At 44.3% G+C, this 120,671-nt stretch overlaps 1 protein-coding gene across 8 annotated transcripts; it reads right to left on the minus strand.

Annotated features, from left to right (window-relative positions):
- Positions 1 to 1,200: 1,200 nt before the first annotated feature.
- Positions 1,201 to 64,736, minus strand: CD36 (CD36 molecule (CD36 blood group)). 8 transcript variants are annotated; one of them, XM_075926457.1, is made up of 14 exons: positions 64,553 to 64,736; positions 46,123 to 46,346; positions 30,915 to 31,075; positions 29,467 to 29,611; positions 27,248 to 27,427; positions 25,779 to 25,870; positions 23,237 to 23,283; positions 18,170 to 18,239; positions 11,991 to 12,178; positions 11,072 to 11,190; positions 9,048 to 9,121; positions 5,466 to 5,520; positions 3,324 to 3,483; positions 1,201 to 1,822 (listed from the first exon to the last, which is right to left on the minus strand). In XM_075926457.1, the coding sequence occupies exons 2-14, from the start codon at positions 46,240 to 46,242 to the stop codon at positions 1,800 to 1,802; spliced, it is 1,434 nt and encodes a 477-aa protein (XP_075782572.1). In that variant the 5' UTR covers positions 46,243 to 46,346; positions 64,553 to 64,736; the 3' UTR covers positions 1,201 to 1,799. The 8 variants fall into 8 exon arrangements, with proteins under 8 accessions (XP_075782572.1, XP_075782544.1, XP_075782566.1 ...); XM_075926429.1 differs by having other exon boundaries at positions 46,123 to 46,349; XM_075926451.1 differs by lacking the exon at positions 64,553 to 64,736 and adding an exon at positions 63,514 to 63,703 and having other exon boundaries at positions 46,123 to 46,349.
- Positions 64,737 to 120,671: the final 55,935 nt, after the last annotated feature.

Here is a 120,671-nt window from a genome sequence, read left to right on the forward strand (position 1 = left end):
GCCTCTCCCCCAGCTAAGCAACTCCGTGCACAGAGCCTGGAGCCCCTGGTTGGGTGGTGCTCATTAAGCAGCTGTGGGTCCATGCTACCATGTAGCTCAGAGGGAACCTTGCTTGCCAGATGGTGCTGGGGACTGGCTGCCCCTCCCTGCCCCTTTTGCCCAAATCCCTACTCCTTCCAGGCACACGAAGCTGCCCTTCCTACATTGCTCAGGGGCCCAACAATCATGTCAGCTCCCCTGATTGCAGCAATGCTTCCACATGCCAGGCCCATGCTGTTCAGCATTTGAGGCTGCTTTTTTCTGTGACTACAGCCTCAGGCTTTATTTTTCTTTTGCAGTTCACCTTGGAGGACAAGCCAACCAAGTCCTGAGAAGTGCTGAGCTTCAAGCACTCTCATTCCAGTAACCACACAACACATCTCCATCATAATCATCCCAGGCCTCGGCTGAGTGGAGAAAATCTGTCTAGGTAAGCATGTGTCAGGCATCCTAACCATGTGATCAGCCCAATCATAGATGGCTGTGGGCAATTATTGATGAATTTCCCACTCATAGGATTCTAAAAATTATAAATGTCATGATTTCAGATATTGAAAGCTTTGATAGTACTCTGTGGAAACTGTAGGGGACCAGACTCAAAAAGGGGGCTGCAGCGAGATCTCAAGTTTATTGCCAGGAGGTTGTTATAATGCCACGCTGACTTTTGCCCTGCAGCTGGCAGTGGCACTGCCTTTGGAATTGAGTGCCCAGCTAGCAGCCATCACTCTCCAGCCACTCAGCTCAAAAGGCAGCCCAGAAATCAAGTGACAATGCCGCAAACTCTCTATAACGTCCCTCAAACCCTCTCCCTCCTGCAACCGCTTTCTGAGTTGGGACACCCAGTTTGAGAAACACGGGTCTTCCCCCCATGAAATCTTGATAGTATAGGATAAAAGTACACAAAATATCATATTTGATGGGGAAGACCAGATTTCATGGTCTGTGATGGATTTTTCATGACTGTGAATTGGTAGGCCCCTAACTATTGGCCAAGGAAATGCCAGAAAGTTCAGGTGAAGAGAGGGACAACACAACAGACCAAGAACAGGGATAGGGCTGCTGTACAAATGTTTAGAAAGGAAACAGTGTGTGGGTACATCTCAGCCACCATTAGCAGTCATGCATGTATTTGGTTCATGTCTGTACATACATTGTTGAAAATAAAGCTTCTCAGAAAGCCTTTATTGACATTCAGATATTATGGTTAACCACTTTACACAATAAACTTGATAGTCATTATAATTCACATCTCTGAAGAGAGGAGAGCAGTTTTATTGCAAGAACATCCATTGCTTGTGAGGAAAAAAAATACTGCATGTAAGTTCTAGAAAACTGCATGATCTTTGTGAGGTCACCATCCTGTGTTCTTGGAACCAGATCAGTCACTGGCTTTTACTTCTATTCTCACAGTCCCCAGAGAAGCATACCAGCAAGTCATATAAATGGGAGTATGTAGGCTGGATTCCAAACTGGATTTCAGTCTTCATCTGCAAATATGTTATTTGTAATTGAGGGTGGTACCACAGTAGTGGTTTCAGATTATGATTTTGTGGTGGCCTCTTTATGAAGGCAGTAAAAACGAGCCTTTTGAAATATCAAGGAGTTCCTGGATAAGAAGTTGGATTCTGTATGTTCTTCACAGAAAGGAAAGATACATTAATTCCATAGGGTTTTAATGTGTATAAACACTGTCACGAGACCAGATTTTTCTGCCACTGAATTGTACAAACTTCTTGTTTGAAATTGGAAGTAACTATTGCCTACATGGAAACTCCTTTGTCACCTGTAATGGAAAAAGTCAGAAGTTAATTAATCATATGGTATATGGTATTCCCATATGATATTCCTGCAAAATAGCTAACTCAGTTGACCTGAGAGAAAGGGTAATTATGGTAACTACAATCTCTTGTTTTGTATTATGTGACACAAAACATTGTTCTGTACTATATAATCTGATATTTTTACTTTGATATTATTGAAATGTTGATCTTATATACTCATTTCCTTCAATTCACCCAATATCCCCACCTAAACTTTTATATCAAATCTATTATTTGAACTACTCTGCTGTACCTCTTTGTGCATCATAGAACTATATCCTGTCCTATATTCTGGAGCTGCATAGGGCCAAAACCCAGATAAACTGGTGTGGTTCTGCTACAAAGTAGTGATGAGGGACAATTTGGAAACCCTGTGGAAGAGATCCATACATCCTGATCACTCTGCTGAGAGGGCGGCCCTACAATGCAGTGCACAGGAGATTTAGGGATTCCAGCAGGGACTTGCTGCTAGGAGATCATGTGGATTTACACCTATGTGGTTTCACCTGACATTCTACCAGACAGATGGGCAGTTGGAGCAGTCAAAGAGGCAATTCTGATCTGGGCAATGGGCAACAGGCAACAGGTATGGTTGACTCTTTGAAACAGCCCCACTGACTCTTTGAAAACAAGAGGTCATTCTGGAAGTTACCAATTCCCAAGGTCTTATCTTGCATGAATTCCAGTCTGTCAATAACACTGGCTGTGTCTAGACTGGCAAGTTTTTCTGCAAAATCATCTGCTTTTGTGGAAAAACTTGCCAGCTGTCAACACTGGCTGCTTGAATTTCCGCAAGAACACTGATGATCTCATGTAAGATCATCAGTGTTCTTGCGGAAATACTGTGCTGCTCCTGTTTGGGCAAAAGCCCTCTTGCACAAATCATTTGCACAAGAGGGCCAGTGTAAACAGCACAGTACTGTTTTCCGCAAAAAAGCCCCGAATGCGAAAATGGCGATCGGGGCTTTTTTGCGGAAAACTGCGTCAAGATTGGCCACGGACTCTTTTCCGCAAAAAGTGCTTTGGCAGAAAAGTGTCCTGCCAATCTAGACGCTCTGTTCCGAAAATGCTTTTAATGGAAAACTTTTCCGTTAAAAGCATTTCCGGAAAATCATGCCAGTGTAGATGTAGCCACCATGTTTGAACATGGCTAGGAACCACATTAGCAAATGTCAACTGAAAAAGGCTGGAACTTTATAAAAGAAAACCTGACCTGAAAAGAAAGGGTGTGTGTTGAGTTTGAGTGAAAATTAGAATGCAGTATGGCTGTTTATTAAATAATTCTGGGGCTGGCCTCTTAGGCTTGTCCTGGAGTCACCAGGAATTAAAGATTAATCCTTAATTAAAGATTATGGCATGTGATGAAGCCTCCATCCAACCAAAAAAGGCAACCTTCATCTGAAGTCACTTCTCTGGTGAAGCTGCCATGGGGGACAGCACAATTAGCACCCGAGATCTACTTACTTGATTTATTTGATTGGCAAATGAAATATGAGACGATGAATGCTAGGAACATCACAGAACCGACTATGATCAGCACCACTTGCAGCAAACTCAGCAGCTTCATCGGAGAGATCACTTTCGATCTGAACATTGTTGCTTTCTCATCATCAATAGTCGCCGTCTGAAACAGTGCAAGAGCATTTGCGGCTGAAGCATGCAAGTCCTTTCTCACCAAACAGTGTGATGGCGTATACATGGATTAAAGGGCAAGGACTGGATCCTTGCAATGTTCCATACTGCAGTGCCTAACTGTTGCTCTGCCACCCAGTGGATTCCACAGTCTTGATTTACATGCCCGGGTCCCTATACAGTGCCTAGGCAGGGACAGGCACCTAAGAATGGGAGCTGCATAAGTCAGCTTGCCAAGCAGGGAGCTTCCAGAACTAATCGATGAAATATATCAAGGAGAGGAATGGGGGTCTGAAGCGCTTTCCCCTAGGGTCTTGGGCACCTAAGTCTAGGTGAGCTGGAGGAGCCCTGAAGTAAAATACCTCTCCTATAATACATAAGAACATAAGAACGGCCAACAAAGGTACATCTAGCCCAGTATCTGTCTGCTAACAGTGACCAAATGCCAGACTCCACAGAGGGAGGGAACAGAACAGGTAATTCTCACATAATCCCTCTCTTGTAACTCATTCTGAGTCCCTGACACACGGTGGCTAGGGGCACCATTCCTATCCATTCTGGCTAATAAGTATTGATGGACCTAACCTCCATGAATTAATCTAGTTCTTTTTTGAATCCTGTTAAAGTCCTGTTCTTCACAACATCCTCCAGCACAGTCCACAGGTTTACTGTGTACTGCATGAAGAAACACTTCCTTTTGTTTGCATTAAACCTGCTACCTATTAATTTCATTTGGTGACCCCTAGTTCTTATGTTATGGGAACAAGTAAATAACTTTTCCTTATTTCCTTATAAACGTAAGTGTAGATTTGCAAAAGGAGGTTTAGCCTAGTGATTAGAGCCTGCATGAGCATGTGGGAGACGTGGGCTCAAATCCTCTCTGCCCCATTGAGAGAAGGGTCTCCCCCTTTCAGGAGAGTGCCTATGAGCTCCTACTCCAGGGCTGTGTCTAGACTGGCATGATTTTCCAGAAATGCTTTTAATGGAAAAGTTTTCCATTAAAAGCATTTTCGGAACAGAGCGTCTAGCTTGGCACAGACGCTTTTCTGCAAAAGCACTTTTTGCGGAAAAGCGTCTGTGCCAATCTAGACGCACTTTTCTGCAAAAAAGCCCCGATCACCGTTTTCGCAATTGGGGCTTTTTTGCGGAAAACAGTACTGTGCTGTCTACACTGGCCCTTTTGCGCAAAAGTTTTGCGCAAAAGGGACTTTTGCCTGAACAGGAGCAGCATAGTATTTCCGCAAAAAGCACTGATTTCTTACAGTAGAAAGTCAGTGCTTTTGCAGAAATTCAAGAGGCCACTGTAGACAGCTGGCAAGTTTTTCCGGAAAAGCGGATGATTTTCCGGAAAAACTGGCCAGTCTAGACACAGCCCAGCTGTTTTGAGTATTTGGAGGCATATGGGCACAATGCCTGCTGGATTGGACCCCACTGGCAGAACAGGCTTAGCACCTAGTCTGAGGAAGTTGCAAAGGCTCAGATATGACATGAGCAACTGGGGAACCTGTGCTCATGCTCACTGGGAGAAACTTACGCATCTAGAAAACTTCAGGGGCTAACAGAGTTAGGCAGCAGCTGAGTGGGGGTTCTGTGAAAGTTGGGTATCTATGAGCTTTTATGGCTCTAGCTGTAGGTGCCTAATTTCAGGCCAACAAGACTGTAAATTTTAGCTCTGGACTTTTTTAGTAAATCTCCTAGATTATTTTTAATAAAGCTGAAATAATTAGAATGATTAATAGAATCATAGAATACTAGAACTGGAAGGTACCTTGAGAGATCATGCAGTCCAGTCCCCTTCCCTCACAGCAGGACCGAGCACCGTTTAGATCATCCCTGATAGATGGCTACCCAAACTGCTCTTAAATATCTCCAGTAATGGAGATTCCACAACCTCCCTGGGCAATTTACTCCACTGTTTAACCACCCTGACAGTTAGGAAGTTTTTCCTAATGTCTAACCTGAAAACATACTAACCTCATTCAGCCAAAGAATAGGGAAGATGTAGGATTCTTTAATTTTTGATAAAGCACTGTAAGAAATATTGAGATAAAAGAATTAAAACAACACATTATTTACATGTTGCATATTTACAATTTCCAGATAGCAGTTTCTCACACACTATACTCTACCACTTTTCTGAAAGTGTCAGAGAGCACAATCTGTATGCAAACACGTGGGAAACCTCCAGTAAATTCAAACTATAGCAATCCTACATAGTGTGAAAAAGTATGTGAAAAAGAAGATAGATTGATAATGTATGTACAGGTTGGACCTCCCTGGTCCAGCACCCTCAAGACCTGACCGGTCCAGGACAAGGAATTTTTCCAGATCAGGGGAGGTCTGGAAGGTGGGATGCAAACCTCCCTGCTGGGTTCCTCTCCCCAGCCACCTGAGCTTCTGTCCCCAGCCTCCTGTCCCCGCAAGCTGTGACAGTCTCACTGGAGTTCTCACTGGGCCCACCACCCCACTGACCTCGTGCAGCCCTGCATTCTCACCAGAGCTCCCGGTAGTCCAACTGGTCTCACGGCCACCCTGCCACTCTGCCAGAATTTCCAGAGACCCCAGAAAATGCAAACCCCACTACCCCATGAGTTCTGCCCCCACCGCCAGCTTCCCTGCCCTGCCAGCTGCCAGCTCTGATGCCCCTGAGGGCTCTACTACCCTGCTGGTCCTGCCGGTCAGCTTCGCTCCGAGCTGCCAGCAACCTCTGCTAGTGGGGAGCTCCAGTCCTACAAAAATCCTTAGTTCTGCTGGGCCACAGATGTCGTCAGACCAGAGATTCCAAGACCACAGACTTTCAACCTGTATAATTATCTATATCTTTATTATTATCATAATATTTTTTTTCTTATGTATCTTCCCTCCCCAAGCCAGTGTTTCATATCTGTCTGTTGTCCTTCATCATATAATTAGATTACAAACTCTCAGTCGGTTGAAGGGAGGAGACTTTATGACTGTATTCTAAATTAAATGCGTGTATAGTACCTAGACCGCAATGAGGTTTGTATCTCTTGTAGGTGCTCCCACATGTAAATAATAATTATGAGAAGGTGGATGTGTGCATACAGTGGGTACATTTAAAAGGTTTCTTCCATTTTGAAAGCTTCTACTAGTTTGAGAAATATATTTTATACTAGTTGAACCTCTCTCATCTGGGACTCCCTGGTCTGGTAACATCTGTGGTCCATCAGGACCACAGATGTTGCTAGACCAGAGAACCCCAGCTGCAGAGGTTAAGAGTAGCTAGGAGTGGAGTTGGTCTGGTCAGCAGAAGCCTGCAGTGGCAGTGACCTGAGTTTAGAGAGCCCCAACCTGGGTTCATGGCATTCTAGGAGCAGCTGCCACCGTGTGTGGATCCAGAGCTGGGAAACTCCGGGAGTAGCTGCTGCCGCATGCAGGACTAGGATCAGGGAACCCCAGGAGCAGCTGCCACCATGTGGGAACTGGGGGCAGCAGAGCCAAGCAAGTGGTACAGAGTAGGTCAGGCCTCTGGGTTCTCCTGGGGCAGCAGCCAAGAAGGAAGCCCTTGGAGAACCTGGATGCCTGACCTCCCCTGGTCCAGCAAATTCCCTTCTTCAGGACCACTGTGGTCCCAAGAGTGCCAGACCAGGGAGGTTCAACCTGTACTTGAAATAAGAACCATGAATGGAAACAGTAATCTCTTTTGCAATATTTAGGGTGCGCGTGCTCACGCGTGTGTGTGTGTGTGTTAGGACTGACTGGCTGTTGTAAAAAATGCATATTTGTTGAAATTTAAAACTGTTAAACAGTGTCAAATTCAATGAAACAGATGGCAATAAAAAGGTCAGTAAAAATACTAAGATTATCAAAGCATAGGTAATAAAGAACAAGAAATTTTCTATTTTGGGGTTCCAAATTCCACTATATTTACAATAAAGGTAAAGGGGAAAAAAAGGGTAACACTGAAATGAAATTTTTCAGAATTATGAAGCAATCTATTTTGGATGACCCAAACCAAAAAATGTTTTGGATTTGTATTTAGTAAAAATGTTTGAGATTTCAATCTTTCATTCTAACTTGAAATAAGATTTTTTTTAATGTAAGGATTATTGTCCAATCCGAAAAACATGTATCACTTGTCCCAAATATTTATATATATGCATGCACAATAATGGGATCATTCCAAGGTTAATGCATGAATATATATTTTTACTTATAGTTTTCAGTCAGAATGACTTTTGTTTTTAAATTAAACAATGAAGAACAAAAGTAAGCAATTTTTGAAGAAATACAAAGTATGTTTCCTGTGTATGTCTCCAGAATATTAAATGGTCCAGGTTATCATTTTCATTGACACTAGTTTTTGGAATATTATTCATATTCTCCATATAGTATCTAATTCTGCTTTTGCTTCTCTTCCCTTGTATTGATAGTAGAGTCATATCATACCTCTAGTTCCCAATTCAATGGCAAGTGTAATCAATGAAAGACTTTCTATTGACCGTAATAAGCATTGGATCAGGCTTTAGTGCATAATAGCCATTTCCAAGAAAATGGAGATTCGAATTTTACTTGCAAATATTTGAGTAGAAGGACATTTTAAAAATGAAAATATCAGCAAATTTTTAAAATTAAAAACAGAACATTTCATGACATTCACAAATATTTCACACATCATGTTGAAACATTCTGCATTTTGAAATGTCACAAATTGGAAAATATTTAAGACTTGACTTTTTATATTTTACAAAATTGTGCATCTTCTTATATTTATAATTATGTCTGATTCCAATGGACCTACAAATTAGTTAGGAAGTATACTCGTATTTTTTTTCTAAAAGCTCCATTTTGGGTGATATCAGAAAATACAGAAGTGCTGGAAAAGAATTTTACAAGTGGCAAGGCACGCCATCCTTACTCTAGCCCAGCACTGAAATCTGTGGGACTATTCATGTGCTGAAAGACATGTACATGTTTAAGTGCTTTGCAGGCTCAGGGCCAAAGTATGCCTCACCCTGCAGGACAGACCCCTAAATCTCTATTAACAAAATTAAAGCCAAGTTATTTATAAAAGTAAATAGTATCCATTGTTGGACCTTAATTACTGGATTAAATTCAGAGCTGGTGGGAGAGAAACACCAAGTGAATCTTCTCCTGAAATCAGAGACCACTGTAATATTGTGAGCCCAGCTTCTTAATGGCTCCCAGTCCTAGCTCGCTACACACCGATTCCCAAGGGACATTCCAGCATTCAGGGATCACTAGGGTGTAAGGATACCCCTGCCATGTATCCTGTGCCAACTGCTGAGATGTGACCTGTAGTGGAACAATTACATTCATCTACTCTTCCCACAGATTTCCCCAGTGCTGGGGATTTTCAGAGGTTTGGTTTAGGAATGTAAACCCATAGCTGCCCTACTGCAGAACTGAGACACACTATCATAACATGGTCATTATGAAATGCATATTTAATATTTAAATTATATTGACTATAACACTAGCAAGCATTTTTGTAGAGCTAGTTACCATAATAGCAAAAGAGCTAACAACCAAAATATTGTACTTATGTTTTAGAAACAAAGAGAAAATACTTACTCAATTTTTGGTTCACGCTTCACCAGTAAGTTTACTTGCAGCCTTTTGGCAAATCGTAATGTAAACCCAGTGGTCTAAAGCCAGAAAGATGGAAAAGGAGAAAACACAAAATAAAACAAAAGCAACTAAAACAACCACAGTGAATTTAATGTGTGTGATGGTGGACAATACAAGCTTAAATCTGGAACAGGTACATCAGATAAACTCGGGTTGCCACTATTCATGAAGGCTGTGTCTAGACTGGCCAGTTTTTCTGGAAAATCAGCCGCTTTTCCGGAAAAACTTGTGAGCTGTCTACACTGCTCTAATCTAACTTCAGGTACTTAATTTAGATTACATTGTTATAATTTATAAAGTCAAAACTAAATAGTTGTGAATATTTTGTTTTGTGAAAAATTCCAAGAATTCAAGTTTCCATCCCATTTCAGGACAGACCAATTTTTCATGGGGCAGAATTCCATTTTTGGTTACCTTTCATTAGTACCAATTACAGAGGTGTTTTTGTGAACATCTGTGCCTTAAGAAGAGGTCTGAGACTCACAACTAGTTTTTCAGACACATGAGTTAATCTTAATGTTCATCTTAAAGGTGAAACATTTTGGTATCATCTGTTTGTTTTAACTTGTTTTTTTTTTATAAATAATTCAGCCACGAACCAATCCAGCATAAAAAGTGTATAATTTGAAGAATGCAATTAGCTGGATTGCAATAATACAATGAGACTCCTCACATACTTCAAGTTAAGCACATGCTTTGCAGGACTAGAACTCAAGTAGAGTGAAAATTTGAACTGACTAAAATCAGACGTGCAGCAATATTTTTAGATTGGGATTTATCCCAGATGAAAAGTGTGGCAATCAAATGCCCTTGGAATCAGATAAATGGTGAACTTCATTATTACAGTCATTCATTCGGAAAGCAGACCAGACTGTACTGCAATTGAGCTGGTTTCATGACCAGGTTGGACCTCCCTGGTCCAGCACAAGAGAATTTGCCAGACCAGGGGAGGTGTCCCCTGCCACTGGCTCCAAGCCAGCTAGGCCCCTGTCTCTGGCCCCCACTACTCCCTCCCCAGCCAGGCTGCCTGTTCTGTTGCCGCAGGCCCCTTGTCCCTCACTGCCACGTGTGGCTGGGTTTCTCCAGCCCTTGGCCCTAGCTCCACACTGCTGTGGGTGGCCAGGTTCCCCCAGCTCCACACTGCCACCAGTAGCCACACTCCTCCAGTTGCCAGCCCAGTGCTGCCATGGGCAGCCAGAGTTTTCTGGCCCCTGACCTCACACTGACACAGGCTACTGGGGTTCTCTGGCTCCATGCTGCTGTGGCAGGCAGGTTTCCCGAGCTCCATACTAGTGTAAGTGGCTAAGTTTCTCCAGCCCCCGCCCCTGTCCTGCCATGGGAAGACAAGGTTCCCCAGCCCCACACTTGCAGACAAGGTTCCCCAGCCCCACACTTGCCACAGGCTGACAGTGGTCCAGGCCCCACTGCTGTGAGGCTCTGGACCTGCTGCCTCCTGCCCCCAGCCCCAGCTGGGCTGCTGGCCCTCCTGCCATTAGGTTCTCAGGATCAGGTCCTACTGGAACATGAAGTTTCTAGACCAGAGAGTGCTGGTTTTCAGAGGTTCGACCTGTATATTGATAAGCTGAACAGTATTGTGAAGATACATTTGTATTTTGTGCTGACAATGTGGCAATCTCTGAATTCTGATGATCTGTATCAAATGGAATCTATGCATAGTTTTGTAAAAACTGAATTCTGAGTGAGATTTTGCCTACCCAAAATGACCCCAATCTGCTAACTAGAGAGAGGAGTCAAAATTAACACTTTTATGTGAGCCACCAAACTTTGGAGGTCAGAATAAGATTGGGGCTTAATTCTAAACCCCATTTAATGTGGTTTGGCAAAACCCAAACTCCAAAATATGGGCTCCTCCAATCATATCTGAAATGAATTAATATTATATCTATACTGTAAAACCAATATTCTGCATGGCCATCAAGAAACAAATATTATAAATGTTGGCTTACAGGCTCTATATCTAAAAAGGTCTCGTGTTCATCCTTATTTGGACTCAGTCCTTCAGTATGGTTGGACACATCTTCACTTGCATACAGAAAATGGGGAAGTGTAATAAACACTGGTTTTCCTAGTAGAGAAAGACAAACAAAATTGGAAAGTTAACTGTTAGTCTTGTTTTTCTTATTGAAGTGTCTTATCTGAGGGGACATGTATGTGAATGATATGCACACAAAAATACACATTCATTCTGCAGATTTACTAAACCTAAAGCAGAGAGAGATTCTATTGGCATCTAGATAGTTTGCATAAGTAAAATTAGTTGCTATTACAATTACTGCATATGGGCCAAATTCCAGCTGTAAGTTTACTCCAGTTGCTGCTCTCACTCTGCTAATATGCACGGATAGTTATGCCATCATGTATATGAGATCTCCTGAAGCCAGGCACTTGTGAGTATTCAAGACTTTTATGCAGTCAATGAAGCTTCTTTTATCCGCCTCTCCCCACCCCATCACAGACACAGGAGAGATAATTTAGGATAATTTAGTATTGAATATGTAAATAGTATTGAAACTTCCATCTCTCTCTCTCTTCTTTATCCATCTCCCATATTTTTATTTGTTGCATTTGTGCCATCTCCAAAGCTATATAAATAGTCCCATCACTACAGTCTCCGAGCATCTCCCATGCATTCATGAATTTATCTTCACAGCCCCCTATTAAGGTAAAGAAGTATTCAAGTTCCTGTTTAAGGAATTGAATGCTTCAGAGAAATTAAGTTACTTCCTCAGGGTCACAGGAAATTCTTGACAAAGTCAAGAACTGAAATTAAATTTCTAGACTCACAGGCTTGTACCTTAGCCACAAAACTATCTTTCCCCCCAAGACAAATAGCTTGTTTGGATTAGTGGCATCTTACTACTATACCTTCTTTACAGGCACTAATGTTCAGGGCTCCAGCTGATGTGCAATTTTTTGAGAAATCCTTTTCTGTGCAGAAGCAAATATTTTCTGGGCTTTCAAGGGGAGACGCAAATGCTGCACGAGGTACTGTAAAACGATACAGGGGAATTTCCTTCACAATCTGCTCGCTCTCAAATATGCCATAGATAGATCTGAAGATAAAAGAGAAATGTTTCAATTGTCTCTTGTTTATATTATAATTACAGGTGTTTTGGTCCCTAGAAATTTCTTTTTTTTTAATGATAAAGTGCTGTTGGGAACAGTTTGGGTGATTTCAGGCTCCTTTAGCTCTGGCTTATCAGTTGGTGGAAATGCTTAGACAACGATCAAGTGTACATGACTTTTCCAAAAACGAGACAGAGGAAGTGGTGATTTTATAAGTCTCAAGAAAAAATCTAACTTTAAGAACAATAGTACCATGGGACTTTAGGGGCGTCATAGACTCTCCTTCACTAGAGGATTTTTGAAAAATAGGTGGAATAGTTATCTATCTTGGATGGTTCCAACACAACATCTCTTGGCAGGGGGACAAATAATATAACCTTTGTGGTCCCTTTCTTGTAACTCTATGGTTCTATGATACTATTATATAAAATACAGCAACACAAACATATACAGTTAAGAAGAAATGTACACATAGCTCCTTTCGAGGGACACACCTATGGGGGCCTGTTGGGAAGGAATGTTTTAAGTCTTTCAAAGATGTTTCTACCTGTCTTTATATTAGAAGAGTTTTACTATGTCAGAGGTATGATCTTTTTTCATAATAACATGATACCTATATAAGACTTAAGCTATTCCAGAATACTTATTCCAAAATAGCTTATTTCAAAATAGCCCATCTACACTGAAGGGTAGCCTCAAAATTAGCCCAAGCCAGGCTTCCCTAATGTAGACGTGCTATCTCAATTTAGAGCCCCAGGAGGAATCATAGAATCATAGAACCATAGAACTGGAAGAAACCTTAGAAGGCCATCAAGTCCAGCCCCCTGCCCAAGGCAGGACCAATCCCAACTAAATCAACCCAGCCAGGGCTTTTTCAAGCCGAGACTTAAACATAACTTAGAATGGCCCTGATGAGAGGCTATTTTGAAATAGCAGAAGTGGGTCATTTATACATGCCTTATTTTGAAATAGGGTATGTCTAGACTACAGGGTTTTGTCGACAGAAGTTTTGTCAACAGATACTGTCGACAAAGCTTCTGTCGACAAAGAGGGTGTGTCTAGACTACAGAGTTTTGTCGACAAAAGTGGACTTTTGTCGACAAAACTATACCTGCGTCCACACTACCGCTGAGTTCTGTCGACATAACGTCGACAGAACTCAGCAGTTTTGTCGACGTATGTAAACCTCATTTTACGAGGAATAACACCTTCTGTCGACAGAGTTTCTGTCGACAGAAGATGTTATTGAATGGAAACTGTCCTTTGCGTCCAGACTACCATGTCGACAAAAGCAGCTTGCTTTGTCGACAGAACTCAATGTAGTCTGGACGCGCTTTGTCGACAGACGTTTTGTCGACAGTATCTGTCGACAAAACTTCTGTCGACAGAAGCCTGTAGTCTAGACGTACCCAGAGTGTCTAGACTATATTCAGTTCTGTCGACAAAGCAAGCTGCTTTGTCGACAAAACCCTGTAGTCTAGACACAACCCTACATGCAATAACACCTTCTGTCGACAGAACTCTGTCGAAAGAAGGGGCTCGTCTACACTGGCCCCTTTTCCGGAAGGGGCATGTAAATTTCATGAGTCGTAGTAGGGAAATGCGCGGGGGATTTAAATATCCCCCGCGGCATTTAAATAAAAATGTCCGCCGCTTTTTTCCGGCTTTTAAAAAAGCCGGAAAAGAGCGTCTACACTGGCCCCGATCCTCCAGAAAAAGCGCCCTTTTCCGGAGGCTCTTATTCCTACTTCAAAGGATTACTTCAAAGTAGGAATAAGAGCCTCCGGAAAAGGGCGCTTTTTCCGGAGGATCGGGGCCAGTGTAGACGCTCTTTTCCGGCTTTTTTAAAAGCCGGAAAAAAGCGGTGGACATTTTTATTTAAATGCCGCGGGGGATATTTAAATCCCCCGCGCATTTCCCTACTACGACTCATGAAATTTACATGCCCCTTCCGGAAAAGGGGCCAGTGTAGACGTAGCCAAGGTGTTATGCCTCGTAAAATGAGGTTTACCAGCGTCGACAAAACTTCTGAGTTCTGTCAACGTTATGTCGACAGAACTCAGCGGTAGTGTAGACGCAGGTATAGTTTTGTCGACAAAAGTCCACTTTTGTCGACAAAACTCTGTAGTCTAGACACACCCATAGCTATTTTGGAATAGTTCTTCTTCTTCTTCATAGAATGAGTTTTACAGAAGTCGGAATAAGCTGTCTGTTATTTTGAAATTACTTCAAAATAACACAATTCCTGTGTAGATGCTCACATAGTTATTTCAGAATAACAGCCATTATTCCGAAATAACTTTGCTGTGTAGACACACCCCATGTCTGGATGTAGTTCGTTCAGTATTAAGATGCCTTATACTCGTATTGTTTATTTCACTTGGCAAACTGGAATTAGTACTAGTGTACATCGTTTTATACTGATACAGCTGCATCCATACCGTCCTGTTGGTTACTGGTATAGTTGAAGTGGCAAAACATTCTAGTGTGGATAAGCCATTAGGGAAAAAAAATAGTGTTTTGCGTGCCTTGGTGCCCTCAATTGCATTCTTTTCTAACTGCTGAGGCTAAGCTACAAATCAGACAGATCTGATATTACTAGAAACAGGCAAGCCGACACCTCTTGAGCAAGGTGGAGAGGAGCAACTCCATGCTCCTGGAATGGGCGGGGTCTCTGGCAGAAGGGGTGGGGCCAGGCAGCCATCCCTCAATGCCACCCGGACTGCCCCCCCCCCCCCCAGTGCCATCCTTCACTTGCCGCCCGGTGCTCTGCAGCACACTGTGTGGGGCTCTGACAGCCATTTAAAGGGTCTGGGGCACTGACTGCTGCCTCTACTACAGTAGCAGCAGTAGTGTCCAGGAGCCCTGTCCCCGTTAAATCTCTGGTTCTCAGGGCTGTTTCCCTCTTTGGCTCCCTCATCAGCAAGCCTGACTAGAAAGAAGAGACTATGATTAGTTCATCTCAGAACTAAGAGCCAGACAAGGTTTGAATGCACCCACAGGCTACATAAAGAAACAGTTTCTCTCTTCTTCACTGAGTACACAAAAAGTCCTTTGGTATAATTGGCAGATTTCAGTTTTGGAGTGTAAGCTGCTCTAGGAGAAGAATTTGACTTATAAACACTGATCCCTTTTAATGAAACTTTCAAATTAAATGACACATTTTAAATTAAAGAATAGAAAAGCTCATTCCTGTCACTGAAAGTCAAATTTGAGCCCACAAATACATGTTCTGAAAGAATTAAACTTCTGTTCTCTTAAAATCTATTGAGCAGTGTCTGTAACTGGTGCACTGGTGTGTGGCAAAAGCAGAAAGGAAAGGCTGAACAACCCCTAGCAATGAGATTTGTATGTATTTGTTTGCTTGTTTGTTTATTTATTTGCAAGAGCAGGTTATGATGACCAGGAGTTTAACAAAGTTCAAGAAAGAACTTTCATATATTCATGAAAGTTAAATCCATCAATGGCTAATAGCCAGGATGGGTCAGAATGGTGTCTTTAACCTCTGTTAGAGGCTGAGAATGGATGACAGGAAAGGGAGAGCTTGAAGATTTCCTGTTTTATTAGCTCCCTCTGGGGCATCTGGCATTGGCCACTGTCAGAAGATGGGATACTGGACATTTGTTTGATCCAGTATGGCCGTTCTTATGGTCCTATGTATATTCTTATGTATTTATTTATTTAAATATATATCATATTCTGAGAGAAAGCAGTTTGGTGTGTTTGGCTATGAAGGGGGAAATACACCTTTGTCCACATGGCCCATGTATCAGTTAAGTTCCACATAAGACCTCAAAATAATGCTTAAATGCCTCATGCTAACCCTTTGCACATGGGTGAATTGTAGTCTAAAAGTATGACTAAACACCTGGGGATTTCTGGAGAAAAAGGCCTGAGGATTACAGTGGACAAGAAGCTGGATATGAGCAACTGTGTGCCTTTGTTGCCAAGAAGACTAATGGCAAATAGGCCTGAATTATTAGGAGCATTGCCAGCAGATCTAGAGAAGTGATTATTCCCCTGGATTCAGCACTGGTGAGGCCACATCTGGGCTGCGTCTACACTACATGCTTCTTGCGCAAGAAACCTTTTGCGCAAGACTTCTTGCGCAAAAGTTCTTGCCCAAGAGTACGGCCACACTGCCATGTGCTTTTTCACAAGAGATGTGCTTTTTCACAAGAGCATCCATGGCAGTGTGGATGCTTTCTTGCTCAAGAAAGCTCTGATGGACATTTTAGCCATAAGGGTTTCTTGCGCAAGAAACCCCTGTTGCCCGTCCACACAGCCTTATTGGGCAAGAACTCTTGTGCAAGAGGGCTTATTCCTTGTGGAGAGAGGAATAACTCTTGTGTAAGATGTCCTCTGTTCCGAAACTTTACTGTAAATTTACTTGCACAGGAACGCGCGTGCAGTGTAGACACTCTGCAAGTTTTTGCGCAAGAAACCTGCAGTGTAGACGTAGCCTCACCTGGAGTATTGCACCTAATTATGGGCCCCATTACAGAAAGGATAAATAAAAGAGTCCAGAAGGGCAACAAAAATTATTAGGAGTCTGGGGCACATGACCTGTGAGGAGGGGTTGATGGAAATGGTCTTATTTAGTCTGTTGAAGAGCAGAGTGGGGGTTATTTAATAGCAGCCTTCAACTACCCGAGGAGTTTCAAAGAGGGAGCCAGGGTGTTCTTAGTGATGGCAGATGACAGAACAAGGAGCAATGGTTTCACGTTGCAGTGGGGAAGATCAAGTTTGGATATTAGGAAAATCTATTTTACTTGGAGGATGGCTAAGCACTGGAAGGGCTGCTGAGGGCAGTGGTGGAATCTGCATCTTTAGAGGTTTTTAAGGTCTGGCTTGACAAAGCCCTGGCCGGGATGATTTATTTGGGGTTGGTTCTTCTTTGAGCAGGGAGTTGGACTTGATGACCTCCTGAGGTGTCTTCCAACCCTAATCTGTGATTCTATGATTTTATGATGACAAACAAGCAGCAGATTGTGACATTGAGTCTTAGAGCTTGAGTCTGTAGACTTGGGCTGACAAGGCTTGTGCTATAGCTCTAAAAATAGCACTGTAGACATTTAGGCTCAGGGTTGAGCTCAGGCTCCTGCCGAGGCATCAAGGCCTAAGTTCCAGACAAAATCCAAATGTCAATCCTACTATTTTTAATCACTTTTGTACAAGCCCAAATCTTTAGACTCAGGCTCACTGACACAATTGCTGCTATTCATGTAGATTAGGGGTAGGGAACATAAAGCTCAGGGGCCAGATGTGGCCTCCGGCTTGCCTGAATCTGCATCTCAAGGCTTAGGGCTCTTCCTCCCCAGCATTGGGGAGCCCATGCTGATGCTCCAGCCCCCCACCAGCTTCCTGTAGGGATTTAGCTCACAAAATCTACTAGTCTGCCCTCCCTCCCCCCCCCCCCCCAGGCTCTGGTGTGAAAGAGAAATGTGGGGAGTGTCTTTCTGCTTCTCAGACAGGGGTCACATCAGTGAGAGCTTGTTTTTCTTTCCTTTGTTTGTTTTTTTTTGCATCTTACTAGTGCACCCTTGATGGATTCTGACCTCTGACCCCAGATATAGATGAGCCCTGTGGCCCAAACCCGAACACTGAGCACTAGTGTGAATAGTCCCTGTGAACTCAAGAGGCCTGAGTCTCTTTTCACTTTTACCAGTGTAATGATGATCTTCATTGGAGTTACTCCTGAATTACACCAGCACAAGTGATCTGCTACTTACTGGATGGCAGAGCCAGGCTTTAAGTAGAACATCATTGAGACAGCAGACTCACATTTACCAAAGGTTTGGTTATTGAGATGCTTCAGTGACCAGAGACCAACACACACCTAATGGGTGTAGTTCACTGTGTGTGGGTTACAGAAGCAGAGCAGCTTCATCAACTTCATCAATAATTTCCAGATAATATTATTTTGGTAAGCACTTATGGGAACAGGTGCACAATATAGGTACTTCCAAATGCCCTACCTGCAAATATCAGAGGAAAAGAAGCGCAGGATCTGGTTCTTCTTTACAAAAGGAGGAAATGATGCACCATCTGTGGATGAAATAAAATAGGAGATACAATGCAATTCCACTTGACGACATGAGGTCATTGACAAAGCCACAGTTTACTGGGGTCTTTTCCATACATTTCTGACAAAGAAAGACAAATTTAGTGCTTGTACACAGAGCGTATGTCTACACTTCCCCCCTAGTTCAGACTATGGAGACAAATGAAACATACCGAAGTTGCTAATGAAGTGTGGGATTTAAATATTCTGCATTTGATTAGCATATTCGCGTCCGGTCGCCATTTTAAAATGCCGGTTTCTCAATTTAACTTGCTGCATGTAGACGCAGTAGTCCGATGCAAAACCCTTCCCTCGAATTAACTGTTTCTCCTTGTGTAATGAGAAATAACAGTTAATTCGAGGGAAGGGTTTTGGATCGGACTACCGCGTCTATATGCGGCAAGTTAAATGGGGCAACCGGCATTTTAAAATGGTGACTGGCCGCGAATATGCTAATCAAGAAATCCCACGCTTTATTAGCAACTTCGGTATGCTTCACTTGCCTCTCTAGTTCGAACTAGGGGGCAAGCGTAGACATACCTATAAACCTAACTTTGGAACCCCATTTAAAGGCTCTATTTAATCTTTAATCTTAAATTTAGTATATACAGTCTATGGTGAGCTGGCAATATTATTAACAAATAATAACTGGCATGTGGCATAGTTTATATGGGACATTGAAAAGTATTAATGTCCCTGCAGCCTAGTAGATTCAACTCCAGAGTTTGTATGGCCAGAACATTTGAGACTTGATTTTCAGAGTCAAACGTCCTATTGATTCAATTGGAATTAGGGATACTCAGTGCTTATGTATCTCATATCCTTAATCTTTCAAACTCGCCTTTCTAACCATATATTCAGTTAATGTCATCTCCACCATCCCACTGAATATGACTTCTACCCAGCACGATGTTCTAACTAATCTTTAACGTCATTCTCTGCATCTTGTAACAGCTTCTATTTAAGTATTATACAGCATCCTTTACAAATATTTGTGATTATGAATGCTTCTCTTATCTCAGGCTAGATGACAAGAGCAAGGAGACTTTCTTATATGCAATCACTCGACTTCTGTTACCAGCAAGGTCTTTTCTCATACAAGCCCAGATTCCATCCATCCACATGTCTGTGTGCAATTCCTAAATCCTGACAGCTTGGTAATGGGTTGGCAAAACCTGAGTTACTTTCAAATCCTTGGATGAGAATACTGCCTCTGGTGCTTAATTTGGCTATCTAAATCCTTCATTTAACCTAGCAAGGGAAAACAGCTCCACCCTGTGAGAGTCCACAAAAGGAGGAATTCTTGCCATACAGAACTCTGATTTGCAGTTAGCCTAGCTGCACCTACTGCTGCTTGTGACAACAAACTGAATATCCACTAAACACTGAGGCTACGTCTAGACTGGCATGATTTTCCGCAAATGCTTTTAATGGAAAAGTTTTCCGTTAAAAGCATTTGCGGAAAAGAGTGTCTAGATTGGCACGGACGCTTTTCTGCAAAAGCATCCGTGGCCAATCTAGATGCACTTTTCCGCAAAAAAGCCCCGATCTCCATTTTCATGATCGGGGCTTTTTTGCGCAAAACAAATCTGAGCTGTCTACACTGGCCCTTTTGCCCGAATGGGAGCAGCATAGTATTTCCGCAAGAAGTACTGATTTCTTACATGAGATCATCAGTGTTCTTGCAGAAATTAAAGCGGACAGTGTAGATAGCTGGCAAGTTTTTCCGCAAAAGCAGCTGCTTTTGTGGAAAAACATGCCAGTCTAGACACAGCCTGAGGGTACATCTACACACCAGTGTTATTTTGGAATAACTAATGTTATTATTTTCCTAAATAACATAGTCCGCGTCTACACTACAAGAAGTTATTTCAACATAATCTCAAAATAATGTCGAGCTGGAAGACTTCTTACTCTGGCTCCTGTAACCCTCATTTTATGAGGAGTAAGGGAAGTCAAAGGAAGAGTGCTCTTTCTTGGACTTCCTGCTGTGTAGACAGTGCTAAAAGCCGAAATAAGCTATTTTGACTTAAGCTGTGCAATTGATATAGTTGAAGTTGCATAGCTCATTTCAGCTTTAGTCCTGCTGTGTAGAGATACCCTGAGTTGGATCACACAAGATACATCTACACTGCACCCGTAGGTTGAAATAAGATACACAATTGAACCACGCAAATTGCGTATCTTATTTCAATCTAATTTTGAAATAAACCGCTATTCCGAAATGTCCCTTAATCCTCGTGGAATGAGGGTTACATGGACATCGGAATAGCAAGCCTGTTATTTCAAAATCTGTTTTGAAATAATGGTCTGGTTTGAAAGATGTGGAATAGAATACCTTCCTTTTTAAATCTATTCCCACAGTTACATTTCATTCTAGGATGAGAACAGGTTAACAACCATAAAAGAAACAAAGTAAAAGAATGAGAACAGACACAATTGGTTCAGCTGCATCTCTGGCTATGAAACACTTTCCTTCATTCTCCATCCATGTGCTCTCATATCCAGTCTCTATCAAAGAAGCAGCTCTCATAGGTGTTGAAAGGAGGATCTTAGGGCACTGTTTAATTCTCCAAGCTTATAAATGCTCTTGAGCAGCCATTGTGAATGTATATGCAAAATCTGTTATATTAATCGATTATGTGTTTATTAACTTGAGTTTATACTTCACCAGATCCACTGAATCCATTTACCATAGAATGTATATAGTCTATAGCACTGATGGGCAACCTGCAGCCCAAGAGCTGCATAGAGCCCATTGGGGTTCCAAGGTGTGGCCCATGAGACATTCTATTCACCATTGCCAACTCACAAAGTTGCCAGTTTCTGCTGGTTTTCAACCACATAGGGTTTTTCCCCCTATCGATATTACTAAAGTCACCAAGTGCTTGAACCTAGGATATGTGAAGTGAAATGTGCACTGATTGTACACAAAATTGATTGTGAGAGCTGTGTGCATCTAATAAAAGTGCTACTACGGTTCCATCGGCAAACCCCACAAATTCTAGGTACACAAGCTCAGTTAGCAAAATGACTGTGTCTCAGGAGACCATCTTGGTTAGGGTAATCTTGTGGCCCACTGAGATGAAGGAGGAACATTCTTGCAGCCCACTCACTAGCCTTGGTGACCTCTCACTGGTCTACAGTTTACAGGCCTGGCATCACAAGAAAGAGCAAAATAAAGGTAGTGAAAGGGTGAAAGGTTCAAGTCAAAACTGAAAGAAATGGAGAAATATCCCAGGAGCTCACAATACTGCTTAACCAATAATCACTAGCTCAGACTGCAATAAAGAACCAGTCCTTCCTGACTTTGCCTTCATAATAAACATCATGGCTACATCTATACTGGCATGATTTTCCGAAAACGCTTTTGACAGAAACTTTTCCGTTAAAAGCATTTTTGGAAAAGCACGTCTAGATTGGCAGGATGCTTTTCCGCAAAAGCACTTTTTGCGGAAAAGTGTCCCTGGCCAATCTAGACACGCTTTTCCGCAAAAAAGCCCCGATCGCCCTTTTAGCGATCGGGGCTTTTTTGCGGAAAACAGTACTGTGCTGTTTACACTGGCCCTCTTGCACAAATGATTTGCGCAAGAGGGCTTTTGCCCGAACGGGAGCAGCACAGTATTTCCGCAAGAACATTGACGATCTTACATGAGATCGTCAGTGTTCTTGCGGAAATTCAAACGGCCAGTGTAGACAGCTGGAAAGTTTTTCCGCAAAATCAGATGATTTTGCGGAAAAACTTGCCAGTCTAGACACAGCCAAGTACCTGTCAGGTTTCATATTCTCTAGCTTACGGCCTATTGGGAAGAGAACTGCAGGTGCCCATAACATGCAAGATAAACTGATCAATGTTTTTTTGGGTGTGTCTAGACTGCAGGCTTCTTTCGAAAGATGCTCTTTCGAAAGCATCTTTCGAAAGAGCATCTTTCGAAAGATCGCGTCTAGACAGCAGGCGGATCTTTCGATAGAGGAAATCCGCTTTTTCGAAAGAGAGCACCCAGCGAGTCTGGATGCTCTCTTTCGAAGACGGCCTCTTTACATTGAAGAACGCCTTCCTTCGAAAGAGGAACTTTCGAAGGAAGGCGTTCTTCCTCGTGAAACGAGGTTTACCGCCATCGAAAGAAAAGCCGCGTTCTTTCGAAATAATTTCGAAAGAACGCGGCTTGAGTCTGGATGCAGGGGAAGTTCTTTCGAAAAAAGGCTACTTTTTTCGAAAGAACCCCTGAGTGTGGACACAGCCTTGGTGTCTCCATGTGTTGTTGCTCAGGTGGAATCCCATGGGATTAATATTTTGGTCTTCTGCTCTTTGCTATCTACCTTCTCCCTCTTGGTCTTCTTGGTGTATCTTTAATCTTAGCTCTTATTTGTATAATGACAATGGTAACACCTCTGTGTCTACCCTAGCTACTTGTTTTGACCAAATGAATTTGTGGCTTCATCTCACATTTCCTTCATCTAAATGTGTTGAAGACAGAAACTTAACACATATCCTCCATTGTAATGTTGTATCATCTCTTACCACTCTTAGCTCAGAAGCCCATTTGTCTTTATTGTCTGTGTCTATAACACTCTTACTACTCAGACATGCATCTGACAAAGTGGATCTTTGCCCACGAAAGCTTATGCTCCAACACTTCGGTTAGTCTATAAGATGCCACAGGACTCCTCACCACTCTCCCTACTGTAATAGACTTCTCAGTGATATCCATAAACACAGACTCACCAGATTCCAGCATCTATTGCATAATACTTTTTCTAATGTAGTTTTTTGTGAGTGAGTTACTTCCCTCTTTGTAGTGTTTTGGTACCCAGATTGTAGTCAGATATTACACAAAAAATAAATCTCGGATGCATTACGCCATGCACACAATTAAGGGGAAAAGGCTGCTGGAATCTTTTCTGCAGCCCAGGGTTGCTTTTGCTAAGATGGGAATTCTCATGAACAGAGAGAGAGAGAGAGAGAGAGAGAGAGACTCACCTGTTCCATTGATCATGTCACACTGGCCTTTCCAGATGGAAAGAGTGCTTTAACAAAAAACAAAAACAGTTCCTGGTCAAGCTACATACTGTGCATTGTTTAATGTCATCTGTTTCATTACCTAGTTAGCTAGGCCTTGAAATGTAGTTAGAACCACTTAGGGATTTAAATATCCCGCACTTCATTAGTATAAAAATGGCCACTGCTTTTTTTTGGCACGAAGCTTTGTCGGAGAACAGCGGCAGTCTAGAGGCTGATCTTTTGCTAAAGAAAGCCTTTTCTGATAGATCCCTTATGCCCTTTCTCTGACAAAGCTCCGTGCCAAAAAAAGTGGCGGCCATTTTATGCTAATGAAGTGCGGGGTATTTAAATCCCCACTTCATTAGCAATTTCGATTTGTCTAATCTGAATTCCTCTGTTGGCAGAGGGGTGCAGTCTAGACACACCCCTGGTGCCGAAGCAGTGCCCATGTAGCCACTGAACAGGGATGCTTTCAATATAGAGACGTCCCCCTCCATGCTGCAGGGGACTGTTGTTTTGGTTTTCAATTCAGATGCAGAATGTTACTGAGTGGGCTGCATCACTTGCTCGTCTCACAGAGGTTTTGGGCCTGACTCTCCTCAATTACACTGGTATAGCTCCACTGACTTTACTGTAACTATTCCGATGTGAATGCAAGGAGAAAGGGGCTCTGAATTAGTTCTTCCATTGCATGTTATTTCCTTTAATCTGAAATCAATGTAATCTAGGCTGAAAAGTGCACATTTTGATCTTCACACATAGGGACACATAACAAAGAAATCTGATGAGATCTCCTGGTTGAAAAGAAAAGAACAAAAGGTTCAGTGGCCACTTATGGAAATAAGAATTCCTGTTTAATGAAATGAATGTCTTTGAAGTATGTGTCCAAAAAGTTTCAACAGTATTTTATTTGCATGCTATTGAATCCATGTGTTTCCTAGCACTGGTGGGCTATTTGACAGTGTTTAGACTCTTGTCTTAGAGAAAGATCAGATGAGATAGAATATATGGACTTTAAAATATACTTCAGAAGTATTCACTACCAAAAACAAATGTTCTACATGAAAAATATTAATAATATCTATGAAAACAAATAGCATTTAGTAAAATTGCTAAATTTCCACACAATCTGAACAATCTTTTTTTTTTATGGTAATTCCCTGTGAACAGGCCTAAGAGATCACATTGTTTGGGGATAAAGGACTAATAAAGATTGCCAACTACACAAAATCCTTCTATCTTCTTTGAACTGTCTCTTGTGATGGTGCATTACCCCAGTATTTAGTTGTAGGGACATGATTAGAATTCACAGTAGCTATTGCTGACTTCCCCGGAACAGGTAATTCATAAGGATCAGCAGATTACTCTGCTCCCTCAAAAATACTACTATTTTTTTATTTAATATTTTAATGGCTGAATATCAGTGTCTGGTATTGCTATGACTTTCTAGCTTTAATGGCTCCACTATAAAATAGTCACTTGTTCAAGGCATTGAAGAAGGTATAAGAGTAGAAAAGGGTGGCAACTCCTTTTGGTCTTTTTACTTGGCCAAACTGTATCCAATCATATTCTATGAAACTAGTGACCATAGGGGATTAAAAGGATCCAATAACTTGCAATGGAAAACAGCAGCAATACGTTAGATCACGCTACCTGTAACTCCCTGTGCCAGCCCACAGCATGATCCCTAGGGCCGTGAATGAACAGGTTTATGGATTTGCTTCTACACAGAGCTGATAGAGACAGTTGCTTTATTAATTACTCTAAGATACTAATACTACAGTGTTAATGCTGCCAGCTGGCTACACAATGCAAGGACTGCAAAGTGACATTATACACCAACACACACAGAACAATGCATAATATGGAGTAACAGGCACTTAGAAATGTTCATGTCCCTTCAGTTTGCATGGAGTTCCATCCTTGTCACCTCGTGCCCTGGACCACAGTGGACGTGGATCCAGCATGGGGGAATCCCAGGCACCTTTGAGGTTGGGGTCCCAGGTGAGACCCATTGGGGCAGGGCTCCCAGTGATCTTATACTTTAGCTGTGTACTGAGTGTCCGCAAGCTGGCCCAATGCCATTCTCAACATTCCCACGGGGTTGAGAGCCGAGGTTATGTTATTTATCCCATACTCTCCTCTCAGCTAACAAGCAGAAGGAGCTGTGGCCGATGAAGGCTGTCTGATAGAAAACACCTGGTGTTTGCACTTACAGGGTCCAAGGTAACCATGCTGTGTAAACCTAGGATAGAAACTTCCATCCTGGATCTGCTGAGCTGCAGGCCCCACATATGACTTTTTATATGACACCCTGAAATTCATGGACATGATGGAATGATGGTGGGCTAAAGGAGAGAATATGGTTTTGATGATTTTAGACCTGATTCTGTATTCATTGAAGTAAAGAAGAGCCTTTCCATTGACTACCATGGGCTCTCTGGCTTGGGCCTGTGATGTCTTGTCTAGAGTCATGCTTAGGAAATATGTCCATTTCTCTTATAAACAATGCTTATGGTACCTTTTGTTTTTATAGGATTGAATTATTGCAGTTTTGCTTATGTCATCTTTCCCATTAAAGACTCTGTACAGTCCATCAGATGTGCCATTATACTGCAAAAGACACAAGAACAGAGAACAACAGTTTGGCTTTATGACTCCCAGGACTTTTAATGAGATCATATATGATTAATTGCCCTTTTATATTCATATCCTCTACAGACTTTTGTGCTGTTCTTGACCATGCAAACATCAGATGTGGGTTTTTATTCTTATACATTCTGGAGTTACGGTTGGGATAGAGATTCTGATGTTTGGAATCGCATGTTTCTTAATGCTAATAGCAAAACAGAAACTAAGGACCTGATTCAGTGCAACACTTTAGAATGTGCTAAACTTGATAATGTGTGAATAGTTCCATGGGGATTTAATATGCCTCAAGTTAAGCACTTGAATTAAGTGCTTTGCTAAATCAGGGCCTGAAGAGTCAGATCCAGTTGCCTAGTATGGGGAGATTCATTTTTATAGGGAGACAGTATAAAGTATTTCTTCTTATCTGAGCAGCAGCTGGGAAAGATTCCAACTAAGTGCTAGGGGAAAGATTAGGAAGGTGGAACTGTACTTGCTGGCTGGATAGCTGTCTTTCTGTCTGTTGCCACACAGCAGAGGAGCAGACAAATCCATAGTAATTCCCAAAGGGATTCTAATAACAGGACACTGTTTCCAAATCCAGCTGCTCACACACTTATCCTCAAAATGTTTGGCTAGCACCTCTGCCACTCTGCTTAGCTGAGCCCTCTCACCCCCACATGACTCCACCATACTGTAACAAAATAGAAGAATGCACATTCTGCCAACATTATCAGGTACAAGAATGCCACTGATGAGCTATTTATTCCCACTTCCTAATCATTGTCATCATAGGCTTCACTCCTGTAACAGAGTCCACAAACCCATAGACTCTGTGATTCCAGTGGGACTCTGTAAAGAAGCAAGGTCCACGTGTGGGGGTATTTTTGCAGAATCAGAATTATCTAGGTCAGGGTTGTTGCGCTCCAGTCTCTTCCAGTAATTATGGCCATTTCTTTCCTCTTTTTGCTCCACATGAAGTAATATTACCCTCTGTGAGTAGTGGGACATAGCCTCGTATGTTTACGTTGTGATTTAGAACCTATGGTGGCGCATCTCAGAGAAAAGATCTACAGCAGTTATTAAAACAGCAGTGTAGATATTGTGACTCTGTCTGCAACTTGGGCTCTGAAACCTGAGCCCCATCCTGGCTGTCAGAACGTGTCAAACTATAGTCATCCCAGTCACACTTGAATGTCTACACAGTTTAACGCTCTAGCCTGAGGCCCACACGCTTGGATTTTGCTGATCCGGGCCCTGAGTGCTGTGTAGACTTACCCTTAGGCCACCCACTGTCAGTTAACTGTCCAAAACTCTTTCCACAGAACAGTAAAGGTGATTCTCCTTACAGATTTTACTTACCGGGTAGAAAACACCAACTCTTCGCTCCATAGAAATTGGTACTTTTTTTAAGAAGGGGTCTTCGTAACCCCAAAGAATTTCTTTCACGCTTCTGGTTTGTAGCATGTGCGATTTAGATGACTTGATCAAGGTATTCATCAGTATCTGTACAAATGAGTTTGTATACAGGGCGGGTGCAGCCTGCAATAATAATAATAACTGTTAGTATGAGCTATTATACACATTCAGTGCCAAAGAAATCTGTACTGAGCAGGACAGACTCGGACTGGGATTAATGAAGCTGTGAAGTAGAGTAAGGGATAATAAGTTCCGTCTATGCAGCCTATCCAGAATGCAAGTTAAGACATGAGGCATGAGAGCTAGTTGTTTTGGCCACTGCTCCCATGGTGCAAGGAAACAGTTGGGACAGCACAGAGAGTCCAGAATTGAGCTGAGACTTCAAGTTAGCATACGCTTTTTGGAATTAGGTCCTTAATGGGAATGTAGGTGCGTAACTTGGTGCATACAGATTTGAAATACTAGCTTTGATAAATGTTGCTAAAGCTCTTGGATGTTCTCAGTTGAAAAGAGCTGTGTTTATCTAATTTAGAATTAAGAGCTGGTTTCTTAAAAATCACAAAAATTATTACACACATTACCCAAAATTGTTATACTACCTCCTTGGGTGCCAAACAGCATGAAGGCCTTGTTGTGCTAAGAGCAGTATGAAGACATAGTGGGTGCATCTAGACTGGCAAGATTTTGCACAAAAGCGGCTGCTTTTGTGCAAAAACTTGCCTGCTGTCTACACTGGCCGCTTGAATTTGCACAAGAGCACTGACTTTGTAATGTACAAAATCAGTGCTTCTTGCACAAATACTTTCACGTTCCCACTCGGGAAAAAGCCCTCTTGTGCAAGAATACTTGTGCAAGAGGGCCAGTGTAGACAGGGAAGAACTGTTTTGCGCAAAAAAGCCCCGATGGCTAAAATGGCGATCAGGGCTTTCTTGCGCAAAATTGTATCTAGACTGGCCACGGATGCTTTTGCGCAAAAGCACTTTTTAAAGTATTTTTTAAAGTTAAAAGTATTTCCGCAAAATCATGCCAGTCTAGACGCAGCCAGTGAGAGAGACTCTAGTAGTTTAAATAGGCAAGCTGGACAAAGGATGAGGCAAAGGAAGTGTTGTCATTCTCACTGTACAAATGGGGAACTGAAGCACAGGGAAATTAAGTCTATAAAAAAGTTGGAAATTAAACCAACATTTTGAGAGCCCTAGTCCAGTGCCTTAATAACAGTACTATCATTTGACTCCTGGTTTTTTTCCTTTCTGTATTCCACAGCATCAAGCTTGTTATAGTTTATAATAATAATAATGAATGAATAGCAGTTTTAACAGGAGCCACTTCATGGCATCACAAAAGCAGGGCCACTTAAAATCTGGAGACACAAGATAATAGTGCAAAATATTTGTCTGAGCTCAGGATAATTCAAGAAACAAAATCAGGAGCCTGTATGAATATGCATTTTATAATGTCAAAGCCAAAAGTCATCGTGATATGAAAATGCCTAAATAATTTAAACAGACACAAGTATAGCACCATTCTCCAGTTCATGTCCCAGACTTCTGGAGCAAGGTGCTTTTCTTAAAAGGGCGGTGATCTCAATAGGACTGGATGGCTGAGGGGACACTACCATATTGACTCCAATTAGGACAATTGGTAGCAGTTGTAGTAGGCAGACCAAGTATAGAATGAGCATGGGATTTGTTCCAGCCTTTCCTTCCAGAGCAGGATGGAAGAGACTGTCAGAACAGTGCATAAAACTGGCAGGGCACTGCTTGTACTATAATCTGAATGGAGAGGAAACTCCAGTCTCCAAAAGGATCAATTCAATTCCTCATTAAAACTGGCCAATAAATTCCCTTTGCCCTATGTGGCTAAATCCCACCCCAAAATTTTTGCTGTTTGCTTTGCGTTTTCTTGATACTAATCGGTCCCTGGGCCTGATGGCCTTTAAACTAAAGACACTGTACATTGTGTGTAAAGGAGCCCACATGTAATATACATGTAATATGGTATGCCCATTGTCAAGCTGCTAGAGTGCAACAAAGAACCAAGCACCTTTGTTTTAAGATGATGGACCCCACCCTGCAGTTTGTTATTAGCAATAACTTCTCTCCTTTTGTTCTTAATCTTTCAACACCCAAGCTAGGATATTATAGTTTCCTTTCTTTACTTACAACAACAGCGAGATTGATGCATGTAAAGGTGTCATTTTCTGACCCAACTGACATATCAGGCTCGAAGATAGCAACATTTGGCAGCATATAAGACACTGTGTTGTCAGGATGTTGAGTGATATTTTCTTTGGGTAAATATCGCATCCTTCAAATACAAAACAAAAACAGAGCATAGTTTAACATTGATTTTAGAGCTGTATGGCTCTCTGGACATGACTAGTGCTGGTGTCTCTTGTTTGAAATGTTGCTGAAAAGTTTTCCTGGGGAATTCCAAAATTTTCTCATGAAAATCGTGCACTGCTTTCCAACCAGTTCTAACTGTGACAGTGAAAAGATTCTAAATATATCCCTCTTCTGCAACATCTGCCCTTCAGTCAGAGATGTAATGGCAGCATGTGTAGCTATACCCATGCTGTCTTTAACCATGGTAGCTCAGGTATCAATAGTGATGAAGACATGGCCAAACAAGCATTGTGGACTAGTAGCCTGAGTCATCCAGGGTATTAGGTGGACATGTACATCCCTCACTGAAAGCAATGCTGAGGTGACTTCACTGCTGTTGGGACCTGTGCTCATTCAATTTAAGCTATCTTGGATATGCCTACAGATGCCTCACTCATACACCTCACTTGCACTGCCCACACACCCTAAGAGTTCAATAATTTCTTCAATGCATGATTAGATAATCCCTGGCCATATACATTATCTTGTTGGAAACAAATATTTCTATGGATCTCTTAAAGTTCTGATCTGAATTAGTTGGAGTTCACCATATCATACATTTTTCAGGTTCTCTGATTGGATGAGCCACTCTTATGTCAATAGAAGCTATTATATTTGTTTTCCTGGGTCAATAGGTTGCTGGGAGAGAGAGATTATACTCCAGAAGACACTGAGGTGGAAGAAGCCTATTGCCTGTTGTGAATTGGCCACTAACGTTAATCACCTGCTTATATATTTGCTCAACAAGGATGAACTACTCAACCTGGACCTTGGTAGACAAATTTGGGAAAAGGAATACTTCGGTTGTTTGAAGTTTTGCAGACTATATTAATCAGACTTTTGAAGCTTCAGACCCAATATTTTAGCTACAGATGCAACACCGCATTGCCAACTTTCTCAATTCTATCAAGTCCTGCCATAACTTAAGATTTTCATAATGCACTTTTTCTTGGAGTCATGTTTTCAGGAATGATCCAGCATGCTGAATCACCAAGCAAGCATTCCCACATGAACATCAGATTATTTTGCACTTCACTTCTTATTAATATGTGCATTTACTCAATCTGTGCACATAAAAACAAAGCGGTTGTGTGTGCAATGGATGTGTGCAGATATTAAGGCATATCTATTACATCTGAATACTCAGAATACTTCAGAAGCACTTTCAGCAACTTTTACAATCCAACTAATATGGCGTATAACATATTTTGAAACCATTTGCCTACCTGTATGTGTAGGGTCCAATTTGTCTGAGTATTGGCCGGGAGCCATTCTGCATCACTTCCTGTGGGTTTTGCACATCATAGAACCAAAACTGCCTGTAAATGGGACTCCCTGGCACCACCCAGTTTTCATAAGCTATTGTACCATTTTCAATGACATCTTGCTGTAAGCACAAAAGCAAAACAGTAAAATCACTGTTCTGAGCATTGCAGGGTGGAAAAAAGAATTATGTTAGGACAGTAGCCTAGGAAACAGGTATTAAGACCCACTCTCCATCAGACTTCTTATGACCTTGGGTAAATAACTTACCACGCTCCGTGTTCCCAGCTGTAAAATGGGGAAAATAGTGCTAAGTCACAGGGGCTATATTAAAACAAAAAAGCAGTCATGGAGCACTTTAAAGACTAACAAGATAGTTTATTCGGTGATGAGCTTTCGTGGGGCAGACCCACTTCTTCAGATCATATTCTGAAAGCGAATGGGCATGACCATTATATAACAGAGAAATACAATGAAAAAAAGTACAAAAATACAAACTGACAAATCAGCTACATAGAACAGAAGGTGGGAGCGAGGGGGAGAGTGACAAGGAAGGAGGAAATTGCTTACTGTAAGAGTCAGTTAAGTGGCTAATCTGGGTCACTATGAATATCAAAAGGTGGGGAGCCCGTTTTAGTAATGTGTAAGATAATTATCATCTTGATTAAGGCCCATTCACAACATGTCGAATTTTAGCACAAATAAAAGTTCTGAGGTCTCCATCTGTAATCTGGTGTTAAAAGTCTCTTTGTTGTAAGACGCATGTTGTCAGGTCTTTAAGGGAATGGCGTTGTTGTGAGGCACAAAAATACCATAGTGATGGATATCTAAGTGTATCACTATACAGCAGTTAAACATGCAGCCAGCCCATGTCAGCTGATTAGGGCTAAAGGACAGTGTGGGGCTTGGATTGGAGCCCAAACTCTGGGACCTCCCTTCCTCACAGGGTCACTAAGCCCAGACTCCAGCCTGAACTTGAATGTCTACTCTGAATTTAAATAGCCTCTTAGCCCAAGCCCTGCAACTATGAATCAGCTGACACAGGCCAGCATCCTTTGGTATATATGGTTGTGACAATTTTCTTCCACTATTTGATCTGAGGAAGTGGGTCTGGCCCACGAAAGCTCATCGCCTAATAAATCATCTTGTTAGTCTTTAAAATGCTACACAGTCCTGTTTTTTGTTTCAGCTGCACCAGACTAACACGGCTACATTTCTACCAATAGCCTAAGATAGGGAGTTGAGGCTTTTGTTACACAGAAGGATAGTAACGGGTCTGCAAACAGGTCACAAAAATCAGATCATCACTCTCATGAGGCTTGTGCCAAGCATTTCTGGTGAATCTTTAACAACAGTGGTCAGGCTAGACTATGGAGTCAGATATACATGAGGACGCAATCTGGTCTCTAATGTAAGTCACCAATAACCGGATAGCACTCTCAGTGAAATCCAAGGGAATGTTACTATCAACTTAAATCGGAGTTGGCTTCAGTCCCAATACCACATCCACTGAGTAGTCTGGACAGAGAACTTTAAAATATAACAACAACATATTTTGCATGTTGCTTACAAAATCTTTATTTGTGCCTATTGTTCAATGAAGGAACCAAGCTTTAACTATTTAGTAAATTACTTTGCAAATAGAGACAGAAAACCACCTAGCAAAGAGCTGACTAAATTAAGTTGAGATAAATTTAATATGGTCAAATATTTAATTTTGAAAATGCCAAACTGAATGGTTTTAACTGTCTCCATTTTTTGTTCCCTTCCTCCCCCCATTTTTTGCCAACCAGTGACTGTATTTTTCATGAATAAACTATTTGTCCAAAAAAATTCACACACGTGTACTTAGTAACAGTTCCATGCAATGCTAAATAGTTCATTTGCAGCACTCATCACAGCAATAGACACCAAAATGCTGGCTCCCATTCAAAATGTTGTTTAAAAAAGGGAGGAGGGAGACTTTTGGATTAAAATTCTCCAGATTTTCTTTGCATCACAATTTTGCCATTTTGATATTGCCCCGCACAAACCTGAGCTGCATAAAGAGAGAATGGCAGTAATAAGGAACCACTTCATTTAGAATTTGCCTTAGTGCTACATAAAGATGTTGCTTAAAATAACTGCTTTGTGTAAATATAACCAGTTTGTACTCTGCTTTGTAAATATCCTGCTAGTAGCTTAAAAACCTGCTACTGCTCTTTGAATATCTGCCATAATTTATGTTCACAGATAGTTGTGTGAGAAGGGGCAGAAATGCAGCAGCAACAGACTTGCTTCACATTGTGCTCTTTTGCAGAGGGTAGGAATCAGCAATAACAACAACAACAACAACAACAAAAAGTAAAAGGCCTTTAATATCGTGCAATCCCCAGAAGGCAAGAGATGCTAGCACAGCAGTATATTAATCCAGGGGAAAGATCAGTCTTCCATTATGAGGCCGTCTTGCTGTCGAGGAAGCCAGCACCTAAACACTCAAGGGCCCTGAGATGGCAGCTCAACACCAGTTCCCATGGGTTTCTTAGAGGAGAAGCACCTTAAGTTTGATAATAATTATCCTCACATTCTTGGGCAGGGGAGGAAGTGGGGAATCCTGGTTATGATGGCCACAGAGAGCTCCCCATATGACCCAAAAGGAGTTCATGTAAGTGCTGTTCAACTCCCTCTGCTCTGTGTCAAATTGTGGTTTGTATTCGGCATCCCCTATAGCTGGAGATGATTCACAAGTGGGAATTCAGTCTTGACCCTATATACACCTGGGAAGGATCCTGACCAATAGTGAAAAGGCCAGAGGGCCAACCTCTACCAAAAGTCTGCAGGAGGTCACCAATCCTCTAATGGAGAGCAGATGAAGCAGAGCGAGGTGGGTTTCTAGTCAACATCTTTACCGTACTTCCTTTTTAAAAATCTAAATGCTGCCTTTTCTTTTTTTCAAATAAAATTTACGTTGGCAAGTCAGAACAAAATCAGTGGAGCTGTTGCCTGAAAATCTCTTCCCCACCAATGACCAACTAACATTCCTCCCTGACCAGAAGCCTCCTCTGACTGATCTCCTTCTCTGCCCTATTGAGAGGGACGGGTGTTATCTTCAGGACAGAGCTGCCCTTAGCATTTTTTGGGTGCACCTAAGAAATAAATTTTCACAGCTGCTTTCTCCAGATGTTCCATCCTCCATTAGCACACCTCAATGCACATCCAAGCTGCAGCCTCTTTGGGATTTCCCCTCCTTTAACTCACATACTTTATATAAAAAATGGGACCATGCCACCCACCTCCCACCCTGCTACTGAAGAAGTGGGGTCCATCTACTTTCGCTGGGCTATATTTTGCACATCCGGGAAAATTTTCCAAATAAGAAGAGTAGTTGGACCCAGGCACAGGCTGGTTTTATATCATTCTTTTCCTTTGACGAGCAATAGTTTGCTCACATATAGTGTGGAATCACTACACTGGCCCGCCCTGTGCCCCAGGAAGTAGGTACTATGCTAACTTTGCGGAAGCAAAGGCGGTTGCAGAAAGGTTATGTGACTTGACTAAGGTCTGGTCTGAAAACAGTTTTTATGCCAGTATAACAATTTCAGGTAGGGCTGTGAGCATTACACTAGTCTGAGCCCAGGTGGTGACACAATTGTACCAATGCAATGGTGTCTATAGCAGTATAAGAACATCAACAAGGAAGGTTGCACCATATTCATAATACCATATCGTTACATGACTCAACTTTTGTGTATAGAATCTGTGCCAGAGCTGTGATTACAATGCAGGAGTCTCTGCCTCTCAGCGGCATGCTTACTATTCGATTCCACCCTACTTCTCATGCTATTAAGCTATAGCAGCCGATCACACTGGCTTTGCCGCAGCCTCCAGATAATTGGGAGCTGGCAGAGGTTCTAGCCCTATGAAAGGCGTGCTGTGACTGTATCTTCACCACCAAAAAGGGCGTGTTTTTGCATGGGATAACAAATGTGCATTAGCTCTCCTGTTGTAAAGCCCTAGTGGACATAAAGCACCTGTCATTTTTGCAATGATGTAACTCTGCGAATGCCACATTGTATGTGCAACTGTGATTGACCTTGCCTAGGTAACACTACAGGTGTCTAATCTCCATTAGCATTTTATAGCAGGAGAGGGAACTCACACCAGTTGTCCCATGGTAAAATCTCACCTTTTTTGGCAGTAAAGTCAGAGCACTGCATCCCAAAACCACTGACTTAGCTGTTTGCTCTCCAAGAACACATTGTGAAAGGCTTTGGTAAGTCTCCAGCCCTGCATGGAGAAAGAGGGTGAGTTATCAAAGCAGAAAAACTTAATCTCCAGGGACAGAAAATCAGTTTGTATTTTCAAAGGAACATTTGTAAGAAACGGGCTATAGACTCCTATTTTAAAATAGAAGTTGGGATTGTCCTATACATTCATATAGGCTACGTATACACGGCGGGTTTTTTCTACAGAAGATCTGCAAATGAAGTGCGGAAGAGGTTTTACCATTAAAAAGCCCCGTGTAAACAGGGCCATTTGTAGGGGGAAAAAAAAACCCTTTGCGCAAGATCCTGTAAACCTCATTTTTTGAGGAATAAGGGATCTTGCACAAAAGGTTTATTTTCCCAACAAATGGCCCTATCTACATAGGGCTTTTTAACAGCAAAATCTCTTCCGCAAAAAGGACTGGAAGAGAATAAGCATATGAGCGTGCGAGATATGCTAATGAGTGTTTCATTTGCATATCTTCTGCTGAAAAAACCCACAGTTTAGATGTAGCCAGAGGGACTAGAACTGGGGCTAGAATCTCCATCATTGGAGATTTTTAAGAGCAGGTTAGACAAACATCTCTCAGGGATGATTTAGATTAAGTCTGGGCTAAATATGGCCTGTGGGCCAAATCCAGTCCTCCAAGACATTGGATCTGGCCCACGGATGCAGCAGGGATCCCAAGCAGACTTCCCGCATTTGTCGCCCCCATCTGCACGCTGCTCAGAAAAGCAGCTGCCAAGCTGTTTCTCTTTCATAACTGTGAGCCCATGGGTGGCTTCATGAGCTGGCTCCACACCCAGCACAATCCCATTCGCTGGTTTCTGGCCAATGGAAGATGTTTGTTTGAATAACAGGCAACATATGAAGCACCACATCCCTCTCCCCTTTGCCTTGTAGTTATTCACAGATGCACATGACCCTGGCAAGGGTGGGGCAGGCAAGGAGGCTGCCTGAGAAATGTGTTGGGCTGCTGGCTGGGAGTCACCCAAGTAAGTCTCCCAGCCAGAGCCTTCTTCTGGCACCCCAGCCCTTCCTTTCCCCAACCCTCTACTCCCTACTCCACATAACCCAAACTCTCTGCCCCCCTCCTGCACTCATATCCCCTCACAGATCCACAACACCAAGCCCTTGTCCCAGGTCACAATCCCCTCCTCTCCTAGGTTACAACCCGAACGCCTGCTTCCCAATCCCCTGCCCTAGGTGCCAACCCAAACCCGTTCATCACAGTCACCACCGCTTCCTGTCCTAGTTCACAACCCAAACCCCTGCATCCCCAGTCCAGTGCCCCAGGTCACAACCACTTCCTTCACCCAAACTCCCTCCCAGTCTTCACACTTCCTCCTGCACCCCAGTCCCTAACCCCAAACTTCATTCTGCACCCAACCTCCACCCCAGACCCCACACTTCCTCTATTAATATCATGAAAAAGTATGGACCTTGAATACTTACCAAATTATTGGTGTGCCCTCCCCCATCAAAAATATTGCCCACCCCTGATTTAGAAGGTGCTTGGTCCTGCTGTGAGTGCAGGAGACTGAACTTGCAGACTTCTCAAGGCCTCTTTTAGGTCTATGATTCTATGATTCTTCTGGGATTTCGTTTGTGATCTGCAAAATCCCCAGCTAGAAACCAAGACCAGCTCATCACATGCTGTGTTGTCTTGTCTCTTGGATGACCTTTTCACTGAAATATCAGACAGGGACTCCAGACTTTGGTTATGCCCTGAGCAGTTTCTTTTCTCTTTTATATTTGTCAGCTCAAATTAAGATATTGGGTAATCAAGTGCAAACCCCAAGATGCTTTCCAAGTTTTTGATTGCTGTTCATGATAAACAGATAAGACTGCACAGGCTAAAATAGACTCATAGACTTACAGTCAGAAGGGACCATCATGATCATCTAGTTTGACTTCTTGCACAGTGCAGGCTGCAAAACCTCACTCACCCATTCCTGTAATACACCCATAATCTCGGCTGAGTTACTGAAGTCTTCAGATCATAATTTAAAGACTTCAAGTTACACTAGTTTAAACGTGGAAGTGATCCATTCCCCATACTACAGGGGAAGACAAACGTCACCCCTCACAAGTCTCTGCCAATCGGATCCATAGGAAAATTCCTTCCCAACCAGCAATATGGTGATCAGTTAGTCCCTGAGCATATCAGCAAGACCCACTAGTCAGATACCTAGGGAAGAATTTCTTACAGGGGAGGTTGTGAAATTATTATTTTTTCTTGCAAAATATTTTGGGATTTCATTAAAATAAAATCAGACCTTGAAAATTCTCATTTAAAAACTAACTCCCCAAAATGTTGACAAAAGCTGATTTTTTCGGCAAATATTTCCATTTCCTCAAAAAGCTTTTTTCCCCACAAACTATGTTCCAACTGAATGTTTCTGACCATTTCTAATATCACATTTATTGGTTACAGTGTGTTAAGTGAGAGATTTAGTGCTTCTGTAATTCACAGGATTAAATTCTCTTTGTGGCCTAAATGTGAAAAACTCCCAGTGAAAAACTCAGTCACTTGCTCCTGGATTGAACATACCTGGGAGAGCCAACAGATTTGCCAGGCACCTGGGCAAGGTGGAGAGGAGCCTAGCTCTATACTCCCAGAAGAGGGTGCAGTGTCAGGCAGAAGGGGCAAGCCCGCAGGCATCCAGCCCTCAGTAGTGCCTGGACCGTGCAGCACCACTTGCTCCTCAGCCAGCCCTTGGAGTGTGCCGCCCAGAACGTGCCATGCAGGAATCAGCTTCATTTTGAAGCCTCACAATGATGAAATGAACATGTTTGGTGATAAAATAATTAAAACAAGGAACGTTGCTGCCTGATAATGTCTCTGAATAGGGCACCAAATATGACAATTTCTGGGATGACCATGTTGTGAGTACCTCAGGCTGTGGCAAAGTTACTATTGATTTAGTCCAACTTTATCATTTACCATTATATATGTATATCAGCTGCCTGGTGCAATGGAAAATGTGCATTCCAACTTCTGTAAAGCTGAGTCAAATATATTCCTAACGAAGGAATAATTCTCGGGGTTTTATTTTCTACCTGAAGGTACTTTGCCTTTTTAAATTCCTGCTTTTACAATGATAACAATGATTGTTGTTATGTAGGAGAAAACCTTTATTCAGGCTCTATAGCGCCAAATTCTTCAGATCCTACACGTGAAAAAAACGTCTATTGAAGCCAAGGAAGGCTTTTTTTTTTAATTGGTTAGGCCCCAACGAGGCACTGTAGAATTAGGTCTCTGCTTGTTACTTATTATGGACAGAGCTGAAAAGACATGGCTGTAGATGGAGAAGGAAGGCCAGGATATAAGAAGAATGTAGGACACTTTTTGATCAATGCAGGGCTGAAGGACCGGTATATCAGGGTGATCAAGTTGAAGGGCAGGGCTGTGTGTGCTTAAAGCTGGGAATTTAGATAGTGTCACTGGTATGGATAGGCAAGCAGGGACAAATTCTCCTTCCAAATACACGGTTGTTAATAAGGAGCAAGCCCTTCCCACTGACATAAAAAAGAGGAGGATCAGGCCTGTGACAGATAACAGATAGGCAGACAGTCAAACTAAGAACAGTTATCATTATACTGATATGTTTATGGCTTCATATGCAGGAAATTAATTCTGGCAATGTGAGTCTTGCATAGCAAGATGGAAGTGGAACACTTCAGTATTTTGCTGTAGCAGGCTGGTAGCCTTTACCTAAAAGATGCCAAACTGTTATCAGAGTTATCTTTGTTATCAGGAGTTGAACTGGCCAAGGAACATTGGATTCTATGAGCTCACTGAGGCAGGTGGCTCATTATGCCAGGTGCATAGGATGAGATGGTTAGAAGGCTGACATTAGAGATTTTTCTGGCCTAAGCAGTTCCTTAAAACAGTGTTTGAGGTGTTGGGTAGCACTGCTAAGAAAAACTTCCATTAGGTATGATCAGATAGCAAGGGTGAAAAATCAGGACCTGGTGGGAGATAATAGGCATATATATAAGACAAAGCTCCAAATACTAGGACAGTCCTTATAAAATTGGAACATCTGGTCACCCTAACTTCTGTCAGAAAATGCTGTTCTGCTGAAATCAAAATGATTTGCGAAAACATGTCAATTTCATCAGACCAGTGGCTGGCAAGAGAGGAAGGCAAAGGTCCAATAACATCAAAAAAGTTTTGTTTTCACAGTTTCTAAATGGGAAATTTTAATTGTCTGTGATGAACTAATTTTGTGTTAAAAACAACGTGTGCTGTGCCCAGGAAAGCTCATGATACCATCTACATGATTTGTCAGTCTATAAAGTGCTACCAAACCATTTGTTGTTTTTTTCTGTAGCAGACTAACTCGGCTACACCCTGAAGCTCCTAATTTTGTGATGTTAGTTGTGAATGTTTAGAACTCCTATCCAGAGTGACCACTAAGGGCAGGTCTACCCAGGGTTGGGAATGAGCCCCCCAGCATGGCCATATGGACTCACACTAATGTCCCTTGAGCCCCAAAAACTAGCAGTGTGAATAGTGCAGCTCTGGCAGAGACATGGGCTATCGACCCACATTCAGACCCAGGGGATCAGTGGGCTTGAGAACATGAACTGCTGCCCAAGCTGCAAAGTCCATGGAGATAGTTTTAGTGCATCAGCTTCAACAGAAATAGCATGTGTCTATCCAGACTGGGAGGCGCTCTCAGCTGCAATATAGGCATAGGTCAAAGGCCTGATAGTAAAGAGGTAACAATCCATGTAAACAGGAAATAAAGACATTCCTGCATTTACCATGATTACAGTGTCTTGGCTCTCTGCTATTCCTACAAGCTAGGGCCCCTAGAGGCTGTGAAACTAGGGGAGAATGTTTGAGCTGAAGTTTGTTATTCTATGTTTTTGTTAAGAAAATTGAATCCTAGGAACGGTGACTTTTTTGATTCCACATATTGTGTGGACTTTGTTTTAGAGCAAGATATGTCAAGCACTTGCCCACAGCCCCTTATCTAGGAGATAATGGTGGAGTTAGAGGTCAAACTACTAAGTGCATCTGGTTCGGGATTTATTATCCTCACATGTATTAGGGTTACAAAAATGAAATGGAAATATATATGTTTAGTGAAGCAAAGGACTGCCATGGAGTTAAATGCTACTTAGGCAAACCTCATACTGACTTTAGTAAAGGCTGCAGGGTTTGGGCCAGAAGGGAAAAATATTCATTATTCAGGCATTATTGGCATTATTCAGGCTTCTGTTCATGTCTTTGTCTCTGTAACTCAATCCAGAGCAGTAAGACATAATTCAGCTCTTCGTGGTTTAATGGTGTTAATTTATGGAGTCAAAACTTTCCCATTTTACTGATGTCAAAGTCCCATTTGCTTTAACAGGATTTGTTTGGGGTGAACTGGATAGGTTCAGGGTGATTGCACATTGTGGATAAAAGTCAGTAAGAAGTTAGTTTGTGACTGTTTTATTCACTGTAGTTGTGAAGTGTCATATTTCGACCCTGAGCAGCTGAAAGGGCCAGTTAATTGCTTCCTTAATCCCAGCAATAAGACTCTAAAATAAATTAATTGACTCTGGATGCATATCAGATTACATCTCCCAGAGCCATCATGAACCACTTTATGCTACAGGGATTAACTCAGGACTAGAATGGGCAGTGTACTGCCTGTGTCCTCTCACCAGATTTGAGCCCAGTGTGAAAAGCTTTGAAATATGGATCTATGATTCTATTCTCAAAAACCAGTTGTAAAAATCACATTTTCACTCTCAGCAGTAGAGCTGGACAGAAAATGGTAATTCTGCTGTCTAAAAAAATGTTGATTTGAAAATTTATTTTTGTTTCATTCTGAAATTAAACAGAGATAGGCATTTTTCTTTAAAAAGCCCTCTATAGATACCCCAAAACAGCAGAGATAACTAAAAACCCCATTCATAGCTAATAATGCAGTGCATAAACCTGATAGAGGGTCACATTCCTCCTCTGAATCAGGTAATTGACCTAGATCTCTCACATCTGAAATGAATGCCCTAAATTACCACATTGTTGGTTATTCTGGCTTCCTTCCATTTTTCGAATATTCTGCCCTGAACCTGAGAAACTTTCCTGAAAAAAAATAATCAAAACAGACTTGACTGGTGGTGATGATGATAAGCAAGGTAGAAGGAATCTAGGTTTTTTTCCATTTTCCACTCTGCATGTTAGATGCAGAGTTGTAATGCAAATGGAATCCTATAGTGCCTACTCTACTCTGCACTGATTAGGCCCCAGTTGGAATATTGTGTCCAGTCCTGAGCACCACATTTCAAGAAAGATGTGGAAAAACTGGAGAATGTCCAGAGAAGAGCAACAAAAATGATTAAAGGTCTAGAAAACATGACCTATGAAGGAAGGCTGAAAGAATTGGTCTTATTTCATTTAGAAAAGAGAAGACTGAGGGGGAAATTATAGCAGTTTTCAAATATCTAAAAGGGTGTTACAAGGAGGAGAGAGAAAAATTGTTCTCCTTGGACTCTGATGATAGGACAACAAGCAATGGACTTAAAATGAAACAAGGGGGCTATGTCTACATTGGCACCCCTTTCCGGAAAAGGGATGCTAATGTAGACTTTGGAATAGGCAAATCCGCGGGGGATTTAAATATCCCCCGCGGCATTTGCATTAACATGGCTGCCGCTTTTTTCTGGCTTGGGGAAAAGCTGGAGAAAAGCGCCAGTCTAGACTTTCAAGTAGGAATAACAAATCCTCTGGAAAAAGCGTTATTTTCCGGAGAATAATGCCTAGACTGGCGCTTTTCTCCGGCTTTTCCCCAAGCCGGAAAAAAGCGGCAGCCATGTTAATGCAAATGCCGCGGGGGATATTTAAATCCCCCACGGATTTGCCTATTCCAACGTGCTACATTAGCATCCCTTTTCCGGAAGGGATGCCAGTGTAGACACAGCCAGGAGGTTTAGGTTGGACATTAGGAAAAACTTCCTAAGGGTTACATCTACACTGCAAGCTTACTTTGAAATAGCATGTCCACACTACAGGGAAGCCTCAAAATTAGACTGAGGCAGGCTCCCCTAATGTGAATGCCCTAACTCAATTTAGAGCCCAAGGAGGCACTGGGGAGGAATAACTTTAGAATGGCCCTGATGAGGGGCTATTTTGACATAGCAGCAGTGGAGCATCCACACATACCCTCTTTCAAAAGAGTTTTTTCGGAAGAGGCATTATTCCTAGTGGAATGAGGTTTACCAATATCGGAAAAAGCCCTCCATTATTTTGATTTTCTTTCAAAATAACAGCCATTGTTCCAGAAAAATGGTGCGTTGTAGATACACTGAAAGGGTCAGGGTGATTAAACACTGGAATAAATTGCCTAGGGAGATTGTGGCTCCATCACCAGAGATATTTAAGAGCTGCCTGGACAGACATCTATAAAGAATGATCTAGACATTACTTGGTCCTGCTGTGAGGGCATGGGACTGGACTCAGTGACCTCTTGAGATCCCATCCAGTTCTATGATTTTATGATTTAACAGAGTAATTTTAAGCGAACTCCTGTAATTCAGTGTGGTGCTCTCTCTGAAACAGAGAAGGTGAATGGTGAAAAATTCAAGAATCTGACACAAATTATCATAGACATAATGAAATAAAAGAGAAAGAAGCTAAAGATTAGCTCATCTGAAATTCACACGTATTTATAAATATGCATCATTTCCACAAAAATCAGGTAGACATTTGTAAAGGTATGTTTGTCATAAAAGTAATCTAAAAAATATACCTAGATCAAGTAAATGAATGTACAATAATGTAAGCAACATAAATGCTCTAAATGTTGAAAAAAATGAAGACCGAAAGAATGTTCTGGTCTAATCCAAAGTAAATGCATAACCTCCAAAAACCTGAGTATAGCTCAAGATTATATCAGTGATATATATTTTATAATGACATGTTTCTTCAAGTTTTAATCAATTATAAAATGTTTGCAAAAATATTTGTTGAATGGTTCTTATCTCCTAGGTTATGTCTACACTACGAACTTCTTGAGGAAGAGACAATGCAAATGAAGTGTTCACTAGAATTTTCTTGAACTTCATTTGCATAATCTCTTCCAATCCATTTTGCTCAAGAGGTTTTTGCACAAAAACAAGAAGTGTGGACGTGTCTGTTTTGTGCAAAAGCCCCTTTTTGCGCAAGATGGCTATGCCTGTAAAATAGAGATTATGCAAATGAGTGTGGGAAAATGCTAATGAGTGCTTCATTTGCATTGCCTCTTCGGCAAAAAAAAAAAAAATCTAGTGTAGATGTAGCCCTAATATTGCTAGATGAATATGGTTAATTGCCTACTGAGATGCACCAGTGCTTTTAGCTATTTTCTGACTTTTCACTTAATCTGAACTAAACTAGGTATTAGAATTGCAAAAATTCCACTGAAGCAGTTTTTTTGTTTGAATTTGCCAATTTGTGTAAATCAAACATGTTGTAGAGACAACATGATTTTGATGAAGTTCCTCTGGAAGTCGCAAAGGTTCTAGTGGAAACCTGTCTGGATACCTGCCAGCCCACTCACCTGGCTCATTGGCAGCCTCCTTATTGGGCTTCTGGAGAAGCTGATCTTCCAGGGCCTGTGGCCCATGCAGATCACCCCAAAGCCAGGGATGCTAGGACTTCATCCCCTTTCATGGAGAAATTTGAAATTTTAATTTTTTGTTCCAAATTGAGATTAAACCAGCTTTTCAAATAGTAAAATCCTCCACAAAATGGAATATATTTTTCACCTAGTTCTATTAGGCTTCATTTCATTGTTCTGCACACTGTCCTAGTGATACATAAGGGCCTCAATGCAAAGAGGTGGGCACGGTCAGACTCTTGTGGCTGTTGAAGGTTTTTTTTTTCAGGCAGAAAGGTTCAACCAGAAGGCATTATAGTACATAAAAACATAGACATATTAGAGCAGCCATACTGGGTCCATCTAGCCCAGAATCCTGTCTGCCAACATTGACCAATACCAGATGCTCCAGAGAGAGGGAACACAACAAGTTATCCTCATGTGATCCCTCCTCGTCAGACATTTCCAGACAAAAGGAGGCTAGGGACACCATGTCACTGGGAACACTCACACTAGCTAATGAGTGTGACTGCACTGTTGCAAAATTGAGCCATATGTGAAAAAAAATTCAAAGATTAGTAAGCAATTGAACATTAACAAACAAAGGAAATAATATAACAGGAAAAAAATGAGAGCTTCCAAATCTTCATGAACCAGATATTCAATCCTGCAGAGACTTATGCACATGCTAAAGTTTAGCACAGGGATAAAGGCCCATTGACTACAGTATGATTGAAGCCTGTCGGTGTCTTTCTATTACAGTCAGAGGAGTTGCACAGTTTTAGACCAACTGAGTACATCACTCACATCCTATGAGGATTCACATATGACGCACACAGGGCACATCTACACTAGCCCCCAGTTCGAAATTGCTAATGAAGCATGGGATTTAAATATCCCACACTTGATTAGCATGTTCCCGGCCAGTCACCATTTTGGAAATTGACTAGCCCGAAGTAACACGCAGCAGAGAAGCGCGATTCCGAGATAAACCCCTTAGTTCAAATTAGCAGTTTTAAAAATGGTGACCGAACTCAGCAGTTTTGTCGACGGCTGTAAAGCTCATACTATGAGGAATAATGCCTTTTGTCGACAGAGTTCTGTCGACAGAAGGTGTTATTGCATCTATACTGTCCTTTGCGTCTACACTGTCATGCCGACAAAGTGGCTTGCTTTGTTGACAGAACTGGATATAGACTAGATGCTCTTAGTCAACAGAAGCTTTGTCGACAGTATCTGTCGACAAAACTTCTGTCGACAAAAGCCTGTAGTCTAGACATACCCTTGAAGAAAGATGTGGGCAAACTAAAAAAAGTCCAGAGAAGAAAAATACTCATTAAAAAAGTTTGTTAAAAACCTGATCTATGTGGAAAAGTAAAAAAAAAAAAAACCACCCTGGACATGGTTAGTTTAAGAAAGGCAGACTGAGGGGAAAACCGGATGGTAAGAGCTGTTATAAAGAAGACAGTGGTTCATTGTTCTCCTGGTCTTTCCTTCAGTGAACATGATGTAAATTGGCCTAATCTCCAGCCATGGAGATTCAGTTAGCTATCTGGGAAAGATTCTCACTATACAGATAGTTAAGATCTGGATCAGGTTTCCAAGGGAAGATGTGGAGTTGCTATCACTGAATGTTTTAAAGAACTGGTAGGACAAACACCTGTCAGGGTTGGTTTAGGCAGACTTGATTCTGACTCAGAGCAAGGGACTGGACTAGATGACCTCTTGAGGTCCATTCCACCCCTACATTTCTGATTCTACTTCTTACCATTTTCCCCTTATGCTAAATTTGAAATAGAGAAAAACAAACCAACTTCTGTTGAAATACAGGTTGAACCTCTCTAGTCTGGCACCCTCAGGACCTGACCATTTCCAAACCAGAGAATTTTCTGGACCACAGAAGGTCAGTATTGTCTAGCAGCATTACCAATACTTCCACTGCTTACTGGACTGTTAGAGGACATTTAGGGTACGGCTAAACTACATGGCTCCGTCGATGGAGCCATGTAGATTTGTTTGTTCGGCAAAGGGAAATAAAGCCGCAATTTAAATAATCGTGGCTTCATTTAAATTTACATGGCTGCCGCGCTGAGCCGACAAAGAGCTGATCAGCTGTTTGTCAGCTCAGCGCGCTAGTCTGGACGCTCACCTGCCAACATGAAAGCCTTTTATCGACCTCCCCGGTAAACCTCATCTTAAAAGCATGGATCAGAGAGAGTTCACCTTCACAGTAAAGAAAAGCCCTCATGTCTAATTACAGTATTGTGTAAATTTTCCCAACGAAAATTATGAGATTTGAAATAACCCAAAATCATATGAGATTAAAGGAGACCAGAACTGGTACCTTTCTTATTGTCTTGTTAATAATGTGATCTCCAAGTGGTATGAGGGCACCTCCAAATATAGCCAGCACTGCACCAAGGATCGCCCCAGTGAGCAGCCCACAGTTTTTGCCACAGCCCATTCTGCTTCTTTTTTCAGAGTGCGCTTTGTCCGCTTTTTTTCTATGCTTGAAGTCCTTGTATATCTGTGTGGTCCCAATGCATCAACCGATCTTGCCAAGAGAAACTGCTAATAGAACGGGAGAGAGAAAAAATCATTATCAAGTGCTCAAAGTCCAAAGTACATACAGAGAAACAAATAGGAAGATAAGTTGTAATGTGCTAAAACTTAACCCCTCTGTCAATGAGGTCTTGGCAGAAAAAACATTATTTCTTGATTCCTTGACACCTTATCTATTTGTTGCATGAAGTTATCTGAAACAATGAGTACTTTTTTCATTTTTATTTTCATTTCATCCAGCCCAATACTTTCATCATTATTCAGTAAAAACTCCTACTGGGGTAACTGTTTAGTCTGCAATGAGAAATTTGACTGAGTAAAAACTCCATAATTTGACCCAGAGGATTTGCCACACTGGAATGGTCCACTTAGGAATCTGCTTTGGAATCCTGCCAGGTACTGAAAAGGCAGGGTTTCTTTAAGTGCACAATAATGCATATAGCAAATTGTGCATAATACTCCATCTTTGTGATTCTGATAAGCTGTGGGCTTATGACCTGATTAGATACATCTTCACTGAATCCTTCACCTTTCATGCAGAAAATATCTATTGTGCATAAAATGACCTACAAATGAACTTAGAATACACCAAACTCTATTCTGCCTTTAAGTATACTAATATAAGACATGCATTAGTAGTAATTCTGCTTAAAGTGACAGGTTAGCACCCTATGTAGCTACATTGAGTTCAACATACTCTACATTTATAGCAGTATAAATAAAGCAATTTGAATCAGGGCAAATGGTAAATGTGCATGTGAATCTAAGATCAGATATGTGTTCCTAAAGCCCTTTTTTCCTTAAACTTGATTTTTCTTTTCACTTATTCTGGTGTAAGATAGGAGTAAATTTTCTGATGCCAGTAAAATTATGTCAGGATAAAACAGAAATGTGTCAGAATTGCTGAATCAGGAGTTACCTTATGCAGGAATCACTGAAATTATTATTATTATTATTATTATTATTATTATTTTGGTAACAGAATCAGGAAATTGACATACTTGAATAAAAACTTCAGTGAAAATGGATTCTTCTAAAACACAGAATGGCAGGAACTCAACTGCTGTAAATGTAGTGCCAAAAAAGGAATGTAGATTTCCATTTTCCACAGGGCAAGTTTAGGAGGCGCACAAATGGAAAATTACTTCAGAGTATGGTAAAAACATCTTTAAAGCCTTATAAGCAGTGCCTGGCTGTTGAAATAGTTTATGTGCTGCTCTTACATTTAAAAACCATCTAATGTTCTTAAATGCAATGTGTTTGTAAGTGTTTGTGCAGTGTCTCAAGTCCCTAGGCATGTGCATGTGCTGACCGGGGAGCAGGGCAGAACTTCAGAAATAATGGGGGACAGTCTTCAATTTTTGCTCTGGACAGTCTTTCTGCTTTGTTGATTATTTGTTCACTCTAGTTCCCTCCCTCACAGTATGGTCAGGTCAATTTGTCCTTCCAGTTTTCACCCATCTGTTCTCCTTCCATCTATACCTCTTGTCCCCTGCCCACCTTTCACAAATCTTTCTGTTTCTCTAATTCCCTGCCACTGAAAGCCCCCTGAATCACAGACTTAACAGGATACATGTCACCGTCCCACTGTTCACTCTGCATTTATATCAGAAGGGTGACCAGGTTAGTCTATATCCACAAAAACAATGAGTCCTGGGGCACTTTAAGGACTAACAGATTTATTTGTGAACACTCTTTCATGGACATAACCTCACTTCATCAGCTGCATCTGACAAAGTGGGTTTTTGCCCATGAAAGCTTATGCCCAAATAACTCTTTAAGTCTTTAAGGTGCCAAAGGACTCCTTATTGTTTCTGCTTTTATGTCATGTCTTTCCCCCCATATCCATTGTCTATTTAGATTGTAAACTGGTGAGGAAAGGGACTGGCTGTTACTATAACCTGTCTGTACATTCCTTAGAACAGTGGGGCCCTGGAATCAGTTTATGCTCTTCCTCAGAGTTACAGCATGATAAATATTATTAATAATAATTAAATCATATGCTATTAGTGTGCCTTTGAAGACGACTCTCAGACAGTGATTCAGGTAAAATTTAAGCACATGCTTCCTTCCATCCATATTTATGACTGAATTTAAGCCCATGATTAATTTGAACATTGTCCTCAGGGGCATTTAGCATGGGCTTGAAGTTAAGGAAGTGTCCATGTGCTGTTTTGAATAGGCATGCTAGGGCCTTGGAGATGTCATCAGGAGTTCTGCCTGCAGAATGGTACCATGTGTTGGGAGTTCACATGCCACCATGAAGGGCGTGTTCTAAATACACGGACAGATCAAATGGGATTAGATTAGATACCGTAAATGCCATGATATGGTGGTAAAGAGCAGAACCATATGATAAATTTTATGCACCTCCTCTGCACTCACCCACTAATCCATCTGTGTCAAAGTTAATTTTAACTTCATACAGCTGTCATTTTAGAAAATCTGCTTACTCAAGAAATGTTTCCTTCATCTCTCCCAGATTTCAAAGCTCTCATTACAGCATGTTAGTACGCAGCAGAGGATGGGAAGTATTCAGTCTTCACTCCATGGCAGGTTTAAGGTATGATTACATACATTAAACCATGAACCTCTAGGAAGGAGAGAACTTACAGCAGGGAATCTGCCAGCCCTGCTAATCAAATCTTCCTCCTCTCTCCCAGGGTCTCGTGAATGTCACAAAGTACAGGAGGCCCTGGGAGGGAGTAGGAGGAACAGGGATGTGGCATACTCAGTGGAGGGGGTTGAAAGAGACAGGGAAAAGGAGGGGGCAGGGGAAGACCAGGAACAGGAAGAGATGAGGTGGAGGTGGGGACTTGGAGAAAGGGGTGGAGTGGGGGTGGGGTCTGAAGCTGAGGGGTGAGGGGAGTTTGGGAGTTCATTAAAAATTTTAAATCAAAATGGGAGCCTTTGGGTTGCTAAAATTTGAGAATTGCAGCATAAAACCATGATCATTCAGTGCTAGAAAGAAGAAGGACTCTAGTTTTTAAATGGGCCCTCATCCTTGCTTCTAGCAAGTGCCCGTGCAGTTCAGCGGCTGGCCAGTCTTGATAAGTATGTGCACAAAAATATGGCCTCACAAGGCCTGGTGAGCCCTCAGCTCCCATTAGTGCTAGGCAGATGGGGCCCTAAGGCTGCATTTGTTGCCAAATAAAGTAGAACTTGGGAGAGGGAAAGTGGGTTAGTTCTTCATTTATGCAGTTTCAGAGCTCACCACAGTCACAAGTTTTGCCAAATTTTATTAACCCAACATCTCAGGATAAGAAAAAAACTGCTGCTCTTTGCTGCATGTTGCAAGTTGTTGCCTGCATTACTATCGATTCTTAACAGTTTCTGTTAACTGACTTTATAGGAATTAGGCTAAATTAATTGTAAAGCAGTTATTTTCTTTTCGGGTTAAGTAAACACACATGATCGAACTACAGGGTAGAAAGAATACTGCAAAGCAGTGACTACTGTAAGTGGACATACATTAGCTCTCAATGAACCATTATGGCAGAAAGGCTTAATACAATCCTTATATGTATGAACTAGAGAGTAGCAAGCAGGAGTAAAGCAGCAATTTTATCTTTGTATGTGGCATTGGCAAGAGTCAAATGAGAGCACTCTGTCTAGTTCTGGTGTCCTTTGAGGGAAGTTTACACATTGGAGACGGTGCAGAGAAGAACCAAAAAATGGTTTGCAGTCTGAAAAAATAACTTACAGTAAAAGATTTAAGGTGTTTTCTTTAATGTATTGGAAAGGAGAGTGAGAGTTGACTTGCTAATAATGCATAAATACAAAATACAGGGAGAAAATACCAGGTTATTGAAAGGGTCCTTAGCCTAACAGAGAGGGAGTAATAAGAACCAATGGCTGGGAACTAAAGCCAGGCAAATTCAAGTTAGTAATAAAGCACAGAGTTTTAGTAGTGAGGACGATTAAGCCACTGAAGCAAACTACCAAATGAACAGGAGGATTCTCAATCTCTTGATGCCTTCAGATCACATTTGGATGCCTTTGTGGAAGATATGATTCAATCAAACATAAGCCACTGGCCGCAGTACAGGGGCAACTGAGTTAATTTAGAGCTCTGCAGAGAACAAACATTCCGTAATGCAAATGAAGTCAAGATTTCGACATTTGGCTTTATTGTCAGTCTGAATTAAACCCTAATATTTTAAATTTCTGAAGGAAATTTCTAAAATATATATCATCTTGTTTCAAGTTTGATTTTTAATTGCATTATACTATAATATATAATGTGTTGTCCCAAAACTGTTGAAATGTGATATTCTAACATTGTCTGAACCTCCTTTATTCCAACCGGTATTTCACTTTCAACAGAACTGCATTGCCAAGCAGAATATTGCCCCATCAAAATTTCTCTGACCAGTTCCAATGAAATTCTTTGGCCTCTGTGTTATACAAGAAATCAGACTAGGTGATCTAAAACTACTTTCTGGCCTTAAAATCTATGCTTTTATGAAAGTCGTAAACTTGATTTGTCAATTGGTTGGTAATAACTTTTGTCAAAATTCCCTACTTTTGTAACTGTAAGGGTTTCACCACTGTCCAACTAAAAATAATGCAATAACTGTCTAGACACACCCTGAGTTATGCAATTTGGAAATCTTTTATATTGGTTAATTACTTTCAGATAACTACAAGGTTACTGACAATATTCAGCTGTAGATAGAAATATGTATGCTCTGCGTTTCGCAAACTTTGAGAACCCCTGCCTTAGCTATTATAATTTTACAGCTGATTAACATATGAAGATAAAGATATTATAAAACAATTGATAAAATAAGTTACAGTGCAGAACATATCTACTCCATCATTATGATGTATAGCTGTAATGCAAAACAAAATATTATATATGGTACTATGAAAAAATTAATTTTAGCATTAACAAATTGATTTTAGCATTATCATCACAATCCAAAAATAGCCCCTTCCTGCAATGCTGGTCATGACGATACACTAAGGTTTTTTTACTTATTGCTGTTTATGAACTTGATCTTGGAAACCCCTTTATTTTATGAGAACAGCTTAAAATATCTTTGCAAAATTCTGGGGAGCCACTGCCTTGGGGGAGGGGTGAATAAAAAAGTCCTTAAAAGTGCATTGTCTTTATTTAGCAGGCTCTGTATTTGTTAAGAATGTTTGTTTAAAGGGACTCCAACTCATCCAGTTCAGTCCAAAATTTAGACTATGTAAAAAGAAAAGTCTTTACAAAAGCCTAAGAACCATATCAACCTTTTCCTAAGATGTTCTTGACATTCTCTCACTTGCTTTTTTTTTTTAAACAAATAAGCTCTGCCTTACAATTCTTAGCCATCCAGACTCTCGAGCTCTAAGTTCCTGAAAGCATCACTGACATCCTTTATGGCAGAGATCCCCAAACCTGTCAGGCATGTTCCCTTAGGGGCCACAGAGAAACATCGGAGCGGAGGAAAGGGGCATGGCAGGGGTCTGAACCAACCTTCCATGGGGATGGGTGAGGAAGAAGCACCATCCAGTTTTGCTCCTGGTCACAGCCAAGTCTCTGGACCCAGCCCCACTCCTTAGTTGTGGCCCTAGCCTTGGCCCTCTTATCCCATCCACACCCCCTCCTCCTGGAGCCCTGGCGCTTCACCCAGTCCCAAATGAGATGGGCGTGTGGACATGGGTAAAGAGGGGTGTGAGGTAAGAAGACTGGGTCATTGTCTTGGCAGAGTGAAATACAAATGGGAAACAAGTAGCATGAACAGTGAAAAGTTAAATGGATTCTGAAACATCTCAGTGTTAATAATAAACAGATTTGCTAATTTCATGCGTTCAAAAATCATGAGTCATGAGTTAAAAAAATCATGATTTTTTTAAAAAGTTTACATTGGCAGTGATTTTCATTTGTCTTCTATTTTTTGATTGTTTGCTGTGCATTAAAGTCATGTTTTGAAGCTTCCTCCACAACTGAGGACTACAATTTTCCTTTTAGTTAAAAAAAAAGAAAGCTGTCTTTAGTCACATGACACAAGGAACTAGCACTGTAATAAAACCACCAAATATCACAAACTACATACGAAATGAGGAAAGTTGACAACCGTGAATACATGTTATTAGTAACACATGGAAAAAAAACGTATTTGTTTTAATACATCTTTCATTTGACAATGTCATTTATATAAGAAGAACGTTTCAAAATCTGCCATTCTCCCATTAAGTTACAAGTAAGTATCTTGGAGATCTCTTCTCTCATAATTAAATAATTGGAGAGTCCTCTCATTATTACCTTTGCATTATCTGACTTACCTTGAAGGAAAATGAATGAATTTTCAGCTAAATACATCAGGATTCAGTATATGACTTGCATCAGTGTTACCAGGAGATGAACATCAAAATCCCCACACTGAAGACAAAAACTCCAAACATGTGGGAGTGTTTATATATTGCAATATGTCACATCCTTGAATATTATAATTTGCTAGAAGGAAAAGTGATGTAGTATTGCTGTATGGGGTCTATTTTTACAGTCTGACTAAAACCCATTACCTATATCTGGTGGTAAAATACTCAGCAGCTGCAATTTTTGTCAAATTCTGATCCAAGTAAGACAGAGGTCAGGGAGATAAAGGGAAACTTACTTCTTTAGTTGCCAATCATTTGTTCTGTGTCCTATTCCATCCCATTTGTCAGATTAGAAGGATGGAGCTGAGTAATACTCAATTCCATGCTTTGTTATACTCATTGGGTTTTTTTAAACATTCCTTGGATGTTATTGTTTTGTTACACAAACACTGGGCTTTCATTGCAAGCACTCGGTTATCACAACTCCAAGCAATTTATTGCCCCCATTTTATCACACATGTTTCTGTTATGGATGGAATTAGAATCATAGGGTAAGAAGGGACCACAAAGGTCATCCAATTTAACCCTGTACCAAGATACAGGATTTATTGTGTCTAAACCAAGGGTGGGTAAAATACAAACTGCAGGTGGTATCCAGCCTGCCAAACCTTTGGATCTGGCCTACCACAATCCACTAAGCCATCCATGTCCTGTGGCCCAGCAGGACTCACAGGCAGAATCCCTGCCTGCTGTGCCCCCCCCCCCCCCTCCGCATACGCCTCTCAAAGCAACCAGCTTTTGGGGCTATGTGGCAGTGTCATAAGTGCTGCTATGGTAAGTGCCTCCTGTCCAGTATCTGCACCTGCATGCCTTGCCCCTGCCTTCAGGACCATCCTTGCAGCTCCCATTGGCCAGTTTTCAACCAGTGGGAGCTTCCAGGGCATGCTTGCAGACGTGTGCAACATACTTCTGTCAAGCCCACATTTGTCCATCTCACTTATAAGAATGTTATGTGGGAATGTGTCAAAAGCCTTGCTGAAGTCCAACTATATTAGATTCACCACATTTCCACCTATCCACTAGCCAGTTTCCCTGTGAAAGGAAATCAAGCTGCTTTGGCATGATTTGTTCTCAGTCAATACATGCCGGCTGCTAGTCATCACTCCTTCATCAGCCAGGTATTCACACACTGAATATTTTATACACTATTCTAGTAGCTACCCAGGTAACAGAGTAAGACTGACATTTTTGTAGTTCCTCAGATCCTCCTTTTTTCCCTTTTTCAAGATGGGCATTATATTAGCCCTTCTCCAGTTTTCCAGGACTACGCCTATCATCCATAAGTTTGTACATGTTGTTACCAATGGCTCCAAGATTTTTTTCAGCTAATCTCTTGAGTACCTTTGGGTAAACAGTATATGACCCCATTGATTTGAATTCAAATTGTTCAGAAGACTTTGTGTGTTCTTTAATTATTGTGAACTGCATCCCTTCCTCTTATTATGTTGAAATAATAGGGACAGGAAGCAGACCATTATTTTTATGGACAGTTCTGTGTTAGAGTTCAACTAGTTGGATGCTTTCTTTCCCATTGGATGCTGCAGCTTCATTCCTGTGCACTGCAACGAAAACAAAGTGGTACTACAAGCTTTCTTCAGCTATTGCACTGAAAAAAAATCAGTGTTATTGTCAAAAAGCCCTACTGGACCCCATGTAGCTGCCACCAGATAGATTTGAACCTGGGACCTCTGGGAAGATTGATAGAGGAGCCACCACACAGCTTGAGCTGTAAAGCCAGCTGGCACTCAGCTTAAGCTGTAGAGCTCCCTTGTTATCTCTCGCTGTAAGTGGTCTCGGTGACAATACATGGGACAGTGAACCACACTAGGGTTACGTCTTCACTGCCAGTTCTTCAAGCAGAAAATATGCTAATGAGGAACTCATTAGCATAAATCACAATCTCATTAGAATATTTTATGCCATTTCTTTTTGCGCAAGGGATTTTTGCGCAAAAAGCAACAGTGTGGAAGGGGTTTTTTTTGTGCAAAACCCCCATTTTGTACAAGATCCTTATGCCTCTCCGGGACATGCATAAGTCCACACGGCTTCTTTTTACGCAAAAACCCCTTGTGCAAAAAGAAACGGTAGAAAATATGCTAATGAAATCACAACTTATGTTAATGAACTTGCAGTGAAGTTGCAGCCAAGGTGTGTGGGTTACACACTTTCCGTAGCTGAGGAAGCACTTCCCAAACTTCAGAGACCCAGCTGAGATCCCACAGGAGCCCTTACTTGTAACTTCCACTAGGCAGATTTGAATTTGGGTCCTCTGGGGCTTAGTGTTGGATCCTTTACAGCTTGAGCTATAAAATTTTATTGCTCAAGCTGTAGAGGCTCCAACACTAAGCTCCAAAGAATCCAGGTTCAAATTTGTCTGGTGGTGGTTATATCTACACAGGGCCAGGATACTCCATGAGTTGGAATCTTTAACTGGAGGTCAGGGTTTGACTCCTTTCCCCATGGAATAATAGGGACCTGTCCTTTCCCCACAATGGATCTTGCAGGTGGAGCTGGAGCAACTGCAGGGACTCGAGGGGAAGAGGGTTAAGAATGTTAATAACCGACAATTATAAGATGTCAATCTAATGATGTTTGCTCTGTGGCTATGTCTACACCCTCCCCCAAACCCAGGGTCAAGGATATGTATAGCTGTATGCCTCAGTTAAAAGAGAACCACAGCATACATCTGTGAAAGGCTCTGACAGAGGGGAGGCAGCAGAGAAAGCCTTCAGCAATGGGAAGACTTTTGCCTCTGCCACCACGTGCCACAGCTGTTCCTTGGGTGAGGGAAAATCTCCAGCTGAGTAGAGGAGGAAGGGATATCTGGAGCACTTGCAGAGCTGTGTAGGGTATGTGTTTACTTGCCTGAGCAGTGCCTCCCTATCTACATTCCTACAGCAGGGTGTAGCATATATCCTCTATGCCAGTGGTCCCCAACCTTTTGAGGTTGTCGGGCGCCAGGGGGCGTGGCCGTTCGCCCGCCGGGTGCCAGGGGGCGGGGACACTTGCGTGCCCGGGGGCGCCCCCCCATAGCCGCATGCCCAGGGCCGGGGGCCCCCCCATAGCCACGCGTCCGGGGCCGCCGCTCCCCCCCCCGTAAGCGCCGCGCGTCCGGGGCTTTGGCTCCCCCCCCCCCGCAAGCGCCGCACGCCCGGGGCCGGGGTCGGGGCTTCGGCTTCCCCTCTCCTCTCCCACCAGCAAGCGCCGCTGGGCCGGGATCGGCGTTTCCCCCCCCACAAGCGCCGCGGGGCCGGGACCGGCGCTTCCCCCCTCCCCTCCCCGCAAGCGCCGCACGCCCGGGGCCAGCGCTTCCCTCCCTCCCCCGCGCAAGCGCCGCGCGCCTGGGGCCGGGGCCCCCCCATAGCCACGTGCCCGGGGCCGGCGCTTCCCCCCCGCAAGCGCCGCGCCATGTTCCCGGGGCCAGGCCAGCCCCGAGCACCTGGCGGGCGCATGCAAATGCCCCCGCGGGTGCCATGGCGCCCGCGGGCACCGTGTTGGGGACCACGGCTCTATGCTATCATAAGGAAGTGCTGTGTAGCATTATCCTGTGAGTGAGTCAAACAAACCACTCATTTAAAAAGACTCTGGTAACAACACATGATGGACTGTCATATTTCCCACTTCCCTTTTTAAAGAACTGGTTTATTTGCATACATAGAGAAAACATCTTTAACAACAAGTGTCATTGTTTAAGAGCATCATAGTGTCAGTTAGAGTACAACACGAAACAAAATGCACGTGTTTTACATTTTGGCAATATGGAAAATATCTCAGTATATAGTATCAGCATGGGCTGGTGACAGGATGCTGCAACAACACAATGCAAACTGTGGGATGTTCTCATGGGGCATGTCTACACTACAAAGTTAATTTGAAATAACAGCCGTTATTTTGAGTTAACTTGAATAGCATCTACACAGCCAAACCTCTATTTTGAAATAAATTCAAAATAGCAGAGCACTTATTTCAAATTTGGTAAACCTCATTCTATGAGGAATAACACCAAAATCAAAATATCTAATTCAAAATAAGTGCTGTGTAGACATTTATTTCAAATTAGGGGGCCTCCAGACTTCCCAGGATACCCTGGTGACTACTCTGGCCTCAACCAAGAACACTTCTCTCCCTCCCCCACTTCCTGGAGCCTTTAAAGGGGTAGACTCTGGCCACAGTGCCTGTGCCAGCTCCAAGCCTGCCAGCACAGAGCCAGCAGTCACTGCCCTGACCCAGTGGCCCCAAAACATGAGCCAGCAGTGACTGGCAGCCAGCCCTCCACCACTCCCCAGGAACAGTCTGCCAGCTCCCAGGAGCCTGCCAGGGCCCAGAGAAGGTGGGTGCTTTCCTGGTCCAGGGTGGAGATCATAGACCTTATTCAGGTTTGGGGGGGATGCCCCCAACATCCATGATCGCCTCACTAGATGGAGGAACACAACTGTCTATGGCAGGATAGCTGTCAGCCTGGCCACCAAAGGCCACATACGAGCCCAGGAGTGGGTTTGCATGAAAACCAAGTTGGTCCGGCAAGACCCCCAACCCTGAGCCCTGAGCTTCCCCACCTCCTTCTTCCCTTTGCTTCCCCCTTCCACTTCCCTCCTCCCAGGTTTCTCCCTCCTCTCTCCCACCCTTTCTTCTCCCCTCTCCCGCCTCCTTTTCCCAGTCTCATCAGAATTTCATTCCCCCCTCCCCAGTTTTGTTAAATAAAGAGAGTTTGTGTTCATGAAAATACATGTATTTTATTTGACATCAGGAAGGGGAGTTGGGGAGGGGTAAGTGGAAGGATGTGAGGGAGGAATGAGGCACAAGCCCCCAGTGGGGCACACCAGGGAGGCTCTTAATGCTCCTCAGGGTGGAAGCTCTCCTGCAGGGCCTCCTGGATACTGACAGCCCCCCGATGGACTGGATGGCAGCCTGCAGAAAGTGCAGCCAGGCTCATAGCAACACATCCAAGAGAAGCACCAGAGTGTCCATGTTGCAGAGTGCTGTGGTGTCCCGAGTGAGGGCAACTAGAGCACGCAGAGACAAAATGCTTTGCTGTCCCTCATCGAGGTACACAAGCAAGCAGGGTAACCTGAGAACTGGCTGTCCAAGATGTGGGGGGAGGAAGAAGGAGGGGGGGCCCTTTAAGCACAGACCTCAGATAGCCTCAGGCAGCAGCCACACAAAGTAACTCCTGACCTGGTACCCTGCTGGAACTGGTTCTGTCCAGCCTTAAATGCAATTCAGAGTCCACTCAGTGTGGACACGCTATTTCGAAATAGCAAAATCCTATTTCGAAATGCATTTTGTGTGTAGACGTGTTATTGCGAAATAAGCTATTTCAAAATAACTCTGTTGTGTAGACATATCCTTAGAGAAGTGAGCACTAATACGAGATCCTTAGATTCTGAGGCCATGTCTCAGTTTTATGAGGGAATCAGAATCTACAATGAGCCATTGGAAAAAATCAACTATTTCAGGTCTGCAAGAATATCAAAGTGTTACTTAGTGGGAGCGAAACAAGTAGGACGATTCCATGTGATGGACAAGTAAAGAAGGCTGAATTGAGAGGGAAGCAGCTTAATGTATTGATCTGTTCTAGCCCCATTTGGACATACTCCCCTCCTGTGAAACTTCCCTCCCTGCCTCACAGCATAATGATGAAATTTGAGATCAAAGCTTCACTCTGACACCTGGTTTGGATGGCCTCTGCTAAGTTATCCCCAGATTCTCAAGAAAGAGACAGCCTCACCATCCATGTCAATAGAAGGGGAGGAGATGATTCTGTGTAGTGGCTAGGGTGGCCCTAATTATTTTTTTGTGCTCCCAAATTTCACCGTGGGTTGGACTCTGCATTAATAAAAAAAAATGTTCAATGTTTTTTCCAACTAAATAAACAAACCTACTGTCTCATTAGCCAAGTGTTGAAAGTCTATTTGACAATCTGTCAAAGGATGGGGAGCCATCTGCTAATTAGAATCATACTATTGTAGGACTGGATGGAACCTTGAAAGCTCATCTAGTCCAGGCCTCTGCACTCATGGTAAAATTAAATATTATCTAGACCAGTGGTCTCCAACCTTTTTTACACCCAAGATCACTTTTTAAATGTCAGAACAAGCCAAGATCTACCGCCCCATCCTTCCCCTGAGACCCCACCCCTTTCTTGAAGCCCCACCCTCTGTTCTCCTCTCCATCACTTGCTATCCCCAGCTACACTCTCAGGGTACAGCTACATTGCTGCTTTTTCCCCCGATTCTTCTGTAGGAAGAGGTTTTTCCAACTTTTGGCCTGTCTAGACTGGACCAAATGTTAGAAAAACGCCTTCTTTCGGAAGCCCCCTTACTCCTCGTGGAACAAGGAATACAGAGGTTACCAAAAGAGCATGTTTCTCTTCCACTAAAAAAAAGCAGAAGAACAATCTCATCCCTGGATGTGGAAGAGTTTTTCTGGGACACCTCTGGAATCCTGGAAAAACTCCTGCAGTCTAGCCATACCCTCACTGGGTTGAGATAGGATGTGTGGGCTCTGGAGTGGGAGTGAGGGATTTGAGTATGGGAAGGGGTGAGAGGTGCAATCTCTGGGAGGGAATTTGGATGCAGGAGGAGGTGGAGAAGAGGATGCTGGCTCAGGGAGGGGGCTCCAGGCTGGGAAGTGTTGGTGTCAGGTGGAGGGTTGGGGTACTGAGAAAGCCACAGGCTTGTGGATGTGAGGGTGCAGGAGTTTGGGTTGGGGTATGTGAGGGGCTCAGGGCAGGGACGTTGGGAATATGATGAGCTCAGGACACAGATCTGTGGTCTGTGGATGGTGCAAAAGTGTTGTGGAAAAAGACTGAGGATGTGGGGGTGCAAGAGTTTGGGGATGGGAGAGGCTCAGGACAGGGGGTTCCAGTATATGATCTAGGGCCTGGGGAGGGGGTGCAGGAGTGTTATGATGCTGTGGCCAGATGGGGGCTTGGACCCAGTTGGGGGTTTGTTGGCCAGGCTTCATTTTTAAATAAAATATTGCCAAACACAAAAAGTTTCAGCGTTGTCTTTATTTATGAGAAGGGCGGGGAACCTGTTTTGAGTCAGGGGGTCACTGACCCACAGAAAAGTCAGTTGGGGCCACACAACTGAGATGCAAAAAAATAACTCCTACAACCCCCACCCGCTCCTCAAGCCTCACTAATGTGGCCCCAATTGTGCTGGTGGAAGCAGGGGACATTGTACTGGGGAAGGGTGCTAATGGGTGCTGGGGCAGGGGACAAGGTTCTGCTACAGGGGACAGGGTGCCAGTGGGAGCAGGGGACAGGGTGCCAGTGGGGACAGGATGCCAGTGGGGACAGGATGCCAGTGGAGACAGCAACAGGGTTCTGCGGCAGGGGACAAGGTGCCAGTGGGGACAGGCGACAGGGTTCTGCAGCAGGGGACAGGGTGCCAGTGGGTGCTAGTTGGTACAGTATGCCAGTGGGGGCAGGTGACAAGCTTCTGAGGCAGGGGACAGGGTGCCAGTGGGGACAGGGGACAGCGTGTTGGTGGGGGTAGGAGACAGGGAGTCCCCAGCAGGCACCTCCTACCAGGACTCCTACCCCATCCTCCCCCCAGAGGAGGGAAGCCCCAGTGCGCACCTCCTCCAGGGACATCTCTCCCTTTCACCTCCGCCCCCCGAGGAGAGAAACCCCAGCATGAGCCTCCTCCCAGGACTCCTCCCCTTCCCCTGCAGAGGAGGGAAGCCCCAGCTCGTGCCTCCTCTGGGGACTCCTACTCCTCTCCCCCCCCCCCACGCAGCAAGTCCCTGGCGTACCACAGACCTCGGTTGTGGTACCGTGCCCATTGTTTGGAGGAGGTGGAGCAGTGAGCACACTTCCTTAAATCCAGGAAGTGGCGTGTAGCTGCCGGACTTCCTTCCACCCCGCAGGAAGCTGGCACTACCTCCATTGTCACTGGAGGTAGGTAGTGGGGCTTCTTGAGAGTGGGGAGAAATGGGAGGGCCCCAAATGCCTCGTGATTGACTGGTCGAGCCCTCCAATCAACCAGTCGATCGTGATCGATTGGTTGGTGACCACCGATCTAGACCATTCCTGACAGGTGTTTGTCTCACCTCCTGTTAAAATGGAGATACGACAACCTCTCTAGGCAATTTATTCCAGGGCTTAACCACCTTGACAGTTAAGAAATTTTTCACAGTGTCTAACCTAAACTTCACTTGCTGCAATTTAAACCCACTTGCTATATAGCCTGTCCTCACAGGTTAACAAGAACAAGTTTTCTCCCTCCTCCTTGAAACCTGTTACCCTCACCCCTCTTAGGCTATGTCTAGACTACCGGCTTCTTTTGGAAGAAGCTTTTTTCGGAAGAGATCTTCTGAAAAAACTTCTTCTGAAAGAGAACATCCATACTGCAAAAACACATCAGAAAAGCAATCTGCTTTTTCAAAAGGAGCATTCAGACTGAATGGACACTCTCACATATAAGCTCTGATTGCAATGGACAGAATGGACACTAGGGCACCTGTGCTTTTTCCTCTTTCCTCTTCTTCCAAAAGAACTCCCTCTTCCCCATCCATGCACACCTTTTCGTGAAAGAGCTCTTTTGCAAAAAGGCTTCTTCCTCATGGAATGAAGATGACTAATGCTGGAAAGCCCCCTCTGTTCTTTTGATTTTCTTGCTGAAGAACGCGATTGCAGTGTTCCTCAAATTTCGTCGGAAAACAGCTGTTTTTCTGACAAAGCTCTCTAGTGTAGACATACCCTCAGTGTTCTCTTCTCCTAACTAAAAACCATTTCCCTCAGACAGATCTTGTGCACACTCCAAAGAAGGAGAGAGATTCTTGGCATGGGAGCCTTTGAGACAGTTCTTCCATGATAAACTTCCCCTGCACCTTCTTCCTAGTAGTGTCAGCAGACCTCCCCTCCAAATTCTAGGAACTACTGAGCTGCTTTGTTCTCCTAGTGCATCGCTCAGGGAAAGGGGTAGAACTGCCCCACACTTCCCAGCAGGAAGTAACAATGTGGCTGGAGGAGTAGAGTGAGTTGGGGCTGCCTTGCTCTGCTTCCCCTGCTGCTGCCAGTGAGTGCAGGGGCCTCCCAGCCTCTTACCCTGGGCCATCTCAGTTGGGGAAAGAGACGGGGCAAGAGCAAGGCAGGGTCAGAGCAAGGGCAGGGAAGAGAAGGGGATTAGGTGGGCAGATGGTGTGGCATGAGTGAGGTGGTGCAGGAAGAGGCAGAGTCTGAGGCAAAGGAGGATTGTTCTGGCCCTTCCCTGGGCTGGGGGAGGAGAGGTCACATGGCCTGTGGCAGTCCCTCACCAGTCGCTCTTGGTGCCAAGTTCATTTGCAGGGAATCCCAGAGAAGATGGCAGCTGGAGGGAAGTCCTGGCAACAAGGCTCCAGTGAAACCACACTTGAGATTCTAGGCCTCCTGTATATCTCTTAGGATGTGATTGCCATTAAATGCTTCTCATATGACTCCAATTTTTGTGACAGAATTCCTATAGAGATTCCCCTCTTCCCTGAATATTTCAAGTACTGTGGCTCTGAAGTATTGGGCTCTGAAGAAAAGACAACACCCTTCAGCATAAAGCCTTTTATTATGCACAGGAGGATTTTCCCATCCGTACCGTGTACCAGAAAATAACATCTTCCTCCTCACACATACACTGAAACATGAAAAAGGAAAGTCTCCTGTTTGTTTGTTTTTTTCCTTGAAAGATGCTTTGCTTTTGCAAACAAAAAAAGGTACAAGAGAAGACTAGAATAAATAAAATAACCCTTGCCTTATGAGAGACTCTTCTGGCAGCATATGAAGTCCCAAGGGGTATAAAACAAGTCAAGAACAATATGTGAAGAATTATTGTAGACAAAGAAACATTTCAAACTAGGCAGGTCAGACCACAAGGAAGCATACTGTCAGGGAAATCCCTGTACCATCAAGGCATGGAAGAGTTGACCTAGTACATGTGTAACAACTCAAACTGCTATGATTTTTATGAAAGACATGGCCCAGATTGATTGTTGATATAAATCAGAGTTGGTCAATGGAATTATACTGATTTACATAAACTGAAGAGGAGAACTGGCTATTTCTTTAGATCAAACCATTGACATATTTCTGTATCATAACTATCAGTTATGCCGTGAGTATTTTCAAAACATAATAATAGAATAGAGAAAAACCTCCACCGCTATTTTCCTAGCAGTAAAAATGATGAATGTTGTAAGTCGTGCTTAAACAATGCAATAAACTAACCAAAGAGTTATTTTGCATTAATTACTGTAATTCACTGCTGTTATTACATTTTTGCAAGCATTAAAATTAATTATCTTTATTACTACTTGGTTGTTAAAGAGAATCAGATGATAAAAACACCTGAAGTTATTACAAATTAGAAGTTTTTCAGAAAGTATGATATAATAGCTGTCTCAATTAATTAGGGACACAAAAAGAAGAAAATGATTATCTAACTATTTGTCCACAGTTTGGTACAATTGTACTAACTGTAATGCCATTTTGCTTTTGTTGTCTAGGGGTTCGGCTGAACCTGGACTTGTGCATCAAACAAAAATCACTAATTATTTGCATAAACATCCTTATCAAATTTACTGATAAGCTAAACTATAATAATTGCTGTAATGTACATCTCAGTATTTTTACTATTTGGCATTATATCATAATTGCTTAAATTTTAAACACACACTCTATGTAATGCACACACATATATGAATAGAATTAGGTGTATCTATAGTATATACCATAGTTAGCACTGACAATACTGTATTTCAAAAACAAGGGACTGTGTTCTTAGCATCCTTGTTTACCACTTAATAATAATTAGTGCTCACCTACAATTGCCAAGGATATTTCTTGCTGCTTTTGCTGCACTCGGCAACTCCTGATCTCGTTGTACAGGGATGAAGAAATCTTTGTAGGAGTCGGGATGGGGCAGGGGATGTGGACAGGGCTCTGTGTGGGTCGTCTCCACTGCCAGGACCAAGCTTCCTGTGCATCTTGTTCCCCACAGCTACAGCTGCAGCATCCAACCAACTAGTGTTTATGCTGCTCTGCTGGGGACATTGGCAGAGACTCTGTGAGCAAGGAGGCTACACCCTGGAAGTACCGACTGCCCCACCCCAGCCAGAGTGAATCAGACTCTGGCTCATCAGCACAGATGCAGAGCATACAGCTTAGTCCATTTGCCCGGCCAGACACAGATTGCACAGGAAGAGCAGAGGGGACTGTGCAGAAGAGTTGGATTCAGCACAAGTCCCTGTCCAGCAAGGAGACAGTACTCACAAGTGCATCCCCTCCTGACTCTGACCTGTCAGTGCTGCATGGGGAAAGCAAACAAGACCATGCTCATGGGTCAGGATAGGAGGGAAGTGAAAAAATGTCTTTGCGATTACTGCTGTTGACATTTGGGATAAAAGTTGATCCACAAGGATTTAGTATTGGGCAGACAATTCTCTATTTCAGTAAGGGATGTCCTTTATAATATGGGACTGTTGGCAATACTAACTACAGTACACATACACACACAGTCACGATAAGCTGCACAATGATTTGCATACACTGAGGTATATATACTATATTAGCTGTATACACACATACATATATAATTCTTGTCATTATAAAATACAGCAAAATAGTATGCATTAACATGTATGGAACCTCATTTTAGAAGCATTTCAAAAATGTGTTTTAGTATTTCCTAAAGTTTGCCCTAGCAAATATGCAATTCACAGACAAGAAACATGAGGTGAGCAACTTTTTGCGGAAGATGACATTACATATATAAGGGCATTTTCAGGCAATGTGGTCCAATGACAGCTATTCTCAAAGGGGCATGCTCTGAAACTGAACTTAACTTATCAATGTAGAGACATACCTGTAAAGTGAGACAGCTGCTCTCGATACCCCCATCAGCCAGAAGGGATTGTTGCAGAGGAGCCTGCAAAGTTCGCTCCTTGTTCACAGAGACATCTGGTGATTGTAGCAATTCTTTTGCAATCCAGGCTGACCAGTCCTCTTAAGAGTCTGTTGATCTGTCATCAGTGACAATGAAAAGAAAAGCAAGCTGCAGAGACCTTTTAAACCCTCTGGTGGCAAAGCTGTCTCAAAAGATGGAAACATAAGCTTTGTGACCAAAGATAACCCATTTTCCCACTTCCTCTTTACTTAAAGCATCAGCAAAAGAAACCCTTTCCACACCAACCCCTGCCTCCGATCTCTTTTTCCTGTCAAATAACTGAGCTGAAAAATAAGCTATTGCACGATCAGCGTGAATAGATTTAACTGAGAAAAAATCCTTGGCATTGTTCCTTAGCATTCACATGGTGCTTTATCTCCAAAGGATCTTTGCAAAGAACAACTAATCCTCACAACACCTACTGGAGTTAAGAGCAAAGGCATCATTATTAAATCTCCACAGCTGGAATTCTGATTGCTATTTATGAAATACAGTGCCAGGCCAGGTGTCTGCTAGGAGAATGGAGGCTCATGCATGTGGACCTAGAGGACAATTATACTTAGGGGCTGATCCAAAACCCACTGAAGCTAATGGAAGTATTCAGTGGGCTTTGAATCAAGATCTTATTGGCTACAGGAAAATGTAAGCCAATATATCCATGCTACCCATTCTCTCTATCTCTTTTGGCCTAACTCACTGGCTAGGCCTTTTGATCACAAGCACTGAGCTGCTCCAGCATTTGGTCACTGGTATGCCAGGTATAGGGCACCAGCCTTACTCCGCTCCGTTGGGACTTTGATGGGGAGCAGACTGAGCAGCCCCTAAATGAGAAGCCTGGTGGCATTAGGATAAAACCTGTTCAGATGGATATGCACAGCCCCAAGGCAAGGGAGAGAATTGGGAAAATAAAACACCTTCCCAGCTCCACTCCCAGAAGCCTAATGTGCTCTCCATCCATTTTCCATGCGCTTTCACTTCCTCCCATCACGATCACTGACTTTAAGAGCAAGTCAGAAGATAAGGGCAGGAAAAGGGGAAAAAATACAGAATTTGGTTTCCATTTGCCTATATATTTTCACTGGTGCTGAATTTCCCAAGCCAGCTCTACTTACTTTGCTGCTGTTGCTCATTATCTGGCCTCCTTGGGATCCTGTTGGCCAGATGCCTGCATGAGTCTCATCTGGGCTCCCAGCAACTTCCTTCAGGTTCGTGCCATGCTTCTCCTCTTCCTTCACTGAAAAACTTGAGTCCCCTCTTTTCCCACCCAACAGAGTCTTCCAAACGCCAGTCATCCCCCCGCCAAAATTCTCCTTCCCACCCTGAAATATCTCTAGTGATTCCTTCATTCAACTGTTCCCCTCCTCACCATCCCACCTTCCCACTGTTCCCCTCCTCACCATCATATCCTATAGCCTGTCCTCTCCTTCGACCAAATCAAGAGCCTCACGGCCCTCCCCTCATTCTGTCTGCTTCCTGTCCCTTCACACACATCTCCACATCAGCCTTCTTTCTCCTCCTAGCCTTAGCTCTCTTCCCTCTTTCTCCCTGTCTCTCAAACCCTGCTATACCTTTTCCACTTCCAACATCCCTCCCTCACCCTGGTTTCCCCTCCCTAACTCCCTAAGGGTATGTCTACACTCTAGTTCAAGCTAGGGTGGCTAATGTAGGCATTCGAATTTGCAAATGAAGCCCGGGATTTAAATATCCCGGGCTTCATTTGCATGTTCCCGGGTGCCACCATATTTAAATGACCCGTAGTTCAAACTACTTGCCCACGGCTACACACATCACAGACTAGGTAGTTCGAATTAAAGCTCCTAATTCGAACTACCATTAAACCTCCTTGCAGGAGGAATAATGGTAGTTCGAATTAGGAACTTTAATTTGAACTACCTAGTCCGTGCCGCGTGTAGCCGCGGGCAGGTAGTCTGAATACGGGGCATTTAAAAATGGCGGCGCACAGGAACATGCAAATGAAGCCCAGGATATTTAAATCCTGGGCTTCATTTGCAAGTTCGAATGCCTACATTAGCCACCCTAGTTTGAACTAGGGTGGCAGTGTAGACATACACTGGGGGTATGTCTACACTACCCTCCTAGTTCGAACTAGGAGGGTAATGTATGCATACCGCACTTGCTAATGAAGCCCGGGATTTGAATTTCCCGGGCTTCATTAGCATAAGCGGGGAGCCGCCATTTTTAAATCCCCGCTGCTTCGAACCCCGTGTAGCGCGGCTACACGGGGCTCGAACTAGGTAGTTCGGACTAGGGTCCTATTCCGAACTACCGTTACTCCTCGTGAAACGAGGAGTAACGGTAGTTCGGAATAGGCACCCTAGTCCGAACTACCTAGTTCGAGCCCCGTGTAGCCGCGCTACACGGGGTTCGAAGCAGCGGGGATTTAAAAATGGCGGCTCCCCGCTTATGCTAATGAAGCCCGGGAAATTCAAATCCCGGGCTTCATTAGCAAGTGCGGTATGCATACATTACCCTCCTAGTTCGAACTAGGAGGGTAGTGTAGACATACCCTAAGAGAGGAGTGAGTGGCTTCTGCTTTTCCCCTATCCACTGATTTTTTTTTCCTGCCTGGATGGTATCTCAGCACTCTCCTATCATTCAGCCTCACAAGAAAGATTGTAGGAAGAGCAGAGGAGGAAATCTGAATAGGCAAGGCAGAGATTCAGCCACTTCCTGGCCTCTCACCTGCAGAGCTGCCAGAAGAGGGCCAATTCTGGTGGTTTATGGGATTGGGCAGTCTGGGGGGAATAGTCAAGTAGTTTGAGCTGCACCAAATGTGGGGCTAGCAATGAGGCAGAGAAAGACACACAGGGGTGTTTTGCAGCCATTGGAATGACCAAATGCTGCTGCCCCTCTTGGCCTTGGCATAGCTGGTAGCATGCCCCTTGCCACTCTGTGCTTTCAACAGTAAAATGAATAAAGTTTTCTTTAGATGTGTAAGGGAGAGATAGCAGAGTTATAAACAGGCCTTTCCAGACATGGAGGCTGTGAGACAGGCTTGTGGTGCTACCACGCCTTGTAATTATGCCCATGTCTTCAAAACATGCCTCTCCTTTAGGTACAAATAGACACTTAGGCTTTCAAGACAATATTGGAAAGGGCAATCCCAAACTGCCTTTGGCAGAGACAGCAACAAGATTACATAGCGTATGTCAGCAACTATAAAAAAGCCAGCTCCTTAACTACGGACTGGAAACCAGGGTGTGTGGGGGATGTTAGAAATGGAAAAGGGATAGCAGGATTTGAAAGATAGGGACAAGGAGAGAGAAGGGAGTTAAGACTAGGAGGAGAAACTGGATGATGATGCCAGTCCCATGCCCGTTTCCTTTTTTCACTATAGTTCGCTTCAGCTGCCATGTGCCAACACAGATTCCCTCACCACTCTCTGGGTGTGTCTAGACTACAGGGTTTTGTCAACAAAAGTCCACTTTTGTTAACAAAACTAAACCTGCGTCCACACTGCCGTTGAGTTATGCCAACATAATGTCGACATAACTCAGCAGTTTTGTCGACGGCTGTAAACCTCATTCCATGAGGAATAACTCCTTCGTCGACATAGTTATGTCGACAAAAGGCAGGTGTGGATGCAGGGGAGAAGCTATGTCGACAGAAAAGGCCTCCAGGAAGAATCCCTGGTGGACACTCCTGCCATGGCTTTCAACTCTATTGTTCCTGCCTGCAGCCATCTTTAAAAGGCACAGGCACCCAGGAGCAGCACTCTGGCAACAAGCCACCGCCAGAGAGGACCCTGATGGTGGAGCTCTGTTGTGTGGTGAGCCATGTCCCAGGGACAAGCCCCCCAAAACCTCCCTGGCCCTTCCAGGGACTCATCCCCCCGGGAAGCCAGGGGCACCAAATGGTGGGCATCCTCCTGGTCAGGGCCAGAAATGAAAGCCCTCCTGGAGCTGTGGGCCAAGGAGGAGGCTCTTCAGCTCCATCAGAGCAGGCACAGGAACTCTGACATCTACAGCTGAATGGCTGACAGCCTGGCCAGGAAAGGCCACGACCCCCACAAAGCACCGCAGGTCAGGGCCAAAGTCAAGGAGCTCAGGCAGGGGTACATCAGGGCCCATGAGGGCAGCTCCCGCTCCGGGGAAACAGCACACACCTATGCATATTTAGAGGAGCTGGACAGGATCCTGGGGCCAGGGGAACCCTTGCCTCCTGAGCAGCTGGTGGAGTCTAGGCTGGAGACCCCTGCTCAGCAGCGGCCGCAACAGCAGCCTGAGAACCCGGAGCTCCTAAAGGAGGAGGAGGAAGAGGAGAACAGCACCCGGAGCACCCAGGAGCCTGACGTTCAGGCGCAGGAGGCCTCCCAGGCAACTTCGGACACCGGGGAGGGAACATCAGGTGAGTGCTGTGAGGGTCCAACACACACAGGGCAGGGCAGGCAGGAGCAAAGTGCATGGTGCAGTACTGTGACATGTCATGCTGATCACAGCCTGGGGGAAGGGGAGCACACCCATGGCCACCCTCAGGGAGGGCCATCATACCCCTGCACCTTCAGAGCTGCTAGGCACTACCTGCTCCTGCAGGCAGTGATGCCAGGTGCAGGCATGGGTCGGGGATGCTGGGATTGCCTCACAGCTGCAGGCCTCTCAATACTCTGCAGGAACCCCAACCGTGGCCTGACACTTGTCTCTGCTGCTCGGCCATAGGGTGTGTGCGGGGGAGTGGAGGGGGCCAGGATGGTGGCCTGCACACCTTCTAGGCTCCAGGGAGGATGTGGCTGCGGGCCAGGCCACACCATGCCTTACGGAGATGCACATGAGAAGCCTCTGACCCTAGGACAGGCACTGCCTGCTGACAAGAAGGAGGGCGTGTCCTCTCAGGGAAAGGGTGAACATGCATGACTGACAACTTTTCCCTCTTGTCCTCCACAGCCGGACCAGCTGACCAGGAGAGGGGCGCCACACCTGCCCCACCACCCAGATGGCCACAGGGAACCCGGCGGCACTGGAGCACCTATCTGGACCTGGAGCGCCAGCACGTTGGAGTCCTGAAAAGGCTGCAGGACTCAACGGAGAGGAGGCTGGAGGCAGAGGCCGAGTGGCACCGGCAGTTGCTGGCCGAATTCGCCCAGCAGCGTAGGGACATCTGCGTAGCAATCCGGGAGGCCATGGCCTTCCCCAGTCCTGTGCCTGGTCCTGCCCTTCCTCCTCAGCCTGCCCCTCCCCCTCAGCCCCTGCCATCCCAGACCCAGGTCCAGCCCCACCTCCTTCCCAGCTCCCTGCTGTTACATCCCGCACCGCAGCTGGAGGCGAGAAGGCCTCCAGAGCCAGTCTGCCAGGGGTTCTTCCTCCAGGCAGCACCCTCAGCCCTGAGCTTCCCTCCCCCCTTCCAAGTTGACATTCCCCCTTCCCACCAGTGACACAAACTGAGAGACGCACTGTATTTTTTTTCAAACAATTTATTTTCTAAGAAACAAATATTTTTTTCTCTGATCACAGGAGTTTATTTTATTTTGTTCCAAAAGCAACAGTTAAATAAACTGCACAAACGTTTTCACCACCACACACAGAACAGGACATTAGAGGGGTTGGCTCAGCTGCTGAGGGGTGCTCCTCCCCACCCCCCCAGACCACAACAGCCCCCCCTCAAACAATCCTTCTCCCACCCCCAGCCTCCCGCACTATGGCAGGGTGAGGCTGAGAGGGCTTCTACCTCTGCCACCCCATCCCCAATTCCCTGTGTCTGGTCCTAACTGCCTGCCTGGAGTGTCCCCTGAGAGTGACTTACCTCCATCAAGATGGCTTGCTGGTAGACTTCCCCACGTCAAACAGATGCCCCACAGAGCGGTAGCAGTCAGGGGTGGCCAGCTTCCACAGCACAACGGTGACGTGTTTCTCCAGGGGGATGGCAGGCCACAAGTGGGTGTTCTGGTGCTGCAGGGCAGGGGCGAGCCAGGTACAGAGCTCCTGGAAGGTGGCCTTCCTCATCCGGAAGTTCCAGAGCCACTGATGGTCGTCCCACTGCTGCAGCACTAGCCGATCCCACCAGTCCGAACTGGTGTCCAGCCTCCAAACTCGCCTCTCTAGGAATAAGTTGGGGGACAAGGGCAGCAGAGTTGCAGCCTGAGGAAGGGGCTCAAAGTTGGGCTCAGAATCCAGCTCTGAGCATGCAGCAGACCTTCCATCAGCACGGTACGGGGCCATCACCTGCCCAGGGGCAGCTCAGGCTCCATGACCAAAAATGCCAAAATAACACACAAACAACAAAAGAACAAAAGAAACAAACAACTATAAAAGCTAAAACCCAAACAAACAAACAAACACACACACAAACAAACAGACAAACCAGAAAATAAACTGCTGTTGTGTCCGACAAAGCCGGGCAACCAGAGCCAGAAAAACTGCAGCAGCTTTGCTTTCCCTGTATAAGGTAGGCAAGCCAGAAGCAAGAGCAGAGCTACGGCTGTCCAGGAGTATCCCTTTAAGCACGTGTCTCTGCAGAAAGCATGCAGCACTGCCTGGGCTTTATGGCTGCCCCTGTGACCTTCCAGAAGCACTTCCAGTTGCTTTCTTCTGTCAACAGAGCGTCCCACAGTCTGGACACTCTTTGTCGACAAAGCAATCATGAGGCATACCGGAACAGTCGACAAAGGCTTTCCTTGTCGACCGCACCACGTCTAGACTGCTGTTCTGTGTCGGCCATTTTTATTTTAATGAAGCGGGGATTATTTAAATCCCCGCTTCTTTGACTATGCCGAATAAACTATTTTACATGGCTCTGTCGACGGAGCCATGTAGTCTAGACGTAGCCTTAATGAGGTGTTAACATTACCATCTGGAATGTGCATGTAGCCGGTGCCTAGTACCAATTCATGCCAAGTTCTGTGAGCAGGCCCTGCCTCTTCCTCACTTTTCTGGAGGATCTCTTATTCCTACTTTCAAGGAAAGGGCTTATTTTCCAGAGAATCACGTCTAGACTGGCGCTTTTCTCTGGCTTATCCCCAAGCCGGAAAAAAGCAGCAGCCATGTAAATGCAAATGCCGCGGGGGATATTTAAATCCCCCACGGAATTTGCAATTCCGAAGTCTACATTAGCATCCCTTTTCCGGAAAGGGGTGCCAATGTAGACATAGCCCGGGTGTTTAAGAACTAGAATAAATTGCCTAGGGAGTTTATGGACTCTGTCACTGGAGGTTTTTAAGAACAAGGTTAGTCAAACATTGATCAGGAATGATTTAGTTGTTCCTTAGTCCTGCCTTGAATACAAGTGACTGGACTAGATGATCTGTTGGGCTACATCTACACAGCAATGCTATTTTGGGATACTAGAGTATCCTAAAATAGCTATCCTGCATCTTCACAGCAAGCCTGTTATTTCAGACTCACTATTCTAATGTCTCTGTAAACCTCATTCCACAAGGAGTAAGGGACGTTTCGGAATAGTAGGTTATTTCAAAATTTGGCGCTGTGTAGACAGCACCAAATTATGAAATAAGCTATATTGAAATAAGATTGAAATAAGATACGCAAGTGAGGATGCAGTATAGATGCACCCTTGAAGTCCTCTCCAGTCCTACACTTCTATGATTCTGTAGTTGTATTTTAGGTGCATGTAATTTGTTTGGACTAGTTCTTGAAAACACAAATGTGAACAGACATGTATGTGCAAGAGAGAATTTGCCCATTTAAAAATGTTAAATTCTCATTTACTCTGCATGGACATCTACAGCTGTTTATCCCTGGCCTGACTATATTTCATATTGCTTCGTGCATATACTACTAAAAATCTCCTTAGAACTAGATGGGTACAAATGTGCTAGAGATGATTCTTAAAAACATCCTTTTAAAATTCTGCCACTGAATGGATGGAAGAGTTTGAGTGATATCCTTGCTTCTGATGGGGTATGTCTACACTACTCCGCTAGGTCGAACTAGCGGGGTAATGTAGGCATACCGCACTTGCTAATGAAGCCCGGTATTTGAATTTCCCGGGCTTCATTAGCATAAGCGGGGAGCCGCCATTTTTAAATCCCCGCTGCTTCGAACCCCGTGTAGCGTGGCTACACGGGGCTCGAACTAGGTAGTTCGGACTAGGGTCCTATTCCGAACTACCGTTACTCCTCGTGAAACGAGGTGTACCGGTAGTTCGGAATAGGCACCCTAGTCCGAACTACCTAGTTCGAGCCCTGTGTAGCCGCGCTACACGGGGTTCGAAGCAGCGGGGATTTAAAAATGGCGGCTCCCCGCTTATGCTAATGAAGCCCGGGAAATTCAAATCCCGGGCTTCATTAGCAAGTGCGGTATGCCTACATTACCCTCCTAGTTCGAACTAGGAGGGTAGTGTAGACATACCCATGGAGACTTCTAAATCACTCCTGGAAGAGAGGCCTTATCCAGGAGGGTTATGAAATTAATACTAAAGAGCAAGTTATTTGCCTCTAGAATGCTCCTTAATATAGCAGTAAGTGAAAGATTATGTCTGATAAGAGGTTTCTATTTCATCACTACCCTCCTTCCAGTTAGACATGTGAGTGGAGCTGTGCAAATTTTTTCAAATAAGCTTTTTTTCAGCAAACAAAAATGCAGATTCAAGGCTACTGAAACATTTTGTGAATTTGTATCAATTTCACCAAGTTGTTTGGGTAAAACAAAACCAAAAAAATCCCAGAAGTATCAAATACGTTTGACGTGTTCAAAATAAATACAATATTTGTATTTTGATTTTTCAGTTCAGAATTATTTTTCTTTTGAAATGTCATTTTAAAAATCCTGGTATATTAAGATGGTCAAATTTGAAATAAAACATTTCATTCTGGCTGAAACAAAATGTTTAGCTTAACCCAAAATGAAGTTATTTTCACTTTTTTGATTTGCCAAAAATTTAAAATAAAACAAATTGTTAGGATGACCCCAAACCACAATGTTTTAATTGCCAGAGAACCAAAAAACAGGTCTGAAATATGGGCACAAGACCACAGTATATTTATAGTTCTTGTTCATTCTATATAAATAGTCCCAGTCCAGGGAACTTAATCTAAATACATTGCCATATTTTGTTGTCTCACGCCCGCTTTATGATGATTTGTGTGTTTAAGCTAAAATTAACAGATTTTGTGTATATTTTACCTTCCTGTGCACAGGTCAAGAACAAAAGAACCAAAGTGAAGGGCTGTATTCCGCAAGGCGCTGACAATCTGGCTGTAATCCAACAGCGCAAATGAGAATGCATGCACAAATGTATGGCTAGTCCTGCACATAGTGTGTGTTCCAAAGTCATTGTAAGTCTTCTCAGATCACACGCACAATCTACCTAGTCACATCCTTTTATATCTTCCATTGTCCAAATGTCCTGAGCATGCACACAACCCCACTTACAGAGATTTTTCCATTCTTCTCTTGCACCCTGAAGTACACACACAAGCATTTGTCCCCACACACATTATTGAAAATTTAGTCATGACTAAAGAGTTGTGAACAAGTCCTTCTTCTCCTTTTCCTCTCTGTGAAATAAAGGTGTTGGTATTTACCTACTTTTCCAGGTGTGGTGAGAGACTTAGTTTATAATTGCATAGCTCTTAGTATGTAAACAGCTAGATAAGTGATGGCTATGGTATTTTTATGTAACTCTGTTCTTCTCAGGATGAAAACAACCATTAGCAGGCTTATGCACCATTTAGATACTATTTAGATATATTATGTAGGACTCTAGTTGTTCATCGGTCTTGTGCACCCTCCTATGTACAGTCCCCATGCAATGTCATCTGCACCACTAAACCACAGCTGGAGCAAACAAATGTGGAGTCATTTGAGAAGGCATTTGGTTGGATTCCACAGCTGTAAGGCTCAAAAACCATGATTTGATTTGACCCAAATGTCAATGCCAAGTCAGAGAATGGGAGAGGAACAGGTTCATGGGTCTAGAGCTCATGTCTGGTTTGTGGAGGAAGTGACTGAAGAGACACTTTAGAGACAGTAATAATCTGTGAAGTGCCTCAAAAGGGCCATGCTGTAGAAAGAGAAATCTAGTTTCTCCAGGGAACTTCAATTATCAGCACAGAACGTTCCATCTGCAAGAAAGAACTTGTACAGGCAACACCTGCATTTGCAACCTAATTGGTTCCTGGAGAACTGTCATAAGTCAAGCTGTCATAAGTCAAACCCTTATTTCCCATAGACGCAACGTTATAAATGGTGGTTCCGTTCCATTTCATATCCTAAAAATACCAAAATTGACTATGGAAATAGAGGAAAACTAAACTAAATAGTTCAAATAATGCACAAAAATAATTAAAAAGTGAAGACTGATGTGGTGGAGATGCGCTCAATTCAAGCAGTAGCTGCAGACTGGCGAGTCTGACTGACCTTGTGTGTTTCCTGTTTTGGGATGATGTGTGGAGTCTGCATTGTAAGCCATCGTAAATGCGAGCTGGGACATAAATTGGGAGGGGAAGGGGGCTTAGGAGCTATCTTGCATTAAAAAATGGTCATAAATGCGGGGGGTCGTAAGTCGGGTGGTTGTAAGTTGGGGATTGCCTGTGTTCCACACTATGAGGCCCTGGGTTATGATTAGCAACAAGAGATCAATAGTGGTAGAACACTACAGGGTCCTCATTGTCTCACCTGACATCATTGTCTCACCTAGCCCTGGTTTAACACTCTTCAGTAAGGATTTATATAGGACTTGGACCTTTGCATGGGGGAGAATTTCATCCTGAGAAGGTGTGAAGCAAGTTATAAGACTCACTGTTGGCACTAAATGCTCTCGTTCAAATCTTCTGTTCAAAGGTGGGGTTTTTTTGCATATTATTTTTGTACTCTCGAGTTAGATCCCATTTATACCTGCTTTAGCAATGGAATCTTGTTCAGAATTTTGTTTAAGTAGATTTTACAGGCACAGTGGGACATGAAAATAAACGTTTGGGTTTTTGTTTTATGCACATAAGGGTGTCATATTGCTAGAAGTTTTTGCACCCTATTTTTCTTTGAGTTGAGAAGTACTGATCTGACTGTGGAGCGTAGGCTTCTACGCTCATGACTTGTCAAGTATTTCTACAGCCAAGTGTTTCTCATGTTGCAGAGGCGGCTGTTGCCCAGGAATAATGTAGAGTCATGTTCTAGATTTGTAGCTCCATACCCTTCCTAAGCTATTGGTCACGGCTTGAATGGGCTTTGTGGTAGTAGTTCAATAAGACAGTAATTCTTAGAGGATACATCTTGTGCCCAGATCTAAGCTTTCATTAAAATAAAGTTTCCAGCCTTCCCTACTTGTGAAAGTACCTATCAAATGGTGAACGAGACATAAACCAATCTAAACAGCTTGGTCCAATAGCTCTAAAAGGTGTAAACAATATGGTATTAAAGCTAAAGACTAAGGAGGATGATTAAACTATCTCTGTGTGTATTGTCAAAAATTTTAATCAAAGCACCCAAGAAAGAAGCAAGCTAAGTTTCTCATGTCACTGTATGCACAGCATACAAGAAATAAAAGAAATGATCCTACAAAGAGCTACACAATCTGCTGTGAACGATTCCTTATTTTGGTGTCTTGTTTAGGTGTCTCAAGCAGGGTGTGCAAAGGTGAATGATCTATGAGAGACACTTTTGAAAATCCCAGTGAGTGACTGTCTGCATATTTAGATGCCTAAATACCTGTTGATCTCTGCCTTACGATACTTTACAATTACAGGCAGGCAGATTTGAAATATGCCCCAGATTTTTTATTAGCTATCAAATATTCAGAATGTTATAAAGCCCTTAGAGAAAATACATGGTAATCTAAAGGATTAAGAAAGGAACAAGTACACTAGAAAGACTAGGTAATATTGAGTGATAGAAAGAACAATTAGGTACATTATACTGACAAATATTCAGTACTATTCTGAATTAGGCTCAGAGAATAACATAAGATAAAATGTCTCAGAGGGGTACTCGTGTTAGTCTGTTACTTTAAAAACAATAAGTAGTCCTGTGGCACCTCAGAGACTAAGAAAAATATATATAGTCAGGGGCGGACCATGCGTATAGGCTGACTTGGTCGTTGCGTACGGTGCCGCCTTCAATGGGGCACCCAATGATGACATCACGCCATTGAGGGCCATGCAGGCGGGAGTGCTGATCCCGCATTCCACCTGGGTCGCCAGCTGCAGCAGCCCACCTCGGGCTGTCCCTGTATATAGTATCATGAGCTTTGGTGGATAAAACCATATAAAATCCTTTGTAGAGCTGACCTTGTGGTGTCAGACTGGAAGCAGCAGAAATGACTTTATCGGACTACACTGGCCATCAGGTCCTGCTGCCTTACCAGTCTTCATTTGCTGTACTTCATTTCTCAAATCCTCTTCTGTTATGCCAGGCTGTGGCACTCCATTAGTATTTGTTTCATTTGAGAAACTTTCAAATACTATTCCACCTCTCCTTCACTAGTTTGGGCATTACTAGACATCTCCCTAATCATCATTTAAAAATGATGTTACAGTATCACTCCCTTCTCTTTGGGTCTTATTTTTGCAATGCCCAGATCTTTCGGCCAGCCTGATTTGAGACATTTACAGGCTTGGTGTACAAATTATCTAGGGCACTTTTTGGCCTTCCTCACTGCATGCTTGGTAGCTCACGTGACTTCATTGTATTCTTTTTCATTTCCATTCAATACATTATTTTTTTCTTTACACAGAATTGTCTTATTTTGGATCACTATTTATCTGTCAAGGCTGATTCCCCACTCTGGCACGATGAATACCGAAGTGGGGGCCCTCAAAACAATCCTAAAATCTTATCTTTCCAGGCTTATCACTTCTGCCCAAAATCCTAAAAAAAACACCTAGATTTGTGGGATAAAAATCCACTGCCACCATCAAGTGCTTTTGAACCCACAAACGAGTGGACACTTGAAACCACCCCCAGGGCACCCCAAGCTCTTTTCTCCAAAGGAGAACTTGAAAAAGAAAAGAGAAAAATACCAGTTGCAATCTGTAGTAGCTACCCTCTAGTTAAAGGCATGCAGGTATCCACAGACAGATTTTCCAGGATACAGAAACTAACCAAGACCAGGTTAATAAAAAAAGAAAGAACTTTATTATCAAAACAATACTCCTGTTGCAACATAATGACTAAATGGAAAAAGTCACCAATTAATATACTCATGAGGGACTCCCATGGGTGAAAACTTAGTTACAAAAGAGAGGAAAACCCATTTCTAACAGCACAGACATCAGATCCAAAGTCCCACAACAGAAAACAATAAAACCTAATGGATTTATCTAAACTGTACCATACTTACACATTTTGAAGAGTCTTTTTCTTGGAGACAGACTTGCCTTCTGTCTCCCTCAGTGTTTAGAGTGCAAAACTGGCTCAGAGACAAAAGAGGGGAAACCAAAAAATTCTTTTGTCTCAGTTTGAAATCCCTACCTGCATTTCTTTGGGCTGAATGCTACCTGGCTAGGTACAGTTAACCCTTTAGTCCCCAGGCTGCTGCCCATCCCTCATGGTCATGACATTATCAAACCACCATTCCTCTCTTTCCCTTGTTTTTTTCCCCCATCTGCATCATCCACAAAATTTTTCCACTATTGCAATTCATATTCTTTCCAGGTGATTCTGCTTCTCCTCACACCCTGCTGAACCTGTTTCCAGACACTATCTAGTACTTCTTGCACAGACTTCTTCACCACATTTCCCTCTAATTTCCTATACTTTGATCTTGTTTCTTTTCAGTGTATTTACCTCTACCAAACATTCTGCAACAATCTTTGCCATAAGGCATTTCTGTTACAGTGCTTCCATTTCTCTAGATATCATTTCCAGTCCCTAATTTGACTCAGTTGAGATATCCTCAATATCGTATTAATCTGTTTTCCACCACAAATGTGCATAACCAAATGACTCCTCTTTTGGAATCATGTATTGGCTATCATCTATTAGTTGTCAATTCACAGGTCTAAAAGCACTTTCCTTGCCTCATTCATATAGCCTTCACGAATATCACACAGCCTTCTGTTTATGCCTTGGTGTGCAGTCAGATCTCCTGACACTAACAGTACCTGCTCCAGGAATGTTGTGTCTACTAATGCCTTCAAGTCCTGACAGAAGCTCTCCTTCTCTGTTGACACACATAAACCAATATCATGAACATGACATACAGGCAGTCCCTGGGTTACGTACAAGATAGGGACTGTAGGTTTGTTCTTAAGTTGAATCCGTATGTAAGTCGGAACTGGCGTCCAGATTCAGCCGCTGCTGAAACTGACCGCCAGTTCTGACTTACATACAGAATCAACTTAAGAACCCCAAGCGTCCCCAAGTCAGCTGCTGCTGAAACTGATCAGCAGCTGATTCCAGGAAGCCCGGGGCAGAGCAACTCTGCCTCGGGCTTCCTGTAGTCAGCGCCGGTCAGTTTCAGCAGCAGCTGACTTGGGGACGCCTGGGGCAGAGCAGCTGGGGTGCTGCCGGGTTGGTCCAGTAGCGCCCAGAGCGGCGCTGCGGGACCAACCGGCAGTGCCCCAGCTGCTCTGCCACAGGCGTCTGGAGAAAAGCCTAGTCTGCTGGGGGGGGGGGCATACTAGCTGCACCCCCCCCCCCCAGCAGACCAGGAAGACGCGGGCGGTGGACCGAGACGCACCGCGGTCCCGCCGCCTGGGTCCTCCGCGGCTTTGCTCCCAGTCTCCCTGGTCTGCAGACCAGGGAGACGGGGAGCAAAGCCTCTGAGGACGCCAGCAGCGGGACAGCCGCGGGGCGTCTGGGCTGTCCCGCTGCCGGCTTCCCTCCAGGCTTTGCAAAGCCGCGGAGGGGCTCGGGCAGCAGGGCAGCCCAGGCGCACCTGGGCTGCCCCGCTGCCGGCTTCCCCGAGGCTTTGCAAAGCGGAGCAAAGCCTCGGGGAAGCCGGCAGCGGAGCAGCCCAGGCATGCCTGGGCTGCCTCGCTGCCCGAGCCCCTCCGCGGCTTTGCTCCGCGTCTTCCTGGTCTGCAGACCAGGGAGATGTGGAGAAAGCCCCTGAGTACACGGGTGGCAGGACCACGAGGTCCCGCAGTCCGTGTCCTCCGGGGCGAGCCCCGTTCGTAACTGCGGATCTGACATAAGTCGGATCCGCGTAAGTCGGGGACTGCCTGTACTTTTTACCTTGGACTCATACAGGCCTCAATCTGGTGCTTACTCTAATAAGTTCAAACACCGTCTTCCTCAGCTCTCCTTTTCAACTTCATCATGCCTCCTTTTGTCATCCCCATAGAAGAGTTTCCAATCTAAACCCAACTCCTTCGCTGTGTTTCCTGTCTATTGGGTCTTCTGTGGACACAGAACATCAGTACTGTCCTTATTCCTTATTATAATATTACCTACTTTCATACTTTTACCCATCAAACAGGATATAGTCAGTGTTGCTACTTTTCTGATAAGCAATTTAACCATACAACTGAGAATATATATATATATATATAAGGGTAGAACTCAGCGGCCAGATGTGGCCCCCAACTTGCCTGGATCCAGCCCCCAAGGTTCAGCCTCGATCCCAGCACTTGGGGTCCTAAGCCCTCACTGCCCCACCACAGGGCTGGAGCACCCAAAATCTACTAGGCTGGGCCCCTTCCTCTCCCCCCCCCTCCCCAGGCTCTGGTGTGTGAGGAGAATGTGAGGAGTGTTTTGTCTGGAAATGGGTGACAGGGAAGGGATCACGTGAGGATTACCTGTTGTGTTCCCTCCTTCTGGGGCATCTGGTATTGGCCACTGTCAGCAGACAGGATAGTGGGCAAGATGGACCATTGGTCTGACCCAGTATGGCCATTCTTATGTTCTCCTTCTCAGTCAGGGGCCATCTCAGAGCATATCTAGACTACGCAGAATGGTTGAAAGAGGATATGCAGATTCTGAGGGGATTTGCATATCTTCTTCCGATCACACTTTCGAAAGTGAAAGTAATTAAGACGCAGCTTTTTCGGTGACCCCCCCCCCACCCTTATTGAAAAGCCACATAAACCTTTTTTTTTTGGAGGAAGAGCGGCTTTTCAACAAAGGGGGTGGTTCACCAAAAAAGCCATGTCTTAATTACTTTCACTTTCGAAAGCTCTGCAATCGGAAGAAGATATGTAAATTCCCATGGAATTTGCATATCCTCTTTTGACCATTCCTCGTAGTTTAGATACGCCCCAAGTGAGGGAATTTTTGTTTTATTTTTTTGCTACCACTTTGTGCAGCCCCTGGCTGCCTTTTCTGTGGGTCAGCGGTCCCCAATGCAAGAAAGCTTCCCCACCCCTGGGGTAGATTCTACAGTTGAAGAGAAACTTCTAAGCATAGTGGATGAAACTTGATCCTGGCTCAGTAGTCTGAGAAAAGCAAACCTTAATAGCTATTTAATTGATTGCCGAAGGTGTTTACTTACTGTTAAGGTCAGCGTGTTTCTGCACAGGGATACAATTTACATTTACTTGATTATTCAACTGTCCATGACTGTTGGGGAAGGATAATTTTGCACCCATGATAATGAAGTCATGCATGCATGTGGGTACCACAACTATTGCTGGTGTTCTGGCAAGGGGACAAGGGACTTGGTAGCAAATGAAACTTTAAGGTTTTATTTACATTTTCTGCCATTTTTGCTTATTCCTTTAATAAAAACCACCATGTAGGTAGAGCTTGCACAGCCTTGTTTCTTCATACAGAGCAGGAGAAATGCAAGCTGCCAAGTATCAGCTTTCTGATACTTCATTAAATGTTTATTTACTGAAACTCATGCTTATCTTAACTAACCAGCTCAGACAGTTGTTGTTGGATTCTTGGTCCTCTTCAAGTATTGCCATTTCTCTTCTTTCCAATAGCATCTCAAGAACCTGGAGAATCCCCAAGTTATAATCTTTAACAGATGAATTCAACTCACAGTATAGCTCCTGTCCTAACCACAGCTCTCGCTTGGGATTTTTTCCTTCCTCTCTTCTCATCCTTGCAGACACACAATCACCGGCTCACTCTTTCTCCCCAAATTACTATATTGGGGTATGTCTACACTACCACCCTAGTTCAAACTAGGGTGGTTAATGTAGTCAACCGGAGTTGCAAATGAAGCCCGGGATTTGAATTTCCCGGGCTTCATTTGCATGTTGCCGGGCGCCACCATTTTTAAATGTCCGCTAGTTCGGACTCCGTGCCCGCGGCTACACGCGGCACGAACTAGGTAGTTCGGATTAGGCTTCCTATTCTGAACTTCCGTTACCCCTTGTGGAACGAGGTGTACCGGTAGTTCGGAATAGGAAGACAAATCTTAACTACCTAGTTCGTGCCGCGTGTAGCCGCGGGCACGGAGCCCGAACTAGCGGACATTTAAAAATGGCGGCGCCCGGCAATATGCAAATGAAGCCCAGGAAATTCAAATCCCGGGCTTCATTTGCAACTCTGGTTGACTACATTAACCACCCTCATTCGAACTAGGGTGGTAGTGTAGACATACCCTTGGAGAGCTGTTCTTGCTTACCCTGTTAAAGAAACAAGACAAGAACTTAGTAATCATGCAACTGATTAAATTATAATGTAGAACTCGAGTGTATTGGTTCTTTTGCTTGATCTCTCTCTATCTCACACACATGCACACTCTGGGTATGTCTACACTACAGCACTAATTCGAACTAACTTAATTCGAATTAGTTAATTCGAACTAAGCTAATTCGAACTAGTGCATCTAGACCTAAAAATTAGTTCGAATTAGCATTTTGCTAATTCGAACTAGCATGTCCACATAGAGTGGACCCTGAACCAGGGTTAAGGATGGTCGGAAGCATTGCTGGCACGGCATCAGATTAGGACTTAGAGTGTGGAGCTGCTGTCTCAGGCTAGCCGAGGGCTGGGCTTAAAGGGTCCCGACCCCCACCCCGGACAGACAGTTCTCAGGGGTTCCCCGCTTGCAAAGCAGTCCTGGCTTGGAGTGCCCTGAATGCCAACACTGGGCACACCACAGCACTCGGCCATCAGCCCGGCTGCACTTGCCTCAGGCTGCCATCCGGGGGGGGTAATCGGGGGGCTGCAGGAGAGCTTCCACCCCGAGGAGCCCGCAGAGCCACCCCAGTCCTCCCCGTTGGGGGCTCATACCCCATTCCTCCCTCACCTCCTTCCACTTACCCCTCCTTAGTCCCCCCTTCCTGATGTACAAAATAAAGGACACATGTGTTCAAAAATAGAAACTCTCTTTATTGAACAAAACTCGGGGAGACTGGGAAAAGGAGGTGGGAGAGGGGAAGAGAGAGGGTGGGAGAGGGGAGGGCAACTAAAATGATCAGGGGTTTGGAACATGTCCCATATGAAGAGAGGCTAAAGAGATTGGGACTTTTCAGTTTAGAAAATAGGAGACTGAGGGGGATATGATAGAGGTCTAATAAAAGCATGAGTGGTGTGGAGAGGGTGAATAAAGAAAAGTTCTTCATTAGTTCCCATAATAGAAGGACTAGAGGACACCAAATGAAATGAATAGGTAGCAGGCTTCAAACTAATAACAGAAAGTTCTTCTTCACAAAGCAAATAGTCAACCTGTGGAACTCCTTGCTGCAGGAGGCTGTGAAGGCTAGCACTATAACAGAATTTAAAGAGAAGTTAGATAAATTCATGGAGGTTGGGTCCATGGAGTGGTATTAGCCAGGGGGTAGAAATGGTGTCCCTGGACTCTGTTTGTGGAAGGCTGGAGATAGATGGCACGAGACAAATGGCTTGGTCATTGTCTTCGGTCCATCCCCTCCAGGGTACCTAGTGTTGGCCGCTGTCGGCAGACAGGCTACTGGGCTAGATGGACCTTTGGTCTGACCCAGTACGGCCATTCTAAGCTCAGGGCTCAGGGTCAGGGGTCTCACTGGAGCACCCTGATTTTCATGCAAACCTGCTCCTGGGTGGCCAGGCTGGCAGCTCTCCTGCCCTAGCCGGCCACTTTGCTGTGCCTAGTGTGTAGGTCGTGGATGAGGTCCACGATCTCCACACTAGACCAGGTGGGCACCCGCCTCTTGCGGACCTGGGCAGGCTCCCGGCAACCACCAGCCTGGTCCCCGGAAGAGGCGGAGGGGTGGGTGGCAGCGGGTGGCTGGTTTGTGCCGTGCTAGGTGCAGGGTCTGCTGGCTGGGTGCTGGCAGGTTTGCACCTGGCATGGGCACCGTAGCCAGACCGTGCCCATTTAAGGGCTCCGGGGCCGAGAGGGGGGCAGACGAGTTTCCCTGGTGGTGCACAGAGTGGCCACCAGGGAAAACTGAGGAGGGCTAGCCTCCCACTAGTTCGAATTAAGTGGCTACACAGCCCTTAATTCGAACGACTTAATTCAAACTAGGCGTTAGTCCTCGTAGAATGAGGTTTACCTAGTTCGAATTAAGCAATCTGCGAGTTCGAATTAAGTTCGAACTAGCGTTTGCCTGTGTAGCGCCTATCATAGTTAATTCGAACTAACGTCTGTTAGTTCGAATTAACTTTGTAGTGTAGACATATCCACATATACATACGCATCCACACCCATCCACACATCCAGCTGAAAGGTCATTTACCTCTTTTTTTTCTTCTGCCTAGTCACAACATTTAAGGTCATCAGGGATGCTTTTGTCATGAGGACTTCAGTCTGAACATCTAGATGCAGTGTGTTCTTACTGATGTACTTCTCTGTGCTGCAATTCATTGCCTTGTATAGAGCAAGAGAACAAAAGGTAAGGCTGCTGATCTGGGTTCTGCAAAGCCATGGCTTATGTGCTCTCTTTGAATGAGGAGACCAGTGAGTATAAATGAGAACTACTATTTTTTTATTTTGATTTTTAAAGTAAGGCCATGAAATTGCCTAAAGCTGGATATCCTGATCTGTACTGCCGGCACAGTTATTTTCAGAGCTGCTGAACATCTGAGGTTCTGACAGACCACAGTGAATTTGGTGAACGCTCCCTGAAAGCCAGGACTTTATTTAAGTGTCTAAACATGGATTTAGGTGCCTAACCATCAAAAAGATAGTTTGAAAATTAAACCACAAGCTCTTTTTTATATAAAGCAAATCCATGAAGCCTTTTACCATCCTGAAATCCAATCTCCTTTGGAGAAAGGTAGCTCATACATTTTGACCTCAAACACTCACCTGCATAAGATGTGTTCTTTTCCCTCCCTTCTCCCTAGCATGGGAAGTAGGTGAGTGCATGAGTGTGAGAGAGAGAATGAGGGATGACAAAGGATGACCTGAGAGTTTGGAGGAAGACGAGACAATCCAAGCAGGAGTAGAGACTAAAGAAAGAACAGTCCTCACAAGGGGTATGTCTAGACTGCATCCCTCTATCGGCAGAGGGATGCAGATTAGGCAGGTTAACATTGCAAATGAGGCAGGGATTTAAATATCCTGTGCCTAATTTGCATAAAATGGCTTCCGTGTTTTGCCGACTCAGCAATTTATCGGCAAAAAGCAGCAGTCTAGAGGGCCATCTGTCGAGAAAGAAAGCCTTTTTTGACAGATCCTGTAAGCCTCCTTGCTGGAGGCAAAAGGAGAACTAACACTGAGGGTAAAGAGTGAATGCATTGCAGGAAGAATGGCAGGTGCACAGCACAGAGGTTGGGGAACTGTGGGAAACACAGGATGAAGGCAGAGATCTGCACACTGTGGGATAAGGAAGGAGAAAGTTTGTGAAAGCAAGAGAAAGAACATGTCCTGTCACCCACGTACAGGCTTTTCACTGGTGTATCTGAGGAGCGGATCTCTCAGCCTTCCGGACCTTATGTCATGGTATTTGACCCACTGCCACAGCACCCCCTGCGGGTAGTGCTGGGAATTAACTCCAGCACACACACCCCATGGCACTCTCTACTAGCTGCCATCATTTGTTCTGTTCTCTGTCTGGTCCCACGTTGGTCCAAATCCACAGAGTCCACCTTGGGGCACAACCCTCCAACTGAGTCCCAGAGCTATTGCCCCTCCACACTTCCGGGGGAGCAGCAACCCACTGGCTTGTCACTTACCTCAGCAGCCCATTACCATCCTCAGTCTAGCCTCTTACTCCAGAGGCAAACTGCAGTCTATCCTGGCCACCTTCATCACTGGCAAGTGAAGGGGAGAAGAGTGGATTAGGCCCACCCAACACTTTGGGCTTTTAGCTGCAGCTTCTCACTGTCTCCTCTAGCTCTACCACCTGATTCCTTGGGCCACTTCCCCACAGCCGCAGCACCTATGGCTCCCACCCAGGGCTGGATTAACCATTAGGCTATTAAGGCTAAAGCCTTAGGCCTTCCCATTGTTTAGGCCCTCCTGCTCAGGCCAGAGGCAGGGATGGGACGGGTGAGGGAGGGAGAGTGAGCCTGCTCACATAGTCCTACTGGAGCCTGGAGCACTCTTGTCAGCAAGAAAGACAAGGTAAAGCAGCCCTCTATGGCTTAGAAGGAGCTCCCTTTCCTCCGTGAAAGTGATGGAAGGGGAACAGCAAGCAACAGGCAGATTGATAGGAATCGGGGGGAGGCCTCATCCCCTTCTGCCCTTCCTAAATGGGGCTGTGTGGTTGCTTAGGCAGTCCTGGATCAGTGTGGTGTGCACCTCCAGCCAGCCCATTTCACCTTCCTGCTGCTTAGCACTGCAGCCTGCAGGACAGCTCCAGGACCCCAGCTGTGAGCGCATCCACCTCCCCCTGCGACAATGCACCCCTACTGGCTCTTACTGCATGAGCACCAGGATGCACCACCTTACTTTCACCTCTGGTTTCATTCCAAAACCTGAAAACTAAAAAAACCCAACATTCATCTTTTTTCTGCCCCAAATCAAACTAACTTCTTTCCCAAGTGGAAAATGTTGGGTAAGCATAGAATGACTGCAATTTGTGATGGGAGTGAGAACAAAGGCCAATTCTTGGGGACAGTTACACTTTGGTAGCCTTATTGACTTCAGGCAGGGTCCAGGAGAACATATTTTTGCACAAGAATAAATTTAGGTCCCTTTCTGCTTTTTTCACACCTGGATAAGCAAAATCTCATTTACTTAGGTTATGTCTACACTAGCCTCCTAGTTCGAACTAGGGCTGCTAATGTAGGCATTCAAACTTGCAAATAAAGTCCAGGATTTAAATATCCCTGACTTTATTTGCATGTTCCCATCTGGTCGCCATTTTTAAATGCCACTAGTCCAGACTAGCTGCCCCCAGCTACACGCGGCAGTTAAACGGTAATTCGAACTAAGTCCTTAGTTTGAATTACCTGTTACTCCTCCTGGAATTTAGTGAACGCTTTAACAAACACTGTCTGTCATTTGCTTGATCCTTCATTCTATACCAGCCTAATAAACAAACTCCATCCAAACCTGATAGTTCTTTTGAGATGGTGATTTTCAATGAAGTCTTTTTTGTTAAGGGGGCAGAGACCACAACAAGAGATAGCTTTGTTTTGTCTTACTTATTCTAAAGCTGAAAGTGCAGGGGAATGGACTAGATGCAGGGGAATAGAGCCTACGCTCAGATTATCTTCCAGTCCTATGTTTCAATTAGCCTAATTGTGGAAGAGCTAATGAACACAGAGGAAATGTATTTATGTGACTAACTACACTGTAGGGCTATGTCTAGAGTACAGAGTTTTGTCGGAAAAATGCCAGTTTTTCTGACAAAACTTGAGTTACGTCCACACTACAAGCACATTCTTTTGATAGTAAATCGAAAGAACAGAGGGCTTTTTGCGCAATTGGTAATCCTCATTTTACGAGGAAGAAGCCTTTTTGCGAAAGAGCTCTTTCGGAAAAAAGGCATGTGTAGATGGGGAAGAGGGAGTTTTTTCGGAAGAAGACGGAAGAGGAAAAAGCACACGTGCTCTCGTGGCCATTCTGTCCATAGCAATCACAGCTTACATGTGAGATAGCGTCCAGGCAGTCTGGACACTCTCTTGCAGAAGAAGTTTTTTTGGAAGATCTCTTCTGAAAAAATCTTCTTAGCAAGAATCCAGAGTCTAGATGTAGCCTGGTAGATCCCCTTTGGCTATCTCAGCCAGAGTCCCCACACAGGGCCCAGGCTCTTATCAAATATCTGTGTCAGAAGTACTCAGATCATCTCCTAGTTAAATTTTACTAAAGAATTTCTTCAATTTGTTGTATTCATATCATTCTCAGATATAGAGAAAAGCTTATCTATTTGGATGTTACCAAGTTATCACTGAATCCAATCTGACATAATGTTTCCCAAATATTGATACTGCATTACATCTGTATTTGTCACCAATAATCATTAACTATAGTGGAGAATGTTCTTTTTCTCTTTCAACGGGGGTCAAAAATGTCCTCCAATCCACTTATGACTCAAGAGCATCCCAGTGCTTTGTTCCTCTTGAGCACTGAGAACGAAATTGTCAGGTCTTTGAACTATGATGACAACAATGATAACTTTGCCACAGCTACAGTGGGAAAAATTGTTTGTGTGTAGTCACAGTAGAATACATGTGTTAATTTTACATAAATATATATATAGATAAATGTTTGCTGACTTCATAATTTGATGATCTCCCGCAATATGTAATTCATACTTAGGCTCTTCCCTCCCACTTAGGCTCCTTATAACCTTAATCTGGCCCTGCTCCCACCCCAACCTCTCTTCTCCCAGGTCTTTGAGCCTGCCAGATTAGCAAGGCCGTTCCCTGTGACAGCTGTGCAGCCTGCTGGGAAGCCAGCATTCCCCCTTGGGCTCCTTGCAGCAAACTCCTCTTCCCTGGTCTGCCGCTTCCCTTTTATCATAGCCAGCTGTGCATTAATTATCGGCAGCCGCACCTTTGGCTGCCTACCACTCAGCCTAATTACATGCAGACTCAGCTGTGGCTGCCTGCCACTCAGCCTCCATAAGTTGTTTTAACACTTGTCACTTCCTCTATCTAGCTCCACCATCATGCCCCATCACATACGCTCCCTCCTCAAGCCTGCAGCTCTCAGGGTCTTTGCTGTTTCTGACCCAGTACCTCTTGCAGCTGGGCCCACAGTTGTTTCCTCTCTTCCTCTACTCCTTTCAAGAAGAAGCAGATGTTCTCTCTATCCTCTCAGGCACGTTGGATCTGGGTTCTCTGAAACTCCATACTCCCCTCTGATAGGTGCAGGGCCTCCTCTGTGGCAGCTGTTTCCCCTGCAACTCTTGCAACTCTTCTTGGAGGCCCCTCAGTCCTTGTTCCTCATTAACTGGAGACTCAGCAGTCTCCCATGTTCCTGGATTCATCCCTATCTCTTCCTGTGTCCTCTCCATCCCGGTTCCTTTGTTTCTCTCCTTAGCACCATATCCTACTGGATGGGGGACAGCTCTCTTGGCCTGGTCCATATTCCTCACTGGCCCATCTCCTTGGTCTATTCTTGACCCAGACTGGTCCCTGGGCTCTCTCATAGCCTGTTTCTCTTTAAGAGGGCTGTCTCTCTATGTGGCCCACTTTTTATGCATCAGTAGCATCTCTTCTGTTTCTCCCTACTTTGGGGTCTTACATTGCCCTGCTCCTCCTCAATCTCCCATGGGCTTGGCTGACTCTGTGGCTTCTATCTGGGCACTGTTTCTTCTAGTGCCCAAAGGTATGTCTAGACTGCATCCCTCTGTCGGCAGAGGGATGTAGATTAGGCAGGTCAACATTGCAAATGAAGTGGGGATTTAAATATCCTGCACTCAATTTGCATAAAATGGCCACCATTTTTGCCAACTCAGCACTTTGTCAGCAAAAAACGACAGTCTAGAGGGGGATCTGTCAAAAAAGAAAGCCTTTTTCGACAGATCCCTTATGCCTCCTGCAAACTTAAGCTACAGATCAAGGAGTTGGGAAATTGGGTTTCAGCAATTGACTTGCTGCTTGGCTTATGGTAAATGTCCTACCTGTGTTGATATGTTTACACAGGAAATGAGGGAGTGACTTTTAACATGAGTATGTCTTTTGATGTGCTGATGCAACTATTTATGGTTGGTAAACAATGAGAAGTGGAGCCCAAACCCAAGTTTTGCATTTCAATGAAAAAAAGTTTTGAATTGCCAATGAAAAAACATTAACATTTTTAACAAGCAGTTTTCTGAAAATCATCTCCCATTTTTTGACCACTTGTATTTTTTCTTATTGGAGATTTTTGAGTTTTTTATTTCTATGCTCCCTATCTTGGGTGCACTGAAATGCACATTTTTAAAACATAGACCAATGATGATCTTAGTCATTGTATGTTAACAACATGTTTGCTAAACCCATTTCAAAGAAGAACGGAATTCTCTCCCCACTTAACACAATACCTTCACAGACCACAGGAATAAAAACATTCACTTTTCTGAGTATCAGCAAACTTGGCCATGGGGAAGAAGTGAGTTACAGAATGAAGGACAAACCAACCATTAGATATTCAGATCTAGGAACTCTCAGCCTGGGTGTCTCCATTGATCAAAAGCACCTGGATCACCTGGATCGATCGGTCTTCAGCTACCATTAAGATTGCGCCAATCACAACATGTCCACCATTCTTCTCGTACTCTTGCCTTTCTTCTCCACGTTCGTCCAAAACGTTTAACAATGTCATCTTCCCATCTTCTTGGAGGCCGACTGGGTGGTCTTTTCTGTTCTTGCGGGTACCACTCAGCAATAATTGCTGTCCACCTGTTGTCCATGAGCTGTGCTGTGTGGCCTGCCCATCGCATTTTGTTATGTCTGCTTTCCACAACAATATCTTTCACACCACTGCGTTCTCTGATCGTTTCATTTGGAATATGATCCAGAAGGGAAATTCCCAACATAGCTCTCTCCATTGCCCTTTCAGCTACCAATAGTCGCTGCTCTTCTCTCTTCGTCAGTGCCCATGTTTCGGTGCCATACAAGATGGCTGGCAGCACTGTTGAATTGAAGATATTTGTACGTGTGGTCTTATCGATTTTTCCTTTGAGGACATCCTTGATGGAATTGAATGCACACCATCCTGCCCGAATCCTTCGCAAGAGTTCTCCATATAGGTCTTGGCGCATATTAATTTCTTGGCCCAAATATATATACTGTTCCACTTCTTCAATTGATCAAAAGCATGGGGAAATATATGATTTATTGGGTAGTGATGATCAAAAGCTCAGTAGGTCAGAAATTATTCCTCTTTTGGGTTTCTATTATTAATTCTGTAGGTTACATGTTATTAATACTGCAGGTCATATGAGCAGTGCTTAGGAGAACGGGGCTTGCTTACCCAAAAAGTAGAAGTGAAAATAGCAAAGAAAGCAGCAAGTAGTAGAACAAAGGAGGAACAAAGAGAAATAAGGAAGAATGTAGCAAGGAGGAGCAACAAAGTGCTGACTAGAGTATGCACTGGGTTGTCATTAAATTCACTCTGGTTATGAGGAACAACACAAGGGTCTCTCTTAACACCACTGAAGCCTTAGTGTCCATAGCAGAGCAGTCAATAGGGCTACCTGCACACTCTTTGGGCACTACAAAAGAGTCTCTAGATCCATAAAGTCCAGTATGGAAATCCATAATAAGAGGCCTGAAGAGGCCCTGAGCAGTCAAATTTATGTGGATTCAGTGGCTTCATACTCCAGGCAATTTGCACAAAGGGGAATAGCAACTGCCCTTCCAGCCCAGAGAACTGAAAAGTAGCTAAGAAGGTGCACCAGCAGCTCCTCATTCTAGTTGTGGGGCTGGATGTTATCATCGGAGACACCACATTCCGCCTGCACAGCAGGGAAGTGGATTTCATCTTTGCTGAACAGGAACGGCCAGATGCTTCCATCCTAGAATGGGCAGCATCAGCAGCCTAGACACCTTTGGGACAGAACATTGATTTCAAACTTTAAAAATGCAAAAATGTTTACAACACAGGTACCTTTCTTTTTTAAAGGATACATAATTAGGGTGGTTTATTATTAATCAGCATAGCACCTAAATTAACTTAGCAGCAGGCACTGCAGAAAAAGAAATTTAAACATAAAAATAAGAAGATTAAAAGCTATTGCATTAAAAATTAATCACATATGCATGTGTCTAGACGTATCACGTTCAAAGGCCTTTTCAGGTGAGCGAATTCTAAAAGCAGGACTGCTCTAATCATGTATTTCTTAAGGAAACACATATTGAAAGAATACACTTTAAAATATACAGAAGACACTTTAAGGATTCACCTAATTTAGATCAGATTGCATGATCTAGGAAAGAGAATTTCAAATAAATATTTCCAATATTTAACCAGTCTTCTAAGGAATAATGAAGCTGAGAACGATTTGGGTGGGATCAGAATGCTTAGTTATTTTTATCGGACACTTATTATTTGATCACAAGTATTTACACTGAGGGTATGTCTACACTACCACTCTAGTTCGAACTAGGGTGGTAGTGTAGACATACCCTGAGGCCTTGTTGATCCTGCCAATACTTAAGCCCCTGGAAATTGTACATGAGCAGACTCATTATAATATTGGGAATATTCATTTGTACAGACTTCCACGTGTGCTCATTCTCTGTGGGAGCAGGGACTTAGTTTGTATTATAGGACATGGGGTGATTGATATTCAAACATATATATAAAGGTCAATCCTATGAAGCACATCCGATATATTCGTTTTGCAGACTAATACACTCAAAAGTAGAACTTGTATAATATTGTCCACAATGCATCATTCATGGAATTTTACAAGTTTGACAAATGCATTATTTGAGAAATATACATCAAAGCTGCACTATGGATCATATAATTTATTTGTAGACGAAGAGCAAAATTCGTACTAGAGCTATGTGCAATTTGGAATTTCTGTGGAAAATGTCACATTTCTTAATTTTTTAAATTCCAAAACAGATCAAAAAGTCAGAAATCTTAGGCAAGGATCCAGCCAGTTGGCAATCGTCCTGGACAGCTGGGGAGCTGGCAAATCATCTCCCATCAGCTGCGGGGGAAGGAATAACCTACCTGCCTGGTTTCTATCAAAAGAGTACATGGAATCACAACAGGTAATGGCTTGCCTGGAGTTGCACCCCCTTATGAACTCTTCCAGTATCTTCCCATGGCCACTGGTTTCTCTACGGAAGAGAGTACATCAACATGTGGTATACAGTATGCATCAAATTTTGATACAGCAGTGACTTTCCAGAAACTGATGCAAAAATAGGTGGTACAGTACTGATAGGATTCTCCAGTTGCTAAATGACTCTTGGATTACTCCCAGTTCTAGCACTGATTGAAGTTCTTGTTTCAGAGTTTCCATCAATTCCTGGGGATGGAGACATTGGTTTTCTGTGACGTGAAGTCCAGGTTTAGTCTGGATAATATGGGCAATTGAATGTCTTTGGCCGTTTTGCTTAGGTAATGATCAACTGTTAGATCTGAGCCCTTTGTTTGGTAGTGAGATTACTCCTAATTTTGACATCCCTGCCTTTTAGGTTCCGGTGGTCTGGGGATCAGATCTGGGTTCTGGTGGGTAAGGGCCTATAAACAGGCTTTCTTGGGCCTGCTAAGGCTTTGAAAGATGAATATTGTAATTGTTGGTGTTTTCACTTGTCTATTTGTTTGATTTCATAATTCAGAAACAAGCACAACATATCACTTCATAGAGCCTTTCCAGTGACCTAGCAGCTTTGATTTTCAGCAGTATTTCCAAGCTGAAACACTTGGAGGCAGATCTTCTTACATGCTGCTTCTGGGTTGCCCTGGGCATGCAAGAGGTTATGTGCTGGAACAAGCCTAAAGTTTCTAGCTTCTTTCACAGGTTAATAATATGGGGTATGTCTACACTACCCTCCTAGTTCAAACTAGGAGGGTAATGTATGCATACCGCACTTGCTAATGAAGCCCGGGATTTGAATTTCCCGGGCTTCATTAGCATAAGCGGGGAGCCGCCATTTTTAAATCCCCGCTGCTTCGAACCCCGTGTAGCGCGGCTACACAGGGCTCGAACTAGGTAGTTCGGACTAGGGTGCCTATTCCGAACTACCGGTACACCTCGTTTCACGAGGAGTAACGGTAGTTCGGAATAGGACCCTAGTCCGAACTACCTAGTTCGAGCCCCGTGTAGCCACGCTACACGGGGTTCGAAGCAGCGGGGATTTAAAAATGGCGGCTCCCCGCTTATGCTAATGAAGCCCGGGAAATTCAAATACCGGGCTTCATTAGCAAGTGCGGTATGCATACATTACCCCGCTAGTTCGACCTAGCGGGGTAGTGTAGACATACCCATGCTGTTCCACATAACTGGATGGAAGTGACTATTTGTATCACATTTCTTTAATGAGATCTAAAATCCCTCATGGCTGTCTCTCAAAGAGCAACTCAAATAGTGAGAAGCAGGTAAAGCACTATGGTACCTGTTCTACAGTGAACAGGAAGGACGAGAGCAATTATTACCCACTGTCAGATATATATAATAATTAAACTCCTTAGTATAGTCTCAAGTGTTCTGTTGAGTCATTCACCTTTCCATCTTTTCGGGGATGGTGGATGGACATTCAGAGGGTCTATATTTTCAGCAACCAATAGAGTTGCCTCATTTTCTGGGAGATAAAATTTTTTTCCTGTTCTGTTATGATTTCACATGATACCCCTAACACACGTGAAGGCCTTTCTATGTTCTGCAGCAACCACTTTGGCATATATAGAGCATCATAGCTCCCACACTTCAAATTTTCTCAAAGCTGCACTCTGCATAGGAGCTTTCTTAGAATTAAAGCCCAGGGTGGCCATACAAAAAGTACAAGCTGTGATCTTTGCTGTTACAATTGTGGCCTCCGTTGGGTCCTAAGGAGACCCCTCTGCCTGAGATTCTCCCTCTCCCTCCCACCCCAGTTTAGGGACAGCAGATTTTTCCTTCTTAAGATCCAATGGATTGATGGACTCTTGAACTGCGATGTGGGATCATGACTCCAGTCTTCTGATCTGGGGTATGCAGAAGTCCCTTGCCCCCTCTTGGGACTCCTGAGTCTGGGTGAGGAGAAAGCAGGTTGAAAATGACTCCTTCCATGGTCAGCTTTCTCATTTTGCTGAGCCCTTGGTACCACATGGTCCTTTGTAGATAGGGTTGCCAGATACTTTCACAAAAAATACTAAACATGGAAGGAAAAAAATTGGTTGACCAAAAAAAAAAAAAAATGCACGCAAAAGAAAGGGGACACTGCACCTGTAAATCACCATGCTCCATACTCCCCCCATCCTCACCAGACATGGCAGAGGAAGAATGTCTCATGCGGCCTTCCGGCTGAGAAAAACAGAAAATACCAGAGATTTTACGTCTGGTATTTTCTGTTTTGTTTTTTTTACCAGACAGAGGCTGAAAATACCTGACTGTCTGGGCCAATACTGGACACCTGGCAAACCTATTTGTAGAGAGGCATCATGGATGCCCTGGCCATCAGACAATTTTCCATGAGGTGATTGGCACCAGTTATGGTCACGGGAAGATACTGTAATGTCCAGCCTTTTCCCCAGCGGCAATATCTGGGAAATTGGTTCAACTAAACTCAGGTCTGCCACATGGACTCCTGACTTGCCTGAGGCCTGATCCCTGCGCCATCTCCAGTATGAGCATCTTAGTTTCCCAGGAATGAGTTGGGGCCTTGCTCCTAACCCTTAAAGCTCATCCCAGACCATTACTGGAACATCTCTTCTCAGATGTTCATGGTGTCATAAATGTATGCGTTGACCTGTGCCGAATTTTGGGTCACAGCCAGATGTATAGTGTATGATAGGAGGTTTTCACTATCCCAGTTAGATATGGAGCCAGTAAAATGGCCCGTTGTTCTAAGGGGAACTGAGCTACCACGGCCGCTAACTCAAAGAATTCGAGGAAGACCCCAGGATTATCATCAGGCCTGTTAAGCCAGACAGGCCCTGGAGCCACTGCTGGATCGAAGCATGCTGGTCCCACTTTGGGAACTGGCAGTAGTATAGCACCTGCTGTGCTAGCAGCTGAACTACCTGCTGCTATTAAGATGTTAGATCATGGACCAACTGGTGACCGGCCATTTGTTGAAGGAGTTGCTGCTGCTGTGTGTGTTCAGCTTAGCTATCCATTTTAGCTGCAGATCCGCATCCCTTCTGCTAGGGGGAGTATTATTAGCTTGAGGGGATTTTTTTTTCTTTTTAGGCTTGACCAATTGCCTTTAGCCGGAATTAAGTCAATGGCAGCTTTCTCCAGGAAATCAGTAATGGCTGCCTGGAGTAGCATCCCTTGTGGGGATCTTTCCCCCATTCTGCTGTGGCCAAAAGCTTTTTGGGGGGAGGGGATGATGGGAGGAAGCCTCTATCCTCTGTGTTTGATGATGGCCTCTTTAACCTGCAGCCCTTTTGAGAGAGTTGTGTGGCTGGAGGGGCTTGGCACCAAAATACCCTTAAATAAATAGCAAAGTCCACTCACTAGTTTCCCAGTCTCTGCAAGAATCTTTCCCAGTTAGGGACACAGAACTTCTCTCTCAGCAGCTGCTCCAGCTGTCAGACCTGTAGGAAATGTCCCTTCAGGCAGAGCTGCATCCTGCTCCATTGCCTGGCAGCCCTGAACTATTCCAGGTTCCCCCTTCAGGTCTGACATTGTCTTCAGGTATAGCTGGATAGGGATAACTAGGCCAATGAGTTCTCTTTAACTTCTTCTCTGCTGGTGTGGGGTTTCTCTGCTCTTCCACAGCGTATTTCATTTCCACTGAATCAGCATTTTCAAATGAAAAACTGTTTTCTTTGAAAATTTTCCATTCCATCAATTATTTCTTCCAGGGCATTGTCAGCTCTTCTAAGCAGTAGGTATAGAATAGCTAAAATATCATTAAAAGATATGGTATTGTTTGAAAGAATGTCATTATTATTACCAAAGCATGTGGCTAATATGTATGGCTACAGGATTGTTCTCAAAGTAGTTCTAGGTGCATGGTAATACTCTCTTTGTAACGCTGGATCAGTAAATAGCAAAACCTATCCAAGAACATAGATTTGTGCTTGGTTTTGCTGGTGTCAGTAGAAGAAATTGGCTAGCAAGTACTGATTGCATCACAAAGGGCAGAGTCTATTCTGAGCTGGGCAGATTTAGTGCTGAGTCAGAGGTTTGGAAAACACATTTCAGGGCTGTAAGAGTGGCATTTGTACTAGAAATGAGACCTTTTTATGGTGAAACTCTCAAAATGTATTCTTAAAATGTAACTGTTCTAATTAGCCATAGTAAACCCCACTAGCCACCTCTCAAACTGTGTTTCCAAGTCTAGTTGAACTGTGAGCATCCCTATAAGCATTAGAAGCTTCTGACATCAGCATCAGCAGCTCTTCTGCTCTTGTCATTGACCTCTTTTGTTTTTAAAGGTTAATTGCACTAGTTCTCAAAAATGCCCTTGTAAAGAATTTCCTCACTGCAGCAAACAACATTCAAACAATAAGCCTATTTTTTTTCTGCTTCTCAACTTTTAATCCGGAAATGCAAAGAAATATGGACAACTTCCATAACAACATCCAGATGACTTTTTAATTCAGAAGACCCCTGATATCATCACGTACTCAGATTCCGGAAACAAAATTTGTAGCATTGTTTTTTATAACTGTGCTTTTTCATTTGTCCATCTGGGAAATGTCAGCTTTAGCTCAGCATATTAGCTGAGACACACTACCTACCATTGCAACAGGGCTGGGGTAGCAATAGCTCAGTGGTTTGTGCATTGGCCTGCTAAACCCAGGATTTGGAGCTCAATCCTTGAAGGAGCTATTTAGGCATGGGGGAAATCTGTCAGGGATGGTACTTGGTCCTTCTGAGAAGACAGAGGACTGGACTCAATGACCTCTTAAGGTCCCTTCCAGTTCTATGGGATAGATATATTAACATAAGCACCTGAACTGCCCATCAGTGTGATAGAATTAGGAAACCTAATCAACTGCAGCATCCTGTCACCCCAGAAACAAATAAGAGATGATTCAGAAGAAGATGCAAGGACCTCCATAACAATGATGGGATGACCTGCCTACAATTACATTTCTTCCTGACTCCCAGAACTCGGGGTGACTGCCTCAAGCCCCAAACTTCAGGGTGCCCTGCAGCACCCTCCTCAGTCATCCCATGGGTGGGACAGTTCCCCATATTGAAGTTAGCTGCATGGGCCAGGGTGGCCTGGGGGATTCCCTGGGGCTGACAGGCCTGTGCCAGGTCCCCTGGTAATCCCCAGGTCACATCTCTTGGGTGGAGGGGGCTGTGGGGAAGGAGTGCAGTGGGGTTAGGAGAAGGCGGAGCATGGGTGAGAAGAGTCGGGGTGGGGGTGGAGCAGGGTTAGAGCTTGGGGGAAGGGGTGGAGTGGGGGCAAAAAGGGGCAGAGTAGGGGTGGGGGTTGCCCGGAGATCGGGGGTCCTCCTGGGGATGGCCCTACCGACTCCCATCTGTTATTGAATGGCTTATGCTTGAAACACAATTGTGTATATCCCTTGTATTTTTTTCATCAAATCCTATCTATGTGTAAGCGGGGGAATGGTCCTGCTATTGTGGGGAACTTTCCTGGCTTCTATACTACCCTGGTGAAATGGACCAGCAAAAGGATCTGAGTCCCTGCTCCCACTTCTTTCACCCAAAGGCCTCCCTGATCTTGAGGGCTCCTCTTCCACTCTCCTGAGTAGCAGAGTCCTGGCAATCCCAACAAGGCTGGGCCCAGGTTTTCTGGGGCTTAATCCCCAAACTTGTAGTCACTTGGGGCAGGGGTAGGGTGTCCCCACTCTCAGGTGCTCTCTTCACACTGGATGCTTTCTTGATACAGGGATCATTACATACAGTTCAAAGCAAATACGATTTATTAAACAGCAACTGATTAAAAAGAAAAGAATAAGGAAAACATGAGACAGTTAAATAAGAACACATAGGCCTGCTCTGTAGCACAGGGGCATCACAAACAGCAGTTTGCAGAGTGCAAGGACAGTTCACAGTCTATTCCTTATAGGTCCCAGGTCTCTCTCTCAGGCCCTGGCTGTTCTGCAGAGGGGGCTGCAGGTTGGACACGCTTGCTCTGGCAGTGACCACACGACTTCAGACTCTAGGTGGCAGGATCCCTCTCTCAGTTGGAGTTACAATCCCTCTCCAAGTCTGGCCTGCAGGTGATGTCTCCCTGCCCAGAGCCTCTCCCCCCACTTTGCTGGTCCCAGCTGCTCACCACACCCAGCTGCAGACTGTGCTGCTTGCCAGCCTCCAGTTCCTTGTGTTGCTTTTCTAACCCCTTTGGCTCTCTGGTCACTGCAGGTCTGCTGCTCACCGCAGGGTCTGCTCGCCTTGGGCTGTATGGGCCTCTGGCTCTGACACAGCAGGTCTGTCTCTCCACACAGCTTGTTCTTCTTGCTGCTCTTCTTAGCTCTCTCTCCTTTTCTCAGAGAAACAAAAGACAGGACTATGAAGCACTTTTAAAGACTAACCATCTTGTTAGTCTTTAAAGTGCTGCATAGTCCTGTCTTTTGTTTCAGCAAAACCAGACTAACATGGCTGCATCTCTATCACATTTTTCAGAGAGACCCAGAAAATCCCAGCTCACACGAAAGACAGGACCTGGCCTCCTAATTTCCTCATTGGCCTGTCCAACCTGTCAATCAGGCTGAGCTGGAGTGTTGGCCTCTTTCCATTGTCCTTGGGGTCTGTCAGTCTCAGGGCCCTGATTTCTCATGGACCCTTCCCCTTTTGATACTGGGAGCTGGCCAACCAAAAACTCCCACTGAGTTTTAGTAAGGGGCTAACAGTCCCCTTACATATGTAAGACCAGATGTCCCTTTGCTGAGTAAAGGGCCTGCACAAGTGCTTAAGTGATGAATAACACTTGTGCTTGTCATACACACGGGTGATTCTCATTCACTGCGAGTTCCACATGTTCAGTCACTCTGGACACCCAGCCACAATGAGGATCAGTCTACATTGCAGTAGCTAGTGGGCCGTTATTGCTCTGAGAGCATTTCTCCTGAATTGTTTCACTTTGGAGACCTCTGCTGGAGTGCATGCTACACAGCACCATTTTGTGCATGCACTGCTTTGGTCTAGATCAGTAGTTGGCATCTTAGGCTAGTGAGTGGGCTGTATGGCTACGTCTAGACTGGCCACATGAGACGGAATAGGCATGCAAAGCAGGCAAGTCAGAATAGGGAAATCCGCGGGGGCTTTAAATATCCCCCGTGGGATTTAAATAAACATGGCTGCTGCTTTTATTCCAGCTTGGGGAAAAGCCGGAAAAGAGCGTCTAGACTGGCGCGATCCTCCAGAATAAAGCCCTTTTCCGGAGGATCTCTTATTACTACTTGCAAGTAGGAATAAGAGATCCTCCGGAAAAGGGCTTTATTCCGGAGGATCGCGCCAGTCTAGACACTCTTTTCCGGCTTTTCCCTAAGCTGGAAAAAAAGCGGCGGCCATGTTTATTTAAATCCCGCGGGGGATATTTAAATCCCCCGCGGATTTCCCTAGTCTGACTTGCCTGCTTTGCATGCCTATTCCGTCTTATGTGGCCAGTCTAGACGTAGCCTATAAGTGGCCCTGCTTCATCTCTGGGGGCTGCAAGATTGCCGTAACCAAGACAGTCTCCTGGGACAGGGTAATATTGCTAAGCGCATGTGTGCCTAGAATTTGTGGGGGGTGCTGAATGAGCTGCAGCAGCACTTTTACTGGATGCAGAAGGGGTGCACACACCTCACTTGAATGTCATTGCTTGACATGTGTCACTTTCATAATACCAATAGGGAAAAAAAACCTACATGACGGAAACCAGCAGGATCTAGCACCCCTGCACGGGGGCAATAGTAGACAAAATATCTCACGGGCCACACATAGAACCCCAATAGGACACAGGTGGCCCACCAGGGTCTAGACTATAAGAATGAGTTCTGGTTAAATTAACAAGTGAGTGCAGCACATGCACAATAGAAGGCAAATTTATTTTTGATTCCTCTTTTTTTCTGAGTGAGTGGTGTTCTCATTCCCAAGCAACAGAACCACCACTGGCATGAACTCATTTTATATCTAGAATCACAGGATGCTGATTTCCTTTTTTAAAACTCAGAAAGTTGGAGTAAAAGAATGTATGAGGAGGGGCAATATGTAAAAGAACCAGAGGTGATATATACAACTTCTGCACCAACTTAAGGTGCTTATGGCATGAACGATCTGATTCTCCCTAACTCTTACTGATTGCAATGGGTGTTTGCCCTTCCCCAGATTAATACACTGAAGTATATGACACCTTCAGTGTCTAGGAAAGACATAAAAATAGGTTATTATGTGTGGTCCCTGTGAGAGCTGACATAAAACCCAAATCTCAGCAAGCTGGGATGAGCTCAAGGATGGCTCAGGAGTCTTTGTCTGACCAGAGGTCTCTGCTGGGTTTCTCTGATGTTGATCAATGAGGAGATTGAGAATGTGACCCATTAGAGCCCAGCAGGTCTGTGTATGCTATCCCAGGGGAGTGAGAAATGAGTAGGCTGGAGGAGATGTAGACAGGTCAAAGGTTAGGACAATGGAGTGGAAACATATCCTTCCCCACTGGCCTTAAAAGAGGAAATGGAGCCTAGGATTGTACTGTCTCCTCCATAGAGCCATCTTTTGTAAAGCCCCCCTCAAATATAAAATTTGTATTCACATCTTTATCCACAAAAATGAGCCATGGATATCTGCAGGTCCAGATCCCTGCAGATATTTGTAGATTTTCAGAGCTCTGCTCTTCTGGACAAGGAATCTCTTTTCAGGGGGATCCCAGGAGGACCTGTGGTTTTTTCCCTCCCATCAACACTTGTGCCAAGTGATGTTTGGCCACAGAAAGAAAGGGACAAGGATGTGGCCTAGTGATCTGTGGTGAGTACTGAGAGGCAGGCACCGAACCTCTAATCCTGGCCTGTCAGATCCCTGGTCCTTACCGTCTACTCAGGAGTAACTCCAGTGAAGTCAATGGTGTAAAATTAGTGTAAGGCAATGGATAATCCACTTCTCATCTGTAAAACAGGAGTTTAATCATTTACCCAACTACCTCTGAGGTATTGTAATTAGTTAATTTTTATAAACTCTCTCATAGATGAGATGCCAAGTATAATAGTTATTACACGTGCACATATTTGCTCAACAGATACTGGTATCAGTTTAATGGACTGTGAAAGTGGCTACTAACTTTTAAAAGTTCTGTGCATTACTAGGTATTCCGCCATGCATTACCAAGGTTTTATTTATTTGCAATGAAGTAGCACCTAACAGCACCAATCTAGCCTCAGTGTCTTATGCAAAACATTAAGTAGATATGCAATACAAAGTTCCTGGTCCAGAGAGCTAACAATTCAGAGTATAACAGGATGCAAAGTGTTAATGAATCAAACAATTGGGAAAAGGTACAGGAAGAAGGAGAAGGAACAATAAAATGAGCTAATTGACATACAATAAGCAGAGACCACTGCTTATCACCTGCCTTTTGTATCCGTACTTTGTCAATGTTCAGTTCCTTGAGTACACACGCAACATTAAGGAGGAAGTGAACATGTAACGGCCAAACAACTGCCTCATATTAATGACTGAAGAGACGTCTCTGAGAACAAACATGTCCCATTCCCATAAACCCTGAGGGAAAAGCATTTATGGAAGAAAGTTCAATTCACCACTAATGCGAATCTCAGTTGCTATTGGCTTTTCTTTTTTTTCACAACACCAAAAAAAAAAAAAAAAAAAAAAAAAAAAAAGTCTGCGACTCCACTACTAAAACTAGACAAACCAGCATGGATTGTTTGGAATGAATGTCATAGCTGATGTCCTATTGTTGTTAAAATTCTTCTCTTCCAGCCTTGCCAATCATAGGCCACAGTTCTGAAGTCCAAATAAAGTCCACATGATTAAAGATTGCAAGATATGATATGTTCCTCTTCTGAAAAAAAAGCCTTTGTGCTCCCTGTAATTTTCTGTAAAGTACCTAATTGTCTTTGCTGTGACCTGGCACACATTGCCAGGCACTGTGGTGTACCATTTCACTTTAATTTGAGGAAACAGAGAGGAACTGTTAGGATTTTTGGGAGTAGCCAAAAGGACTATTTTGAGGAATTGGAGCTTAGTGGACTTGCTAAATATGTGGAGGTGTGTACTGGTATATCATTCCACAGATAAACTTATGAGAGAGAGAAACCATGCTGCTCAAAAGAAAAATCCCTAGATTTCTAAAGGATTTGGCCTTTGTTACTGAATTCTATAAATAGGTCTCTAATTTCATATGCTAAACTTCTTAGGTTAACTTTTAATATGATAATGATACAATCTGGGTATGCTAATTCTTTTCTAGTGTTGAAACTCCTTGTCTTTATTTGGTTACCATGAGTACAGATAGAATAATTTTTTTATATCCTTCCTTTCTCTCTCCTATTTTTTTAATACGTAAAAAACACACACTAGTAGGAGTAATAACATGCAGGGATTTGTATAGCAGTAATCACATTATTCTGTTCAGCAGATATATTGCAGTAATTTTGCAGCATCAAATTAATTTCTCGCGATAACCTTAATACATCACATTAGTTAATTCATATATGAACTGTTCAAAGTCACATGCCTTAGCTTTATTGCAGAGATCTGTTCTTCAGTCGACTTATCTGATACCTTGTTTCTTCTGGAAGTTTGTATTTCCCAAATCCTTCTGTGCATTTATTTAATTGTTCTTAGTATTTTTAATTCAATGCACTTTGGAAGCTGCTAACATTGTCATCTGACAAGCATTTAGCATGCAGCAGAACAGTCTTAGGATGCATCTAGACTGATAAGATTTTGCGCAAAAGTGGCCGCTTTTGTGCAAAAACTTGCCAGCTGACTACATTGGCCGCTTGAATTTGCGCAAGAGCACTGACTTTGTAATGTAGAAAATCAGTGCTTCTTGCGCAAATACTTTCACGCTCCCGCTCGGGAAAAAGCTTTCTTGCGCAAGAATACTTGCACAAGAGGGCCAATTTAGACAGGGAAGAACTGTTTTGTGCAAAAAAGCCCCGATGGCTAAAATGGCGATCGGGGCTTTCTTGCGCAAAATCGCGTCTAGACTGGCCACGGATGCTTTTGCGCAAAAGCATTCGTGCCAATCTAGACGTGCTTTTGTGGAAATACTTTTAACTGAAAAACTTTTCCGTTAAAAGTATTTCCACAAAATCATGCCAGTCTAGACGCAGCCATAGGGTATGTCTAATCTTGCAATAAAAGACCTCTGCCATTGAGTCTCAAAACCCATATTAATTGGCTCAGGCTCAAGTTGTAGGGGCTACAAAATAGTATGGTAGCCATTCTATCTTGGAAGCCCAGGTTCTGAAACCTGTCAATGTGGGAAGATCCCAGATTCTGGGCTCCAGCCAAAGGTATAACATCTATATTGCAAGTTTTATCCCTGCAGCCTGACCCATGCAACCCCAAGTCAATCTACCTGGGCTCTTTTTCTTTGCAGTGTAAACATACTTTAAATGCCATATATTCCCCCTCTACCCCCATTACAGGCACACCTATCCCAGTCTTTAGGATGCTTTGGGAGGCTCAAATGAGGAAGTGCTTTTAGCACTCATTCGTAAGAAGTTCACTGAACCATGCACAAAACAAAGCTATTCAGAAGTTAGCCTGTAGTAACACAGACATTTCTATACATTTTTATAGCCATGAAAATGGCTGTCCCCTGCGTAGTTTCAGGAGATACAAAAACTAAAAAGCCATGGAAAAAATAGTAGGACAAGATATATGTAGAAAGTTAACTTGGTATTTTACAATCATAGAGGAGTTTGCAAGTTAAACATGTGCCTGATTGTGTTTGATATGGGGGGGGGGGTTAATGTATAGTATAACTGAAGTATAATTCTTTGCTTTCCATTATCCTGGTTACTTACTCTATAAATTAAACTAATTCCATGTTTCACATCTGGGAAAAATAAAGACTTAAAAAGGTGGGGCTTTGCACATCTGAGACATCAGTTAATTTTACAACCCCAGCACCACAAACCATTTCCACTGGCATAATGAGACACAGACAAGATAGCATGTGGTAGTTGGAATTAACTTCTATACATTTAACTCATATCATTGCTTTAACAGTAGGAGACAGTGGTTTTGTTAGGATTATGCTCTGGTTTCCAATTTCATCTGAAAATCCTGCTTTTGGCTTTCTTGGGCTTCAGTGTTTCCCATAGGCCTTTAAAATAAACAGACATTATTAATTAAATTGTAGGGATTGTTCTAATAATCAAAAACTGATGTAAATCTGAAAGAGAAATGCCTTTTCCTACAGAATATAGGGTCTTTCCTTTTCCCTATTACTTTACTTTTTAAATAATTCCTTTTAATGTATGATAAAATACCAGGGAAGCTGACAGCTTCACCTGCCCCGGGCAAGGTGCAGGCAGCCAGCTCCCTGGCCTCAAAAGGGCAAAGCTTCAGGCAGAAGGAGTGGAGTTAAGGACGGCTGGCCATCAGCACTGTTCGGACTATGGCACCCTTCTTCAGCTCTGCCTGGAGTGTCCCCTGCCCCCGCCTCCTCAGGAAACCCAATGTTCTGGTAGCAATTTAAAGGGCCCTGGATACTTTTGAATTGCTAGAGTAATTACATCCTTTGTCTCCCCTTGCCTCCTGTCAGCAGGCCTGTATAATACTACTTGTTAAAATCACAATAAAAGTGTTATCTTGTATCTGCACTAGGAAACATAAAGTTTAGATTGGGTTTAGTTATCAACCTCTTAGCTAGTCTAGAATAAAGCCTATGAGTAACAAATCCTTATAGACATGACTAAGATTTTCAATGTAAATGCTCCTTCCCTGAGCCATACTTCAAGAGCTATGCTCTGTCTCACTAGCACAAAGTGGGCCTTAGCTCAGCACATCTAGGCTACATCTAGACTACACGCCTTTTTCGAAACAGGCTTTTTCGAAAAGAGATTCTAAATTTCATTACTCAGATCGAAAAATTGATCCACTTTTTTGAAAAAGAGCATCCAGACTCCTTTGGGGAAAAAAGGCACCTGGAACTGCTTCTGGCAGGGCATGGGGGCAGCCTGTACTTCCTGGTGCTGAGGCACGCTCTTTGCAGAGATGCTTGCTTAAAGGGATCCCCCTGGACAGCCGTTGCTCTGCTCCTGCTTCTGGCTTGCCTACCTCCTAGAGGGAAAGAAAAGCTGCTGCAGTGCTTGCTCTGGTTGCCCTGCTTTCTTGGACACCACAGCAGTTTATTTTCTGGCTTTTTTTTTTCTGCTTTTCATTGTGTTTTTGGCCATGGAGCCTGAGCTGCCCCTGGGCAGGCAATGGCCCCACAGTGCCATACTGCAGCTTCTGCTGTATCTTCATGACTCTGTCATGAATCTCCTGCCCTATATGGAACTGGACTACACAGAGGAGACCCTCCTCCAGGATGCAGGAGCTCTGCCCTTGCCCCCAAACTTTTTTGGAGACAGGCAGATTTGGAGGCACGAGACGAGTTCGGACTGGCAGGACCGGCTCGTCATGGAGCTCTGGGATGATGGCCACTGGCTCTGCAACTTCCGGATGCAGAAGGCCACATTCCAGGAGCTGTGTTCCTGGTTTGCCCCTGCTCTGCAACATCAGGACACCCACCTGCGGCCCACCATCCCCCTGCAGAAGCAGGTTGCAATCGCCCTGTGGAAGCTGGCCACCCCTGACAGCTACTGCTCCGTGGGACATCAGTTTGGTGTAGGGAGGTCTAATGTCAGGGCCATTTTGATGGAGGTAAGTCACTTTTGGGGGACAGGCCCTGTTGAGTGGGAGGTTGAGAAAGGGGGACTGCCAGGCCAATCCTGCACTGATGCGGGGGAGGAGGGCATCCTGACAAGGGGAGAGGTGGTTCAGTGGCCTGGGGAGGAGGGTGTTCTCGTCCCAAGCTCTTAGGTAACCTGTCTAACTCCCTGGTTTCTGTCTGTCTATTTGTCTCTTGCTGCAGGTGGTGAGGGCCATCAATGCAGAGCTGCTGAAAAGGCTCATCCCTCTCGGGGACCTGGCACACGATGCCTGCATATTCCGCAACTCCTATCTGTACCGCAGGTTGCAGACAGGAACATTTTTTCCCCAGCGGGACCTCGTGCTCGGGGACATGCAGATGCCGGTATGCATCATGGCCAACGTGGCCTAACCCCCGATGCTGTGGCTCATAAAGCCCTACCACCGGCCACCTGGATGTGAGCAAGGAGCTTTTTAACACTCATCTTAGCCAGGTTCACATCCAGGTGGAATGCGCATTCGGACGTCTGAAAGAGAGGTTCCGTTGCCTCCTAGAGATGGGCAAACACCACATCCTGGAGGTGGCGGCCGCATGTTGTGCCCTCCATAACCTGGTGGAGAGGAAAGGGGAGGCCTTTATGCTTGGGTGGGAGACAAGTGCTGATGGCAAGAGGAGGCAATTTGAGCAGCCCCAGATGGCTGCCATCCACTAGGCTCACCAGTTTGGAGTCCAAATCTGAGAGGCCCTGAGGGAGAGATTCTCAGAAGGAGTCCACTGACTCTCCCCAGGACCTCCTCTGTAGGGGGGTTGGCCTAGCCCACCCCTGCCTGTTCCTCCACTACCCTCACCCTCTTCCCATAAAGAATACATACACACCCAGTTTTCTTTGTAAACAGACATTGTTTTTTATTAGAAACACTATCAGTAAGGAAAATGTGATATCTGTTTAAAAAACTTTCTTTTTTTACTGTTCAAATGTTTATATACAAGGTAAATCTTTCACTTAAAACAAAGATTTTGTTATATAACTGAAATGACCTTTAACTGGGGCTGTAGGGGACTGAAAACCTGGAGGGGGCAGGGGGGCTGAAAACCTGGAGGGGGGAGGGGGCTCAATCAGGCTGCTGCTTCCCTGATCGCAGGGTTCTGCCACCTTCTTGCATCCTGGAACCACTACGGCTTTGGGTTCGGGTGAAGCAAGAGCCAGTCCTGGCCTGGGCAGGAGGGAGGGGCAGCTGTTGGGCCTGTGAGGGCTCAGGAGCAGGAGGGGCTGAGGGAACGGGGGGGCAGCTGGCGGAGAAGGAAGTGCTGGGGGAGCAGGGTCCTGGCGTGCAGGAGGAGCGGTGCCCGTGACAGGGGCAGGCAAGGCTAGGACCTCCCACATAGTGGCACAGACGTCAGTGCACTGCTGGACCAGCTCATCCAGCAGCCTGTTGCGCCACTTAGCCTCTACCTCCGTCCTCTGATGAAGAGTCCTGTTGAGGTCCTGCAGGACCACTATGTGCTCTTTCAGCATGTCAGTGTAGACAGGCCAGTGCCTGCGGGTGCCACGTGTCCTTGATGGCGGTGCTCCCCTCTTGGGTGGAGGGTCCAGCTGAGGAGGAAAAGAGGAGACAATCAATGTCTGTGTGCACCCCTGCTGTCCCCGAGGGCATGCCGTCGCTATCAGGGGCTCTCCTTTGGACAGGAGACTCAGGGGTGTTACCCGTGACACTGTGTGTGAGTTGGGCAGCAACCTGAAAGCATCATAGGGGCCCCACAGTGGCAATGGAACTAGATGGCCCCCCACACTGCCAACCTGCCTGTGTGTGGTGACTCCTCAAAGCACTCACCTGATATTCCCTTCCCGATGTCCACGGATGCCTGGGAGGCCTCTGGGGTCTGAAGTACTGTTTCCTGGGAGAGGGTCCCTGCTGTCTCTTCCTCCTCCTCCTCCTCCAGGTGCAGCTCTCCCGTCCCTCCTTCCTGGTCATCGTCCCTCAGAGGTTGGTCCACAATATGGTGGGGTAACCCGAACTCCACTACACACAGTGGAGTCTGGGCTTCCCCACCGCTCAGAATCTGCTCCACCTCTGTATAGTATGGGCAGTCTAGACACACCCCTAGTGTCCAACAGATCTTGTCTACATATGGTGATTCCCTAGGTGACTCTTGGCCTGCTGGGCCCCATCCCCTGTCTCATTTCTAGCTGGCACTGGCTGCAATGGTTGGTGAGCATGGGCAGGTACCTGGCAGTGGCTAATTATATGTCACTTCTGCCCTTTCATTGGCCCTTTACATGCTCACTGTCTCACTGTCCTTCCTCCTGCTTTTCCCCTTCAACTCTCCTCCCCATCACGCTGTTCCTATATATCCCCCTCAGCATGACACGTCCCACTCTCAGCCTCTGATTGGAGCACTGAGCTCACCACCAGCCTGCCCAGCAGGTTCCTCCCTTCCCCTGCTGCCTTTGGCTGGGCTGGTGCCCTCTGGAGAGCTCAAGACCCTCTGGCCTGGGGCATTGGTGAGAAAAAGCTAAGCCCTGCATGTGCCAGAGCCCTACTCAGTGCAGGCATGGGGAAGCCTCTCTGCCTCTCAGGTAAGTTCTGGAGTAGCAGGGAATGATTTCTAGCCTGTTCACACACTGAACCTCCAGGCTCCATAGAAGCTCCTGGAACAGGAACTTAACACTCTTCCCTGCCCCCACCCCCAGCACTGGGTCCTACTCCTAAGGAATGTAAAACTGCTCCATCCTCTAAGCCCCCTCCTCTGCTCAACCCCCTGGCTGGGTTTGATGAAGTCCCTGCAATCAGGCTCCCTGGGCCCTGATGCACAATGTGTCCTTAGTGTTTAACCCCTTCCTGTCCATGCTGTAGCCAGGGGACAGGAGGCGGCTGGCTTATGCTGGTGGCTAGCAGCAGCCTGGAGTTGTTAGTTGCCTTTTGACAATGGTGTGGGCAGGAAGGGACAATCTGTTTCCAGCCATATGGGAGTGGTGTAGGTGTGGGGGAGGAGGGAGAGAAGAGACGAGCTCAGCCAGATCACCCCCCCCCCCCCGTCCTCCTCCTGCCTGGTGGCTGGAAGCAGCTCCCTTCTCTTCCCTCCCACACATTCCTGGATGGCTGCCACTTGACACATTCTGCTGTGAACCCAGGCAGAAACCTGAGGAGGGAGTGTGTGGCCCTGCATGCCCACCCATATGTGGCCTAAGGAAGATGCTGTGCCAGGTACCAGGAAAGGTGTGTCCATCTTGGGGGCCCAGCTAAGAGTGGAGGGTGGAGAGGGCTGGGTCATCCGTCACCCCCCCCCCCCCCCCCCCACACACACACCATATGAGAGAATTGTACAGGACTGTGTGTGTGTCACCCCTCAACATTTTAATCCTAAACCTTAAAGGTAAGAAGGTAAATCAAAGGAACCCACATAGGCAATTTCTGTTTAGCAGGGGCTCGGTCAACTTGATGTTAATTTGAATGTTTGTAAAACTGACTGACATTGAACTCATTTGAATTTGAATAATTCTACCAGGTGTTCCGTACTCAGTAAAGGTAAAGAGGCATTATATTCTCCATAAGAATATGTAAGAAGTCAGGGCCTCGCTTATCTACCCACTCATCTACCCCGCCTCCAACACTCCCCAAAAGCTCAAGCAAATAAACTTGACACCGGGCCAGGAGTGAAAAGGGGCAGCAGTTCTTTTATTGCTGAGACTTTGGTGGACTGAAAGAGGTTTGGGCAACAGTTGCAAGTACGGGTGGGAGTATGACGAGGCACAAAGATGCAAATGGGGGAAAAAGCACAGTTAGAAGAGAAACAGCATGGCAGGTGAGGAAAGAGCCAACATGAAATGGAATCCTATGTAGTAGGATAAAGTTATGTGAGGCCTTGAATGTGTGGCCTAGGAGCCTGAATTTAATGTAGAAGGAGAGAGAGAGAAATGAAACTATTATACTAGTATCAACCCAGATTGATAGTGACTCAGATTTGTTACCAGCTCATGTGCTCTCTGTGAATTCAGGTGGGGTCCTATTAGCAGACATATTCGAGATCTAATCTTCTGGTCCTATTAGAAATGTTTCCATATCTCAAAATCACTGCCACAAGTGGCATTGATTGGCTCTCTTATTGATAGGCTACATACTAGATGTGCATGAAAACAATGATTTTCTTGTTCATAAATATGACTCCTGCAGCTGAGGGAAGAAGCATATTGGAGGGCATTTTGTGGGCTTATTTCGGTGTTCTCAGTAGGGCAATTATTAGTAACACTGGACTCACTGAGCTCTTTTGAAGTCACTCTGCTCTCTAAAACCAATCCGGGTTTGCTAGATTCCTAGGTATCACTTCACATTTGAACCCTTGAACCCATTTACTAGTTTCACTAACTGTGAAAGGTCAATCTATGTGCAATTTCTTGGAGAGGAGAAGTGAAGAGGATTATTTTTGTTCATCCGCGGGTGAAGTTTCCTGTACAAATGAATGGGAACACCTTTTCCATTCCATAAACAAATGCGTTTCTGAGCTACGCTAGTTACAATCCCATTCAAGAGAGAAGTGATATTTTTCCCCTTTTTGATACTGGACCAAAAACAATTGAGGACAAAGGTCCCTCTCACTAGGAAACACTGAGCTCATAAAGTTCCTCCCCTGAGTATGGGGCGGGGGGAAGAGAGAGGAGAGAATGCATTTCTTTCAGAGTCCTCTGCAAGAGAATACTGATCTTCCTAGGAAAAGTACTAGCAAAACCTGTGGACAGCTAGCTAGAATGCTGCAGCATGTGGGGTATGGTTATTAATATGGTAGCAGTACCATAATATTCTTATTCTCATCATCACCAAACAGTGACAGGCTCTACTGCTATCCTGGAAAGCAACATCTGTGTGGATGGAACCTATCCAGCTGGAAGCTAGGAATAGCTCAGGATCACCCACTCACTGATCAGAATGTCCTGATTCATCATGGCAGTGCATAATGCCGAATTCTATATTGTCTATGAAGAATAGCAGGACTGAACAAGCAGGGGCTCCACACTGAGGCTAGATATTTTGCCCTGGCTTGGTGCAGGATGAGTAGGGAGCATGTCAAGGGGGCTTTAATCACACTTTCAATGCACAGATCTTAGGAATACCAGCAACTTGATTGTTCCTTGATATAAGATCACCCATGCTTACTGCTGTCTGCCCATTTGCTTGTGGGACTGCAAGGACAGCTGTCTGTCTCCAGGATGTAGGGACATTTCGGCCATAACCCATTCCTCAAGCCACATGCTCTCCCTGCACTGGGAACTGGAAAAAAGAGTGGTATAGAAATCATTAAGTCAGCTGAATGTTACAGGAGGATTCTCTTAGTCAGGGGTATTGTTTCGCAGACTGTAATATATCAGGCTGGTCTGGGCACTGTTGGAAGAGTCAAACGAGGGCAAACTGCTCAGAACCAGGGCTAATTGCAGTCTAAGACTGGGGTCCTTCCCTAAAAGGTGCCAAACTAGGACATAGAGCACTTCAGCTGCCACTCTGGCCAGCAAGAAACCTCAAAAGCAAATCCCCTCAGACATCCCAGCATTCCCTCTGCCACAACCAGCAACACACCTTACACAGATGAGAAGTTATAAAAACCAATCTCACCAACTCTGAACAGGTTCTCTCAGTCCTAAAGGACCAGCAACAGTCCCAGTCAGTTTATACAACAGATCTTACCCAAAAGAGCGTGCTGTGCTAATCCTTTAGGCTATGTCTAGACTGCAGGCTTCTTTCGAAAGAGGCTCTTTCAAAAGCATCTTTCGAAAGAGCCTCTTTCGAAAGATCGCGTCTAGACTGCAGGCGGATCTTTCGAAAGAGAAATCCGCTTTTTCGAAAGAGAGCACCCAGCGAGTCTGGATGCTCTCTTTCGAAGACGGCCTCTTTACATTGAAGAACGCCTTCTTTCGAAAGAGGAACTTTCGAAAGAAGGCGTTCTTCCTCGTAAATTGAGGTTTACCGCCATCGAAAGAAAAGCCGCGTTCTTTCGAAATAATTTCGAAAGAACGCGGCTTGAGTCTGGACGCAGGGGAAGTTCTTTCGAAAAAAGGCTACTTTTTTCGAAAGAACCCCTGAGTCTGGACACGGCCTTAGAGTCTAAAACCTAAAGGTTTATCAATAAAAAAAGAACAACAATGTTGAAAGTAGGACTGGCAAAGAAAACAAAGTGACCTGTCCATATCTCCTTAGGCCAGCAGTCATTGGATACTTGCTTGTCTGTTGGTTCCCAGCCGCATTCCTCGATAGCCAGTCACTGAATAACCATTGCTCACAATAGGTGGTGGAGATCTATTGCCATCTCCCAGACAGAGAACATTTAACATAGAAGTACAGAGCCCATATTCACAACTTTACGTATAAAAATCATACACGTATACAAGTGGCATGCTTAGAGTCAGCACAGCATAAGCTTTCATTAGACACCTCACTTGGCCCACTTTGCACAGAATTTAGGGCAAACACAGCAATGGGTTCAACACTGAGCCACAGTTTCCTCTTATTACAACCTAATAATGTGTCACAGGCCAACATCTATCTGACAACTATTGTGCACAAGGCTACTGCAGTGGAGGTCAGCATCTGGCTCCAAGTGTCCATGAAGCAGGACAGCAAAGCAGTAGACCACCAGCACTGACATGATTGACTGATGGCACTAGTAAAGATCCCAACTGAATGGGACCACAGATCATCATTTCTTCAGCTCTGCAGTAACCTCCCAAGGGAAAAAAAGGCAAATAAGGGCCTAATCTTCATGCAGTATGTTGTCAACCTGTCCAGAACTTGTGAAGACATGGAATTCTCCTTCTGACAACCAAGACAACATTGAATAATATAGGTGTATTCCTGGTAATCTGGGAGTCAAATATTTTCCAGTAACTCTTTGGATACAGTTATGGTGAATAGAGCTACTTTTTCAGGGATAATATTATTTGACTCATCTATGCCATGAGTAAGTGGTCTCTGAGGGCTCTTGCATACCAGTATTTTCCATCTGTAGGTCCCCTGCCTGCTTAAAGGCTGCTTAAAGGCTGATTAAAGGTCAGTTCACTGAATTGGAAGGGAGTAGCTTGCTGCCTCAGCAGCACCATGGAAAAAGTGACATTTTAATCTTTTTTTAAAATTTGCTCACATGTTAATGGGGAATAGGAGGGGAAAGTTTACAATGGGTGAACGCTGCTCATCACATAAGAATTTTGTGTTTTCACTCTTGCTTCACTTCTCGTGTGGTAAGGCATTGTGAGAGCTGGCCAGTTCTAAAGACTTGCTCCCACGGGAGTTGAAGTAAGCCAGAATGGGATGTCAACAGAAAGATGTACTTGTTGTTTCTTCATGTACGAGTCCACCCTATTCTTGGCAAATTACATTTTCATTTGCTCTATTAGACATCAAGATGCAACTTTTTTTTTCCTTTAGAAAGTCTGCACCACTTAAAAAAAATACAAGCTGCCTATCAGCAGTAGGAAATGGGGAAAAGTCAAATAGCCTTATAAGGAATACAGGAGCATCATCCCATACCCCTAATAGTAAACTTGTAAATGGAGTGCTCTGTCTCAGGGGCTGCAGGGCTCTCTCAATCTTTGTCAAACTGCTCTATGTTTTCTCTGGTGTGTGGCTTAATTTCCTCACAAAGTCAGTGACTCTCCTGCTCCTAAATAAACCAGAAGCCAAGTTAATCTCATCACAGGAGGGTTAATTCTCCACTGACTTGCATTTTGTGCACTCATTTATGCAGTGCAAAGTGCGGCAGACTTGGTAGCTTTTGTGCTCATAGAGCACAGGTGTGAGTGACTGCAGAAAGTGAGAGAGTGGAGATCAACCACGTAATGTGCAGCACACCACTTGTCACACTTGCTAGTTAATAACTGGGGGTTAAATAACTCTAGAATGACCACACTGTACACAGAATGCTTGGATCTCAAATGACAGAAATTAAAGGTACAATTAATCTTGGTTTAGCTACAAGGATAATAGCTTGGGGCTTGTCTACACTACAGAGAAGATCGAAGCTGCCACAGTCAATCTTCTGGGGTTTGAATTAGTGGGCCTAGTGTAGACACATTCATTCAAACTGAGAGGGTGCTCCCATTAGCGCTGGTAGTCCCGCTCCTCACAAGGAGTAAGGAAAGTTGATGGGAGCGTGTGCTTCCCTTGACCTCCTGCTGCATGGTTGGCATCAAAACGCTGTTTAAGATACTTCGACTCCAGGTAGGTAATTAACATAGCTGGAGTTGCATATCTTAAGTATATTGGGGCATAAGCTTTCGTGGGCAAAGACCTACTTCATCAGATGCATGTAGTGGAAATTCCAGAGGCAGGCATAAATATATAGGCATAAGAAAAGAGTGCCAATCAAAAGTAAGGCTAGAGATAACAAGATCAATTCAGTCAGGGAGGATGAGGACCACTTCTAGCAGCTGATGGGGAGATGTGAACACCAAGAGAGGAAAAACTGCTTTTGTAGTTGGTCTAGAAAACACCATCCTAGCCACCATGGATATAAAGGCTCTCTACACCAACAGACTCTCTTATACTTTGGCAAATCAAAACCCTGGATCTGAACAACCCTTTATTTTGGAATGTTGAGAATCCAAATTCAGATCCAAATGTTCGAAGTGTCCCTGTTCCTAAAGAAATTAATAATTTTTAAAACCTCTCCTCTATAATTTCCCTTATTCCCAAATAACACCATTTCCACACACTGCTTTGAATACTAGCACCATCTACTGTGCATTCCTAGGATAAGTCCAGTGATATCAATTGAATTACTTTCTTTTACTGTTCAGTTAAATCCACAAAATAAGGGTCCAAACTGATTGTTTTCCATTCATTTTGATATAGAATGTAGTTAGAGATCAAACCAGAATATAATCCATTTCATTCTCCAACATCTGTATTGGCTAATAAAAATAAAATGTAGTAAAATTGTTTTTAATGAAATATTGGATACGATTTAAGAGACAGGCAGTGCGTAGGTCTAATAGTAATAAGATGTTATTTTATAGTTATGATATACCAAATAAAACCCAGTGCATTTGTTTTTATCTTTACGGACTATAAGCATGCTTTCATTACAGCTCCTCTAAGCTAGCAATTTAATTGAGGCAAAGTGTTGTAAATTATCCTACTAACAACTAGAGCCATGGGAAATTTTTATTTTAAATGCCGTGGAAATTATAGACCTGATTTTTTTAACTGTCAAGTGAGTGCAAAGAAGGTGTATCACTCTCATTCTAACCTATTTATACTCACTTTGCACTGGTATAAATGGCTATAGAAAGTGCAAGGCACTGAAGAATCATTATAGAGTCTAAAACAATGAGCAGTCCTGTGGCACCTTAGGGTATATCTACACAGCGGTGTTATTTTGGAATAATTGACATTATTCCAAAAGCACAGTGTGCATCCACATTACAAGCCTTGATTTAGAAATAATGTCAAGCTGAAAGACTTCTTACTCCAACTCCTGGTAACTCTCATTTCACAAGGAGTAAGGGAAGTTAATGGAAGAGTGTTCTTCCTTCGACTTCCTGCTGTGCAGACAGTGCCAAAAGCTGAATTAAGCTATTTCAACTTAAGCTATGCAATTGACGTAGCTCAAGTTGCGTAACTTAATTCAACTTTAGCCCTGCTGTGTAGACGTACCCTTAGAGACCAATATGTATATTATATCATGAGCTTTCATGGGCAAAGCAACTAATCTAATGAAGTGGGTTTTAAAACTCATAATATATTTTTTTGTTTCTAAGGTGCCACGGGACTGCTCATTGTTTTTAAAGTTACAAACGAACATGACTACCTCTCTGAGATTATAGGATCTAGTTCATCATTTTATTTTCAAGCTCATCAACAGAGATGAACCAACACAAAACTGGAGTAACACAATGGTGAATTAGACCCATACTTTTGAGACAGTGTTGTTCTTCCTTCTAGGCATATGACTTAGCATTTAAATTGTAAATCACTTTGGGTATGTCTACACTGCAAAGTTAATTCGAACTAACAGACGTTAGTTCGAATAAACTTTGATAGGTGCTACACTAGCGCTCCGTTAGTTCGAACTTAATTCGAATTAACGGAGCTCTTAGTTCGAACTAGGTAAACCTCATTCCACGAGGACTAACCCTAGTTCGAACTTACTAGCTCAAATTAAGGGCTGTGTAGACCCTTAATTCGAACTAGTGGGAGGCTAGTCCTTCCCAGGTTCCCCTGGTGGCCTCTCTGGGCACAACCAGGAAAACTCCTCTCCTCTCCCCCAGCCCCGGGCCCTTAAAGGGGTAGACTCTGGCCAGACGGCACTTGAGACAGCCAGCCCTGCCAGCGGTCTCTGCCCCTGACCCAGTGGCCCCACCATGAGCCAGGCAGCCAGTGGCAGCGAGCTGTCTCCTGTCCAGTCCCCCAGCACTCAGCGGCCAGCCAGGGGCCGTAGATGGCGCGCGGCCCCCTGGACTAGTGCGGAGGTCATGGACCTCATTGAGGTTTGGGGGCAGGCCCCCAATCTCCATGATCTCCGCACTAGGGGGAGGAACGCGGCCGTCTATGGCCGCATAGCGACTGCCATGGCCTGAAAGGGACACAGGCACTCCCAGGAGCAGGTGCGCATTAAAATGAAGCAGCTGCAGCAGGGGTACGCCAGGGCCACCAGGGGTGGTGCCGCTGCAGGGGCTGACACCTCCCCTTACTTCCCCACCCTCGACAAACTCTTGGGGGGCGGGGTGGTCCGTGCCAGCCCAGGGGACAGCGAGCCGGGACCGGAGAGCCCTGACCCGGGCACACCGGAGGGGCCACCGCAGGATGTCTCAGTGTCCAGGGAGACCGTGCCGGGTAAGTAGTTCGAATTAAGTAGTTCGGGGGGGAGGCGGGAGGGAGACCAGAGACCACGTGCATGGGCCATGCCTTCCACAGATCACGCAGACACCTGTGCACGTGCTCACACGTGCCATGCCACCCTTGGGCAGGTGGCTTCAACTGCGTGACACCCAGGGGCCATGGCCCAATAGGCACATGCTTGTGCGAAGAGACCTGACATGCTCCCAACCCCGGGGCGGGACCCAGAAGGACGCTTTCCCTTCACATGTCCCCTCTACACGGAGGCAGGGGACATCTTCCCCTCCCCCCGGCCGCCCCGGCCACACTATACATGGCACAGGGACATGGGTGTGGTCTTGGGGCAGCTCCCAGTCCCGGGGAGAGCCAGACATCCTGACCATGGCCTCTGTACAAGCACAGCGGCTGTGACAGTGCAGGACATGGTCACCCTCACGTTGCGGGGTGGGAGAGAGGGCTGGGCATCATCCTCTGCGTCCCCAGGGAGAACTGCCCACTTCTCTTCTTTCTCTACAGCTGCACCAGCTGCTCATGCAGGGCGCACCACCCCGCCCGGGACATGCACCCGCACCCGTGGCCTGCACGGAGCAGGAGTACTGAGACCAGCACCTGGGGTCCTTGTGAGCTGTGCACCGCACACTGGAGGCCTGGATGCGGGCAGACCTCCAGCTCCGCCACTAGCTGCTGGCTGAGGTCCAAGGGCTGAGCACAAACCTGCAGGTCCTGCTGCAGAGCATGGTGCCCCATGCCAGTCCTGCGCCTGCTGCCCCCCCAACTGCTGTCCCTCCTCCCACTCCTGCCCCCCCTCCCACCTCTTCCTCCTCAACCCCCCCACCCTCTTCCTCAATGTCCACCCCCCCCACCTCAACCTCCGCACCCTCCACCCCATCCCCCCGGGGACGCCGAGGCCCCCTCCCTCGCCGTGCTGGGAGGCGGTTGGCCCGGCGAGACCCCCACCCCGATCCTTGAGTTTCCCCACCCCCTCCTTTCCCTTGCTTCCCCCTTCCAGCTCCCTCCTCCCAGTTTTCCCCCTCCCCTCTCCCACCCTCTCTCTTCCCCTCTCCCACCTCCTTTTCCCAGTTTCCCCCAGTTTTGTTAAATAAAGAGTTTCTATTTTTGAACACATGTTTTCTTTATTTTGTACATCAGGAAGGGGGGCTAGGGAAGGGTAAGTGGAAGGAGGTGAGGGTGGAATGGGGCACGAGCCCCCGATGGGGAGGACTGGGCTGGCTCTTCAGGCTCCTCGGGGTGGAAGCTCTCCTGCAGCCCCCCAATTGCCTCCTCTCTCCGGATGGCAGCCTGTGGCAAGTGCAGACGGGCTGATGGCCGAGTGCTGTGATGTGCCGAGTGTGGGCACTCAGGGCACTCCAAGCCAGGACTGCTTTGCAAGTGGGGAACCCCTGAGAACTGTCTGTCCGGGGTGGGGGTCGGGTCCCTTTAAGCACAGCCCTCGGCTAGCCTGAGACTGCATCTCCATGCTCTAAGTCCTCCTCTGATGCCCTGCCGGCACTGCTTCCGGCCATCCTTAACCCCGGTTCAGGGTCCACTTAATGTGGACATGCTAGTTCGAATTAGCAAAACGCTAATTCGAACTAGTTTTTTAGTCTGGATCCGTTAATTCGAATTAGCTTAGTTCGAACTAAGTTCAAATTAACGTTGTAGTGTAGACATACACTTTAATATTAAGAATTGCATATATAGATATATTGCTCTAAAAATTGATTGCTCTGATATTAATCAGGGCTCAAATTCTAATAAACAGGTGCCTGGCACACATATTGGAATGATATGGCTCTGTGATTTCATCTCTTAAAGAAATACTGGAAAGATTTGCTTATGCACAGAGATCTTATTACCGGTTATTTTAAAGAATAAGCATAGCAGGACTGTTGACTTAACACAGCAGAATGTTTTTTTGCTGTGTAAATAAATATGCAAAACTCAGTTGTTGACACTTACCAACTGGTTTCACACCTATAGAAGAGCAATGGTTCTGGCAGAGCTACTTAACAGAGTAATAAGGAAGTCCTGAATGAGCAAATCTGCAGACCTCTGCACTGGGTTATGTTGTATTCTTGATGTGTGGGGATAATGCTCATTAGCTAATGGGACCTGCACAGACGAAAGGCTCTATTCCTCAATTAGAAAATGTCTTCCTTCTGTTCTAAGGGAAATGTAGCCAATTGATACCATGAATACTCTCTCTTTACTCCTTTCTCTGCATACTCATGTCATCTGGCACTGGCCTCCTTCCTCTGACTGTTGGTTTTCTGGCCACTGCTGGGAACAGAATCTCCTCTGCAAGTCCTGATCCCAGACTGTTGAACCTCTCTAAACTGGCACCCTTGGGACCTGACCAGCTATGAACCAGAGCATTTTCCAGACCACAGGATGTCAATATTGTCTAGCAACATAATCAATACTTCCACTGCTTACTGGGCTGTTAGAGGACTTTGAGGAGTAAATTAGAGCTAAATAACAGCACAGAACACTGAGAGCCAGGACTGGTGACCATAAACAAACTTTATGGGACCATGGGAAACTTGGCCACACCCATGAAAAGTGGACATCCTGCTAACTAAAATCACACCAGATAACGTATGTTTCTGGACCAGAGAGTTCTGGACTAAAGAGGTTCAACCTGTATTAGTGTCTCCACCCCCTCTGCAGTCATTATTGTGTCACTTCTTGTCTGAAAACATATCTAATTTCACCTGTTTCTATCTTGTCACTGGTATTTCCCTCCGTTATTATTTGTGGAATAAATCCTGAAATTTTCTATTTGGTTCACTGGAAAGCCAAAGAGCCCTACTCATGGAACAGAATGTCATTACACTAGCTGCTGTACAAACACACAGCAAAAACAGGTGGTCCCTGACATAAAGAATTTCCAGTCTAGCTATAAGACAAGAGACAACAGGTCAATCAAGACAGGGGAACAAGGAAATAAGGGGACAATATCGGCCAGCATGCTCAGCAGTAGTCTCTGGAGAGGCAGCCTAACTGCTGACAAATGTTCAGTAAACATTCAAGAGAAGACTAATTTTGAGGAAGGTTTTGAAGGGGGATAATGAATGAGTTGAAGATGTTTGCAGGGAACTCTCCCTACGCATGAGGGGCAGCCTGGTGCTGGAGGCTTTCGGCATGTGCTAATCAGAGGTGAGAATCAACTTTTCCCTTCTGAGTAAGATGGCAGGTCTGGGGGAGATGGGTCATAAAAGAGCTTGAAAGTGAAGCTTAAGTCTGATGCAATAGAGAAAGGGGAGATGCACAGAGAGGAGGGACCTGGGCAAAGCAACTTGTCTAATCCTCATCAGTACGGAGTCTGAGCACCTACTTACCCATTCAATATGGCAAAACTTTTGTGGAGTGTAACACCGGTATCGTTAAAGTCAATAGCAAAACTCTCATTGACTTCAGGGCCAGGATTTCCCCCACTGAGTTTTAAAACAGTTTAAAGTAAGGAATAACTAAGAACTAGACATCATTTGAATTATAATCCCGCAATATGCAATGCATGCAGTTGGACAGAGGGGACTGAAAGGAGTTGTTTCCATCCCTTCAGTCATTTTGGATTGTGTACCAGCTTTTTCCCAGGTATGGATTATAGCAACCACTTCCATGGCACAAGTGACTTCCTCATGCCAGGGGAAATTTCCACCAGGTTTGCTTTGGAGCCCCATTGCACTGGCAAACTGGCACAGAGATATC

This window comes from Pelodiscus sinensis, chromosome 1 (assembly GCF_049634645.1).
Source record: "Pelodiscus sinensis isolate JC-2024 chromosome 1, ASM4963464v1, whole genome shotgun sequence".
NCBI classification, from domain to species: domain Eukaryota; kingdom Metazoa; phylum Chordata; order Testudines; family Trionychidae; genus Pelodiscus; species Pelodiscus sinensis.

Bases quoted from the DNA above. Each gene is read 5' to 3' on its own strand.
- CD36 (XM_075926457.1), bottom strand. From the start codon at position 46,242: ATGGGCTGTGGCAAAAACTGTGGGCTGCTCACTGGGGCGATCCTTGGT. The intron at 29,612-30,914 runs GTAGGCAAATGG...TTGTATTTGAAG, and splicing joins ATTGGACCCTACACATACAG to GATGCGATATTTACCCAAAG. The intron at 23,284-25,778 runs GTACCATAAGCA...TTTTTGTTAAAG, and splicing joins CAATCCTATAAAAACAAAAG to CACTCTTTCCATCTGGAAAG.